Source organism: Henckelia pumila, chromosome 2, assembly GCF_033568475.1.
Source record: "Henckelia pumila isolate YLH828 chromosome 2, ASM3356847v2, whole genome shotgun sequence".
Classification (NCBI taxonomy): Eukaryota; Viridiplantae; Streptophyta; class Magnoliopsida; order Lamiales; family Gesneriaceae; genus Henckelia; species Henckelia pumila.
This window is the reverse complement of record NC_133121.1, coordinates 126880560-127021645: the sequence shown is the minus strand read 5'-3', so window position 1 is coordinate 127021645 and position 141086 is coordinate 126880560. Positions and strand designations below refer to the sequence as shown.

At 35.9% G+C, this 141086-nt stretch overlaps 15 protein-coding genes and 1 pseudogene across 27 annotated transcripts; 11 read left to right on the top strand and 5 right to left on the bottom strand.

Moving 5' to 3' along the window:
* Window positions 1-23632: 23632 nt before the first annotated feature.
* LOC140880987 (CBL-interacting serine/threonine-protein kinase 9-like) lies at window positions 23633-29823 on the top strand. 5 transcript variants are annotated; one of them, XM_073285917.1, is made up of 15 exons: window positions 23634-23949; window positions 24280-24342; window positions 24761-24832; window positions 24996-25103; window positions 25219-25293; window positions 25475-25528; window positions 25609-25734; window positions 25809-25898; window positions 26351-26473; window positions 26601-26708; window positions 26987-27103; window positions 27208-27264; window positions 27568-27642; window positions 27734-27851; window positions 29684-29823. In XM_073285917.1, the coding sequence occupies exons 1-14, from the start codon at window positions 23764-23766 to the stop codon at window positions 27806-27808; spliced, it is 1329 nt and encodes a 442-aa protein (XP_073142018.1). In that variant the 5' UTR covers window positions 23634-23763; the 3' UTR covers window positions 27809-27851; window positions 29684-29823. The 5 variants fall into 5 exon arrangements, 4 of the variants coding, with proteins under 4 accessions (XP_073142018.1, XP_073142015.1, XP_073142020.1 ...); XM_073285914.1 differs by having other exon boundaries at window positions 23635-23949; window positions 25219-25299; XM_073285919.1 differs by lacking the exon at window positions 23634-23949 and having other exon boundaries at window positions 24996-25080.
* Window positions 27817-30173, bottom strand: LOC140880988 (NAC domain-containing protein 66-like). Its single transcript, XM_073285920.1, has 3 exons — window positions 29670-30173; window positions 29326-29588; window positions 27817-29221 (listed from the first exon to the last, which is right to left on the bottom strand). Exons 1-3 carry the CDS (start codon window positions 29839-29841, stop codon window positions 28610-28612), a joined length of 1047 nt encoding a protein of 348 aa, XP_073142021.1. The 5' UTR covers window positions 29842-30173; the 3' UTR covers window positions 27817-28609.
* Window positions 30174-33327: 3154 nt separating this feature from the next.
* Window positions 33328-34216, top strand: LOC140885132 (NDR1/HIN1-like protein 12). The gene has a single exon (XM_073292066.1). It carries the CDS (start codon window positions 33404-33406, stop codon window positions 34100-34102), a length of 699 nt encoding a protein of 232 aa, XP_073148167.1. The 5' UTR covers window positions 33328-33403; the 3' UTR covers window positions 34103-34216.
* A 1408-nt stretch (window positions 34217-35624) lies between these two features.
* Window positions 35625-37887, top strand: LOC140884772 (protein CURVATURE THYLAKOID 1B, chloroplastic). The gene is made up of 6 exons (XM_073291619.1): window positions 35625-35957; window positions 36077-36183; window positions 36821-36907; window positions 37012-37074; window positions 37339-37376; window positions 37611-37887. The coding sequence occupies exons 1-6, from the start codon at window positions 35774-35776 to the stop codon at window positions 37666-37668; spliced, it is 537 nt and encodes a 178-aa protein (XP_073147720.1). The 5' UTR covers window positions 35625-35773; the 3' UTR covers window positions 37669-37887.
* Window positions 37888-55069: 17182 nt separating this feature from the next.
* LOC140884548 (uncharacterized) lies at window positions 55070-57720 on the top strand. 3 transcript variants are annotated; one of them, XM_073291334.1, is made up of 6 exons: window positions 55070-55385; window positions 56001-56379; window positions 56549-56745; window positions 56835-56976; window positions 57066-57225; window positions 57413-57720. In XM_073291334.1, exons 1-6 carry the CDS (start codon window positions 55315-55317, stop codon window positions 57511-57513), a joined length of 1050 nt encoding a protein of 349 aa, XP_073147435.1. In that variant the 5' UTR covers window positions 55070-55314; the 3' UTR covers window positions 57514-57720. The 3 variants fall into 3 exon arrangements, with proteins under 3 accessions (XP_073147435.1, XP_073147436.1, XP_073147437.1); XM_073291335.1 differs by having other exon boundaries at window positions 55073-55385; window positions 57393-57720; XM_073291336.1 differs by having other exon boundaries at window positions 55306-55440.
* Window positions 57721-57863: 143 nt separating this feature from the next.
* LOC140880798 (uncharacterized) lies at window positions 57864-61440 on the bottom strand. The gene is made up of 7 exons (XM_073285572.1): window positions 60427-61440; window positions 60033-60087; window positions 59723-59797; window positions 59486-59577; window positions 58692-58773; window positions 58514-58597; window positions 57864-58145 (listed from the first exon to the last, which is right to left on the bottom strand). The coding sequence occupies exons 1-7, from the start codon at window positions 60771-60773 to the stop codon at window positions 58026-58028; spliced, it is 855 nt and encodes a 284-aa protein (XP_073141673.1). The 5' UTR covers window positions 60774-61440; the 3' UTR covers window positions 57864-58025.
* A 119-nt stretch (window positions 61441-61559) lies between these two features.
* On the bottom strand, window positions 61560-64934 carry LOC140880797 (probable GTP diphosphokinase CRSH, chloroplastic). The gene is made up of 5 exons (XM_073285571.1): window positions 64624-64934; window positions 64187-64545; window positions 62967-63899; window positions 62452-62736; window positions 61560-62032 (listed from the first exon to the last, which is right to left on the bottom strand). Exons 1-5 carry the CDS (start codon window positions 64715-64717, stop codon window positions 61895-61897), a joined length of 1809 nt encoding a protein of 602 aa, XP_073141672.1. The 5' UTR covers window positions 64718-64934; the 3' UTR covers window positions 61560-61894.
* A 974-nt stretch (window positions 64935-65908) lies between these two features.
* On the top strand, window positions 65909-74006 carry LOC140879234 (CLP protease regulatory subunit CLPX3, mitochondrial). Of its 3 annotated transcripts, XM_073282909.1 has the most exons (16): window positions 65909-66023; window positions 66354-67321; window positions 67640-67701; window positions 67863-67951; window positions 68113-68192; window positions 68889-68939; window positions 69767-69841; window positions 69935-70012; window positions 70653-70709; window positions 71942-72012; window positions 72085-72184; window positions 72266-72370; window positions 72779-72841; window positions 72933-73055; window positions 73183-73347; window positions 73604-74006. In XM_073282909.1, the coding sequence occupies exons 2-16, from the start codon at window positions 66398-66400 to the stop codon at window positions 73667-73669; spliced, it is 2109 nt and encodes a 702-aa protein (XP_073139010.1). In that variant the 5' UTR covers window positions 65909-66023; window positions 66354-66397; the 3' UTR covers window positions 73670-74006. The 3 variants fall into 3 exon arrangements, 2 of the variants coding, with proteins under 2 accessions (XP_073139010.1, XP_073139009.1); XM_073282908.1 differs by lacking the exon at window positions 65909-66023 and having other exon boundaries at window positions 66061-67321; XR_012149376.1 differs by lacking the exons at window positions 65909-66023; window positions 72933-73055; window positions 73183-73347; window positions 73604-74006 and adding an exon at window positions 72474-72570 and having other exon boundaries at window positions 66060-67321; window positions 72779-72831.
* A 1045-nt stretch (window positions 74007-75051) lies between these two features.
* LOC140879235 (uncharacterized) lies at window positions 75052-77593 on the top strand. 3 transcript variants are annotated; one of them, XM_073282912.1, is made up of 4 exons: window positions 75052-75360; window positions 75464-75638; window positions 76769-76881; window positions 77452-77593. In XM_073282912.1, exons 1-3 carry the CDS (start codon window positions 75222-75224, stop codon window positions 76860-76862), a joined length of 408 nt encoding a protein of 135 aa, XP_073139013.1. In that variant the 5' UTR covers window positions 75052-75221; the 3' UTR covers window positions 76863-76881; window positions 77452-77593. The 3 variants fall into 3 exon arrangements, with proteins under 3 accessions (XP_073139013.1, XP_073139012.1, XP_073139011.1); XM_073282911.1 differs by lacking the exon at window positions 77452-77593 and adding an exon at window positions 77043-77294; XM_073282910.1 differs by lacking the exon at window positions 77452-77593 and having other exon boundaries at window positions 75056-75360; window positions 76769-77015.
* A 4001-nt stretch (window positions 77594-81594) lies between these two features.
* LOC140882712 (uncharacterized) lies at window positions 81595-86464 on the top strand. Of its 2 annotated transcripts, none has more exons than XM_073288868.1 (6): window positions 81595-82013; window positions 82115-82268; window positions 82819-82957; window positions 84096-84132; window positions 84640-84925; window positions 85163-86464. In XM_073288868.1, the coding sequence occupies exons 1-6, from the start codon at window positions 81840-81842 to the stop codon at window positions 85186-85188; spliced, it is 816 nt and encodes a 271-aa protein (XP_073144969.1). In that variant the 5' UTR covers window positions 81595-81839; the 3' UTR covers window positions 85189-86464. The 2 variants fall into 2 exon arrangements, with proteins under 2 accessions (XP_073144969.1, XP_073144970.1); XM_073288869.1 differs by having other exon boundaries at window positions 85143-86464.
* A 1577-nt stretch (window positions 86465-88041) lies between these two features.
* On the bottom strand, window positions 88042-92172 carry LOC140880325 (SUN domain-containing protein 4-like). 2 transcript variants are annotated; one of them, XM_073284667.1, is made up of 5 exons: window positions 91607-92172; window positions 90585-90808; window positions 88819-90059; window positions 88656-88741; window positions 88042-88561 (listed from the first exon to the last, which is right to left on the bottom strand). In XM_073284667.1, exons 2-5 carry the CDS (start codon window positions 90742-90744, stop codon window positions 88312-88314), a joined length of 1737 nt encoding a protein of 578 aa, XP_073140768.1. In that variant the 5' UTR covers window positions 90745-90808; window positions 91607-92172; the 3' UTR covers window positions 88042-88311. The 2 variants fall into 2 exon arrangements, with proteins under 2 accessions (XP_073140768.1, XP_073140771.1); XM_073284670.1 differs by having other exon boundaries at window positions 90585-90781.
* A 1486-nt stretch (window positions 92173-93658) lies between these two features.
* On the top strand, window positions 93659-95448 carry LOC140884800 (uncharacterized). Its single transcript, XM_073291658.1, has 4 exons — window positions 93659-93761; window positions 94350-94561; window positions 94775-94952; window positions 95052-95448. The coding sequence occupies exons 1-4, from the start codon at window positions 93728-93730 to the stop codon at window positions 95216-95218; spliced, it is 591 nt and encodes a 196-aa protein (XP_073147759.1). The 5' UTR covers window positions 93659-93727; the 3' UTR covers window positions 95219-95448.
* A 24541-nt stretch (window positions 95449-119989) lies between these two features.
* Window positions 119990-121411, bottom strand: LOC140878374 (uncharacterized). Its single transcript, XM_073281972.1, has one exon. The coding sequence runs from the start codon at window positions 121409-121411 to the stop codon at window positions 119990-119992; it is 1422 nt and encodes a 473-aa protein (XP_073138073.1).
* Window positions 121412-124400: 2989 nt separating this feature from the next.
* LOC140883029 (4-hydroxy-tetrahydrodipicolinate reductase 2, chloroplastic-like) lies at window positions 124401-127954 on the top strand. Its single transcript, XM_073289323.1, has 9 exons — window positions 124401-124677; window positions 124748-124985; window positions 125393-125526; window positions 125604-125678; window positions 126015-126116; window positions 126761-126870; window positions 127016-127103; window positions 127493-127547; window positions 127636-127954. The coding sequence occupies exons 1-9, from the start codon at window positions 124462-124464 to the stop codon at window positions 127647-127649; spliced, it is 1032 nt and encodes a 343-aa protein (XP_073145424.1). The 5' UTR covers window positions 124401-124461; the 3' UTR covers window positions 127650-127954.
* Window positions 127955-130845: 2891 nt separating this feature from the next.
* On the top strand, window positions 130846-132633 carry LOC140882766 (uncharacterized). The gene has a single exon (XM_073288957.1). It carries the CDS (start codon window positions 131079-131081, stop codon window positions 132513-132515), a length of 1437 nt encoding a protein of 478 aa, XP_073145058.1. The 5' UTR covers window positions 130846-131078; the 3' UTR covers window positions 132516-132633.
* Window positions 132634-136263: 3630 nt separating this feature from the next.
* Window positions 136264-136987, top strand: LOC140877082 (polygalacturonase inhibitor 2-like; annotated as a pseudogene).
* Window positions 136988-141086: the final 4099 nt, after the last annotated feature.

Below are 141086 nucleotides of genomic sequence, written 5' to 3'. Positions count from 1 at the left end.
TTTTATGAAATTTTTTAATTATAATTTTATTCGTGATTCAAATGGATGTATACAATACTATTGGTGGAAAGTATAAATGTTATTTTTATTAAATTGACCGAGGACGTTTAGGTCATTTTCATATTGTTGATGTGAAAATAAACTGTGAGTTGCGATTGACAGAAGGGTGTAAATGTCGAAATATATAACATAAGGGCAAATTATTTTAAAATCTTCAAATCCAAACATTTTTTTCTCTTAACTCCCTACACTCCAATTTCTTTGTTTCAACTCCCTAGTGGTCCCCAAATTTGTCTTAAAAAAGTGTTTAACATTTAATCCTTTGTACGTGGCATTGTTTTACCTATCGAACCAGTTCAGGCTAAGCCGAACTATCGGTTACGCAAGGTTTCCAGCCGATATACTCTGGATTAGGGTCCAACATGCTTCCGTAAGATGAATTAAATTCAAAAACCTCTTTGACCATAGTGTCGTCGGGTCATACCTGCCGAGTTTTACGAAGTGCTCCTCACACTCCAACCACGCAGTCGCAATATATGGTTTCTGCACAAGCTCCTTCAACGACACCCAGCACAACCTTAATTCGTTTTCTACCTTAAGGCGTATGGTATATGAATTTAATTATAAAATATGAGCATGAAAGAACAAGAGACTTTAGAAAATTTATTCAGACATAATATTATTACATAAATCAACTCCTTTGAAGAGGAGAAGACAACTTGTTTAGCTACTCATAGTAGCCTTGTTCTTGAAATACATAAACGAAAACTTATATCAATAGAAAGAGAAATATTACAACAATTTATTTGTAAGAAAACTGAAGGGAATGATCGATATCTTCAGCTTCCTTGAACGCTTGTATTTATAGCTGAGGTTCCACTCGTTTCACCGAGAAACTTCAGGGAATCTTACAGCTGTTTGTCTTGTCCTTCTATGCCATTATTAATGGCATCTTTAGCTAGTGGATGAATCACCCGTTATCCACCTTGTCATGTTATGCCATTATTGATGGCATCGTTTGTTGGTGGAGGAGTCACATGTCGTCCTTTTTCTTTTGGCTCTATACTCCTCACATGTCTTCTTTATTCTTGTCGGGGCATCTTCTGCTTTTGCAGTGGTCCCCTGAAAAAACGCATCTTTGGTGGTCCCTGTCCACCTTTGCTTGTTTCGAAAAAATATTTTCGATCCGTTCGGGGTCTGAATGTTTTTCCGAACTCTGGCTCCTTCTGATCAGGACATTCTGGGCAGATAACCTCTGACCATCTTCCTATGTGAGCCATGTTACAAAATTTTCGACGAGTTTCTTTACTCCCCGGCAGCTTGTTGTTCTACAAAAAGTTTCTCTTCTTTTCGAAGAGTTCTTCTGCGAAAGCCGTAGTTTTTCCTGTCATTGTGTTTAACAGGAACGATCCATTCATAGAATTTTGGTAGAATTTGAACGGAAATTTGACTTTGTCCATCTCGGTGAGACAGACCCAAATACCCCATGCCCTTCTGGTTGAGATTTCATTTTCTCCAAAAGTGGACACCAAGGGTATTTCTTCAGCTTTAGGATCCTTGATAAATTTATGGCTCGTCAAATCAGGTCTCCTTAGCTTGATGAAATGAAAGGGTTCATGTGATCCTTTCCCTGTTGGTTCTGGAGCTGCACTGAAAAAATATAATTCTAGCACATCTTCTCTGGACAAATGATCATTATTTGCCCATGTTTCTTGAACTGCTTTCTGGATCCATTTTGGTAATTGTGATATCTCCGGGAAGCTTGGCGACGTTGTATAAACTGAGGTCAAAGCCTCAAATTCATACCAGAGCTTTACATCCTTAGGATTGACATTGTTTTTTAGCCAAACCCTTGGATATATTCCTGCAACATCAACTCTGCAAGTGTTTGGATTGATTTCACTCCTTGTCTTTAATTTCTCCCACCTTTGTTGATAAACCTGGAATGGAGAAATAATAGCTGGATTAGTATCAATCGTAGATTTACCCTTGTCAGTGTTGGGCCTAAGATTGATCTCTTCCTCTTTTATCCCAGAGGCGGAGGGTTGACTTGATGAGTTTTTCTCATCAATTGTTGCTTCATCCAATTCATCAAAAGCTGATGATAGATTAGCACTTGTTTCTTGGGTTTTGGAATCCTCAACCTTTTGTTCTACAACCAGTGGCTGTAATTTTTCTTCTTGTAAAACCAATGGTTTTAACATATCATGTTTATGAGAAACCAATGGTTTCTCTATAGCCTTAACAATTGGTCCTTGAATAGCAGTCCATAGTTGAGTTTGAGCTTGCATACATCCAGTAATATGATTAGATACTTTGATCTGATCGGCTTGTTGTAACCTGCCAGCCATTTCAGCATTAATGACTAACTGGTTGAACTCGGTTTGAAGCAACCCAAGGTGTTCCCTGAGATGTCTCTGCATTTTCATGATGGAATCCACGTCACTGCCTTCCATCTCTTGTTAAGAAATCTGCAAGAATATTTTCATGAGATTTAATAATAACAATATCAAAATATAATTATGGCATAATTCTTGCCATCTTAATAACCTAGCTTTCTCAGGTTTGGATTCAATCTTATTTCTTAAGAAAGCTTTTACCTGGGTGTTATCAACCTTCAGCGTGAATTTTTTAGCAAGTAAAAATAATGGCCATTTTTCAAAAGCCCTTTTAACTGCATAGAATTCCTTCTCGTTGATATGCCATCTGATGGCCTCAGATTCTGAAAAAAGACCGCTACAGTATCTGCATGGTATTTCTCCATCCGGGGTGATCTTGGTAAGGACTGCAGCCCACCATTCGTCACTGGCATCCGTGAATAATACCAGATCATCTTCATCTACGGGTATAGCCATTTTTGGGAGATTCTTACATATCTCCTTTAATTGGTTTACCCCTTTAGTATGGTCATCGGTCCATATAAATCTGGCATCCTTTTTTAACAAAGGACTGAACACCTTTCTGTACATTGCTAGGTTGTTTATGAACATCCCTACAAAATTAACTACTCCTAGAAAACTCTGGAGTTGTTTTACATCTTTGAGTTTATCTGGAAAATTCTTTACCTTTTCCACAATATAGGGTTGTAAAACTATTCCAGTTTCATCAATCTCAATACCAAGGAATTCAATTTTCCTTGTTGCTATGACTGATTTCTTTTCAGATAAAACCAGTCCTTCTTGTTTACAAATCTTAGAGAAAATCTTTAAGTGTTTAACATGTTCGTCTATGTTTTTTGATGCTATAAGAATATCATCAATATAAACAAACATAAAGTTGAAGTAATCTTTAAAAAGATTATCCATCTTTCTTTGAAATATTTGGGGTGCATTGGCCAATCCCATAGGCATAACTTCCCAAATATAGTGTCCTTGTGGAGTAGAGAAGGCTGCGAATTTCTTACTGCCTTCTTCCATTCTTATCTGGCAGAATCCAGACTTACAATCAAATTTTGAGAACACTCTAGCATTTCGTACACAGCTAATTAGATGTTCTCTACTAGGTATGAAGTACCCATCAAACTCCAGGATTTTATTAATACCTTGGTAGTTAATAACTAACCTGGGTTTTCCTCTTTTTATTTCACCATGATTTCTGACCAGAAAACCTGGGCTACTATATGATGAAACTCCATCTTTGATTAGACCAAGGTCCAAATGTTCCTTGATAATCATTCTCATATCCCTTTGATCTGTTATGTTCATCGGGATAGGCTTATATCTGACGAATTCATACTCTTTGCCTTCCTTTAGAGTAAGACTGGCTTTGAGTTGATTTCTATCCCACCATGCCAAAGGATGCTCATTATAACTTTCTTTGAGCCTCTTTTTGACATCTTCAAGGGATACCTTATTTTCTAACTCTATATCTCTATGATTTAGAGTTACCTTGAGAAGCTCCATATCATCTATTTGGAGTTCTTGTTCTGTTGTTATTTTCAACATGGTTTCTCCAAACCTTCTTGGATCTTTCATTTTTGGGTGAAAAAGTTGTCCCTTATCACCACGCTGGCTGCGAAATATTATTGGCAATTGTCGATAAAAAGCAACTTTGAGTCTTTGAACGATAATTTTATGATCACAAATTGTAGTGAACATAAGTCTTCTTGACTCATTGTCTTGTGTGTACTTCTTAAACATTTGTAAGAAGTTATTTCCTAAAAGGATATCAGCTCCTGTATCATGGAAATAGATTGGTGGTGTCTTTACCTTGTACCAAGGTGTCTGACCTGCTCCTTCTATAAGGATCTCTGCTTGTTTTATTCCTTTGCAAAGAATTAAAATTCTTCGAGAGAAATCTCGTCCAGCAATTTTTGGCAAATCTTCTTCACATTTTTCAGGGAAGACTCCTCTTTTTGCTGTACAAATTCCTGCTCCCGAATCAATATAAGCTGCAAAGTATTCAGCCTTATATTGTTCATACAACATCCCTATCGGAATGTATATGGAGAAAGGACTTGTTGTCATTTTTTAAAGGGATTACTAAATGGCCCTGCCATTTTTAACAGACTGTGTTGTAACTCAGTAATCCGATTAAGACTATTCATCTTTAGTCTTCCTAAGGCTTCAGAAGGTAGAGTATGGTTACTCCTTTCTACCTCTTCAATGCGATCTAGTAAATCATGTTCATGACTTACTAATTTCAACAACTGCTTCTTCCTCTGTTTGTAAACAGAGTTCTCGAATCTGATTAAGGGATTGTCCCTTATCCAATTCTCTTGGTTTTCCATTTCGTAGAATTCTTATTGAATCCTCCAAGTCTTTTCTTTTGCCATGAACTCTATTCCTTTTTCAAGGCGTTTTCATGGTTTATGGTCCTCCAGAAACTCTAGGCCAAGAATGAGCTGATCCACTTCTTTTCCTGGAATTCCACATATTTGAACTTCCAATTCTCCAATATTTATCAATCCTTGGTAAGTTCCTTTTTCATGTTGTTCCAAATAGTACATCGAGTTACAAGGAAACTGGTTCCGATGACTTGTAATATCGAATACTATTTTCACTTCTTTCCATCCTTCTGGAGATCTAAGTTTTCCTATTATAGAAAACTCTTTTTCTTCTGGTGGAATTTCTTGAATAGGAGATTTGTCCCATCTCCTACTTGTCATTCGGTTTCCTTGAAAAGATAACCTTCGAGGTTCTATTTTAAGGTCTCTGTATAGAACCGGTCTGTCTTGAATTTGAATGTCTGTTTCCTGAATTAAAGGAAACTCGATTCTTTCTGGGTATATTGCATGAGCAACTTTCCCAAAGATCTCTGGAATTTCAATGAACTCATTTCTAATAAATAATTCAGAATGATGAGTATTAGAAAGAGCATATGAAATTTGATATGTAATAGAATATGGTCTATTACCTTCCTTCATTAGTCTCTTTTTCTTGAAGTTTTGATGCAACGTCAAGGCTCGACTAAAGTCTCTGTCAGCTAAATTGTAGGCTATTCTTGGATAGATAACTCCTACAATTTTTCCTGCACAAAGATTTCCTGAGACAGTACCCAGGACAGCATCTTGAATATTCCCCATTCTTTTATCGCATACTACGATATCTATGGGTGAATCTATTCCTTCTTTAAAATTTGCCTTGATCATTATTTGGATTGCTCCAATATGAATCCAAGACATCGTCCTTGCTACCTCACCTTTCAACTTTTGCAATTCCTCTCTTATTTCTTCAAAAGGAATTAACTGCATCTCTATTTGATTACTTGTTAACTCCATGGGGATTGACATTTCCCTTCTGGATACTTTGTAAATCAAATTATGTCTTCTTTGTCTAAGTCCTAGGTTGCCTAAGACTCTTTCTACTTGTCCTGCCGAAAATCCCTGGTACTTTTGTAACGTTGGATTCTCTCTCATAATCCTTTGGACCATATTATGAGATATCGTGGTTTGGCTAAAGAATCCAGCCAAACTTTCATGTGTTTCATGCCGAAACACTTCTTCTCTATTCTGATTCTGATTCTGATTCTGATTCTGATCCATCCTCAGAATCTTCTTGACTAAACAATATCTCTTCTTCGTATATGCTTTCATCTGAGGGGATATCCTCAAATTGATATACTTGGACTAGATCTTGAAAGAAGACCGCATCATCCATATCTGGTGTTGCTTCAAAGAGTTTAACTCCTTTTTTCTCGTTTTCTGGACAATTTGTAGATATATGTCCTCTTGCTCCACATGTCCAGCAGTTGCAATCCTTGAAACTTTCACTTGCTCTTGTATGAGTTCTTCTGAAAGTTCTTCTTGATGGTGTTCTTCCCCTGCTTTGTGATGAGCTTGTTACTGGGGATGTTCTTGTAGGTCCACTTCTTCTTCCTGACCTATAAGATCTGGCCTTTTGTTTGGACCAAAATGTTCTTGGTTTCCAAGAACTTCTCATTCTTTTATTGTAGGGATTACTTCTGAATTTCTTCCTTTTAAATCCCTGTGATCTGTTTCCAATGATCATTGGAAGATCATTATCTTTACAACATAATGGTGTACGTGTATTATACCCCCTTATTTTCTTGTAGTTATTCTGTAATGCTGCCATATGGCACCATTCTGCCAATTTTCCTTTCAAAAAGGACGCGCGTCTTGCCAAAGTGTCAAGATGACCTGGAACGTATTCTTTAATCAGCATTTCTCTCCAGGGACTTGGCATTTTTGCGAAAAATAGCTGAATAGCTACATTTTCCTCGACTCCTGAATTCCATCTGTATTTAGTGAATAACATAATGTATTCATCAACTAAACAGATATCATGTAACTCGAGACTATACAGAGCTTGAGTATATCTTCTCTTTTTCTCTGTATCTTGATTGTTGAAATAGTCTACCCCTATGAATTGTGCTTTAAATAGGGTGACCATTCTTTCTCCAATTTCGCTGAGGGATTCTCCTGATAAGATTGATTCCTTCGTATCTGGCATAGTCATCTCCCAAGCAATCTTGACAGATCCCATTAGACTCATTTCTAGAAGTTTAATGAATTCTTCTTTATTGAGATCTAATGTCTCTGCTGCAATTCTCATAGCTGACGTCCAATCATCTATAAGATCTTCTCTGTTTTTGAAGTCCAAAACATCAAGGTTTAACATAACCCCGTAAGGATGTATTGGATCTAAAATAGTTTTTCCGTAAGGAGTTTGATGGAGTGGGATTTTACTCCTTCTTGATCTGGTTCCTGCTGGATGTGAATTTTCTCCAACCTGAAACTCACTATGTGGTTCTTCTGTTTTAACCGCATATCTTGGGGGATTCCCTATGGGTTGTTCACCCTCAGGGGAGTTCATTTTTAGATCTACTACTTTGAGATTCGCAAAAGAATCCTCGAGATCTTGTAGATCCTCGAGATTTAATCTCTCTAAAGTATTCATCAGATAGTGTTTTTCTCTGATACTGCTTTTATAAGATTAATCATCCTTTCATCATCAGTTAAAGGTTTTTGAACCATTTTGGTTTTACCTTTCTGATGTAACAACGGTTCGGTACCAAACGAGAGTGGTAACCTTCCTCCTATATTTCCTTTTCTAGAACCTGAAGTTTGTTCTAGATTTGTGATTTTAGTTTGAAGATCCTTTAGGGTTACAAGAATTTCTTCTTGTTTCTTAAGGATTCCTTCAATCTGCCGAGGTATTTCATACAGCTGATTGCTGTAATATTGTACCGTCTTTTGAATTTCTCTAAGATCTCCGGAGAGTTTAGAGGAATTTGGGGTAATTTCTAAAAATTGAGAGTTAGAAATCATCTTTCTGTCGTAAGTAATCTATTGTGAACAGATTAACTTGTTTATAGGATTTCATATAAATAAATCCTCTTGATTCAAACCTTCGTTTGAAGTCATCTTTTGTAAAAATCTTCTCCTCAACAAAGAAAAGTATGAGTTAACGAATAATATTAAGTCTGAATATTTATTCTAAGGCTCTGATACCATTTTTGCGGATGATTCAAGTACCATAATTGAGCACAAACATTGCATAAATGGAGTACATAAATGCATAAATTGGGTACAAGAATTAAACATTGAATTTGACCATGTTTGGTGGTCCTAGGGAGTTTTAAGAAAGAATTTTTATTGTAGGGATTTATAAAAAATTTAGGTTTGGGTTTAGGGATTTATTCACAATTGACTCATAATATAATGAGGAAGATTATTACCAAATATATGAAGTATATGTGAGGTCAATGCAAAAATCTCGGTCTAATAATTTGTGCTAGTAAAAGTATTAAGTTTCATGAACATCAAAATTATGTTGGGTTGACTCATACGGGTGGGTCGATGTCCACACTACATTTTGCAGCTGTGTGGCCATCATGTGACCGAAAAATTTGATTATGCGGTGAATATAGTACCCACACTGCAGCGTGTAAGGTTTTTATTGACTTAAATTATGTGGATTTCACATGATTTGATGTGAGGCCTACATGATTGTCAATAAAATGCTTCCACGCTATCCATGAAATAGTATCCCATGAGTAACATCGACCAATCTCATGTGGTCACACATGCATTTCATATGGATTCCAAATGTTTTATTTGGAGCTCACATGAAATTGACCCATCAATGACCTTGATCCTTCAGATACCACATCTATAGGATCGAATTACCCGACTTGTACATGATACACCCACTATGTAAAAAGTTATATTTCCATATTCATTCCCTTGATTAAAAATAAAATAAATAATATCCATAAAAAAATTTATTAATTATAATTATAATAGTTAAAAAATGTGAGATAATTAAGGATTTGGGAGAAAAAATATGAAAAATATAATCGTGTCACAACTATTTGTTTGTGCAGTTGATTTTTAATTTCGATAGTGTAAGTATTGAAACATTCGTAAAAAAAAAACACAAAGCTAAGGGAGTATTACCAAAAGATTATGCTTTTGTAGAAATTATTAAGTGTGTAACACCCAGTATTTTTAGTACGTAAATTCGCATGCATAATTAGGGAAATTTATTTATTTAAAATTTTAGATTTATGGGTTAAATTATGATGTGAATTATTTGTGCATGTTTTAAGATTTATTTTCATGCATTTAACCCATAATTTGATATTTTTATGATTTTTAGTATTTAATTGTTTTGATCGCGTAGACGGGACCGTGGACGGACGAGATACCAAAATATTTAGCCAAAAATAAATTATGAGCTATATGAGCCTTAAAATAATATTTTAAGATATTTTGTCAAAAAAATTTTAGTATTTATTTATATATTTATTTAAGGATTTATTTTTAGCCAAAATAAGTCATTTTAATGACTTTTATTAAATTTTAAAAATTCCTTAAATTATAATTTCGGGATTTATGCTTTTACATCAGATTTTTTTATTATTAGTAATAGTTTAATTATTATTTTATAGTATATTATCTAAATAAGTTTTGTATTTTAAGTAATTATCTAATATTTAACCCTAAACTAAATCTTTAACTGATCAAACTCTTCCTAGCCGCCTCCCACCCTTCTTCATCAGCCTCCACCACAGTTTTGACAGAAAACTTCAACTCCATAGCCATAATCTTTGAAGCTCCAAAGTTGATCGTTTTTCGTCCCGTCGTCCCGGATTCGTTCTACACGCTCCTACCTCTTCTTTTAACGGTGCAAGGCATGTTTTTCTTCCAAATTTTTGTACCTATCAGATATTATAGAGTGTGTATTGTGTAGCATCGATTTTTCTTCAAAATGTCAGATTTAAGGATCGGTTTTGATGTTCATGACATGTTTATGCATTTGTTTGATCATGACTCATGTTTTCTTCCAACATGGTACGACCAACTGCTGGTGCATGTCTAGGTGGGTGTCTTAGGGTCCCTAGGGTCGAGATTGGTCAAGTTTTATGGGTGTAACAGGCTGGAACCGAAGCCATCTATTTCTGATGCGCAACAGGTTGCAGTTTGAGTGGTTTTAGGAGAATGGTTTGTGTGCACTGTTGAAGACGAGTTTGAGGGTGATTCCAATTGGGTTAGAACCCCAAGACCTTGGGGAAGGTTGTACAGGTAATTTTTCCGGCCGGTGGTTGCCGGATGAGCGGCCGAATGGCCTGAAGCCTCTGGTCGCGTTCTGCGCGTGAGCAAAAACTAGGGGTAGATTGTTTTGGTTCGTTCTCCCTCTACAGAGATCCGTTTGAGGTAATATTTGTGGGGTTAGAACCTTCTTGATGTTGGTTAAGTATGGGCGGTAGTTTCACGGCCAAAGGTGGCCGGAGCAGGCGGCACGGTTAGTTTTTCTAAAGCCGCTCAGGGCTGCTCACGGCCGCAACACAAGGGGAGATAGAGTTTCGGGTTTTAGGGTTCTAGGTGCTTTCCGGGTCGGGTCATGGGTCCGGGTCGGTTTCAGTAAGTCATGGGTCAAGTCTAGTGGGTCCGGGTCCGGGATAAGTTAGTCGGGCTCGGGTATTTTATTTTTAAGTTAATTATTAAGTTAAAGTGTTTTAATTGGGCTAATTAGATTAATTAAATTAATGGGCTACATTTAAGTTTCTTAATGGGCTTGAATAATTATTTTAATTTAGTCCAATAATTTTTATGGGCTTTGGAGCCCACGAAAATTATTGGGCCAGTCTTTGGGCTTTTAGGCCCATTGGGCCAGATTAAGTTGTTATTGGGCCAAGTATGTGCTAATGGGCTTTAATTGATTTATTGGGCTTAGAAAGGTGTTAATGGGTTTAAGTATTTTAATGGGCCAGTCTCAATGTTAATGGGCCAGAATTTAAGAAAATGGGCTTGAGTGTTAGGGCCAGCAGTTCAGGACAACCCATGAGAAATTGCATGTGTCCTGAATATATATTTAATTATTTTTATGCATGGAAGTTATTTTTAATATTTATATGTTAGTATGAAATTAAATTAAATATATATGAAGGACACACATTTTATTTAAGTACATGCATTCATGAAATAATTTTTATGCATGATTTAATGTTTAAGGTTGAGCAAAAGAAAATAATTTTATGTTGGAAGTTGAAGTAGTGTGACAATTTAAGGGGGATTCGTCCCCATATGTGAACTATTGAAGGGCAGTTTACTGCCAATTTAAGAGGTGATTCGTCACCGCCACGTATGTTGGTTACCACGCTGATCAGTATTTAATGTATGTATTTAAGGTTACACTATGGATACAACCATGCGATGTTAGAAAATACTTTGCTCAACAATGTTTATGTATTATTATGATATTTAAGTTTAATTTAAGTTTATGTTATATTCATGATATTTTTAAGCATGCTCATTCATGTATATGTTATGTATTAGTATTAAAGTGATTTAAATTATTTTAAACCCTTGTTATGTTAGCATGTTGGGCCTCTAGGCTCACTACACTGGTATGGTGCAGGTGAGTACGTAGAGGAGGACGTAGTACTCACCGGCGGCGAGGACCTATGAGCGGACATGCAGTGACCCCGTGACCGTTGTCTGAGTCTATATGCATGTTTTGAATATTTTATCATGTTACACATTTTTACTTATTTTCAGTAAATTGACACTATTGTATGTTTTTATTCAAATATTTTTAGTGCATGCAAATTTTATTTATTTTGCTTATGTCAGTATTTTATTAAATGTTAGACTCAGATATTTAATTTATTAAAGGTTGTTTTTATTTAAGTTATTTATTTTAAAATCTATTTATTCTGTGCATATATGTATGGGCATGTATGTACATCTATTTTACTTAGTTTTATTTTTTAAAAAAAAAAAATTTTCCGCATATTTATTTATATTTAGAGAGTTAGGGTCGTTTCAGTTGGTATCAAAGCGCGGTCCTTGGAGGGGTCATTACTGCTATGCGAGCTCAGAAATCCACGCTACCGGTCTGTAAGTTTTAATTTCTTTTAGTCTGATTTAGTCGTATCATGTTTAATACTTAAGCATTTATGTTAGCAGAAAATTTTTTTAAGCACTTAGTTATGCATGTCGATTTACGTAAAAAAACATGTGGTGGATTACATTACCCAGTTCGAGAGAGGGTGTCGCTTCGTGCCTCTTTTGCTGAGTGCACCAAACAAGTTGAGACAGTTTGTGGATTGCGGGCTGACATCAAGCATGACGTTCGCATGTTGGATGTCACTACTTACGAGGCGGCAGTTAGCAGAGCATTGCGTTCTGAGGAAGGGAGACGAGAGATGCAGAGGTAACAGCAAGGCAAGAGGCAGTTCCAGCCAGGAGCTTATCGACCATCTTCGCAGCCTTCTGCGAAGAAGCAGTTTACTGGGTCGTCTAAGGGCCCGAATCAGCAGGGACAGCAGCAGAGGCCTTAGGGGCACCAGCCGCAGCAGCAGCAGAGGGGCGGGGCCCCTAAGACAGGAGTAGTTCCCTTGTGCCCATAGTGTCAGAGGCCTCACTCAGGTCAGTGTTTGATCGGTTCCAACGTTTGCTACCACTGCAAGGAGCTAGGGAATGGGGCATAAAACTGCTCAAGGAAGAAGAACACCACTGGGCGGGTGTTTGTCATGCAGGCTGAGGAGGCAGACCCAGATACCTCCTTAATCATCGGGAGAATTCTAGTAGGAGGAAACTCCAAATTTGCGTTGCTAGATTCAGGGGCTACGCATTCGTTTATCTCCCTAGAGTTTATCAGATGGATAGGCATCACACCTGAGATTTGCCGACAGTGGTTATGATGTCACTATGCCATCAGGACAGATTATTTCTACCTCTAGTGTCATTCGAGAACTGGAGTTGGAGCTACAGGGGCACTCCATTCGCGCAGATGTAGTGGTTTTGCCGTTGAGCGGGTTTGATTTGATATTGGGTATGGACTGATTGACAGTCAATGGAGCTTCGATTGATTTTCGTCGAAGGACACTGTCAGTAAAACCATCAGAAGGCGACCTGTTTACTTTCTATGCATCTCAGAGCAGTAGTACACCTCAAGTGATATCTCTTATTCAGGCGAGGAAGTTGTTGAGACGGGGTTTCCGAGGTTTTCTAGCGAGTATTGTCACGGCATCAGAACCATCTAGCAGATCATTATCAGAGATAGAGGTGGTTCGTGACTTTCCGGACGTCTTTCCGGAGGATGTTGCAGGAATTCCACCAGTGAGAGATGTGGAGTTCAGTATCGAATTAGTGCCAGACACCGTGCCTATCTCAAAGGCACCGTACAGACTCGCTCCTACCGAGATGAAAGAGTTGAAGGAGCAGATTCAGGATTTATTAGAGAAAGACTTTGTTCGTCCTAGCTTTTCTCCATGGGGAGCTCCAGTGTTATTTGTGAAGAAGAAGGATGGTAGTATGAGACTGTGCATCGATTATCGAGAGCTCAACAGAGTCACAGTGAAGAATAAGTACCCACTGCCGAGGATAGAGGACTTATTTGATCAGTTGCAGGGAGCTTCGGTGTTCTCCAAGATCGATCTGCGATCTGGTTATCATCAGCTGTGAGTTAGAGAGGCAGATGTGTCCAAGACTGCTTTTCGGACACGTTATGGGCATTACGAGTTCTTAGTAATGCCATTTGGACTGACCAATGCTCCAGCGGTTTTCATGGATCTCATGAACCGGGTATTTCAGTCGTATCTTGATCAGTTCATCATAGTCTTCATTGATGATATCTTGATCTACTCTAGGAGCATGGAGGAGCATAGGCAGCATCTACAGACAGCCTTGTAGACTTTGAGGGAGCATCGTTTGTATGCCAAGTTCAGCAAGTGTGAATTTTGGCTTGAGCAGGTGGCATTTCTTGGCCACATTATTTCGAGAGATGGGATTGCAGTGGATCAGTCGAAGGTTGAGGCAGTGCAGAAATGGGGTATTCCGAGGAATGCTTCGGAGATTCGCAGTTTCTTGGGTTTGGCAGGGTATTATAGGAAGTTCATCAAGGGTTTTTTCTCTATTGCAGTACCCTTGACTTCCTTGACCAAGAAGAACGCGAAGTTTGTATGGAGCTGTGATTGGCAGAAGAGCTTCGATCGATTGAAGGACACACTTACTACTGCACCAGTTTTGGTGATGGCAGTACCACACGAGGAGTTAGTGGTGTACACCGACGCGTCTAAGCTAGGTTTAGGCGCAGTACTTATGCAGTGTTGTAAGGTTATTGCTTATGCGTCGAGGCAGTTGAAGATTCACGAGCAGAACTACCCGACACATGATTTGGAGTTAGCAGCAGTGGTCTTCACTTTGAAAATCTGGAGGCACTATCTGTATGGCGAGAAGTGCAAGATTTTCACGGATCATAAGAGCCTCAAGTACTTCTTCACTCAGAAGGAGTTAAACATGAGGCAACGAAGATGGTTGGAGTTGGTTAAGGATTATGACTGTGATATTAGCTACCATCCAGGTAAAGATAATGTAGTGGCCGATGCTTTGAGTCGGAAGTCGTCAGTGGTATCGTGTTTGACAGTGCAGTTACCACTGCAGAGCGAGATTCAGAGGTTTGATTTGGAGTTTTACTCGAGTGGTCATGCACCGAGCTTGTCAGTGTTGATGGTGCAGCCGATTCTACGAGATCGGATCAGAGATGGACAGTCTACAGATGAGGAGTTGCAGCATTGGAGGCAGAGAGATGAGGCCAAGGGTGGTCTTCTGTATACAGTTGTGGATGGCATTGTTCAGTACCGTGGTAGGATGTGGGTACCGAACGTCGATCAGTTGAGAGCTGAGATTCTAGCAGAGGCTCACACATCTCCGTACTCCATTCACCCCGGAAGTACGAAGATGTACCTAGATTTGCAGCTATTGTATTGGTGGCCCAGGATGAAGAGAGACATCGGAAGAGTTGTGTCAGAGTGCTTGACTTGTCAGCAGGTCAAGGCTGAGCATCAGCGTCCAGCAGGACTTCTTAGACCTCTTCCTATTCCAGAATGGAAATGGGAGAATATTACGATGGACTTTGTACTTGGCTTACCGAGGAGTGCCAGAGGTTGCACAGCTATTTGGGTGATCGTGGATAGACTCACCAAGTCAGCTCATTTCTTACCGGTGAGGACTACTTACTCGTTGACACAGTATGCAGAGCTTTACATCAAGGAGATTGTTAGACTGCATGGCATACCAGTGTCGATAGTATCAGACAGAGATCCGAGATTCACATCCGCATTCTGGAAGAGTCTACATACAGCATTGGGGACTCGATTACTGTTCAGCACAGCTTTTCATCCCAGATAGATGGTCAGTCTGAGAGGGTGATACAGATTCTTGAGGACTTACTAAGAGCCTATGTTATCGATTTTCAGGGCTTGTGGGAGACTAGACTGTCATTAGTGGAGTTTACCTATAACAACAGTTTTCAGTCGTCTATAGGTATGGCTCCTCATGCAGCATTGTACGGGAGGAGATGCAGATCTTCTATGCATTGGGATGAGGTTGGCGAGAGTATCTTACTTGGTCCTGAGATCGTACAGCAGACAGCTGACATTGTGACTCAGATTCGGGATCGCATGAGGACTGCTCAGAGTCGTCAGAAGAGTTATGCAAATACTCGACGACGAGATTTGGAGTTTGCAGTAGGTGATCACGTGTTTCTGAGAGTGTCACCTATGAAGGGAGTGGTAAGATTTGGCCGGAGAGGGAAGCTTAATCCGAGGTATATAGGGCCATTCGAGATCTTGGAGAGAGTTGGCACGTTGGCCTACCGTTTAGCTCTACCACCAGGGCTTGCAGCAGTGCACAACGTTTTCCATGTATCCACGCTTCGGAGATATGTCTCCAACCCATCGCATGTGTTGGATTTGAGCCTCTTCAATTGACACCGGAGTTGGCATTTGAGGAGAGGCCTATACGGATCTTGGCTAGGGAGGAGCGCAGATTGAGGACGCGGGTCATACCGATGGTCAGAGTCCAGTGGCTGAATCACTCGGAGGAGGAAGCTACTTGGGAGACCGAGGCGGACTTGAGGACTCGCTACCCGGAGTTGTTCGGGTAAGTACTTTAATTTCGAGGACGAAATTCAAATTAAGGGGGGGAGAATTGTAACACCCAGTATTTTTAGTACGTAAATTCGCATGCATAATTAGGGAAATTTATTTATTTAAAATTTTAGATTTATGGGTTAAATTATGATGTGAATTATTTGTGCATGTTTTAAGATTTATTTTCAAGCATTTAACCCATAATTTGAGATTTTTATGATTTTTAGTATTTAATTGTTTTGATCGCGTAGACGGGACCGTGGACGGACGAGATACCAAAATATTTAGCCAAAAATAAATTATGAGCTATATGAGCCTTAAAATAATATTTTAAGATATTTTGTCAAAAAATTTTTAGTATTTATTTATATATTTATTTAAGGATTTATTTTTAGCCAAAATAAGTCATTTTAATGACTTTTATTAAATTTTAAAAATCCCTTAAATTATAATTTCGGGATTTATGCTTTTACATCAGATTTTTTTATTATTAGTAATAGTTTAATTATTATTTTATAGTATATTATCTAAATAAGTTTTGTATGTTAAGTAATTATCTAATATTTAACCCTAAACTAAATCTTTAACTGATCAAACTCTTCCTAGCCGCCTCCCACCCTTCTTCATCAGCCTCCACCACAGTTTTGACAGAAAACTTCAACTCCATAGCCATAATCTTTGAAGCTCCAAAGTTGATCGTTTTTCGTCCCGTCGTCCCGGATTCGTTCTACACGCTCCTACCTCTTCTTTTAACGGTGCAAGGCATGTTTTTCTTCCAAATTTTTGTACCTATCAGATATTATAGAGTGTGTATTGTGTAGCATCGATTTTTCTTCAAAATTTCAGATTTAAGGATCAGTTTTGATGTTCATGACATGTTTATGCATTTGTTTGATCATGACTCATGTTTTCTTCCAACATGGTACGACCAACTGCTGGTGCATGTATAGGTGGGTGTGTTAGGGTCCCTAGGGTCGAGATTGGTCAGGTTTTATGGGTGTAACAGGCTGGAACCGAAGCCATCTATTTCTGATGCGCAACAGGTTGCAGTTTGAGCGATTTTAGGAGAATGGTTTGTGTGCACTGTTGAAGACGAGTTTGAGGGTGATTCCAATTGGGTTAGAACCCCAAGACCTTGGGGAAGGTTGTACAGGTAATTTTTCCGGCCGGTGGTTGCCGGAGATGAGCGGCCAAATGGCCTGAAGCCTCTGGTCGCGTTCTGCGCGTGAGCAGAAACTAGAGGTAGATTGTTTTGGTTCGTTCTCCCTCTACAGAGATCCGTTTGAGGTAATATTTGTGGGGTTAGAACCTTCTTGATGTTGGTTAAGTATGGGCGGTAGTTTCACGGCCAAAGGTGGCCGGAGCAGGCGGCACGGTTAGTTTTTCTAAAGCCGCTCAGGGCTGCTCACGGCCGCAACACAAGGGGAGATAGAGTTTCGGGTTTTAGGGTTCTAGGTGCTTTCCGGGTCGGGTCATGGGTCCGGGTCGGTTTCAGTAAGTCATGGGTCAAGTCTAGTGGGTCCGGGTCTGGGATAAGTTAGTCGGGCTCGGGTATTTTATTTTTAAGTTAATTATTAAGTTAAAGTGTTTTAATTGGGCTAATTAGATAAATTAAATTAATGGGCTACATTTAAGTTTCTTAATGGGCTTGAATAATTATTTTAAGTTAGTCCAATAATTTTTATGGGCTTTGGAGCCCACGGAAATTATTGGGCCAGTCTTTGGGCTTTTAGGCCCATTGGGCCAAATTAAGTTGTTATTGGGCCAAGTATGTGCTAATGGGCTTTAATTGATTTATTGGGCTTAGAAAGGTGTTAATGGGTTTAAGTATGTTAATGGGCCAGTCTCAATGTTAATGGGCCAGAATTTAAGAAAATGGGCTTGAGTGTTAGGGCCAGCAGTTCAGGACAACCCATGAGAAATTGCATGTGTCCTGAATATATATTTAATTATTTTTATGCATGGAAGTTATTTTTAATATTTATATGTTAGTATGAAATTAAATTAAATATATATGAAGGACACACATTTTATTTAAGTACATGCATTCATGAAATAATTTTTATGCATGATTTAATGTTTAAGGTTGAGCAAAAGAAAATAATTTTATGTTGGAAGTTGAAGTAGTGTGACAATTTAAGGGGGATTCGTCCCCATATGTGAACTATTGAAGGGCAGTTTACTGCCAATTTAAGAGGTGATTCGTCACCGCCACGTATGTTGGTTACCACGCTGATCAGTATTTAATGTATGTATTTAAGGTTACACTATGGATACAACCATGCGATGTTAGAAAATATTTTGCTCAACAATGTTTATGTAGTATTATGATATTTAAGTTTAATTTAAGTTTATGTTATATTCATGATATTTTTAAGCATGCTCATTCATGTATATGTTATGTATTAGTATTAAAGTGATTTAAATTATTTTAAACTCTTGTTATGTTAGCATGTTGGGCCTCTAGGCTCACTACACTGGTATGGTGCAGGTGAGTACGTAGAGGAGGACGTAGTACTCACCGGCGGCGAGGACCTATGAGCGGACATGCAGTGACCCCGTGACCGTTGTCTGAGTCTATATGCATGTTTTGAATATTTTATCATGTTACACATTTTTACTTATTTTCAGTAAATTGACACTATTGTATGTTTTTATTCAAATATTTTCAGTGCATGCAAATTTTATTTATTTTGCTTATGTCAGTATTTTATTAAATGTTAGACTCAGATATTTAATTTATTAAAGGTTGTTTTTATTTAAGTTATTTATTTTAAAATCTATTTATTCTGTGCATATATGTATGGGCATGTATGTACATCTATTTTACTTAGTTTTATTTTTAAAAAAAAAAAAAATTCCGCATATTTATTTATATTTAGAGAGTTAGGGTCGTTTCAAAGTGAGTGCTTGCAATCACTAAAAAAATGATTGTTGGCTTTTAGCTTAAAAAATCATTTTTGTGTGTTTTTTAAATCTAAATTATGTGTTAGCTTATGCTTAATTTAATTAAAATCTAAAAGCTAGTCATGTGGTGATTATGATTCTCCAAAAGTGATTCTAATAAGAAGGTCATTGTCAAAATCATTTTAATCACTTATTTATCAAACATTACCAAATTTTGATATTTAAATTTTCACATTTGTTTCCAAACACTACCAACTTTTGATTTTTCTGAACTTTTTTATAATCTATAAATTAATCACTTCTACAAAAGCACAATCTATTGCAAACACTCCCTAAATTTAGGGAGTATTTGCAATAATTTATGCTTTTGTAGAAGTGATAAAATTTATAAATTGTAAAAAAGTGAAGAGAAATAAAAAATTGATAGTTTTGAAAAAAAAAAGTGCAAATCTAAAAATCAAAGTTGGGAAGTGTTGGATAAATAAGTGATTATAGTGATTTTATAACTAATATTTTTATTAGAATCAATTTTGGAGAATCATAATCATCATATGACTAAATTTTGAAGTTTAATTAAGTTAAACATAAGTTAACACTTAATCTAGGTATGAGAAAAACACAAAAATGATTTTTTTTAAAGCAAAAATCTAACAATCACTTTTTTTAATGATTGAAAACACTCCCTTATAAATTATTAAAAAAGTTAATAAAAATCAAAAGTTCACTAGTGTTTGGTAACAAATGTGAAAATTTAAAAATCAAAGTTGTGTAGTGTTTGATAAATAAGTGATTAGAGTGATTTTAACATTGACCTTTTTATTAGAATCACTTTTGGATGATCATAATCATCATATGACTAGCTTTTGAATTTCAATTAAGTTAAGCATAAAATAACACATAATTTGAATATAAAAACATATAAAAATAATTTTTTAAGCCAAAATCTAACAATCATTTTTTTAATGATTGCAAACACTCTAAAAAGATTTCAACTTTCAAGGAGAAAAGAAATGCCAAATACACAATTAGGCCCAGAAGCCCAACTAAGCAATAACAATAAGCAATAGGTTTCAAGAAAAGAGTCCCAAATACATAATTGGGCTCTAACTCCAATTTTCGCCGATCTCTATTCACATAATTGGGCCCACAGGATTCAAATTAATTCAAAGATTGAATTATGGGTAGAGTTCAATTTAGCATTATTAACCAATGATAGATCTAATATCTCATGATTTGTCACGTCAACAATATATCATTAATTATGTATATTTGTAAAAATAGGAACCATTGGATGCATGATTTGGATATTAGTCTGAGTGCTAATGATACCGTTTCTTTAAAAAATTAATAATATTGTTTTGACAGGTAGATATTATGGAGCATTATATGAATTTTATTTAATGATACTGTTTTCACAGAGTTTATTTCAATAATGATAGAGTTGAACTTAGATGAAATATTTGAAATAATGAATTTCAAATCTATCCTTTTTAAATTCAACTGGATTTCAAATCCACTTTTTGATAATTCATTTAGGTGCAAGTCATGCAATTTTAATTGTGATTCATTTTAAATAAATTCAAGATATATGTCATTTCAAATCCTTCGTTTAAATCTATCTCAAAATCAAATAATTCATTTAAATCAAAATCATCTCGTTCAAACATAACCTAAAAAAATTAAATGTAAAAGGTGAAACCATAATTTCATCTCTAGATGATGATTGAAATTATGAATTTTAAATCTATTTGATTGTTCTGATGAATTAATTATATTAATTTTATATAAAATCCACCATACATTTACTTAGGTAAATGAAATGATGATCATCAATTTATCATGAAATGGATGTCATTTCAAATCCACCACTCAAAATTCAAATCCTCATATCAAATATCTTATTCCAAGTCCTTCAATTTAAACACGACCTTAAAGTTAGATAATCGAATTGCAGTTACGTAATATCCTACTTTTTAAAATCTGAAAAGACGATATGATATACCAAAAAAAATATCAAAATTGAATAATCATAAATTTAAAATCTATGGAGAAACCATTGCCCAGATATTTTGAGCAAATTTGTAGTAAAATTAATTAAATATCCAAAAACATCAAATCCTTGTAACTTGTAAGGTACGTAGCCTTGATGTCCATTATGCTGTGAATAACAAAAACAAATTGCATGAATGTAGCCATATACTCAGAGATGTTAATTTGGATTAGGCTCGCCGGATCGGTATGTCCCATCATACAATTTAAGTGGGTTGAGTTGAAATTTTTTCAACCCAACTAAAGGTGGGACTAGGTGGGCCAACCCGCCTAAGCACTTGACCCGCGCAGGTGGCCCATCGTGGGCCTGGGTTGGCTCGCGGGTTTGGAAAATTATTTTTTTATTTTTATTTTTATTGTGGTATATGTATTTTTTTAATGAAAATTGTGAATTTTTTTGTATTAATTATTTTATATAAAATTTACACGTATGAAATCAATAAATAAAATTTTTATGAATATCTTTTTATAAATATTTATTTATGAAATAAAATTTATAATTAATTATAATGATTTTTATTTATTTTTATTTGTTGTGAGTCAACCCGCGGGTCGGTCGGCCTAACCCGCAACCCACCTTGGGTTGAGTTGGGTTTAGGATTTTCAGCCCGCCAAGATGGTGAGTCGGCTCACCCTCGACCCGCCAAAAGGTGCGTTTTTGGTGGGGCGGCCCGGCCCGCCATAGGTTGACTCGTCTGACAGCTCTACATATACTCTTAATAACTAGCATCATGTACAGTGATGTACCTATGATTTTTAGGGTCTGAGTCGAACTTCAAAATAATTTTTTCAACTTTTTAAAAATTATTTAAGAGAGTTTTTTAAAACTAAATATGAAAAATACTATAGATTTAGTTATAAGAAAAACATATACCGTTAAAAAACTATATAATGTCATTAAATAATAAACTAAAATATTATAAATAATCACTTAAATAATACTTTGTTATTTTATCATCAAAAACGTCAATTATTTGAAAAATACAAAAAAATGAATGCACCGGTTGAAGAAATTTATTGCACTATACATAATCATGCCAATTAATAAAAAATATTTGGGAAAACTACAAATTTGGTCCGGTATGTTTTTCACTTTGCGATTTCGGTCCTCTATATTTTCATATTTCAGTTTTAGTCCTGCATGTTCTGATTTTTGGCAATTTTTGTCCTTTTTATTCGAAAATGTTACGTGGCACTGTACACGTCAGCTCTACATCAACACTGAATTGGTGCCACGTCAGCGCCACGTCGAAAAAATGACTAAAATTGCCAAAAAAATAAAGATAGCGGACTAAAACTGAAATCTAAAGTTATAAAGGATTGAAATCGCAAAGTGACAAACATACATGACCAAAAAACAATTTTCCCAAAATATCACAAACATTCCTAAAAAAATAAAAAAAAATTAGAAAATAAAATAAAAATAACATGTAATTAGTCTATGAAATCCAAAAATCAATAATGAAAGAGAGTGATGAAAGTTTTGAAATCCAAGAGTCAACTCCATTAATTATCATGCGATGTGATTGAAACCTCATATTCGGAGATAAAGATGATTGATGAAGAAGACAAAGTTGCAATAATACTATTTTTTGGCAAAATTATGAAATTTTAAAAAACATTTTATGACACACATACACTAATAATAATTTATTATTTTTTTGGACTCTCTTTGGACCTGGGCCTAAGGCAGTAGACTCACTCTCCTCATGCCAGGTCTCGGCCTGATCATGCACATGCATGTCACAATGTATAACATAATGAGTAATGCTATATGTATGACTAAATTTGTTCAACACATCTCACATCATAAAAAATCGATACAAATATTTTATTTATCAAATCTCATGAATATTGAATACAAAATCTCACGATATATTGTCAAAGTCTCACGATATAATAACATAAGTCACGATATAATTGTTGTATGAGATATTTGTTGTATCTTTAGTATTATTCTAAAATAATACAATATATTAATAATCATCTTTTATGAACAATAAATTTTAAAACAAATATTTAAATTATGATTTTAAATAATCAAATCTACAATGATTGATAAACAAATCAAAAATTTATTTATCGTATTTATAGGGGTTAAGTGAGAAAAAAGATGAAAGAAATTGGTAATATATGCTAAAATATAACGCTGAGGTATAATTGAGGGGGAAACAAATGTGTCATCATATTAAAAACAATTAATGTTAATATAGTGTAAACGTGTGTGGGGATAGCTAATAATATACTAGTGCATTTTTTAACGCGTGGTATGTTTGTACATTTTATTGTTACTGATTTTTTACTTTAGATTTTAATAAAAACTATTTTGTGTGTATCATAAATCCGGAATATGGGTTAGCATTTGCTTAACTAATTGAAATATAAAAACTAAGAGTATATTTTTTGTGATATGGCCTCACAGATCTTTATTTATATGACAGGTGAACCTGCTTATATTCACAATAAAAAGTTATACTATTGATATTAAAAAAATAACTTTTAATAGGTCATACAAATCATACGTATCACAAAATTGACTCACAAAACTTATGCCACACAAGTTTTTTGTAAACTTTTCCAAAATTGATTTTAGTAAAAAGTTGAAACTAAAATCACTTATTTAACAAAATACTATCCGTTTTTTGAATTTTCAGTTTTTCATTGTTTGTTTTTGGACACTGCATACCACTAGATTATTATTCACTTAATCATAATCTATACATTTATAAATATAATTTGTTGCAAGCCAAACTAATTATGGGAATTAGGAAAGCGTGTATGTTTTTGAATGATAAGGACGTTAGTTAACAGCCAAATATGAATGATGAGCGTTCATCTGCTCCTTTCCGACACACCTTCCTTGTTACCGCTCCTACTTCTTCTCTCTCGTTAACTATTTAATATAAATATTCATCGTTTGATTTCTCTTGTAGAAAATTTTGGATTCAGTTTAAGATTGGAGAGATGAGCAGGGCGTCGGCGATGGGAAGTCGGACGCTCGTGGGCAAGTACGAGCTGGGAAGGACCCTGGGAGAAGGCAGTTTCGCCAAGGTCAAGTTTGCCAGGAACACCCAAATCACCGGCGAATCCGCCGTCGCAATCAAAATCATCGATCGTCATCGAGTGCTCAGGCATCACATGGTGGAACAGGTTCTTCGTATTTCAATCGTATTGATGATATGTGATTGATTCGATACGCAACCAATCCGCATATTAATCTTCATACTCGTTTGTTAATGTAATCGTTTGTTCGTCCGAGCGAACGAATGTGATCTCCAATGTCGTTGTTCGACTGAAATCGTGGATTTCCTGGTGTAAATACAGGAAATTTCACTTACATGTCGAAAAATCACGTGATTAATAATGAAAAAAAAATTAAATTTACGATACCAAAATACCTGTTGTAATCAATTACTTGTCGAATGATAGATTTCCTTTTCGTCTATTTTTCTTCACCCACTGATCGCATTTGTTTTGCAGATAAAAAGAGAAATTTCGACGATGAAGATGATCACGCATCCCAATGTCTTAAATATATTAGAGGTTCCAATTCATTCCCTCTCCCTTTTCTTCTTCTCCTTCTTCTTCTTCTTGTAAACTCTGTCAAGCTCTTGAAAACACGGCAAATGATCGGTAAAAGTGACCTATAGAAGCGCATATTTTTTAATATATGACAGGAGGAGTATGACTATACTTCTGTTTGAGAAAATACCGAACATGCTTACTTGAAGTTAATGTCATTTGGACCATGCTTAATGCCTGTTGATAGAGTGATTGTGCTGTCGTTTACTCTTACAATTTTTTAATGTACTCCTGAAGTTATTCCTCAAAAATTATATATTTTCTGTTTTGCTATAGCTGCTTAGTTAGTATAGAGTGACCCGTTTCAATGGTAACTTGTCTGCGAGCCAACTCTCAGTATTACAACTGCTGTATATACCTTGGTTTGTGCCTGTGCTAGGTTATGGCAAGCAGAACAAAGATCTACATTGTTCTTGAATATGTCGGTGGAGGAGAACTATTTGATAAAATAGTAAGTTTTGATTTATTGTACTTTTAGATCAATTTGCCCCAAATTCGACTTTTAAAACGCGTTAATGTAACGTTGCTTCACTGCTTATCAGTTGCTTGAGTTTATTCTAGATTGATTGGCAGTAACAACAGGAATGATGCAATCTGTCCTTTATTTATTATAGGCTAAATATGGGAAACTTAAAGAAGGCGATGCTAGGAGGTACTTTCAACAACTCATCAATGCTGTGGATTACTGCCACAGTCGAGGTGTGTACCACAGAGATTTGAAGGTTGAAGAAAGTCCATTCTCTATCTGATGGTTCATAAGCCTCTTATTAAGCTAAAATTTCAGAATCTTTATTGTCTTCTTTCATGAAGAAGTGATCTGTCTTTGTATCTTTTCAGCCAGAGAATCTGTTGCTGGATTCTCATGGAGTTCTTAAAGTTTCAGATTTTGGATTGAGTGCATTTCAAAAGCAGGTCCGGGTAGGTATATGCAGTTTCTGTAGTTCAAATTGCCAATATCCATAACTGTGGAGGTTTTAAAAAGAGTCTGGGAACCGAAACTTTTTTCTCATTCATTTCAAGTATTTGGTTTTCCTGTCTCCAGAATATCATAATTGAAACAAGGGAAATCTCATGATGAATATTCTTACTGTAGGAAGATGGGCTGCTTCACACGGCTTGTGGCACACCAAATTATGTAGCACCAGAGGTACCACTTGCGGTTTATGGAACCATGATGTCGTCAGAAGCACATTTTGGTTACTATTATTTAAGACGTCTTTTCATCAGGTGCTCAATGATAAAGGCTATGATGGTACTGCATCAGATGTATGGTCATGTGGAGTTATTCTCTTTGTTTTGATGGCTGGATATTTGCCTTTCGATGAGCCCAACCTCGTTGCTCTGTACAGGAAAGTAAGTTTCTGAACAAGTCTTGTTTTGTGTTCTGAGTTATGTTGGAATGTCTTCAAAACTCTGTGTTCTTTCAGATCCACAAGGCTGAATTTTCGTTTCCACCATGGTTTTCATCCAATGCTAAAAGGCTGATTAAGCGTATTCTGGATCCAAATCCACTCACTGTAAGGTCCAAAACTATAAACATTACCACAGTTGCATTGTCGTTTATTTTTGGATCTTGTATTTGTTATTTATTTGTCAAGATTATTGGGTGTAAGTTTATATTCATTTTTCTTGTAAAAGAATACTTATTGAATAAATAAAAAAATTTCTTTATATGAAGATAAAGTCCAAATTCATACCTTTTTGGCTGATGAAATATACGTGCAGATTTCAAAAGGGTAGATTTGGATTTTTCTTGCGGGTCTCTCCTCAATCACAGATCTGCACTCCTTCTTCCTTCTAAAATTAGTGATCAAAAATCACTAAGGAGTGAAAAAAATATGATAGCAATACAACTACCGCTTAGCTACCAACAAAACAAATATTTTACCATTTTAAAAACCTAATATATGCACATGCTCTAATAAAAGATATTTGAGTACTGAATTTTGCATTGTATTATATGTTCCAGCGAATTACTATTCCGGAAATTCTAGAAAATGATTGGTTCAAGAAAGATTACAAGCAGCCCTGTTTTAAGCAGGAAGAGGATGTCAATGTCGACGATGTTGATGCTGTCTTTAATGACTCTGAAGTAAGTTTACTTGTATTTGTTTTATCCCTTAGGTAAGCTTTTCATTCAAATGGTGTTTTGGTTTGGTATAACCTGCTGACGGTGCATGGCTACATTTGGTTTGGTCTGATTCCATATTCTTTTGCAGGACTGTCTTGTCACAGAAAGAAAAGAAAAACCTGTCTCCATGAATGCCTTCGAGCTTATATCTAGGACTCAGGGTTTCAGCCTCGAAAATTTGTTCGATAAGCAGATGGTATGTGTTATCCCACATGTCTACTCTTCTCTTCTTCCTCCTTTTGGTGGTGGCCATTGATGTGTATTTTGTTGTTAAAATCGGTTTGGAAACATACCATCCACTTATTCTTTGATATAGGCGAATTTCCTCTTCAGATTATTTGTAGTTGCAAACTTTTATGGCTCTAGCTATATTCTAGTTATCAAGGAAACTTCCACCATTATCTGTGAATGCCTGAATTCAAACTATCTGGTGTCTAATCTTTATCTCTTTTGTGTCGGTTAAAAAAACTGCAGGGCCTGGTGAAGAGAGAAACTCGCTTTACATCTACATGTCCAGCAAATGAAATAATGTCAAAAATTGAGGAAACAGCTAAACCTTTGGGCTTTAATGTTCACAAAAAAAACTATAAGGTGATAATACAACTCTTTGGATATCCCACGATTTTGGTACTTCCAACTGAAGGATAATATTAACGCACGCACTAGTTATCTGAAGTTTTTCTAACCATATTCAGATGAAGTTACAAGGTGACAAGAGTGGAAGGAAAGGGCAACTTGCTGTAGCTACAGAGGTATTAACTTGGTTTAAGCAAATTAATTTTGTTTTATGCATGTCGATTTTAGGATCGACTTGCTTACTTTTTGAAATAGTACTGTAACGAGTCAAGATACTGCCTGGGACCGTAGATGCTAAATTAATTAAATTATCTCAATATTTAATTGCTTAAAGCTTAATTAACAGAAATCCCATGGATATTAATCAAGGGAGTAGGGACCATTATGTAAACTATTCCATGAGATATTTTTTTTTCGCCATGGATGTGATCTTACCTTTTGGTTTTCATCAACATCAAGCTGGCTGCTGTTCACTTCAGGTTTTTGAGGTGGCTCCTTCATTGCACCTGGTTGAGCTCCGTAAAACTGGTGGGGACACATTGGAGTTCCACAAGGCATGCCAATATCTAAATATTAGCTATCACTTTTATATTTTTATTTGTATGGACTATCTTAATTCTTCTGCTATTACATATCATGATACAGTTCTACAAAACCTTCTCATCTGGGCTGAAAGATGTTGTCTGGACCTCTGATTTGAATAAAGAAGAGACAAGTTGAACGTTCTGTTTATGCCTGCAGATGCAAATAATATGGCATATGGGTAATTTTTTATTTTTTATTTTCAGATCTTAACTGGACGTCTTTTTTTTGTAAAAATTCATTATGATCTACAAATCTTTTCCTATCATAATCACAATTTGTCATTAGCTACTTAGTTAGATCTTCAAAAGAGCATTGTGGGGTATGGGATTTTTTCCTCTTGTTTTTCTTCTTGATCACTTTTGTTGCTTTAGATAATTCAGTTGTAAATTGGTAAGCATTCGAGAAAGGAATCACATTTGACGTAACTTATGAAAGTTTTTTCATGTAAATTCCAACCATTTGTTCACGTGAGTGTTGAATTCATTCTGCAATTTAGGACCCCGAACATCCAGATTGACTTGTTACTCAACATTTAAAACGATGAATCGCATGATATTCACAAAGTATATATTTTCTCCTTCTCCATCACTGAACTCTGCTGCATAGCATGAAGAATGATGGTTCGAACCTATCCAACATAGACCAGCCAATAAAATTATGGTAATGGGAATTCCCAAGTACACATTTCCTAGACTACATTAACTTTCTAGATCTTTCATATGGTATTACAAATGAAGCGTCAAGTCATTTGTACCTATTAATAAGCTTCATATCTAGTCCTTAAAGTAGCCAGTACCAGAAACATATAGAGTCACTGTAACATCCATAACACTAGATTTTTATTAATTTTCCAACATATATATTGTCCCTGCACATCAGTATTATTAACTACATCGTGCTTTAACATATGTTTGTATTCATTACTAATAGCAGTAACTAAGACGACAAGTGAAAGAGCCCATGGTTTCTCCACAGATAGCAGTCATTCTGAGAATCCAGCTGATTGGCAGTAGGGTATTGTAGTGAAGTCCCCTGTTGCTCGTTTAGTCGAGGCATTAATTGATCAATATTTTGACCATGGTTATTATTACTATAATTATAATTATTAACAAACGTAGTCAACAACAATCCGGGATCATGATCTTGATTTGCGAAACACGATAGCTGATCATGTTCCTGTTTCTCAAGAGCTGCCCAATCTTGAAGCCCACTGCTTTCTAATATTTCTGAGTAATTATCATAGTTAATGGATCCCTGGGACTGATCCGCTATTTCTTCTTCACTGGAAATATCTCTCAGGCTTGGTAGTTTCAAGAATCCTCGACTTAAATTCATCATGTTATCATTGGGCACCACTGGATTTCTTGGGTTAAATGGGCATGGTATGAGCATTTTTTCTACATTTTCTTCATCGTCGCAGTCATATGGTGAAACATCTATAGTGTTGAGCATGCGCCTCCCGGCTGATGCCCTGTGGCAGTGATTTTTCTTCGTAAACACTCGACAAATCACCCAGCCTTCTTCTTGCAGCACGTCATCAATGCACACCTTCAATCATCATTTTTGAAAACATGATCACGTTCACACGTATATATAAAATAGGCACTCACCGGTTTAGAATCCCGCAGATCAGAAAATTGATTTTCACTTACATATTCCGTGTTGTCATCGAGTCTATATTCATGCATGATCCAATCAGACTTTTGACCATTCGGGGCACGACCCTTGTAGAAAACAAGAGTCTTCCTCATCCCAATTCGGCTTGAGTTGCTATAGATTACTTTGTCACGTCCGGTAGCCTTCCAGAATCCAGCAGCTGTGGCGCGATTGGTGCGCGTGCCTGTTGGGTACTTCTTGTCTTTATGACTGAAGAAGTACCAGTCGCTTTGAGGAGTGGATCCAATCTTACACTTTTCTACTCCAAAAAATACACACACACATACACAGTTATATATTTTCATGAAAATCTAAAATGTGTTGGTGGTAATTGATAAACCTTGTATATCCCAGGGCTCAAGCTTGTTGAGATCTACATCCTGGATCACATCCAAATCGATCTTGTCTGCCGCGACCTTCTTCCTCAAGTAATACTGTAAAAGCTCCTCTTCTGTGGGATGAAATCTGAAGCCTGGTGGGACTTGAGATTGTCCATTAACGCTGATGCTCATGCTGTCTAGCTAGCTCGCCGCCGCCGAGACGATCATTACCTTAATTTAGTTCTAGTAATTAAGCAACATAGTCCATATATGTGTGTGTACTTGTTATTTGTTTGGACAGAAGATCTAATTACCTAGGCTTGTAATTAAAAGTGTGTTGGATTAAATATATATATCTAGTATCGCATGGGACTGTTATCTTATTAGTGGGGTGCGTGCATATTGTTGGTGGGTCTTATTTCATGGCAGTTGTGATATAAAATATGGTGGGGGCAGTGAGTTAATATCTTACTATGATTAAGACGATGGAATCAACCACCGAGCCACCTAAAGCCCATAATTGCAAATAAAGATAGAGAAAGGTGAATTACATTGATGTAGTTGGGTACGGTTCGGGCCCATGCTGCTCTAACTAATATCATGTACGTACGCACCAAATGCAATAGATTATATATATTAACGTGCTCTAATATGTTTAATTAGTCTCATTCTTGTTGTCTATATTGTTATTTTAAATATTGGATGGACTGAAATATGGTAAAAATAAATTCAAGAAGAGTAAAATTTTTACAAGAATGAATAGCATAACCATCAAATTTAATATTATAACTTTGTTTTGAAAAAAAAAACGTGAGGTTGCTACTTGCTTTTGGTAAAGTGCCATGCACAAAAACCTGAATAAATCCCTCTATATTCATACATATGCTATATAAATAGTTTGGTAATGTATAAATTCCTTCCAAATAAGTACATGATCAGTTGAACTATATATGTCTCTGAACTTTAAAATTAATAAATGATAAGAAACGTACATAGTACGAAGAGAAACCAAGATAGGGTTGGAGATTTAGATTTTATGAGGTTTCATTAATTGATCGGAATCGTACGTACTGCTGTCCCCCTTTTCTTTTCATTTGTGTGTTATCCTCTTTTCAAATTTCAAGTAATCAAGTTTTGCATCTATGGAAAAATCTTAAAAAAACCATACACAGAAAAGGATGATTAGATATATGAGATCGAGCAGTTTCATTTCCACTCCTCTCACCTTTTAAGCACACGTACAAACCTAGCTATATGGTCATTTTATATTTTGTTTCTTTAATTAAGAGAAAGACATGTCATTAAATTTAGGAAAAATAATTTTTTTGGTCCATTAACTTGTCCACGTTTTGGTTTTGGTCCATTAACTTTTCAAAATTTGGTTTTGGTACACTAACTTTTAATTTTCAGTGATTTTGGTCCAACTGCATACGTGTCAGCTAGACATTGGCACACGTCACCCGAAAAATGCTGACGTGTGCCAATGTCTAGCTGACACAGTGACACGTGTGTAGTTGGACCAAAATTACTGAAAATTAAAAGTTAGTGTATCAAAACTAAATTTTGAAAAATTAATGAATCAAAACCAAAACATGGACAAGTTAATGGACCAAAAAAATATTTTTCCTTAAATTTAACTTAAGAGAATTTCTAGGTTAACCGGCAATATGGGTCCGTTTTGAATGGGGGAATAACTAAAACCTTGTGAAAATATATATATATATATTTTGTAACTTACTTTTTTTGAAAATTTTTTAAAAAAATTTAATACATAATATTTTACATTTTTTTTTATCAGAAGCAGGAAGTTGAAATTTATTATTTAATCCAAAGTCTTAGATTTCGCTCCATGTGAATTATCACTGGGAATTTGGTCTCGTGCGAGCGAGATTCTAGATGATTTTCATCCATGCACTATCAATTCATATATATGTACCTACTTAATCTAAAAACGATTAATTAAAGTAGTGACGAGGATTTGGCTTATGTAGAGAGAGCACTCAGAATTTTGGATTTTTGAAAAAAAAAAAAAAAAAGTGGTCGAAAATATAGTCCATTCTGCTTGTTTGAGTGCAATAACAACGTAGGAGTCGACTTACGTTGAATGCTTCCGCAGAGCAAATGTGGAATATTATAAATTATTACTTACGTACTATCCTAACATGGTATATATATATATATATATATACACACTTTTGTAACTTACATATATTGTTCATTTTTTTATTATGTTATATTAGTTCATAGTTTTAGACTATTAACTTGCATTTTTCTTTTAAACGGCGAAGCGTGATGCCAATATGTAATATAGATAAATTGGTTAAGAACTGGTGTACATGTATTATATGTTAAGATTTGAATCATTTCGCGTTTGTCGTCATGAATCAATATACAAAATTCATTAACAAAATTAATGAGAATCACTTACAAAAACTACCCATACCACAAATCTAAAATTTTAAAAAATGATTTGGATTTGTATATTTTGATTAAAAAACGGGACCTGTTTGTTGGACCAGAAATTCCTTCATTATTATTATTTTTTCTTTTCAAAAAATCTAATTTGATTATAAACATGCACAAAGTAAAGTTAATGGCCCATGCAAAGTGATAAAACACACCCCACCACCGCTCTTTAAACGAGAATAAATTAAAGGAGAAAGAATATATAACGCTTTCATTGATTCGCACATTATATTGAAAGTGCACACCATTGTTTATCCTAATCATATTATAGAGAAGAGAAAAAGAAATTAATCAAAATATTCCTCATTGTTAGGGAGGATGACAATTTTGAACATGCAATTTTGTCGTGATTTTCGTTTTAATTCTTTGTTGTCAAATTTCAGATTTAATCATATAAGTTTTATTTTTGACAATTTTACTTCTTTTTTTTTTTCTGCACACCATACTCCTGAGTTTGTTAATGTGGATATTGTACATATTGATTCCACACCATCACTGCACACATTAATGTCACATCATCACTGCATTGGTTTTATGTAAGTGTCAAGTAAAAAAAAAATATTAAAATTGCCAAAAAAACAAATTAAATAACAGACTAAAACAGATATTTGATACATAAAAATCCAAAATAGTAAAACGAAAAATATATATATAGGACAAAAATACAATCTTCCGTCATTTTATAATAAATTGTCTAATTTTTATTAAAAATTCATCATCATAAAATAAAATAACTTTATATTTGGAGATTAGAGAGTGAACAAAATAATCATTAATCTTTTTGAACTGACAAATATATACTTTTAATTAATTATTAGAAGGAAAAATTGCAAATTTGGTCTTATATGTTTGTCACTTTGTGATTTTGGTCATCTATGTTTTCATATTTCAGTTTTAGTCCTACATGTTTTCATTTTTGACAATTTTGGTCCTTTTTATTCGAAAATGCTTACGTGGCACTGTACACATCAGCTCCACATCAGCACTGAATTGGTGTCACGTCAGCGCAACGTCGGAAAAAGGACTAAAATTGCCAAAAAAATAAATATAGCGGACTAAAACTGAAATCTAAAAATATAAAAGACTGAAATCGAAAAGTGACAAACATAAATGATCAAAAAAGCAATTTTCCCGTATTAGAATTAAAAAAAAAAACCCTAAACCCTTCTTTAATCAATCACCTTTAATATTTCTCCAACTTTGTGTTCTACTATATAATATAGTGGATGAGCATGGTTGAAAACGAGACCAGAAACCCAAAGTACGTACGTACGCACAACATAAAACGATGGAAGATGAAGAACAAGCAGAGAAGAACATGCACAAAGAAGGCAGAGCCGGAGTACTATCAACTGCAGGCCACACGACGTTCAGATCATCAAATCGAAGCAAAGTCCCACTGATCATATGTTCATTCATCGCCATCTTCATAGTATTAGCCGGAATCGCGGTTCTAACGATTTGGCTCGTTTATCGGCCCCGCAGACCCAACTTCAGAGTCATCAGTGCAGCTGTGTATCAACTCAACGCCACCTCTCCGCCTTTCATGTCCACGGCCATGCAGTTCACCGTGCTCACCAGAAACCCCAACAAGCGACTCTCCGTTTTTTACGACCAATTTTCGGCGTTTGTTTCCTATAAGAATCAGGCCATCACTCCTCAAGTGACGCTGCCACCTCTGTTTCAAGAACCCAAGAGCACGGTGGCGCTTTCTCCCGTGCTAGGAGGCGCACAGGTGCCTGTGGCGGCGGAGGTGGTCGGCGGGATGTCCATGGACGAGGCTTACGGGGTGGTGGGGCTGAGCTTGGTGCTGACGGGGAAGCTGGAGTACAAGGCTGCAGCAGGATTAACCATTATTAAGACTAGTATCGGACATTATCGAGTCTATGTCAAGTGTGATTTCTTTGTGGGATTCAAGAGAGGATTAATATTTGGGCCTATGCCTCTTATTGGATCCAATGATCTGGCCTGCAGAGTTGATGTATGAAAATTTCTATTTTTATGATCATATAGCTAGATATTAATTTCTCTGAATTTAATTCCATTTGAGTTACGAATGTAATTCTGTATATATACTTTGTTTTTTTATGTACGTGCATGATGAGTATATATAAGGTCAATCAAGGATAAAAATCTTGTTTTCACATAAATCGATAATATATGATAACCAACGGGAATATATATATATATATATATTATATATATATATATATATGATGGATATATACAAATTAAAGTCTCTCTTAAATTAATTAAAGTTAAATGTACACACAAATGAGATGCTATTCCTTCTTCTTTCTGAGTTATGATTCGAATAAGTTCACTGTGTCGGTAGCTTACAAGTTACATCCAAGCATTTAGGTGATAGAATATATAAGAGATCAGCAAATAAATAATTAATTTAGTTCTCCAGATATGGTTTACTCTTGGTTAAATAATAAATTGATAAATAAGTACTAAAATACTAACAATTAACATCGAATGGTTTAGATCTAATTAATTAAGAACAAACGTTCGATTTATGTTTAGGATATTAACTTATAAGATATATATGGTTACAGATTCTTGATCTGTTGCTGAATCAAATTAAAAAATCTTGCAAATATATAGATAATATAAAGCTAGAGCTAGCGCTAGAGCATCATGCATGGTGTGTTGGTAACATTGTGTGGTTCAGTCTAAAGGTAATGGTTACAAAGAAGCTGGAAACTTTCAGAATATTTCGGAATGGACATTTGGGCATGCAAATACAAATTGTTGCTGGGTCCGTCGCATTGATAGTTTGCGACCACCTCAATTAACTTCTTTGTCTTGCTATATATATGGATTTTGTTTTTTTTTTTTTTTGTGACGTGGGAACCCGCAGCCGCTATCTTCGGTATGCACTGGGTAAACCTTCGAACTAACGCAATAGCCTGCAAACTACGTTAGCCGGGTAAACCAGACTAGGCAAGCTCTGTGTGACAGGCTAGTCCAAGAAGGTGTTGGTAAGGGAAATCGAACTCCTGACCTCTGACCATGAATTTTGTTACTCTTATTATTTAGGATGGCTGATATTGTTTTTGGGTTATGCTACATGTACATGTACATACACGATTACACATTTTATTAATTTTCAGCATTTGACGTTATAAAATTATTTCAAATATATTAACAAAAAGATCTCTTTCATTGAAATAATTTACAATTTCAAAGTTAACATACGTGTAATCGTGTATGTAACCATATGCGTACATACATATAACATTTGTCATTGTTTTTTTGGCAACACAATTATTAATTCCCAAGCACCCAATTAATTTATCCAATTGGACACCATAAAATGGCCATCCAAGTTTCGGGCCATCGATCCACTTTATCCAGATTGGTATAGAAACGAGTGGCTTTCCCGTGTCCGACACTAGGAATCATACACACAATTTCCAAATTCCACTTTTATGAAAATAAAAGCACCTATAAGCTGCTGTTAAAAGAACAGGCGATAAATATATATAGTAGAAAATAGCAATAAATCAGAGCATATATACATTCTAGTGTAACAAATTTGTTCAATTAATAAATATTATTTCCATTTAGGAAATAATATATATATATATACCTTATCTTATTTGATCAAGGGAAGAGGGCTGGTTAATTCGGAACTCTCTAGTGTGAAGCAATGGCCTCAACAACTTCCACCCCACTCTCTATTTCTTCTTCATCCACCCTCATTGACGCAAAGGGTCCTCCCCGCCATCAATCCGCCGCCGCGGCTTCGTCGCAATGCGTGAATTTGCCCAATCTGCATGCACTCCCCGCCGCCGTTCACTCCCCCACACGCCTTGGCAAGACCACGGCTTATTGTAAGTACCTAGACATGCATGACCCGACACGGACGCATGGCGCGCGTATGCGACTTTTTTCGGTTCAGCGTTATATATACTATATAAATTAATTAAATTGTTATTTCACATGCATTCAGGTCGAAAGATCGCCCGGAATGTAGTCGCTATGGCCACCGGAGATCCCCCGGCCGACGCCGTTATGCTGGCGGAGACCCCAGAGATTATAAAAACTATCCAAGAAGCCGTAAGACTTTCCCTAGCTTGTGTTTTTTGACAATTAATCAATGTTATGCATTTACCTGTACTATATATGTAAGGGAAAATTGCAAATTTAGTCCTATATGTTTGTTATTTTGCGATTTTGGTCCTATATGTTTTCACATTTCAGTTTTAGTCCTGCATGTTTTGATTTTTGGCAATTTCGGTTCTTTTTATTCAAAAATGCTTACGTGACACTGTACACGTCAGCTCCACGTCAGCACTGAATTGGTGCCACATCAGCACCACGTCGAAAAAGGACTAAAATTGCCAAAAAAAATAAATATAGCGGACTAAAACTGAAATCTGAAAATATAAAGGACTGAAATCGCAAAGTGAGAAATATATAAGACCAAAAAAATAATTTTTCCTATATGTAATTATATAATAAGACTTTCTAAAAATAATTGATTTGAACAATCTTTCATATGTTAAATTTGTTTTTTAAAAATTATATCACTTAATTATTTATAGTAATTTTTAAATTTTACTTTTGTCATGAGTCTAACAAATAATTTATAATTACTTATATACATTCTCTGTCTTCCATTTTCCCACAAATAACTTAAGCAGCTCATGAATTGGTTTGTGATTAATTAATTAATTAATGATTTGGTCTACAGTGGGACAAAGTAGAAGATAAGTATGCAGTGACTTCTCTAGGAGTGGCTGGAGTCGTTGCACTTTGGGCTTCTGCTGGAATGATATCTGTATGCATTAATTAATTGCATATAATTATCTCACTAATCCTTCTCATTAATTATCTATTAATATATCATTAATAATTTTCTTCTTAAATTAAACTTGATTGCAGGCTGTTGACAAGCTTCCAGTGATACCAGGTCTTCTTGAGCTAGTAGGAATCGGATATACTGGTGTAAGTTCTTCTCAACCATTTTAAATTTTTAAGATCAAATCACTTTTATATATTATTATTTTTTTAATTTTAAAATAACCAAATTATGAAATTATAAATGAGCAATTTTTTTTAAAAAATACATACATATGTATTGAATTTATCTAATTATAATTAAATGCATTAAAACAAATTAAACATATTAAAATTAACCGATATATGTTTACAAAATAAGATCGATCGATTTAATTGATGATTTTGTTACCTTGTGCTTACTTACTGCAGTGGTATGCATACAAAAACCTGGCTTTCAAACCTGACAGGTAATGTTTAACTCTCCCTGACAACTGAACAACGTCTATATATATAATATTTGGGTTTACTCTATGTTACACTTCGAGTAGCAATCTTCTTATATTATAATACAACACCAGATGTATTAAAACATATATAAGAGGAGCGTTACTCTAGGTATAACATAAATTCAATCGAAAATCTGGCTCGGTCATTGGTTTAAAGTGATTAATAAGATACATCATGTGCTGCTAAATTTTCAGGGAAGCCTTTCTACAGAAAATCAAAGACACATATCACGGCATTATTGGCACCAGCTAGCTCATGATACCAAAATGGTGTAATATTTAAGCACAAGGAACAAGTATCGATCGATGTAGCAGTACATGCATTCATCTCTTACCGATTAAGACAACGTCCATTCAATAACATATTGTATATGTGTCAAATTGCATGATGTAATGATGATGATCAGAAAGTAAGGTATATATATATGGAACTTGCATGATTTCTTATTATTATATAATTAATTTTCTTCAATCGCTCGATTAAATTGTAATTATAATTAATTATAATATAATAATATTCCATTATAGCCGTCTAGCAACTGTCTGATTAAAAAACGGTTTACAATACAAACAAATACTTATTGCTTTCGGGGACATATATATATCCACAGCGGAAACACTAAATTTTTACATTAATACCATATTCGAGATATTTATGAAGTACTTTTGCATCCATCACAAATATATATCGAATCAATATTATTTCAATTATGTTTATTCAATTATGTTTCATGTACATCGAATATATATATCAATTCTTACATCACAAAAATTATATTTGTCAAAATTTATGATATATTGAATATAAAATATCATGATATAATAGTAAAATCTCACTTATAGAATTATATTAAAATTACATCTGACATGTCTTACATAGATATTTAAATCATCCATAAATTTGGATGTGATAAAAATATATATGGATTTGAAACAACTTCATTGTCAGAAGGAAAATAAATAAAAAAGGTGGCCGGGGTTTAATCCACGGACAAATGAAAACAAGTCTGGGTTTTAAACCAGCCCATGAACAAAAAGTAGGAGCTTAAACTCCGGCCCATGAATAATTAAAAATGGAGGTCGGGTTTTAAATTCGGCCCAAAAACCAATAAAGTTGACCCTGGCCCATGAATAATTAGAAATGGACTGGGTTTAAAACCCCTGCCCCTAGTCTTGTCACAATTATTATTTTTTATTAAAAGCATTAATTTTATTGAAAATATATTATATTATATTAGAATTGTTGAAAATTGAGTTGTATTATTTTGAAAATTAGTGTCTGATGATGTTGATGATGATGATTTAATTTTTGGATTAATCTCCCATTGAGATCTATAAATAGGTCTCTCCATTTGTGTAGAAAAAACACAATTTGAGAGAATAAATTTAAAGTGTGGAGTTTGAGAATATTTTGAGTTTTTGAGTTTTATAAATTTTACTTTTTACAACACGTTATCAGCACGATCGCTCAAAGGTTCTCTATAATTTCCGACGCTCCAAAATACAAGAAGAAGTCAAAAATATTCAACAAGTAAGAATTTTTATTTTACTGTTTATATATTTTTATTGTGTATATATTAATATATAATATCATGTTATGAACTTTTTAAAAAACTTGTTATAAATCCTGGGAGGATGTTAAGACGACATCCCACACTCCCGGTAAGGGATACGACAAATATAAAAGCCTATAAGGTTTTTAAACATTATAATCATATTTGTATAATGTCATGTTATTATATAAAAGGTTGTCTATGACACCGATCTTATAATAATGTGATATGATATACTATACCCGACTTTATACTAACTATATTGGTATAATTTTACAATATTATATAAAAGGCTGTCTACGACACCGATCTTATAATAATGTGATATGATATACATAATTATTTAATTATGATTATCATTATATGCATTGTATCATTATCACAAATTTTTATTCAACACATACTCGATTTTTCTTTACCCCCAACGGTCACAAACGGCTAGTTTTTGGCCTATAAATATTTTCACTCAAACTCATTTTCAATCACACCAAAATTCATTCTTCATCTCAAAACATTTTCTCCTCGGTTTTTTTTTTCGAAAAATAAGAAGATGGATGTAACACCCGGTATTTTAATATGTAAATTCGCATGCATAATTAGGGAATTTATTTATTTAAAATTTTAGATTTATGGGTTAAATATTTATGTGAATTATTTGTGCATGATTTAATTGATTTTTAAGCATTTAACCCATAATTAGTGATTTTTATGAATTATTGGTATTTGAATTATTTTATCGCGTTGACGGGATCGTGGACGGATTAGATGACAACTTTCTATCCAATTTATTTCATGAGCCTTTTAAGAACCCAAAAATATTATTTTGAGTTTTATTACCTCAATATTTTTAGTATTTAATTTTATATAATTTTAGGAGTCCGTTTTTATTCAAAATAAGCCAAAATAATGACTTTTTAGTATTTTTAAAATTCTCTTAATTATATATTTCGGGATTTATGATTTAGTATCAGATTTAAATCTTTTAAGTGGAGTTTTAAATTATATATTTTGGTATATTAATTAAGTAAATTATGTAGTGTAATTATATTTAATATTTTTAATCCTTAAACTACCCAACCCTACGCCCAAACTCTCCATCAGCCGCCTCACCCCCATCTCCATCATCTTCTTCGTCGATCCAACAGCCAAGGAAGACTCCATAGCCACGTTTTTGAAGGTCCAAAGCAAGTTGTCGTCGCCCCGTCGTCCCGGAATCGTTCCACGCGCTTTTTTCTCTTCAAACTTCGGTGCAAGGCATGATTCTTTCTATAATTTTGTACCATATCAGTACTTATGCGTGCGTGTGGTGCATTGTTTTTTTTTATTTCAAGAAATTTCATAAAAATATCTAGAGGGCTTGAATGTATGCATTGTTCACGTTTTGGGAATCATGCTCACGTTTGTTTTGTTAAGGGGCGTGCATGGCTGCTGGTCAGGGCTGTCAAGGGGTTCGTCGGGGTCCTTAGGCTAGCTTGGCTTGGTCGGATATGGGCTAGGTAGAGGCCTGGACGAGCTGGTGCAAGAAGAAGCCATGGGGGGCGCAGGTTAGGGTTTTTGGAAGGAGGGTTCGGCCTTGGGCTAGGGAGAATGGTTGAGATCGAGCTAGGTCAGGTTAGGACCGCCCAGACGTGGGCTACGTCTGGGCGGCGGAGCTCCGGCCAGGGGTGGCCGGAGCAGGCCGGCAGCAGCCATGGAGTGGCTGCTGCTCGTGGCCGAGAAGGAGCTAGGGAGGGGTGTCGGGTTCTAGGGTTCCAAGTGGGTTCCGGGTCGGGTTAGTGGTCCGGGTCAAGTCCGTGGGTCATCGGTTAAGTTAGTTGGGTCCGGGTCCGGGTTAATTTAATTGGGCTCGGGTATTTTTAATTTTAAGCTAATTATTAAGTTTAAGTGTTTTATTGGGCTAATTAGATTAATTAAATTAATGGGCTTTAATTAATTAAGTGGGCTTAGAATAATTAATTATTGGGCTTAAGTATGTTAATGGGCCAGTCTCAGTGTTAGTGTGCCAGAATTTAAGAAAATGGGCTTGAGTGTTAGGGCCAGCAGTTCAGCACAAACCATGAGAAATTGCATGTGTCCTAAATATATATTTAATTATTTTATGCATGAATGTTATTTTAGTATTTATATGTTAGTATAAAAATTAAATTAAATATATATGAAGGACACACATTTTATTTAAGTACATGCATTCATGAAATAATTTTTATGCATGATTTAATGTTTAAGGTTGAGCAAAAGAAAAATAATTTTTATGTTGGAAGTTGAAGTAGTGTGACAATTTGAGGGGGATTCGTCCCCATATGTGAACTATTGAAGGGCAGTTTACTGCCAATTTAAGAGGTGATTCGTCACCGCCACGTACGTTGGTTTCCACGCTGATCAGTATTTAATGTATGATTTAAGGTTACACTATGGATACAACCATGCGATGTTAGAAAATACTTTGCTCAACAATGTTTATGTATTATGTATGATTATGATATTTAAGTTAATTTAAGTTATGTTATGTCATGATATTTTTAAGCATGCTCATTCATGTATATGTTATGTATTAGTATTAAAGTGATTTAAATTATTTTAAACCCTTGTTATGTTAGCATGTTGGGCCTCTAGGCTCACTACACTGGTATGGTGCAGGTGAGTACGTAGAGGAGGATGTGGTACCCACCGGTGGCGAGGACATATGAGCGGACATGCAGTGACCCCGTGACCGTGACCGTTGTCTGAGTCTATGTCATGTTATGAATATTTTTATCATGGTTAAACATTTTATTTAAATATTTTCAGTGCATGCAAATTTTATTTATTTCGTTTATGTCAGTATTTTATTTGTCAGTATTTTATTAAATGTTGGACTCAGATATTTAATTTATTAAAGGTTGCATTTTATTTAAGTTATTTATTTTTAAATCTATTTATTATGTGCATATATGTATGGGCATGTGTGTACATATTATTATTTAGTAAGTATAAAAAAAAAAAATTCCGCATATTTATATATATTAGAGAGTTAGGGTCGTTTCAGTTGGTATCAGAGCCTGGCCTCTCCCAGTACGGTGTGGTTCGGGAACGAACCAAGCGGAAGCTGGTGGGCATGTGACACCCGGAGCCAAAAAGTCCTAGGGCGGTACATGGTCCGCAATATGGGTGGTTAATACCTGAAAGATGGAAACCCCACCAAAGAATGGGCGACGGGTGAAATGAATGAACCGATCCCATACCGAAATGAGAGGTACAAAAGATTTGATATGTACAACTCATATCAAGAAGGTGCATCTTCTTTTCGGAAGCTCATCACATAAGAACTCCAAAGTTAAGCGTGCTTGACTTGAGGCAATTATAGGATGGGTGACCCCCTGGGAAGTTTTTCAGGGTGCGTGTGAGTGAGGACATAAGCACGCTGAAAAGACCTGCTTTGATACAGTGAGGCGTTACAAATGGTATCAGAGCACGGTCCTTGGAGGGGTCATTACTGCTATGCGAGCTCAGAAATCCACGCTACCGGTCTGTAAGTTTTAAGTGTTTATAGCATGATTTACTTTTAAGAATTTAAGCTAGCATTAATGTTAAAACACTTAGTTATGCATGGCGATTTACGTAAAAAAATATGTGGTGGTGCAGAATGCCTCCGAGACCTATGAACAGACGTGGCTCCAATGCTAATATGGTGGCGGGGATTACTGCTCTGCTGGAGTAGCAGGCTACACGTCCTAGACTGTCTCACGAGGAGGACGTAGCTGAGCGGTTCCAGAAGAAGGGGCCGAAGGAGTTCACTGGTACCACCGATCCATTGGTGGCTGAGGGGTGGATTCGTTCTTTGGAGTCCATCTTTGCATACATGGGGATTACTGACACCGACAGGGTGAACTGTGCGACGTATATGATGAGGGGAGATGCAGCTCTTTGGTGGGAGGGTGCTGCCAGGGGAGTACATCTTCCTACATTGACTTGGGCGGAGTTTAGGCGTATCTTCTACGCCAAATATTTCACGGAGGATGTGCGCAGTCGCATGATCCGGAAGTTTATGAGTCTCCGGCAGGGGGACAGGTCAGTGGTTGAGTATGTGAGCCAGTTCGAGAGGGGCTGTCATTTTGTGCCTCTGATTTCAGACAGTCCACCGGAGAAGATGAGGCAGTTTGTGGAGGGACTGAGGGCGGATATCAAGCATGACGTACGTATGATGGACGTCGCTACATATGAGGCGGCAGTTAGTAGAGCACTGAGGTCAGAGGAAGGTAGAAGAGAGATACAGCGAGAGCAGCAGGGGAAGAGACAGATTCAGTCTGGGTATCAGCGACCATCTTCGCAACCTCCTGCGAAAAAGCAGTTTACTGGGCCGTCTAAGGGCCCGAATCAGCCGCAGAGGCCACAGCAGCTGAGGGGCGGGGCCCCTAATACTGGAGGTTTTCCTACTTGCCCGAAGTGTCAGAAGATACATTCGGGACCTTGTCTTTTGGAAGCAGGAGTTTGTTTCCACTGTAGAGAGTCGGGGCACCAGATAGCTAGTTGCCCGAGGAAGAAGAACACTGCTGGTAGATTGTTCGTTATGCAGGCAGAGGAGGCAGACCCAGACACCTCCTTGATCACCGGTATATCTTACCCCTAGTATTTTATAATTTCTTCCTTTGGTTAAGAATTTCGATTTTTCTTTGTGAAATAATTTGTATTTGGATTTTTCTATCTGCATGTTAGAATAAGAAGTATGTTTTACTTGTGACTAGAATTAAGGGTTATTAGTGACTTATCTTTGGGGGGAAAGTTTAGTAGTGGTATGAAATTGTTGGGATTCTTCTGCGTGCAGGGAGAATTTTAGTTGGAGACAACTCCACGTTTGCGTTGCTAGATTCAGGGGCTACGCATTCGTTTATCTCCCTGGAGTTTATCAGATGGATAGGCATCACACCCGAGATTGTTGACAGTGGTTATGATGTCACTATGCCGTCAGGATAGATTATTTCTACCTCTAGTGTCATTCGAGAACTGGAGTTGGAGCTTCAGGGGCACTCCATTCGCGCAGATGTGGTGGTTTTGCCGTTGAGTGGATTTGATTTGATATTGGTTATGGACTGGTTGACAGTCAATGGAGCTTTGATTGATTTTCGTCGAAGGACAGTGTCAGTGAAACCGCCGGGGGGCGACCCGTTTACTTTTCATGCATCTCAGAGCAGTGATATTCCTCAGGTGATATCTCTTATTCAGGCGAGGAAGTTGTTGAAATGGGGTTGCTAAGGTTTTCTAGCAAGTATTGTCATGGCCACAGAATCACCTAGCAGATCATTGTCAGAGATAGAGGTGGTTCGTGACTTTCCGGACGTCTTCCCGGAGGATGTTGCAGGAATTCCACCAGTGAGAGATGTGGAGTTCAGCATCGACTTAGTGCCAGATACCGTGCCTATCTCTAAGGCACCATACAGACTTGCTCCTACCGAGATGAAAGAGTTGAAGGAGCAGATACAGGAATTATTAGAGAAAGGCTTTGTTCGTCCTAGCTTTTCTCCATGGGGAGCTCCAGTGTTATTTGTGAAGAAGAAGGATGCCAGTATGAGACTGTGCATCGATTATCGAGAGCTCAATAGGGTCACAGTGAAGAATAAGTACCCACTGCCGAGGATAGAGGACTTATTTGATCAGTTGTAGGGAGCTTCGGTGTTCTCCAAGATCGACCTGCGATCTGGTTATCATCAGCTGCGAGTTAGAGAGGCAGATGTGTCCAAGACTGCTTTCCGGACACGTTATGGGCATTACGAGTTCTTAGTGATGCTATTTGGGATGACCAATGCTCCAGCGGTTTTCATGGATCTCATGAATCGAGTTTTTCGGCTGTATCTTGATCAGTTCATCATAGTCTTCATTGATGATATCTTGATCTACTCTAGGAGCGTTGAGGAGCATAGGCAGCATCTACAGACAGCCTTGCAGACTTTGAGAGAGCATCGTTTGTATGCCAAGTTCAGCAAGTGCGAGTTTTGGCTTGAGCAGGTGGCATTTCTTGGCCACATTATTTCGAGAGATGGGATTGCAGTGGATCAGTCGAAGGTTGAGGCAGTGCAGAAATGGGGTATTCCGAAGAATGCTTCAGAGATTCGCAGTTTCTTGGGTTTGGCAGGATACTATAGGAAGTTCATCAAGGGTTTTTCCTCTATTGCAGTACCCTTGACTTCCTTAACCAAGAAGAACGCGAAGTTTATTTGGAGTTCAGACTGTCAGAGGAGCTTCGATCAGCTGAAGGAAGCACTCACCACCGCACCGGTTTTAGCGATGACAGTACCACACGAGGAGTTAGTGGTGTACACTGACGCGTCTAAGCTAGGTTTAGGCGCAGTACTTATGCAGTGTGGTAAGGTTATTGCTTATGCGTCGAGGCAGTTGAAGATTCATGAGCAGAACTACCCGACACATGACTTGGAGTTAGCGGCAGTGGTCTTCGCTTTGAAAATCTGGAGGCACTATCTGTATGGAGAGAAGTGCAAGATTTTCACGGATCACAAGAGCCTCAAGTACTTCTTCACTCAGAAAGAGTTGAACATGAGGCAACGGAGATGGTTGGAGTTGGTGAAGGATTATGACTGTGACATTAGCTACCATCCAGGTAAAGCTAATGTAGTGGCCGATGCTTTGAGTCGGAAGTCGTCAGTGGTATCGTGTTTGTCAGTGCAGTTACAACTGCAGAGTGAGATTCAGAGGTTTGATTTGGAGATTTACTCGAGTGGTCATGCACCGAGCTTGTCAGTATTGATGGTGCAGCCGATTCTACGGGATCGGATCAGAGAGGGACAGCCTACTGATGAGGAGTTGCAGCATTAGAGACAGAGAGATGAGGCCAAGGGTGGTTTTCTGTATACAGTTATGGATGGCATATGTCAGTATCGTGGTAGGATGTGGGTACCGAACGTCGATCAGTTGAGAGCTGAGATTCTAGCAGAGGCTCACACATCTCCGTACTCCATTCACCCCGGAAGTACGAAGATGTACCGAGATTTGCAGCTATTGTATTGGTGGCCTGGGATAAAGAGAGACATCGGGAGAGTTGTGGCAGAGTGCTTGACTTGTCAGCAGGTCAAGGCCGAGCATCAGCGTCCAGCAGGACTTCTTAGACCTTTTCCTATTCCGGAATGGAAATGGGAGAATATTACGATGGACTTTGTAGTTGGCTTACCGAGGAGTGCCAGAGGATGCACAGCTATTTGGGTGATCGTGGATAGACTCACCAAGTCAGCTCATTTCTTACCGGTGAGGACTACTTACTCGTTGACATAGTATGCAGAGCTTTACATCAAGGAGATTGTTAGACTGCATGGCATACCAGTGTCGATAGTATCAGACAGAGATCCGAGATTTACGTCTGCGTTTTGGAAGAGTTTGCACACTGCATTGGGGACTAGACTTTTGTTCAGTACAGCGTTCCATTTTCTAGACAGATGGTCAGTCTGAGAGAGTGATCCAGGTTCTCGAGGATCTACTGAGAGCTTGTGTCATCGACTTTCAGGGCTCGTGGGAGACTAGACTGCCATTAGTGGAGTTTACCTATAACAACAGTTTTCAGTCGTCTATAGGTATGGCTCCTTATGCAGCATTGTACGGGAGGAGGTGCAGATCTCCTGTGCATTGGGATGAGATCGGAGAGAGGATTTTACTTGGTCCTGAGATTGTGCAGCAGACAGCTGATATTGTGACATAGATTCGGGATCGCATGAGGACTGCTCAGAGTCGTCAGAAGAGTTATGCAGATACTCGACGACGAGATTTGGAGTTCGCTGTAGGTGATCACGTATTCCTGAAGGTGTCACCTATGAAGGGAGTAGTGCGATTTGGCCGGAGAGGCAAGCTTAATCCGAGATATATAGGGCCATTCGAGATCTTGGAGAGAGTTGGCACGTTGGCCTACCGTTTAACTCTACCACTAGGGCTAGCGGCAGTGCACAATGTATTCCATGTATCCATGCTTCGAGCCTCTTCAGTTGACACCGGAGTTAGCATTTGAGGAGAGGCCTATACGGATCTTGGCTAGGAAGGAGCGCAGATTGAGGACGCGGGTCATACCGATGGTCAGAGTCCAGTGGCTGAATCACTCGGAGGAAGAAGCTACTTGGGAGACCGAGGCAGAGATAAGGACTCGTTTTCCAGAGTTGTTCGGGTAAGTACTTTAATTTCGAGGACGAAATCCAATTTAAGGGGGGGAGAATTGTAACACCCGGTATTTTTAATACGTAAATTCGCATGCATAATTAGGGAATTTATTTATTTAAAATTTTAGATTTATGGGTTAAATATTTATGTGAATTATTTGTGCATGATTTAATTGATTTTTAAGTATTTAACCCATAATTAGTGATTTTTATGAATTATTGGTATTTGAATTTTTTTATCGCGTTGACGGGACCGTGGACGGACGAGATGACAAATTTCTATCCAATTTATTTCATGAGCCTTTTAAGAACCCAAAAATATTATTTTGAGTTTTATTACCTCAATATTTTTAGTATTTAATTTTATATAATTTTAGGAGTCCGTTTTTATTCAAAATAAGCCAAAATAATGACTTTTTAGTATTTTTAAAATTCTCTTAATTATATATTTCGGAATTTATGATTTAGTATCAGATTTAAATCTTTTAAGTGGAGTTTTAAATTATATATTTTGGTATATTAATTAAGTAAATTATGTAGTGTAATTATATTTAATATTTTTAATCCTAAAACTACCCAACCCTACGCCCAAACTCTCCATCAGCCGCCTCACCCCCATCTCCATCATCTTCTTCGTCGATCCAACAGCCAAGGAAGACTCCATAGCCACGTTTTTGAAGGTCCAAAGTAAGTTGTCGTCGCCCCGTCGTCCCGGAATCGTTCCACGCGCCTTTTTCTCTTCAAACTTCGGTGCAAGGCATGATTCTTTCTATAATTTTGTACCATATCAGTACTTATGCATGTGTGTGGTGCATTGTTTTTTTTTTATTTCAAGAAATTTCATAAAAATATCGAGAGGGCTTGAATGTATGCATTGTTCACGTTTTGGGAATCATGCTCACGTTTTTTTTGTTAAGGGGCGTGCATGGCTGCTGGTCAGGGCTGTCAAGGGGTTCGTCGGGGTCCTTAGGCTAGCTTGGCTTGGTCGGATATGGGCTAGGTAGAGGCCTGGACGAGCTGGTGCAAGAAGAAGCCATGGGGGGCGCAGGTTAGGGTTTTTGGAAGGAGGGTTCGGCCTTGGGCTAGGGAGAATGGTTGAGACCGAGCTAGGTCAGGTTAGGACCGCCCAGACGTGGGCTACGTCTGGGCGGCAGAGCTCCGGCCAGGGGTGGCCGGAGCAGGCCGGCAGCAGCCATGGAGTGGCTGCTGCTCGTGGCCGAGAAGGAGCTAGGGAGGGGTGTCGGGTTCTAGGGTTTCAAGTGGGTTCCGGGTCGGGTTAGTGGTCCGGGTCAAGTCCGTGGGTCATGGGTTAAGTTAGTTGGGTCCGGGTTAAGTTAATTGGGCTCGGGTATTTTTAATTTTAAGCTAATTATTAAGTTTAAGTGTTTTATTGGGCTAATTAGATTAATTAAATTAATAGGCTTTAATTAATTAAGTGGGCTTAGAGTAATTAATTATTGGGCTTAAGTATGTTAATGGGCCAGTCTCAGTATTAGTGGGCCAGAATTTAAGAAAATGGGCTTGAGTGTTAGGGCCAGCAGTTCAGCACAAACCATGAGAAATTGCATGTGTCCTAAATATATATTTAATTATTTTATGCATGAATGTTATTTTAGTATTTATATGTTAGTATAAAAATTAAATTAAATATATATGAAGGACACACATTTTATTTAAGTACATGCATTCATGAAATAATTTTTATGCATGATTTAATGTTTAAGGTTGAGCAAAAGAAAAAATAATTTTTATGTTGGAAGTTGAAGTAGTGTGACAATTTGAGGGGGATTCGTCCCCATATGTGAACTATTGAAGGGCAGTTTACTGCCAATTTAAGAGGTGATTCGTCACCGCCACGTACGTTGGTTTCCACGCTAATCAGTATTTAATGTATGATTTAAGGTTACACTATGGATACAATCATGCGATGTTAGAAAATACTTTGCTCAACAATGTTTATGTATTATGTATGATTATGATATTTAAGTTAATTTAAGTTATGTTATGTCATGATATTTTTAAGCATGCTCATTCATGTATATGTTATGTATTAGTATTAAAGTGATTTAAATTATTTTAAACCCTTGTTATGTTAGCATGTTGGGCCTCTAGGCTCACTACACTGGTATGGTGCAGGTGAGTACGTAGAGGAGGATGTGGTACCCACCGACGGCGAGGACATATGAGCGGACATGCAGTGACCCCGTGACCGTGACCGTTGTCTGAGTCTATGTCATGTTATGAATATTTTTATCATGGTTATACATTTTATTTAAATATTTTCAGTGCATGCAAATTTTATTTATTCCGTTTATGTCAGTATTTTATTTGTCAGTATTTTATTAAATGTTGGACTCAGATATTTAATTTATTAAAAGTTGCATTTTATTCAAGTTATTTATTTTTAAATCTATTTATTCTGTGCATATATGTATGGGCATGTGTGTACATATTATTATTTAGTAAGTATAAAAAAAAAAAAAATTTCCGCATATTTATTTATATTAGAGAGTTAGGGTCGTTTCAATGGAGTTTTTGGTTTTTCTAAGGATATTTTTCATAACGATTATGATCATCATGCTCACGAGTTTTGTACTCACCAGCGATTTTTCACCACATGCTTTTTTTCTATTTGTACACTTATTTGTACTCATCGTTTATCCATTATTTTGTATTGTCATATTAATGGAAATTAACTAATAAAATGCATTGTTATTTTTCTAGTACCACCATGTCAAACTTGGCAAAGTTTAAATTCGTTGCACTCGATATCACTGAAAAAATTATATGCCATGGACTCTTGATGTTGAGATGCATTTTGAGTCATTGGGTCTAAGTGAAAGCATTAAAGAAAATAATATATCAACCTCACAAGATAAAGCAAAAACTATGATTTTCTTGCGCCGACATCTTGATGAAGGGTTGAAATGTGAGTATCTCACAGAAAAAGACCCAATGACTTTATGGAAAGGGCTGAAAGAAAGATTTGAGCATATAAGGGAAGTGATACTCCCGACCGCCCGTGATGAATGGAATACGTTGAGATTCCAAGACTTTAAAAAAGTCAGTGATTATAATTCTGTGATGTATCGAATAGTCTCGCAATTAAAATTCTGTGGACTTGAAGTCACAGAGATGGAAATGCTTGAGAAAATATTTTCCATTTTTCACGCATCGAATATAACTCTACAACAACAGTATAGAGTGCGTGGATTTTCGAGATATTCCGAACTAATCGCATGTCTTCTTGTGGCGGAAAAGAACAACGAATTGTTAGTAAAAAATCATCAATCCCGACCCACTGGATCAACGGCATTTCCTGAAGCAAATGTCGTAATGAAAAATGAAAACCAAAATCAAAGGAATAGACCAGATTTTGGTCGTGGACGAGGTCGAGGACGTGGGCGTGGACGTGGACGTAGAAATGACCGTGGTCGTGGACGCGGTCATGGATATGAAAATAAACGAGATAGTTATTTCAGTAACTAATCTCAAAAGAGCGTCACGCACCACCCACTAAAAAGGCAGCATGAAAACATGAGTGAAAATGAAAATCACTCAAAAAGAACCGAGAGTGTTTGTTATAGATGTGGCACTCCGGGACATTGGTCACGAACTTGTCGAGCCCCCGAGCACCTTTGTAAGCTCTATAAAGAATCGATAAAGGGGAAAGGAAAAGAGACCAATTTTGTTGAAAATAGTGACCATTTAATTGGTTCAACTAGTTTCAGTGCTGCAGATTTTTTGAATGATTTCGAAGACATTGATTAAAAGATTGGTGGGACTAGATTGTAACAAATTTGTATTTTTTATGCATTTTTGTATTATAAAGCATGTTATATTTTACATTTGTATTGTACTTAATTTTTCTTTATTACATTTTTGTGAAGTTTGATATGGAAAATGCTATGAGAAAACATGAAAATAATATCATGGAAATTTGCATACCGGATAGTGGTACAACGCACACTATTCTGCGAGATGAAAGATATTTCTTGGAACTAAAACCAACAAAAACAATGGTGAATACAATATCAGGTCCTGTAGACTTGATTGAAGATTTTGGTAAAGCAAAATTTTTGTTACCTAATGGTATAAAATTTTTGATAAATGATGCTTTATATTCACCATGATCGAAAAGAAATTTGTTGAGTTTTAATGACATATATTCTCATGGGTATGATACTGAGACAATGACTGATGGAAATCAGAAATATGTGTCTTACCACATATAAGTCAGGAAAGAAATTTGTAGTTGAGAAACTACCAATGCTCCCTACTGGATTGCATTATACACATATAAGTCCTATTAAATCAAATATGGTGATGGATAATTCATCAATATTAACAAATTGGCATGATCGATTGGGACATCCTGTTTCAACAATGATGCGAAGAATTATTAAAAATACACATGGTCATCCACTGAAAGACCAGAAGATCTTTCAGAATAATAAGTTTCAATGTAAAGCATGTTCACTTGGAAAACTTATTATAAGACCATCACCAGCTAAAATCCAAACTGAATCACCCATATTTCTTGAACGTATTTAGGGTGATATTTGTGGGCCAATTCATCCACCATGCGGACCATTTCGATACTTTATGGTATTGATCGATGCCTCTAGCAGATGGTCACATATATGCTTATTGTCAACTCGGAATGTGGCATTTGCAAGATTGATGGCTCAAATAATAAAATTACGAAATCAATTTTCCGATTATACAATCAAGAAAATAAGACTTGATAATGCTGGAGAATTTACATCCCAGACTTTCAATGATTATTGTATATCAATGGGAATCACTGTTGAACATCCTGTAGCTCATGTTCATACGCAAAATGGATTAGCTGAATCATTGATTAAACGTCTATAACTGATTGTTAGACCAATGATTATGAAAACAAAACTCCCTATTTCTATATGGGGACATGCAATTTTACATGCTGCGGCATTAATTCGCATCTGAACAAGTGCATATCATAAATTCTCCCCATTGCAACTTGCATTTGGTAAAGAACCAAATATCTCTCATCTAAGAATTTTTGGATGTATGGTGTATGTGCCTATTGCACCACCTCAACGATCAAAAATGGGTCCTCAAAGAAAAATCGGTATTTATATCGGTTATGATAGTCCATCAATCATTCGATATCTTGAGCCTTAGACAGGCGATGTGTTTACAGCACGCTTTGTTGATTGTCATTTTAATGAAGAAATATTCCCAGCGTTAGGGGGAGAAAAGAAACACATCGAAAAAGAAATCACATGGTATGTACCATCATTGTTACATTTGGATCCAAGGACCAAACAATGTGAAAAAGATATACAACAAATTGTACATTTGCAAAGAATAGCAAATCAAATGCCAGATGCATTTGCAGACACAAAAAGGGTGACAAAATCATATATACATATTGTAAATGCCCCAGCTCGAATAGAAATTCCAAAGAAACAAATTGAAGATACTCATGATGTCATTAAACGCCTGAAGCGTGGAAGGTCAGTCGGTTCCAAGGATAAAAATCCTCGGAAAAGAAAAGGCATAAAGAAGCACGATGATCATAAAATAGAAAATGGTGTTCCAGAAAAAACACCTGATAATTAAAAGGTTCTGTCAGAACCACAAACTGACGAGAATCGTGAAATCTCTATCAATTATATTAATACTGGAAAAATATGAAACCGAAAAGACATAGAAGATATTGATGAGATATTTTCTTATAATGTGGCTTGTGACATCATAAATGAAAATGAGGATCATAAACCAAAATCTTTTGGTGAATGTAAAACTCGTCATGATTGGGCCAATGGAAAGATGTCATCCAGGTTGAATTGGATTCGCTGAATAAACATAATGTTTTTGGACCTATAGTCCTCACACCTGAAGGTGTAAAACCTGTTGGATACAAATGAGTTTTTATTCGAAAGCGAAATGAGAAAAATGAAATAGTCAGATATAAAGCTAGACTTGTTGCACAAGGTTTTTCTCAAAGGCCTGGAATTGATTATGAAAAAACGTATTCTCCTGTTATGGATGCAATTACGTTTCGATATTTGATTAGTTTGGCAGTGTCTGAAAATTTGGAAATATGTCTTATGGATGTTGTTACAGCTTACTTATACGGATCACTTGATAGTGATATATACATGAAAATCCCTGAAGGATTTAAGATGCCTGAAGCACAAAGTTCAAAACCCAGAGAATTTTATTCTGTAAAATTGAAAAGATCATTATATGGGTTGAAGCAATCAGGCCGAATGTGGTATAATCGGCTAAGTGATCACTTGATGAAAAAGGGATATGTAAATGATCCAATATGCCCTTGTGTTTTCATCAAGAAAACAACATTCGGATGTGTAATTATATCTTTATATGTTGATGATTTAAACATCATTGGAATGAATAAAGAAATTCAAGAAGTTATGATGTACTTGAAAGAAGAATTTGAAATGAAGGATCTTGGAAAAACCAAGTATTGTCTGGGTTTGCAAATCGAACAAAAAGAATGTGGAATTTTTGTTCACCAGGCAAATTATACAGAAAAGATCCTTAAACGTTTTAATATGGATAAATCAAATCCATTAAGTACTCCAATGGTTGTAAGATCATTAAACATAGAAAAGGATCCATTCCGTCCATGTGAGGATGATGAAGTTATTCTTGGTCCAGAAGTACCATATCTAAGTGCCATTGGTGCCCTTATGTATCTTGCAAATTGCACTAGACCTGATATATCTTTTGCTGTAAATTTATTGGCAAGATTCAGTTCATATCCAACAAAGAGGCACTGGAACGAAATTAAACATATATTCCGTTATCTACGAGGAACGACAGATTTGGGCATTTTGTACTCAAAAGACACCAATCAAAGTATCATTGGTTATGCTGATGCTGGATATTTATCTGATCCACATAAGACACGTTCCCAAACCGGATATGTATTTACTCGTGGAGGCACCGCAATTTCTTGGCGTTCACAGAAACAAACACTCGTAACAACTTCATCAAATCACGCCGAGATTATTGCATTACATGAAGCAAGTCGTGAATGTGTGTGGTTAAAATCAATGACACAACATATCCAAACTTCTTGTGGATTATCAGTAGACAAGAAGCCTGCATGTATTTCTCAAATGAAAGAAGGATACATCAAAAGTGATAGAACCAAACATATCCCCCCAAAGTTCTTTGCCTACACTCAAGAGCTTGAGAAGAATAAAGATATTGATATCTGTTACATTCAATCAAGTGAGAACTCATCAGATCTCTTCACAAAGGCACTTTCCACGACGATATTCAGAAAACATATATACAACATTGGGATGCGCAATCTACGGAATATGTGAAGAATCACTCATATTAACATGAGGGGGAGTTTACGTGGCTGCACTCTTTTTTCCTTGCTATGGTTTTTATCCCACTGGGTTTTTCCTAGTAAGGTTTTTAACGAGGCAGCATAAAATACGTAATAAAGACAATCATCATATGACGATCATCATCACAAGGGGGAGTGTTGAAAATATATTATATTATATTAGAATTGTTGAAAATTGAGTTGTATTATTTTGAAAATTAGTGTGTGATGATGTAGATGATGATGATTTAATTTTTGGACTAATCTCCCATTGAGATCTATAAATAGGTCTCTCTATTTGTGTAAAAAAACACAATTTGAGAGAATAAATTTAAAGTGTGGAGTTTGAGAATATTTTGAGTTTTTGAGTTTTATAAATTTTACTTTTCACAATAAATTTGATATTTTAGTTTATTTATGTAAATTTTATTTATTTATTTTTATATTATATATACTATCTATATAATCACACACCTCATTATAACCTTTTCTTTTCATGTATAAATCACATAAACCCTAAAATTTATTTTCTTACCTTGATTTCGAATGGCTTTATCAACATGATTTTTTTCTCTAACCTCCTTATCCTCGTTCTCTCTAACTCAGCTATTTCCATACAAAATTTTTTAGTCATAATTATGTTAGGAAGAAAGACATAAAAAAAACGTTTTAAGGTACAAAGGTTTTACAAAATAAATAAAATCAAATAAAATATTGCAAGAACCCTCAGCATGGTTCTCTCCGTTCTCCAAGATTCATGCCGTTCGAGACAACTACTCGAACATTCTCGAATTTTATGCTTCTTTTTCTCGATCAGTTGCAGCCAGCAATTCGTAAATTCGCCAGTAAATTGATGATCAATGGCTTTTGAAACTGCAGATGCCTCCACCCCTCAATTGGCTCTTGCAGACACTGACATCAACTGGAACAGGTCGCTTTTCCGCGCATAAACATGAATGTGTGTACTTGTAGGGTGAAATTCTTTGGTAATGGTTATTTTCTTGACTTAGAGGCATTCTTGGGTAGCTAGGTTCAGTACTGGCCGATTCTTTGTTGGCTAATTTTAGTGGTGGTTTTTCCACGTTGCTTTGATGATGGTTCTCTGATTGTTTACTTTGTGTTACTTCTTCGCTCTTGATTTTTTAGTGAGGATATTGTATTAGGTGTTATCTTTCCTGGAATACCAGTCTATTAGTTAGTTGAGTTGATTTGTGGGAGATCGCATAATACATGGTCTCCTGAGCTTATGTTATTGTTTGAGTTGAACCGAACTCGTATTTACTTTTGTATTTTGCCCTGATGAGCATTTCTTTTATCTAAAAATTTGATTTTGTGGCGTGTTTGTTTTTCATTGGATTTTATGATTTGGTTTTTATATTCTATTTTGAGATATAACACCTTAAACGATGATTTCTTTCCTTCCAGACATGGTAATAGGTTTTCTTTATCTACCATTGTGTTTGTTGTATTCTTAGTAGCCATTTGTGCTTCAATTTCAAGGCTGTATAGATTCTTGAATCTAGTTGTTTGGCTGTGGAATTTTCAGGTTGGATAAGACAAGGTTTCATGTTATTGGGGCTATTCTTTTTACTGTTCAGTCAGCTTTAATACACCCAACGGCAGTTGTGAAGACGAGAATGCAAGTAGCTGGATCTGGATTCTCTCATCTGTCAGGATTTTCTGTTTTCAGACACATTATTAGGAGGGATGGTATTCGTGGTATTTTTAGAGGCTATGGCACATCAGCCATTGGATCATTACCTGGCCGAGTCCTGGCTTTGACCACACTCGAAGTGTCCAAGGATATAGCCCTGAAATATACAGAAGGCCTTGATATGCCAGAAGCAACTCGTATTGCGGTCGCCAACGGTGTTGCAGGAATGGTCTCCAATTTATCATGTGTTTACTTTGTGCCTTTGGAGGTGGTGCGTACTCCACTTCTTCCATACTCTTGTTTAGTTATGTAATTATTCTTATCAATGAGTATATATACGCAAGGCTTATAATGATGATACTCTGGTTTTTTTGGGAAAACTTCAACTGTTATTGATACATGAAGATCCAAGCTTCGAAATTGACCTGTTTTTTTTCCAGATATGCCAGCGATTAATGGTACAAGGGCTGCCAGGAACAATAGCTTGCAATGGTCCATTTGATGTTGTACGCAAGGTGATAAACGCTGAAGGATTCCGTGGTTTGTACAGAGGTTTTGGATTAACTGTCATAACACAATCTCCTGCAGCAGCACTTTGGTGGGGCGCCTATGGTGCTGCCCAACACACAATTTGGAGGTACGTATTTTATTCTATAGTGATCTAAGAGCCATCAAGGATATCTATTAAAAATGGCTCTCTCTTTGAACTTTTGTTTTTGACCTTAGGAGTCTTGGCTACGCAGATGACTTGGAATATAAACCATCCCATGTAGACATGGCTCTTGTTCAAGCTACAGCTGGTGTTGTGGCTGGATCCGTCTCTTCAGTCATTACAACTCCAATAGACACTGTAAAGACGCGACTTCAGGTAATATTTATTCAAAACTTATCCGTCACACTCTTACCTCATCAACAAAGCCATGAGAAACTATGATTCTTTTTCACTTCGATGAATAGGTTATTGATGATTACGGCGTTGGAAGACCTTCTGTACTCAAGACTGCTAAGGCACTTGTTAAAGAGGATGGTTGGAAAGGTTTCTACAGGGGATTCGGACCTCGGTTTCTGAGCATGTCTTTTTATGGAACCACGATGATTGTGACTTACGAATTGATAAGTGAGTCGTCCTCTACCACCAACCCCTTCTTTAATATAAAATCTGATCATTGGTCGATTTTGTGTTTCATACCAATTTTTCTTGGTTCACGTGTGATTCCTCAGCTTATTTTAGCAGTTGCATGGAATTTATATGTAACATTAATGGTTTGCATTGTGCGTTATCAGAGAGATTGTCTCTAAAGCAGGCTTGACCAGCAAGAAGATTGTTGGAGCCATAAACTCTGCAATTTGTGAACTTGGAAAAGTCCAAACCAATAGATTTATCAGCCATTCTTTTGCCGGATAGAGATTTCCAGCAAGGAGCATGGACGTACGGCAGGATATCTGATTTTTGGAGAATGGATGGATTTATTTTCTAACGTTGATTTATTTGTTTATTCAATGAAAATATCATGTCCTGTTAGTACGTTTGAACTTTTCTAGTGGTCCATAAAGCTGATCGGAGATCTGTGCCTGGGTTATTTATCCCATGTGCCTCTAGATTTATAAAAATACCGAATTGATAGTATGAATTTTGCTCTTTTTATATATTTTATTTCTCTGGTTTGCACTAGACAATATCCATCGTGGAATATGCGAGACAAACTCCAATGTAGGATGCGATCAATAGTCATTCATCATATGTAGCTAAAATAATAGTATAACTGAACGCGGATTTTGATTAGCATGCAAATGATTAGCATGCAAATGATATTTATGCAGCCATTAGCCATTTAATTACACATTCTGCTACAATGGGAAGAGTGGATTAGTTATATTTTACAAGGCCTGACAAAGTCAATAAAAGCTTGCTGTACACTAAACATATGGCTTCGAAAGGTACTGCCGCCACTCTTCTGGCACCCCTTTCCGCGTTTTAAGCACTTTTATAGCGCTGTTTGTAAGTGGAATGGCAAGTATGTCGTAGTCCTTGGGGGCCTGAAACCAGATATAGGATAATTGTAAAAACATTCAGGTAAAAAGGACGATCTACAGGCCATTTTACTGCTAAATCGGATGTCCTTTTCCTTAGGATAGATGGTCAAGAATTCATCTAGGTTCGAAGTTTGCTCAAATGTCTACTACGCATTTATCATCTGCTAAATGGTTCCCTTGTGTGTGTGTGTGTGTGTGTGTGTGTGTGGTGAGAGCGGCTATTCGAATGTGGGCTCAAGTTAGCAGGGTAATTTTTATGTAAACTTGACTCATCGACACCCCTAATCCAGGCAATAAGCATTGACAATTCTGCTTCTTCTCACTCTGGTCCTTGTGATTCCAGATAAATATCAAATATATGTTGGTCTCACCTTGGGAACTTTTACCAATTTCATATTTGCTTCCTCCAAGGTCTTCTGACCTTTCTTTGAATTGCATTTGACACAGGCAGTAACCTGTTAAAAACACCAGTGAAAATACACACTATTGATTTTGAATATGCCAAACAACCAACACTAAAGAATAAAACCACTAGAGCCTTTTGCTTACCAGATTCTCCCACGTCCACTCTCCACCCCTTGAAATCGGAAGAACATGATCGATGGTCAAGTTCTCGGTAGAATCACAATATCTGGCAAGTGAAAAAATATGCATACCATCGGTCAAAACAAACAAATTCTGACGAAGCAGCATATTAATGATTAAACACATTTTCATGAACAAATAATCCCGTGAAAAGATGTTACAAATGAGAATATGGAAAAAGCTGTGGAAAATAAAAACAAATTACTCGAGGATTAGAGATTGCTATTATTTTGCCTTCAGCAAATTTAATTGAACCATCTAGGCGCTTATCATAAATATTTGACTCTAGCTGAAAAGACCAATGACAGCTATGCCGTGCAATGACATTTCTTGGCATTAGCATTACAAAACATCATTTAAGCAAGAAACATAGTTGCGTAAGCCATGCTCTGAGGAACTACAAAATCCTTTCAGAAGGGAATTTGGTGAAGACGATCCAGAAACTTGCCCCTTTACAAGCACCAAGTAACTGGACCTCAGAGTCTTAATAGAATGCATGCAAAAGACGTAAAATCTCTTCTTGGAAAGAGGCTTTGGCTCAGCAAAAACATCAAGCCTAACATAAATGAAAAGTTAGGTAGCTGGACCTTAAAAGAATAGCATAAAAAGATGTTGCAATATGTGTAAAATTGAAGTTATTTCCTTGTTAGTCCTTATGTGTGTGGAAAGAGGTTCCAGTTCCATGAATAAGATTCAAGCAGATAACAATAATCAAAGTCCAAATATTCAAAGCTGGATTCTATGGTTCAAGAACTCACTGACACGTGTAATTGTCACGATTTAAAATATTTTTACGACTAAGGCTTCTTCTTACTTTCCTCCTCTTCATAACTTGTAGTAAATGAGGAACCTGGGAAAGTGGGTGCAACAAAGCATCATTGATTAGTTCGAAAGTAAAATCGGGAATACTTCAAAAGTTAAAGAAAGTTAATGAGCAGGAAATTTGAAAAAGAAAATTATAATTAAATACACTAAAATCCCTGATCACATCTTACCCTCAACACTGCAGGGATATAGAAGGAACCACTGGGAGAATTTACAGTTTGATCATAATATTCTAAAACATCAGCCTGCAATTAGAAGATGAAATTGCAAGGTTGTAATTTGAACAAATTTGATTCATAACTATAGATGAAATGTGAATGGGAAGGAATGATCAAATATTGTTCTGGACTGAACTGGAAAGACGGATGGATAAGAAGGAAAATTTGTCTGATCATTAACATTATTGATCTTTCCTTTTTTTATACATAACATCATGATATGTTGACACATGAACCTAAGCACGCGAGCCAAAACTCTTACCTTATCCATGAATTCCAAACAAATTGCACGCTTCCAGCAGACAACATTGACAGGCCTAGCATCAGGGGAAGAATATGTACATCATTTTTACAAAAACACTATTATTCCAGTTTGTATAATCTAGTGTATCCCCGGTGCAAGAGAAGCATGAACTCATTTTGTATGCTGCACAAGAGAAGCACAAAACCGATGGGCAAATGATATGGACTCTACATCATGTAACTGTTACAAGAATCGAGAATTGGAATCAAAAGATTAATCTTTTTTTTCTTTTTAGTACAAGGGTGATTTAAGCCCAGCATTTGGAAGTAATTCGAATGCACTTTGGAACGTGGAGTGGCAATAAGAATCAGCATAAAGTGAGAGTGTGGAAAGAAGAGAACGGAAGGCAAACCTGTAGGAAATGTCCAAAACCAGGCCTCTAAAACCAGAAAGATCATCACTCTCAAACTCCACAGGCTCCTCCAATAAGATTTCATAAGAAATGCCGTCAGGATCATCGCGAGGATCAGATGAAGAGGAGGCATGCACTGTGAAGCTATCAAAGAAACTGAGCTTGCAGTCGTGATTTCCTCGTTTGAATGATGGTGAGTAGGCGGTGAATCTTAATCCTGCGCCGCCGCAACCACCGAATTCTTTAACCTTGCAGTGGTGGTGAAATGGGTCCTTTTTGGATTCGAACCCCGAAACCGACAGAGCATCGCCACTGAAGAGGCGCTTCACTGACGAAAATTGCGCCATCAATTCCCCACTTAGAAACACGAACTCGTTAAGATTTTTATTTAGCTTCTAAGAATTACTACCAGCGGCACACTTCGATCATCACCTTTCCCTCGAACTGATCTCACAATGATGCAATAGAGCAACGAAAAGCAAGGAGATTGAAACGGCCTCCGCAATCAGTGTTCCATTATCAAGCGAAGTAAGTAAGAAAGCAAAACAGAAACTGAATTCTGATCCTCGATCGTTTGATTTCCTTGATCAAATCTGAACTTGGGCTCCTGAAAGTGAAAATCTACCACTGAACTACATACATACATACGTGCCCCACAAATATCTTCACTCGCACGTTGCCTCAAACCACAGGTTACAAAGAAGCCCCCCTCATCCGTAAGATGCCAACTATATTTCGGCACGTGTTGCAATTGGAACAGATTAACTGAGTGGACTGGACTGGCTTCAACTTCTATTTTGAATTAACACCATCGTTTACAATCGAATGAATGAGAATATGCTATATCGTATTTTTTGTGCGAGAAAAAGCTATATCGTATTTTGTACGTGATACGTATACACCGGAAAAACATTTATTTATACCACAAGGAAAGTATTTTTGGGAAATCATCACAAAAGGGACATTTTTTTGTCAAAACCAATACATTTTTAACTTACAAATAAAAACAGGCAATGATAAGTTGTCCAACAAAACCCTCGAGTCATGTTGGTGGTAACAAGAGGTGCCAACTGCCGAGTGTTGTGGCAGATACCCCTCTTGTATAAATTAGATATCAAACTATTGTACATCTCTTGCTAAACTTCTTTTCGTCTTTTTAATGGAAAACACAGTTTACAGGTCTCAATTTACACACATCTCCGTGATAAAATGATCACAACTCTAAAGCTCTGGACTTCCTGAAGAAACCCAATAGCCTGTCAGACGACGCCGATATCACTTAAAGGAAGTGTGTCCTGTTGGCAACCATGAGCCGGAGCAATGTCTCTAGATGGATTCAGATACCGTGGATGACACCGTCGTATTATTACTTGTAAGATATGAGATCCCATTTAGAGATTTTTATTCTATACTAAATATACTATATACTATAGGTTTGCCTAAGTGTACATACATGAGAAATAAAAGACTAGTTTACTATAAGCTTATCGCAGAGTTCATTACTGTAAACCGGAATCAACCCGCTGCTATCTGCCATTTGAAGCTTCTTGCACAACATTGTCTTGCATTGAGCATCTTTGTCATCTAAATTTTGCAAGATTTCAGCCTACAGCAAAAGTAATACATATCAACAATACAGAAACAAAATAAAGACCAGAATGTCAAATTGTTTTGTTATACACGGGTAGAAATGGAAGTATATATAATTGATATTTTCACATTTATGGGTCTCACTAAAACAAAAACATAATAAATAAATTATTTTTTAAGGCAGCATATTCATCCTGTCTGGCCTGGTGGCACAAGGACAACAAAGTCAGTGTGTTGCTTGTGATCATAAGAATCAGATTGATAAGCATAACAACAATTTATCGATCTGATACTTCTGATCATCAAATTTGATAGCTCTATGGACTAAACACCTTTAATCTTATGAAGCTTCAACAAGGTGATATAAAAGTTTGGATGAATTAGACGAATATACAACACCGATTAAGATTTTTACTGTTAGTTCTGATGATATACCTGCTTCTGAAACAAATCAAATTCATCTGAGCTAAGGAAACCATCACTATTTGAATCAAGGAGTTGCATCATCTCCCGAGCATCATCTCCATGAGCACCCAGCTCCTCCATTACTTCCATTAGTTCCTCAATGCTAATTTTACCATCTCCGTTTTTGTCTAGTAAGCGGAACACCCGATTTCTGTTATCAATCTCTAAACCTATATGCTTTGTGGATGGAAAATCTTTAAGGCGTAATGCTGCTAGTTCAGCTGCAGCCATCATTATCACCTTAAGCCGATTTGCCTGAAAAGTTATCAGAATCCCTTAGCAAAAAGAACATTTGTGGAACTTCAATACTAATTTTGAATCTCACCAGTATAATTTAGGTAATCATATGCTATCATAGAGAATTCTAAAATCTAGACTAACCAACGAGGAAAGTTGAATAGAAAAAGGTAAAACACGTATAACTGAGTTTAAGAGAAGGATCCTGGGTTATTTACACTTCATTTTTCACAACCAGGAGAGCTCACCTCGTCTGGATCAGTGAGACCGCCTTTATACAAAGCATGAGATGCAGTTCCGCCAGCTGCTAACTTATCCATCTCTACTGTCCTTATCTGAATTTCCGTCAGTGGTTTTGTCCTACCATCATCACTGATGTCAACAGCCATATGTAAACTCTTATATCCATTAGCCTTGGGCTTTGAGATGTAGTCTTTAGACCTGCCGGGTATTTCTGTCCATAAAGATCGGATGATCTCACGAGCTCTATAACATGCCTTCTCTCCGATTTCAGAGCAAGAAACTCCAGACACAGGATTCAATATTACTCTAAGTCCTAAGATGTCATTTACTTCTTCGGGTTTGCGGCCGTCTCTCAATAATTTCTTCATGGTGCTGTAGCGACTTTTATAACGGCCTTCGACAGAGATGTCATTTACCATTTTAGCCAGAGATGGATCAGTTCTCAGGGTCTGAAGTAGCTGATCCTTGTATATGTCGATGAAAGGCTTACTTCCAGTCTCATGGCTCCTCAACCATGTATCTACATAGAGGTATGAAAAAGGAAACAAGTACTGGAATGAGAGATCCTCCAATTCTAGTGATAAAAGGTTGGTACCAATGGCATGTGCTAGTGGGGCATATATCTTCATGACTTGAAGAGACATAATTTGTTGCTTGTACCTCGGAAGATAATCTAGGTGTCTCATCATGTCAAGATTCAGAGCCAGATCTAGGATTATAGCCCTGACATCGTAGTAGGTAAGACAGAATTTCCTCAGTGCAGAAGCACTCTCATCGTCCAATGTTTCCACCATTGAAGAAATGTTCTTCAAACGCAAGTTTTCATGTAACAAATGAGCAGTGCCTAAGCCAATACGATCCCTCACTTCAGACATGGATATGGCACCTCCCTCTAAAACTTCTCTCAGAATTCCAGCACAAATAACCTCAGCGTCCATCTGCAGCCAGATGACGTTATAATCATAGTGGCATGAGACACGATTTTCATCATGTAGTCTCTAATTCATATAAAAAAAATTAATTTTTTTTTTCTTGTACTTGCATCTAACACACGACTGGCTAGATGAAAAAAGATCATATACGTTCATGTTATTGAAATCAAAATCCATGTAATCAACCCCTTTTCTTCTTCTCTTCAATTAAAGATTGTTCATCTAAACTTCTTAATCAACCGAATCATTTTCTAAAAGGAGAGAAAATGGATGAATTAGGCAAGTTGAAAGACCTGAAGATCGGCCAGAATGAGGGCGAGAGAGAGGGCTCTGGTGAGGGGAGAGCGGCCATCGGGCAGGATCGGCAAAGTGTGGAGTAAAGGAATGCAAAGTTTAAGGACCTTAAACAGCAACCCAGATGAGTTGCTGGACAGCACAGTTGCGTGACCCCGACTCATGATTCTCTCCGTCAGCTGATTGAAAGCCCCCACCAGCTCCACCACCATCCTCCCTCCAGGCTGCTCCAGCGACTTGATCGAAGATGACGCAGTTGTGAGTGATACGCAGAAGCTCTTCCTCTTCCTCCTGCTCCGGAGCTTTGCTCTAATGTCACTATCGCTTGCAAAATTACATCTTTTGAACCTAAAATACACTGATAAGGACGTGCTTTTAGATTAACATGCAAAGACAGTGGCTTTCGTAATTTTCATCATAAACATCCGATCGTTACCGATAATGGACAAGGGGCGGTCGGCCGGAGATCTCTGTTCGAGGGCGGCGCCGGCAATTGACGAAGCTGAAGTGCAAGCTGAGCCGGAGGCCATTTATTTATGCTTGTATTATACACATGCACTTTATTCTTGAATAAATAGTAAGATTTCTGCCGGCCAACAAGAAGATTGATGAACCTCCATGGCACAAAGACTGCAGAGGGCCGTAAACCACCACATACTTCTAAGATAGCCCCTCCTTTGGAAACACCCAACTGTATCTTGCCACGTGTTGTATAAATCTTTAGCTCTTCATTCCGGGGAGTCAATGCTACCCCCAACGGGCATTGCCCGAATGGATAGCAACGGTCCGGATCATTTTGGAGATTATATGATTTGATTTTTGGGTGATTCGGGTCCTTGATACTGGTAGGTTGGGCAGTCTTCGATTGCCCGCATAGATTTTCCCCATTTCGGGATGCAAAAAAAAAAAAAAAATTCAGTTTTTGTTTGTGAATTTAATCTCAATCTATTTGAGTTCAATTTATCCATGTTGATTTTGATTTTTCAAACATATTTATAATATTTTGTTAAATAAATGAGAATTTTTGTTGACAATCGAAAATCCAAGTCCAACTATCTAATCCAAAATTATCTTTTATATCCATTCAAATAAACCAAAAGAGACTGGTTATATATTTTTGTTGTTATTAAACAAAAATAGCATGCGAGTTACTTATTTATCAAATTTTATCATGTAAAAAAAAAAAAAAATTTCAAATTTCACTTTTATTTTCAAATACTATCCACTTTTGATTTTCTTATTTTTTTTTCATTATTGATAAATTTAATCATTTTTACATTGTCATAAATTTGTGAGAATATATTTTTGTGAGACGGATATAATTTTTGAATAGATATGAATCGGATCGGCTCATTTCACATAACCCTCATTTTTTTTCTCAATTCGATAATCAATAATATTTTCCAAATGATTTTGTTTTTTCATTTTTTTCTTCTGTACGACAAATGATATAAGATATTTATCAAACCAAGTATTTTATAATCCGAGTTTCTCACAAGATAATGTTGAAATAAAAAAAAATTGTATTGACTAATCTTTTTTCAGGAAAGAGATGAATTTTTTTTATGACATAATTAGATATATCCTAAAGTCGATATTTGAGTGTCAATCAACTTGCAATCTATTGACATGATAATTTTGTATAAAATCAATGCAATATTTATTCATATTTTAAAATAATAGGCACAGTAGAAACACAGTCAAAATAATCGAAAACCGTGGGGCGATCTTGGTAGTTTAACTTGTAGTTGAGTAGAAAATAATCATCGATGGAGACGCGGTCAATTCGAAGAATAGAAGACACAGTCCAAATAATATGAACGAATGATCTAAGAGGTAATTTTTTTTTTACAGTTTTGTTTCATTCTCGCCTTTTACTTCTCCTACAATCACTCTCTACTGTATCTTCGCTTCCGTCTGTTGTTGTTTTTTTTTTTTTCCGTGACTTCCTATCTTTCCTCTGCGCTAGAATTCTTGCATATATATTGTATATAAAAGAAGATTAGGTTGGAGATATCAACAAATTCGTTTTACTATGTTTATTCATTCACTTTCCCAGCTCTATTTATTCTTCTTACCAATCTAGATCATTCAATTTTGTGTATATGATGGAATTTCGAAGTAGCCAGTAGAGTGAATGATATTTGCTTGTTTGTGTGGGTGGAGAGAGAGGAGGAGGGCGATTCGACGGCCAGGAAACATCGATTGAAATGTCGGGGGGCTTGAGATGGAGGAAATTGAGAGACGTTGTGATATTGGAGGCATCGAGAAAAGGTAACAACTTGTGTGGTTCCAGCCATCCGCAGCCGCTCCCCAGGTGTTTGGTGGATTGCCTACACCTGGGGTCTTATGTGGGGAAGAGGGATCAGCCGGTGATTGGAGTGCAAAAGAGGTACAAATGGGATCGGGTCGGTGGCGGGGATGAGCACCTGACTACTCGGAAAATTAGGGCCGAGTCGAATTGCCCTCGTTGTTCCAAGCAGATGGATCTCCTCTTCACCAACCGTCCGCGCCACCTTATTCCACCATTGTCTTCCAATCATGATCACAATGCAGATGCTGCCAACCTCGACAATAATGAAATTGATAATAATAGTGGCAATGACAACTCAATTAATGTTGCCTATCATCCTTACAACGGCAATAATAGCTCTGCTGAAGATGGAAATAACGGAGGCAGTGCTCTCCAGGCAGTGAATCTATGCCCCAATTGTAAGACGGCCTACTACTTCAGGCCTTTCAAGATGTCTCCTCTTCAAGGGAGTTTCATTGAAATTGGCAGGGTGAAAAGCAAGAACTCGAATTCTGCCAAGAAATCAACTGATCCCCAGCTCCGGCCATCCTTCTGGGAGACCTTGAGGTCATATGGCGGTGAACCGCCGGAGAATTGGCCTCCACATCCACCCCCACCTGGGAGCGGGAATGATCTGGCGGTGCATACACCACCTGGACCTCCTTTTGCGCCTGGTGTCAATCTCATTCGCACATCAGCCAACAGTGGCGGCCGGAATGGTGGCAAAAGTGCAGAAAAGAGCAGTTGGGGTGGGTCTAACATGGGTAAAAATTTACCCACTCCAAAGGAGATCTGTAAGGGGCTTGACAAGTTTGTTATTGGCCAGGAACGCGCAAAGAAGGTTATACTTATTTGTTGCTCCTGCCATCATCAATACTCTTCTGATTTCCACTGATTGACTTGTTTCTCAATTACTGTGCTCATTCAAATTATTTACTTTTGCATGCTGAAAATTCAACCTTTTTTCGACTCTAGCTTTTAATATCAACTGAAGAGAAGTACTCGGGCTAATCCATTTATAATTTATTAATCTAGTGCCAACCATTTGCAGCGTGTACGAACTCTGAAGTCGTCTTGCTATTTCAAACTTCGTCACTTGATTAAATCTTCCCGCGTATATGATCTTATTATATAACTTGCTTATTTTAAATGTTGACAGGTTCTTTCAGTTGCTGTACATAATCACTATAAAAGGATATATCATGCCTCTTTACACAAGGGGTTAGTTCTCCTTGCACTCCGTCTAATTGTGTATGGTGTGGCAGGAGAAAGATCCGTGGACATATTTTTCACTTTTTGTCATCACATTTTCCAAGCAAGCAATTAATTCCTATTGCTCGGCTTCCTTCATTTTGTGATCTGGTTTTTGATGTGGATGCTAGGTCAGAAGCTGAACCACCCCGCTTAGATGGTGACGACAATGTAGAGTTGGAAAAAAGCAATGTGCTTTTGATGGGTCCTACAGGCTCAGGTATGATGGAAAAAATTTCAAGCAAAACCTTTGTATGTCGCCTTTGGTTGAAAGTAAGGTTGCCTTGCTGTCTTTAATTGTCTTTAAATTGATGGATGAGTTGTGCGACATGGTATTGTTATCTGACATATGTTTTCAAATCGTATCTGCTTGTTGAACAGGAAAAACACTGCTAGCAAAAACTCTTGCTCGATTCGTGAATGTACCTTTTGTGATTGCCGATGCAACGACTCTAACACAGGTAAGCAATCATTGTTCTGCTTATGTCATTTTTCTCTAAGAAGATCCATTTATTCACTCTTCCAAGTGTCTGAAAACATGTCCGTGGCTAGCAAGCATATTCTGTTTTATTGGTGGCACTAAAAAATTTTATTAAGCTATAGTTGTTCTTGTTTATCCTATCAGGTATCTGATTCTCAGTTGAGGTCAAAACTTGTGTTTTGGAATTCACATATCCAATTTCAATTTTTTCTTTTGCAATTAAATAAGTCTCCCTGTATCGTCCAACAATTAATGTGAATATTGGAACATTATGAAAAAAATTATAAAAAATGAGATGACGAAAAAGGAATTAGAAGAGTAGCGGCCAGCGGGTCAAATAAACTTGACGGAGTCTTGAGATGTATCGCGCACAATCTCTTGAGTTCTGATTCTTATTATATTTTAACACGGACCTTGAAGAAAATTATTTTTGAGTATGGACTATTGTCATAAATTTTTTTATCACTTGGTTGACTAATTGACTTGACTCATTTTCCTCACAAGAACGTGAGTCTGGCTGTACCGTAAAACTCCAAAGGAAGCATGAAGACATCCCATCCTAGAATCATTAACTACTACTTTTCACAAGTTTTGCTCCCAATTTTACAGCTCGATTTTGTATTATATATCCTCTTCCTCGTGTCTTGTACAAAATATAATTTTTTTTACTTTGCAGGCTGGATATGTTGGTGAAGACGTTGAATCAATATTGTACAAATTACTGATGGTATGTAACTTATTTCCTATCTTTCCTGAGGAGTTTTTGGTTCTGTTCAAGTGATAAGAGTGGCCTAAAAAACCTGGCTAACAGATTAGGCCTACATGAGTTCTCATGCCCCATCTTTAAAGAAGCAAATAGATGTTTAAAAAAACGAAGAAGCAAATAGTGGTTCTGCAGAGCTGTATGACTGCATTCATGCCATGGTTGTATCAGTCTACGTGTGAAAGGCAAAGGGAGAACTTGACTTAGTGACAAAGTAATTTAGGATCGAAAAAATAGCATGTCAAATTGTTGTGGGGAATATGTTTATGTGTGTGAAGGTAAGCTTTTGTCCATCTTCAATGTGGAAATTAGAGTTAAAGTCATCATGCATGCCCAAGAGACTTGACGATTTAAATGCAAGTGCGAGATCAGTATTGTATTTGTGGGCTGCAAAACTTTTCATCATCATATGGATGCAAAGGCTTGTTAGTAAAGCGAAAAGGGAAAGATAGCAATTGATCCCAAGTTTGAAATCTCATCCTGATGTAGCTCTTTTTATATCTGTGTTGATAAGTTTGAGAAATATGGTTCTATGAGTGATGAGTCTGCTACATGCTTTGTACAAGGCTAATATGTTTCTACTCCTGGAAAAATTAAAGAGAATATAAAACTGCTTTAGCTATCTTATCTATTGTCAATGTTAGCCTGGCATTTTGGAGAAAATATAGGCCAGCCACGAGGCATTATATTAGAATATAATTGAAGTCTCTTCAAGACTTTGCTATATCTTTATTATATATTATATTATATGCTGACTAAATTGACCCTGTCATCTTTCAAATCTGCTGAAGGCTGCTGAGTTTAATATTCAAGCAGCACAACAAGGGATGGTGTACATCGATGAAGTTGACAAGATAACTAAGAAGGTTCTGATCTTTCTTAACCTTTTAAAATTTTGTTTGCATTTTTAATGTGGTTCCAGCTTGCCATATTCCATTTGATATTTGTGTTGTTTTCAGGCTGAGAGCTTAAACATCAGCAGAGATGTTTCAGGTGAGGGTGTTCAGCAGGCATTGCTGAAAATGCTGGAAGGAACCGTGAGTGATATTTGATTAACTTATGCAATCTAGTTTTCATTTGAATATGTAGGCATACATAGAGTCAGTGTGATCCCCCGCCCACATCCATGAGAAAGTGAATTATTTTTGTTATTAAAAACGGTGGATGGGATGTCTATAAACTTTCAAAAAAAGGTTTTATTTTCCATTTTGTTCATGATCCTTCTTGTTTATCCATTCTATAAATAATCATGATTTGGATCGACGAATATGACGCTTTTGACGTGGAAGACTAAATGATCTGGAGTCTAATTCTAGAGTACTTTGACAAGTAACAAATGATCATGAGTTGTCTAATAAACCATGAGGTTCTTGTTAAAGAAGGATCACCTTAATCCTTACCTTACCTTGTAAATCTCCTGGTAGAATCGGATGGCGAGATTTGATAAATGGTTTGTTTTTAAATTAGTTTGGCCATCTAGATCTTGATTTTTTCTAGTGTCTGTAGAGTGGACCTTCTTAATGCAAATGATTTTGAGAAGATAATTATGTCTCGAAGCCAATTTCTTAGCATATATGCAGTTCATACTTCATGTACTTTCTTATTTAGCTAGCTTAAAAATGTCGCAGTTTATTTTACTATGTTAAGATTTAAAGACTTAGCTCCCTATTTTTGCAGATAATAAATGTTCCAGAAAAGGGGTCGAGGAAGCACCCTCGAGGTGATAACATACAGGTACTATGGAACTTGTTACCCTCTCTTCTTTGCAATTTCATGCATGATGAATCTTCTTTCCTTTTTTTTAACTATTTATTTTATTTTATCTTTAATACTGCTAGGTGGCAAATGTACCATTGCCTATCTAGACTCTTAAGTAGTGCAGATAAAGAACATGTCATTGCAGGGAAAAAAAATTTGAATAAATGGACTGTTTATCGTGTCCTATCTTTCTTCTAAATTTTTTCGGATCAAGCGTGAATTAATAAGTGAACTGTAATGATTTGGAAAGGAAATAATAAAGAACATTAAATTGTAAGCAAAAGATCTAAACTTTGAATGTCAGAAAAACTTGAGGGAAGAGTTCCTGGGAAGGAATTATGATGGGGAAAATCTTGAAGAGAACAAGGGGTTTTCACACTTTTGCTTGGCATAGTGATTTAATTTTTAAAGTTATAGATCTTCATTTCTCTTGTTTCTTTAGTCAAGTTCATTGAGTGGAGAATTGACGAGTCAGCATATCTTAACATTTAGATGAATTCCAGAATAAGGTTTCCTTGACCAAGCTGTGATGCTGGAGGTAGGTATGCGAGAGGGTAAATTGGTAAGATGTGGGTTTTTTTGTGTTCTGGAGGGTATGCTTGTGCAAATGACACTTCAATTATTTTGAACTGACTAGTTGTAAAATTTCACTGGTTGTGAATACGGTTTTCTTGCTTACCAAATGACAGTTTGATGAGACTCCTTGTAGATTTCCCTTGGGTGGTTGAATTTTTATTTTCTTTTATAAAATTTTGCGGGATGAGTTTTGTTGTGTAATGTTAGGCTACTCTTGTTGATTTTCCTGCACTTCGAAGTGAAGAAACTCCATAACAAAAATTGAAATAGAATGGCAGAAGCAAGACTCGTAGTGGACTTTATATTCTGATATTGTGAAATCTGGAGTATAACACGTCTTAATAAGGTGAATTCTATGGATTTTAATTCACATCTTTCAGAATCATTTCTTGATATTGATGTCATGTTGAAGAAGTGATTGACGTTAGTTTTGATAAAATCCCATGAATTTGTGAACCCACTCTTTCGCTCCTCCATACACATGTATGTTGTGGCCTGATTGGTATCACTTTCCCCGTTAAGAATATGTTTTCCTTTCTCTCCTTTTTGGCTTCAATATATATGCTACCTTTACAAATTTCTGTTCCTTGCGCTTTCCCAATTATGTGATTAATTATGTCTTTTTGCTTCAGATAGATACTAAAGACATCCTGTTTATATGTGGGGGAGCATTTGTTGATCTAGAGAAAACTATTTCCGAAAGGTGATTTGATAATACTTGTCAAATTCTTCAGTCAGATAATATTAACCGTCAGATCTAATTATGTTTTACCAGACGACAGGATTCCTCAATTGGGTTTGGAGCTCCTGTCCGAGCTAATATGAGAGCAGGTGGAGTGGTTGATACCGCTGTCACGTCATCCCTACTGGAATCTGTGAGAATACATTGCTTCAAATCTGAGAAAATTATTGCAATTGGTTTTTTATTTTTAGCCTGAAAACTCTCAAATTCTCAGGCTGAAAGTAGTGATCTTATAGCATATGGCCTGATACCTGAATTTGTTGGGCGCTTCCCTATTTTGGTTAGCTTGTCAGCTCTTACAGAAGACCAACTTGTTCAGGTGCTAATTATAGCTGTGATTAACTAGACGTTTCTGTTTTCATCTGATTTTGGGTTTGAAAACTGTGGTATATTAAAATGAAATTTACTTTTGTCTGGTGGAGATGTGATGTTGGGTTGATTTGGATGGATGATCACAATGCATGGACATATTTTGGGAACAATCGACGGAATAAAATTTCATATTGATTTCCAAAGGAGGTATTGATTACCCTAAAGGGTGCTCAATAACTACCGTGAATGTTCCCCTTTTCTTATTTCCCTGTCTTATAAATGTATTGATATCTGCTTTTAACTTGTATTATTGAAAATTCATTTTTCTGGAATTTTGCATTTTTAAGATGGAAGTATCTTACGCAATGTCAACTATGATTATTCTTGTTTTCAGATGTCTTAGTTTCTGTTTCAGGTCTTGACCGAGCCCAAAAATGCTCTTGGTAAGCAGTACAAGAAGTTATTTAACATGAATAATGTAAGCATTTTTTTAAATGAAATACGCTTGTTCCTTGGGAATTCAGGCATGAAATAGATGAGTAAAACGTTTGCTCATATGCTATTTCCAGGTGAAGCTTCATTTTACTGAGGAAGCCTTAAGATTGATTGCTAATAAAGCAAGAATCAAGAATACTGGTGCCCGAGGTTTAAGAGCCATACTAGAAAGCCTTCTAACGGATGCTATGTATGAGGTAATCTGGTAGCAGTTTATCCTTTTTGATCTATGCAATTTGATGTTTGATCTTTATCGTGTTCCACCTGCCCTGTAAACTTCTAGGCAACTTTTGTCTTAATTAGACATTGCTCTTATGGTTTTAGATTCCTGATTCGAGGACCGTTAAAGATAGAATAGATGTGGTGGTGGTTGATGAAGAATCAATTGGGACGACAAATACACCTGGGTGTGGAGCGAAAGTGCTTTGTGGAGATGGTGCTTTGGACAGATACCTTGCAGCGGCTAATGCCAAGTTGAATGATAAGGCGGTATGGTCCATTCAATGGCGGAGCCAGGGGAGAATGGCTAGAGCTATTGTCTCTCTCCTCTATTAAGTTTATTCTATATTATCTGTATAAAAAGAATGACTTTTCACCATAAATTTTTTAAGTTCAGTTTTGTCCATTATTCACTATTAGTCTGGCACCGCCATTGGTTCTAGTTGACATCTCTATGTGGATTCTTTATTTTTTTTCAAAAAGCTTTTTTTTGGCAATTAATAATATCCTATGACTTGTACTTCAGAAGGAAGCTGAAATGGAGTTGCAGGAAGGCGAATTGGAGGCGTCGTCAAGAGCAATGAGCTTGTAGCCGGAATTGCATCAGTTCCCGTTCACTTTGGGAAAGATTTGTCTTTTTCATCCTTGAATTCATTTTGTGAATTTATATCCATTCATGTATTTGTAGTTGTATCATTTGCTTTCAACAGAATGTAGAGATGGTCGAGGAGAGGCCTCGTATAGGACAACAAAAGCTCGGGTTAAATTTAGCCTTCTTACTAACCAGTACAACAGTGTAGAAGCCCACTTTCTGTAGTTTAGGCAACGGGAAAGGTTTGATTTGCAGGAATTATCCTTTAATAATTCAAGTATCACAAGTTACTTCTTGTTCCTTTTTCCTTAATTATATCTCCTTTGCTATTGTGTGAGTTGCAGATCATGTGTATTCAAACAACTAGCCAAATCACCATAGTTGAACATTCATGTTCGAAGTTACCAGTATTTGTAGTTTCAAAATTTTAGAATATTTGAGTTCACATTTTGCGCACACATTTAACTGTGATAAAATTATATATATATATATATATATATATATATATATTATCTATATATATAATTTTATCACAGTTAAATGTGTGCGCAAAATGTGAACTCTGTGTAAAAAGCCTTGGCTGGTCTCGATGATTGATTTTATTAATACATTTTTAGGACCCAAATAATTATGGGGAAGTGAGATCCTATGTAATGCCCTAAGAATACCCTAGGGTTAATATTTATATTTATAAGTCCACATTTTTTTAGTAGAACACACCCTAAATTGAAGACGATAGTTGGTTTCTAGAGAGAAATTGATAATTGAATATAAAATGGTCTGTTAAAAAAAAAGAAAAGAAAAGAAAAGAAAAGCAATAGTATTATTCTTGTAATTCAATCTATCATCTTTCGTTTGATAGGTATGATGGGATAAACAATATATAGATGAGTAATATAATGTAATAAAAAATAAATAAATATGATAGTAATATAATATTTGATTTGATTTATAGATTATAGTTTATTTGATTTGATTGATTATATTTTATATAAAAATAATAAATTACTATTTTATCTTTTTAACAGTAAATAAAATATGAATAATATTATTTATAAGGGGTAATATAATAATTTAAATTTAATGATTTGATTGATGTAAGATAAATAATTAATGATTTGATTGATATAAAATAAATACTTAGTATATGGATAAATAATATAACGAGAAAAACGCAAGATTGTATAAGATGAGTTATACATATATTAATAATATAGGTTATCAAACGGAATCTTGATTTATATACATACACTAACAATCACATACACACAACTTACCTGTGTAACATAACATAATACATAAATGATTCGAGAAAATGAACATCATCCAACAACACAAAAATATTGAATTGCTATGCTAGCGTACAAATTTTTAAGATGGCCCCCGAAAAAAGAATAAAAAAAAAAGAAAAAAAAAGAAAGAAAGAGATTATAACAGAAGTTTGCAGGTGTCACAAGATTCTCTCTAGACTATCCTTGGCTACTCGCTGCATACGGTCAGCGACTTGAATTGTTGCGGGAGGGAGAAAGCCATATTGATCGTGTGGGCAAGTATGAGTGGGAGGGACGAAGATGAGAAAGGCTTGTTGTGGAAGCTACCGGTGGTTAAGTCCAGGCAGTTGGGGAAGCTTGGGCCCGCTTTCGGAGTCGGCGCAGGCTGTGGTTTGGGTTTCGCAATTGGATTCATTGGAGGTATGCCACCACACTCACTCCATCTACTTTTTCTTGAGAAATCAGTGAATTAAATTATCAAATCGCTTATTTTTATTCTTATATCTCGCGTTTATCTGTCAAGGTGCCGGCTTTGGTCCGGGTATTCCGGGTTTACAGCTAGGGTTTGGAATTGGAGCTGGGTGTGGGGTTGGCATGGGATTTGGCTACGGTCTGGGAAAGGGTGTTGCTTATGATGAGAATGGAAGATTCTCTAATATTGGCAGATTCTTCAACGGCAGAGGAAATGTTCCTATTCAGTGAGTCTCTGATTCTTTTGATTGATTCTGTTCGTTTTGTTTGGAATGTGCACGACTATTCCGATTTATTTGTAGGGATTATTAAATTACTGGGAGCTAAAGATGTTCGAATTCACATCATATGTGAACTTTAAATTAGTGCTGAAGATACAGATACAATATAATGTAGTTGAAATGGTGAGGAGACAAATGAACCTGTAGGGAAAAAACATGGGGACTTGAATGTATAAATTTTGATATAGGGTTCGACCCAAAAATCGTTGAAGAAGTTAAAAGCTTCATTACGGTATATTGTTTATGAACTGTCTTTCTTTCTTTTACCCCACCTTGTGAACCTTAGGCCCATGTTATGTGTTGAAATTTTTAAACCACATTGGTGGTGGGTGTTTGACTAAAGGTAATATCAACCCATGCTCTGTTGCTTCGAATGGCAAGGAATTGAAGGTCTTGACTCTTGATTGCTAATCATGTGAATTGACTATTGAAACATATGAGAGCCTTTCGGAGATACGAGAGAGCTTCTCCCGTTGAACCTGACTGCTATGGATTAATAATTTAATATGGACATAATATTGCTCTAAAAATCTGGTCTGAACCAGAACCAGAACCAGAAAAAGGAAACAAAAAGGAGAAAAAAAAAAAAGGAGAAAAAAAAAATCATATCAATAATATAGATAACCTGGTCTTTGAATCTTTCCCTCCTCCCCTTCCTTTCCCATATGTCGGTCTTTTGAAATGAATGATATTACAATTTACAAACAATTCAAGTTCTCCTTATGGCTTGTCTGTATTGTGCTTTCCAACGACTCGGTTAATATTCAATCATTGAAGTATATATAGCGGAAGCATCAGTTACCTTGAAAATAAATTCTGTGGAAGGAGAAGCTTCAGCGAAGTTTATTTTCCAAAGGCCATAATTAAGGGACTTATATAAAGTCCAACGATACGTGATAATTAATATGGAGCACTATAGGCTTATGCCAGTTTCAGCAGACTTATTGGAGGATCCTCGTACTCATGGATCCACCAAAGTTCTAATATATCTTGAAAGTAGTTAGATATTTGCATGCTCTTCTAGTCATATAGTTATTTTTCCTCTTGTATGGTGTTAAGTGTATTCTTAATGTCAGGGATGACATTAGTGGCCTTGTTGATGAGCTAGTCGTGAACACGAAAAAGCTAATCCAAGCAACTTCCAGAGAGATGGACAAGTGGAGAAGATAACTGAGTCGAGGAGAACTTGGTATATAGTGCATTTACATTTTGTTATAGTTTTCTGAGTTTCAGCGCATACGTTTATGAAACTCATGTTTGTGTATGAGTATATACCTATTTACTATGACATACTTTGTTCTCGAGAGTATGGGTTCTGATGTACATCCATTTGTGATGTTCCTGCATTAGCTTTATGGGATTAGAGGAATTATCAAGAAAATCTGGTGTGAGGTGACTGTCCAACTTCAGAACGATGCAATGGACCTTCATAAGTTCATAGTTAATGGGGCATGGTGAGGCAGTGTTTGCAAATGCATAAAAAAAATGATTATAGACTTTTTTGTAAAGAAAATTCCATATTTACTTTTTTTTTTCAATTATTTGCAAATATTACCTAAAGGACCAAACGTATATAATCCAATAAAATACTTTTTGTGTGATTTAAATTCTTGATAATCTATTATGTATTGAATTATGTATGAATTGATGTTGGCACTCTTTTTTTTTTCGTGACGTGGGAACCCGCAGCCGCTACCTTCGGTGCGCATTGGGTAAACCCCCGGGACTAACGCAATAGTTTGCAAACTACGTTAATCAGGTAAACCATTCTAGGCAAGCCCTGTGTGACAGGCTAGTCCAAGAAGATGTTGATAGGGGAAATCGAACTCCTAACCTCTGGCCAAGAGTTCATCTACTCCACCAACTTGGACACCCCCTTAGGGGCAAGTGATGTGGCACTCTTGACTGTGGATAATATGTTTGTTGTACAAGAGAGTATTTGCAATCACTAAAAAAAATGATTATTAGATTTTGGCTCAAAAAAATTGCTTTTGTGTGTTTTTTCAACTCAGATTATATGTTAGATTTTGCTTAACTTAATTGAAATTCAAAAGTTAGTAATATGGTGATTTTGCTTTTTCAAAAGTGATTTTAGTAAAAAATGTTATTGTTAAAATTACTATAATCACTTATCAAATACTATCAACTTTGATCTTTAGCTTGTCACATTTGTTTCCAAATGACATTCACTTCCGATTTTTTTCATTTTTTAATAATCTATAAATTTAATTATTTTTACAATTTTTTATTTTATTATTATTATTTTTTTTTGCAAATGCTCTTTGAATGTGACATGAAGTGTGGACAATCTTATGCACAATAAACCTTCCCAAGCAGGGCATCCGACATGTGAATTCATGGATTTGCAATCGATCCAAAAAAGAGATACTATCATTGTATTTGGTAGAATGAGTTTGGAGGGGATTATGTGGGATTTGGATTTACAAATATTGTTTTAGTAATTGGTAAAATGAAATTTTAAAATGAGAACGATATTTGATGAATTTCATTTACCTAAACGAAATCCTTATAAAATTGATCGAATTTGATGAGATTTGAGTTTTTAAAAACAATAAAATCGTTCCATCAAACAACAAAAAACAATAAAATCATTAAATACGTATAACTTACTCATAAATTTTAAGTCTACTTTAAAATGTTTACAAAATATCATTTATTCAAAATCTATATTATCAATTCTCATCATTATATTTTAAATTATTGTCAAACAATAAAATAAAATTTCAATTCCATGAATTTGAAATCTAAATCCAAATTCAATTCCAAATCTCAATTTTTCTACATCCAAACACACCGTATAAGTAAAACTCCGAGTGCACCATAGCACGAGTTGGAGATCACAACCATGAATGTGTGTTGTGATCACAACATGAAACACCCAAGACATCGAACTCAATGGAGAGAGTGGTCGGTTCACCAATCATCAATCAAAAAAGTTAATGTAAAAATGACTATAATAATTTATTTATCACACACTTCTCACTTTCACTTTTGTTTCTAAACGTCATCAACTTTTGATTGTTCTTTATTTTTTTATATTCTATAAATTTAATCATTTCTACGAAAACATATTTTTTGCAAATCTTTCTAAATGTGACATGAAACACGAACAACCTCGCGCACAATAGAATTTTCCAAGCAAAGCAATAAGCATGTGAATTCATGGATTTGCAATCGATCTCGAAAAGATATACTATATGTGAAACTTCGAGTGCAGCATAGCATGAGTTGGAGATCACGCCCATGAATTGGAGTGGTGAAACACGCAAGAGATGTGCAATCGAATTGAACAGGTTCATGAGTTTTTCGAGCCTACTCGATAAATATTTGATTCATATTCGAACTTATCGACTCGAGCCAAATTCGAACATATTCGAACTCTTTTTCGAGTCGAGCTGGAGCCAAAATTATTTTGTTCGATAGTTCGCGAGCCTTAATATTTAATTAATATAATATAATTATATAATAAATATATATACATTTCGAACCTTTTCGAACATTTCGAGATTTTCGAACCATATTATCCGAGCAATAGTTCACGAATAGGTTCGAATATTTCGAGCTGAACTCGAACTTTATTTCGAGCTGAGCTCGAGTCAAAATATTTGAAATTATGGAGTTTCGAATCGATCTCGAACTCGAATATACTTATAACGAACCGAATTCGTGCCTTAAAATTTTATCATTATTCGGCTCGATTTGATTTGTTTTTACACCCTAATGCAGGACATCAAACTCAACGAAAAGTGTGGCTGGCTCACCAATCATCAGTTATAAAACAAAAAGATAGTGATATATGTCACCAACTTACTAAATCCGTTTAAATTTTTAATCATTTTAATTATATAAACCCATTAAAAAAATTAATTTAAAAATCATTCACTCCATCGCAATATAATAAACAAGCACTATTCAAATTCTGATTCATCCCGTGCTAATTGTCTAATTTTCTTCTGTTCAAGAAACGTGAACGCCAGGTTTTATTTTTTACGAGAGGTAACTCTCGGGTCAGCAAGGAAACAAAAATCAAATGGTAACTGACCAAAAAATATTTTGATTTCAGTAATGATTTTATAAAATGTCATTAAGTTCATGTGCTGTGATCGAATAAAAGATAACAGGTTTTCTTATTTTGTAAAAGAGATCCCCAAGCAACATAACAAGCCACCGTGATATTATTTTTGAGTGTTTTGAAGAGAAAGATCGATGCTCTCAGACGAATATTGCAATTGATTTTGATTCATTCGATGTACCCTTCGGGAAGCTATCCGAAGGATATCATCGAATTTTTTCGTTTTGAAGATGATAAATGTTAGTAACTCGTTGCACAATTAACGCGCGTGAAAAAAAATTGTAGAAAATGTGGTTTTTTCGGGGTTGCGAAATAAAAATATCAAACTTTGAAATTGAAATTATATTTGAGAAAATAAGATGGAAGAAAAATGTGAAATCTGGGTAATTAAGGAATATTTTTGGGATAACAAAAATGTGAGTCAATTATGGTAGGGGTCGTCACATTAAAGAATGTGAAATTGTGATGTACTGATGTATATGTTGGTTTTATTTATTGAAAAGTACTTTTTGTTAATATAGGATTAATCTTGTTATTTTAATGACATATGACATGTTATAAAATTTTATAAGTGATATAGTATTTCATCATCTTTGATAAATATAGTTATGTGGATGAATGTCTCTTGGATTCTGACCTTCTAATTTTTATACTCTTACCCCCTAAAATTTAAAAAAAAAAAAAAAAAAGAACTGAAAACTAAAAACAATTCTTAATGAAAATAATGTTTTTGTAAAGCAAACTTCTCTGTCAAGTAGGGCTATTTGCCTATTTCTCCTCCCTTCTATTTATTTATTTATTTATCTTCTTTTGTTTTCGTCAATTAAGATGGCTATTTCTCAATAGGAAGAAAAGGGGGGGAACATGCAAGCTTCTTCTCTTGCTACTTTGGATCCTTCACTGCAAACCTTTGGATTATATGAATTTTATGTGAGATTTTTATCGATTTAAGTAACAGTGGCGTCGTTGCTTGTTGCACCGCATTGTGCATAACATCATATTCAAAAGCTGATCTTGGGTTTAATATATGCCGCCAGCAGGGCACAACCTGCGGGTGATGTGTAATTCCATGATTGGTCAAAATCAGTGGGCCCTGATCTTGATAAAATATTTTTAGATCCAATAATTAGAAATATATAGTCTCTTTACCTATCATAGTTCGAGCTGACGAAAAATACCAAAATGTCGTCATACCGTCTTTATCGTACCGAATATTTTCGGTATCGATATAAGATTTTTAAATTTTTGGTATTTCGATATTCCGAATAAAAATCGATATACACGATATCGATATGATACCGCGTATACCGATATTTTTTTTAAAAAAAAACAGTTTAAAAAAATCGATATACACGGTATCATACCGATACCGTATCGAATTTCGATATTCGATACGATATCGATATGGATTTATATCATACCAAAATTTTTGATACATTATACGATATTCAGTACGATATGCGATATACCGTACCAAACCAACCTAATCATAGTTACATGAGTTCATATTTATTTTTATTTTTCTGAGCATAGTAAAATGAGATTTTTTTTTTGGGTTTGGGTGTGTAAAGGAAAAGAGAAAATAACATTTAAGTTGAAGTAGGGAGGAGGGAAGACCAGTCAGACATAAAAAGAAGAAAGTGGTGGAATTCTTCTGTACACTCGACATCATCAACGCGACACACTTGTAATTATTATAATTATTATATATTAAATTAAATTAATTAATAAAAAGAAGTGGGGGCCGCCCCTATCTCTATATAGTACATAATAATATAATAATATAATTCAATAATTCAAGTTGAAGATCCTTTTCCTTTTCCCCTTTCTCTTCCCTCCCATTTCTCTCTCTCTCTCTCTCTTTCTCTCAGTTTCATCTGCAAACTCTGACCTAATTGTCTGTCTCCTCATCCACCCACCCACCTTCTTCCTGTACTCACTCTTCTGCTCGCTCGATCGAGATCAAGTTTCTTCGTATTCGTTTGATCCGGCAATTTTACGCACTGAATTTGTGGTTACTTCAGATCCCATCAGATCACCGGCCGCCAATCGAGATGACTCCCGCCGGACAGTTCGGAGATACCACTTACACTAAGATTTTCGTGGGTGGGTTGGCATGGGAGACTCAGAAGGACACTATGACCAGTTATTTTCAGCAGTTTGGGGAGATCATGGAAGCCGTTGTCATCACGGACAAGGCTACTGGTAGATCCAAGGGCTATGGATTTGTAAGAGTCTCTCCTCCTGCTTCTCGTCTCTTACTTGAATTTTACAGTTTTTTTTTTTTTTGCTTGGTAATGATTAATGTGTGTCTGTGATCGCTACCTAGGTTACTTTTCGTGATGCGGATGCCGCTATGAGAGCTTGTGTTGATGCTAATCCTGTGATCGATGGAAGGAGGGCGAACTGTAATCTCGCGTCCTTGGGTGTTCAGAGATCTAAGACTTCTTCTGCTGTCAACACCAAAAATCATAATAACAATGGTATGTGGAGTGGTAATTTGGTGTTTGATTGTGGGTGTGTGTGTGTTTTGTTTTCCTTTTTGTTTTCTTGTAAGGCTAATTAGAATAGGTTATTCTGCTTATGACTCGCCTATGGTCACGATTATTTTATGCATATACAGAGTGTTACAACTTACAAGATGGCCATTATCTTGTTGGGTTATCATGGAGAGTTTCATAAACGTGGGATTGAAGCCAATAAGCCTTTAGCTTTAATTTTAGGGCCTTCTGGTCTTTGTTGTTTGGTTTGAATTAATGAATCATTAAGATATGCTTTACAACCACAGCTTAGTTGTCGCAAGATATGACGGGCCATCCTTGCATTCCAAGGTGAATGCACTTTTTACTTTTTTTTATATGTAAAATTTGTCAATAAAGTAAAAGGTTTCGGTCCATACGGAAACGTAAAATTGAATTTCCTAAGGTCATAAAGAAATTATGTTGCTGCACATCTAAACTCCAGATTTTGGTCAATAATGTGGTGCATGGGTGAAGATTAAGCATTGTTTTTTGTTGTTGTGGATGCATGCAGGTGGGATGAGGAACATGAGGGTGATGGGGGGTTTTCATCATCACATTCAGGCGGGTGGAGTGCTTAATCAGGCGGCTGGAAACGGTTTCCCCCATTATTCTGTCCAACAAGGGATTCCCAGCTACAATTTTCTTTATGGGTATGTACGGTACGGTGGTTAATAACATATCTGTAAATTCTGCAAATGCGTGTTGATAAAGGCGGATCCAACATAGGTGAAAGAAGCCATCGCCGGTCTGAGTTAAAAATAATAATTAATTAAGCATTTTTTCAAAAATCCTAGTTTCGCCTCATTACTATCTTATCCCATTATTAATTAATTTATAAAATATTATTCGGGCTTAAATTTAATTCGAAAACATATTCGACAAAAGCTCAAGTTCAATTCTTTATTCAAGCCTACGGCTCAATTCATATTTCCTTCTAATGCCTCCTAAATATATAATTCCAAGAAAAAATCTGGGACCGTATAGAAAATGGGGATGCATGCTTTATTGCATCATGTTTTTCGCTTTACCTAGTCCTTATGTTTTGTGAGTTAAGGCTGCACACACGTGCATTGCCAACTCATTCACACCCAATCTCATCACATTAGCTGGCTAGATAATTGTTTGGGTTCTGTTATATTCACGCATGCTAGTTAATATTCCCACCACCCTCCACCATCATTTCCACCAAATCACATTTCATTCTCTCTCTCTCTCTCCCTCCCTCTCTCTCTCTCTCTCTCTCTCACACACACACACACACACACACACACAAACACACATAACAAGTGACAACCTACCGACAAATAATACTTGTAATATAATTCTCCCATCTTTTCTTATGAACGACAGCTGTTCTGACTCAGCAATGTCCATTTTCTACCCTTCAGTAATCATGGGAATTTTTTCCAGTTTATATGAAAAGGAAAAAAAAAGCGAGTGTAGGAATAGATATCAAAATCAGCTATATGCAAGTACTTTACTTTGTTGATAATCTATCATCTGCATATATATATGCATGCATACCTAAAAACTCATTAACTTTAATCGGTAAATGAATCATGAGTTCTGTTTTAAACGCAACCGTCAACTAGCGATGATGATTTGATTGACGTATTTGGGGAGATCGACCCCTTCTTTCTTGCTGGGTCTGCATGCCACCACCAGTGTTCTAATTTAGTTATCTGCAAAACATGTGCTTGATATATAAATACCAGACTAAACAACGCGAATGATTTGAACCTCCAACTACAACTCTTTTAATCATTCTTGATGAATATCTGCATGCAGGTACACTCCGTTCTCTGCTGAATATGCTTACCCTGCGGTATGTTTGCGCGAAACTGTCCCTGCACTAATTAGTAATTTGCTTCAAAACGCTAGTATGAGGAAATTACATGACCGATATAAATGCAACCTTTTCCGTAGAAAATGGTTCAAACAAGTTGATCGAAGTGTAGTGTAAAGTACCCTAAACATTTCAAGCTCGCCACTTATACTCTCTCAATAGCACGTGGTAAATCAAAGAGTGGGTTTTTTCAAATCAAAATATTGAATCATCTGTAGATTTTTAAATTATGTTTTGTTTATTTGGGTTTGATATGGTTTTACTCACACGATCGTGACACATATTCTGAATTTTTTTTTCCTGAGTCTATTTTTAGTTCTATCAAGTTTAAACATTTCTTGATTCTAGATATCTGAGTGTGACATCATAAAATAGGTCTTGGATAATCTGGAAAATGTGATTCTTCCAAATGTAGAATGAAAACATTTCATGTACTATGCGATAGAGACTGTAACGGATTAATTCAATATCGTAATTTTTGTTTAGAGCTACTATGGTGTGTATGGAGGAGCCAATGGAGGTCAGTATCCCTTGTACGGATCTGGGAATGGTGGACTGGTGTCAGGTGCTGCTGCAGCCTACTATCCTTATAATGTCAATTTCAGCGAGGGGTGCGACGGATCAACTGGATACACCACCAACCAGGGTCATGGCGGCATTCAGTTTCCTCAACATCTCTTCCAGTATCCAGCAATTAGCTCAGCCGCGGCCCTTTATCCCCACCATTATGGCACCCCTTTATCTATAGCTCCGCCTAGTCCACTGCAATCAGGTATGTTAATAAATTGTCTATTCCAGACTTCCGGATCACCCAATTAAAGGAAAACTTTTTGGTTTGATATCCGTGGGGATGTGACAATTTTAGCTGTTGGATGTTATAGAGTTGGACTCAAAAGAATTTTTTCCCTAATTAATGCGGCCATTTCTGCAACCATGATTTACTCTGTATTCAACTTTGAAACTAGGAACTGCGCTAATATCTTTAACAGTGGGCTTTGTTGTGACACAGGGGTAACCATGGCTCTGCATCGTTGAGAGATTCACGCAAAAATGATCAAGAAAGATTCATATTCATTCTCCTCAAAAGCCCGTTTGGCCTAACCATGGTTAATCTCTTCCCATTTCCCTCTGTGGAGGCCCATGCCGCCCTGACCGTGGCATGCTGCCATTTCCACACATGGAAATCCAGCCCTTCATAGGGGTTGCATCCAAATTTGGATTATCCTTTCTCCATCTCTTCATGATTTCTCACATATCTCTGGCTGTAGAAAAGGTTCCTGCAACAGAGAATCACAACATACACATGCATCTCATTCGTACCCAGCACTGGCCTCTTGGCATACAAGTCAGCAGGCAAAGAGGTCACATGCAATTAATACATTTGTTACTTTCAGCCCTGGAAAGGCTTAGAGAGTATCATTTTCAAAAGGCTACATTTCAAACCAGTCCTTTTTTTTTTTTAACGTTTAACAAGTAGTTTCAAAATGTTGATCTTGAAATGTTTGAACACTTCAACATCACCCTTCCCCGGATATTTCAGCAGGTCAGGAAATTAGGGTCCCTGATTTTGTTTTAAAATATGCCTAGTCTCAGGATTTTGTAACTTCAAAAAGTTGTAATCAAATTAGGTTAAAATATTTTTACCTTTTTGTTTTCTCACCGATCTATTTCGAACTCTGCTTACTTTTATCCAGTCGGATGGAGAAATGGATCATCTCTTCTTAGGAAAAAGGGAGATCATCCATCCCACCTCGTGTTTTCATCTATGTATGTATATACAAGTAACCATTAGAATGGGCTAAACTTGTGGAGTTTACCCTGCAACACAACCCCGTTAATTAGGATAAATACTCTCTTTCGAACTTTAATCTTGTTCGGAACTCCATGAAGTGGTTGTGGAGTTTCAATTGCATAAAAACAAAACCCAAGATGTTTTTGGTGTCTCTGGGTTTGACTAGCACACTAGCACATGCATCAACCATGGTTAGGTTTCCGGCAGGCCATCTTTGTGATTGCACTCTCTCTATATGTATGTATGTATTGAGGACGGCAAGCAAGCAACTCTGTTATCCTTTTTCTTTTATCAAGTCAAGTCTACTATGGTTTGTAATGTAAGTAGGAAAATGGGTCAATATGGTATGGCCTCGCCGTGTCGATGTTGTTGAACCCGTTGCCCCGTCATCGTTACTTTTCGGTTAATCTATTTAAGGACTGTATTTTGTCTCTACCGAGCCACCTCATTTATGTACTAACGAAGCAATTTATTCCATGACGTTGGCTTATTTAAGGACGTTGATAGCTTTTAGCAGTATTATTTTTCCACTTATTTGATTGATTGATTCGCTAGTGGTGATTATGATGACGTTGATTTATCAACTATAGAATATTGTACTAATTGGTATTAATCATATGAGTCAAACAATGCATTCATTGGATCCAATGTTTGGCCATAAAATATTCCCAGCAATTATGTTGGTATGTGTTGGGCAAAGAGATAAGGTGAGGAGCATCTTCTTTTTCTCTTTTAACTTCATTCATCTTTCAAATTGTACGTTTTCCCCTTTCTTTTCCCACATATGTAAATCATATATCAAGTTCTTATCTCTATATAAAGAATAGTAATGATAATAATTATCACTTTTTATGTATAAAGAAAATGTCAGTTCTCGATAAAAAAAAAAATGTCGGTTCCTTACATCTGTTACACGCTTACATATTACCAAATTGTTATGATATCATGCCATACCATACCTTTCAAAATACTATATAAATTATTGTACAAGTAAAAAAATGTTAAATGCTTACATAACAAAATGAAACCTCATTGTATTATCCAATAAATGATTTAATTAAAGTTAACGAAAATACGAAATGCTACGGCCTAAGGTCCATCAGGAGTGGACGATTGCCCCAATACACGGGTTTACATTTTCTTCGGTGGATTTAATATGTTTAAGATAAATATTTATCTTTGGATACATGAACATCTTCAACTCATTATATTATTTAAGTGCAAGACCAACTTCAAGATAATGTACTAGTTTTTATATCAAACATAAAACTCGTCTTTAACCCATCAACTTTAAACTTTACACTAAAATAAATATTTTTGGAATATTTTCTATTATTTTATTTATCGCAACTAAATTATTCCACAAAATATTAATAACCACATAAATTAAAATATCAATACATTATATAATAATTTGTATATTGAAATTAATTAAAAATTAATAATTAATTTTAAAAAAATAAAAAATAATTATTTTAAATACTTAAACTTATATTTTAATTGTAAATTTTATTTAATTAAAAAAATTATAAAAAATAATAAAAATTTAATTATTAATTGAAAATTAAACTACAATTACAAAAAAAAAAACAAAAACAAAAACAAAAACAAAAACAAAAAAACAAAAAAAGTTTAACGCTATTGTTATAATGTTGCACCAAATTTGGTGCAACACTCTAGCATTCATCCAACATAACGCTAAATATAGCGCTTGATGAAGGAATGAAACCAACACCAATTTAACGTTTTACGTCAAATTGGTGTTAGATTGGAGATGGTCTTGCCTTAAAATTAGCATATTTTTCCCTCGATGACAAGGAAAGGAAATCACTCCTAGATAACATACAATTCAATAAATAATTCAAAGTTACATGATATCAAGTATTATCACTTGAAAACAAGTACTTTTCCCCCCCTTAATAATGAATAGTAGAATAAAAATTTAATGATTTATAAACGTGCCATAACATAATCACCATCTTTTTCCTTTTTTTCGATAAAAACCAAAATTGATGATTCAGCGAAAATTAAGCTTATAATAAACAATTTTTTTGAGGATTTTCTTTTCAACAAATAACATAACAAACACCTTTTAAAATAAACTGTGGGCCTTTGACAAGAACTTATTTACAAAATAAATGAACTTTGGTATATAAAACAGCCACAAATCTTCTTTGTTCATTTGAATATTCAGGAATACATGCAAGATTAACGATTAATGGGGTTCTTGGGCAAAACCATCAATATGGTCAAACCATAAGACTCATCGGGATCGATCATCAAGCTGTGTGGTGCCATGTGAGATATCTAAGGACTAACAGTGATGATGGTGTGAAGAGATGATTGAGTTGATATTTGCAAAAAAACTACAAGGAGAGGATGACCATAGTAAGTGTTGTCGAGAGCAATAGACAAAACCAAGGAGAAGGAGAAGACGACCTCTCACTGCAAAATTCTCTGGACTTCTCCGCCGCATTCAGTTGTTGGGGTGGCCATATCATCCCTATCACTAGCCTCATAAGAGCTAAGAATCCGAAACATAAACATACAAGAAAAATGATGATCCCTTTGTTCTCTAAATGCAACTGATTCCTCCCAACTCTTTCCACCTCCAAACTGCAAATGAGATGCAAGAGAATACGTTAAGATCGATAAACTATATATATATATATATATACATGTTGCATTATTGAAATCAATTTTATGCGACCTCAGACGGGAGTTTTCTTTGATTATCATGTGCAGCTGCATGGAAACTAGGGTTTTCCAGGACAAAATATCACCGATCTCTTTTATCTGCAACAGTCATGAATATTCAGGTTAAAGATTTATTAACTGATGGTCTCCATGATCACAAAAGTAAATTTCCATACCATGTCATCCTTGCTTTTAGAGAAACTCTGGATGTCCAACAAGATGTTGTCGAGTAGGAGACCTTTGTCTCCGATTTCTTTATCAAGTTGTTTGAATATTTCAAAATATCTGGAGTTCAGCTCTTCCAAATATCGCTCCAGAACAGCTATATTCAAATCCAACGATCTAACTTTTTTCATCAAAATTTTAAGAACACTGTCCCCATGCATCCTGCTAACCTGTTGTCCCTGGATTTCTTCAACTAGATCAGGAACACTTCCAACTTTCACATCAGAGATTCCTACAGAGGCATTGGGTTTATCAATTAAATCTTCGTGTGGGTTTTGCATGCTTGACACGGGCTTTTGTTCAGTAGTTGTTTCTTCAGATACCAATAACTTATCTTGAACTGAAATAAGGTCTTCAAGCATTTTCTCGACAGCATCAACTCCATACACCTCAAGAACACTGAGTGTGCAGTAGAACTCTGAACCATGATGAGTAAGAAGATTTATTTTAAGATATCTCGCCCATTTTGGGTCTGGAAGAACAAATCTTTGAGCATGCTTCACATTTGCAGCAGTAAAATTCCCAAGCTCAACCCATGAATCTGTAGGATAAACAGGGCTGCCTTGTAGCTCGAAATCTTTTAGATTGGAGGAATGGAGTTCAAAATTTGCTATTTCAATAGCATCTACCAAGGTTTCTTCGGAAAGTTCTATCACAACAAACTTCTCTTCGGTAGAGCAAGGATTTCGAAGGTACTTGTCCTTATCACTGATTAAGATATTTGAAGCGCCCTTAGCTTCCTTGTTGTAGGACAAGACCTTTGCACCTTTTGACGCTGAAGCATAATTGTATTCTGCTCCTCCAGGCTCTAATTTATGTACAATGCTTCCGCTCTGATCATTAAGATATCTACTTCTAGAACTTAATGCTTTGTTCCTAAATTCACCGAGGCCAATTGTTGCTGTATGTAATAACCGGTCATTTTTATTTTTTTCCTTTTCCGAATTTGTGGGTAAATTTAAATTTAATGCAGATTCAGACTTGGGGCTTATACTTTCCAACGTACCCTGTGATTCAACATTACTGAAACCTGTTTTTGTATCACCAACGGATGACTTAACAAAGCAAACTTCGGATTCAGTGCCCTCTGAGAATTCCCTATTCTCATGTAATACAGAAGTTGAATCCCCGTTGCACGCCCCTTTGTCTTTGTTCCTTGTTCTTGTATCAGAAGAAAGTTCTAGATGTTCATCTACACCACCAGAAGGCAAGCAAAGTTCAGTTGTTGAAAACAAATACAATTACAATTTTAAGCAACAAACTTTGAAGTTAGGCACCATACAACTTATGACGCGTAAAACCGAGAATCTACCACTATACTTAAAGTTGCAACTGATAGTAATGGTAAACTCAAATTAGTCAAACCATCAAGACATATCAAGTGTTGCATTTAAACTTTTGCCATGCACAGTCAACCATATAAGATAACAGAACAGTAGTTGACCCACAACATGTAACCAGATTCATATGAACCACTCAAATACATGAAATTTAACCTCCGACGAATAAAATCTACACTCACAACTCATATTTTGATACTGCCACACCCGTCACGCATGCACACACACACATATAAATAGTATCTCTAGAAAGAGAGCTAAATCAAGCAATGAATGAGGAAGGGAACCAGTTGTTGATAATTCAGCTTTAAACCCGTAAATTGAAAACAGTTTGTACTTGAAATCAGTAAAAGAGTTCTTCAAGAGGAATAACTGACCTTTTTGACCATCACCATGGCCAATCCATGTATTCAAGAGGAACACAAGACCCCATAGAACAATCACAAAAGAAAGAGAAACCTTATATAACTGGTTTCGTCCATAAATAGCCTTCTCCAAAGCTCTTCTTTGTAGAAGAGCTCTGCGTGACCTCTGCATCGCACATCAATCCAAGTGCTGCTATCAGAGAAAACTTCTACCAAACAAAAACACCAGGAATAGCCTACAATGGAAGTCAAAGGAGCTATATTAAAATTAATTTAAACTAAACAGGGAAAGTTAGACGAAGGAATTGCGGTGAAGTTAACCAGGCCAGGGGAGGGGGAATTGTGAATCATTTTTTGGGGTGAAACTTGAATCTTGATTAAATTACACAAAAAATTCGAAAAAAAAAAAGAAGATCTACCAGGGGAGACAATAGCCCTGTCACCCCGATCAAAAAGGGCTTAAAAGGGTGGACACCGAGAAAAAAGTCTCAATTTCCTAGCATGAATATGAACACATTGAATTACAAAACATCAGCTCTAAGATTCAATTGCTTGCGTGGAAATCAGACACCGTGTATTTTAAAGGTAAAATCAGCAGATTGACATGATGATGAACAAGATAACCCATAGGAAACTAAAATAGATCATAGTAGGATCAAGATCAAGATTTCCATGCACTGATACCAAAAAAAAAATTATGCAAGTGTCAGCATTCGCATAACCAGGAGCTGTACTGCTCTGGATTCTACCAAGAATACTTTATGAACATGGGAAGCTTTCACCAGAGGCTGATGACGTGTTTGGTACAAGTTATACAAAATATAAGAAACCACAAATCTATCGAAGCTCAACAACTCTGATGGTCAAGAAAAAGCTTGTAATATTCTTGATCGCAGAGGAGCCAATCGAGGGGAACGAATTGACCGAAAAAACAAAGGGTTCGATTCATAGATCCAGACACGCGATTCCCGTTTTGTTAGCTAGAAAATAAAAGCATGAAGATCAAAAGAAAAAGATCCGAATCAGAAGAATACAATATCTTCCGCCAAAATTCCCTGATCCAAAACCAGGCCTTCAAAAATAATCGAAACCCAGAATCACCAATCCGATGCCCACACCCAAGAGCTGTATCTAACTCAACTGGGGATTTTCCTTCACGCCTCTAGAGAAGAGAGAAGAAGCAATTGATCTTGTTGCTTCCGTCTTACTGTAACGGATTTGAGGGATGGTCTCCACTGAAAAGTGAAAAGTTTCTCCTTTTATCGTTTAATATATAATAAAATCTCGAACCGCGGATGTCATAGTAGGTCTGATTGTTCTCGAATTCAAAAATTTTACCGCAATCCCCACGTACCCAGCAAGTAAATCAGGTGAAAACAAAAGACACGAACAAGAGAGAATCACAAGGGCACAGAGCCCACTTTGTCGCCGGGAAAAAAAAAAAAAAAAGTGAAGACGGACACAAGAAAACGCGAGGCGCGCGGAACTAAGAAACGACGTTAAATTAGCTTTGAGTAAGAATTCTTTCAAGTAATGGCGTCCCTCGATTCTTTGGAAAGAAATTAGGATACGAGCATCACTGCGCCGGGATTCTGTCGCCCATTTTTGGCTTTGATTTATATCAATTTTTCTTTATATATATTTACACATAATCACAATTTCCATAAATGAAGAATCAATTTTTTTTACCATTTTCTCGTGACTTTGACTTTGTATAATACAACGATAAATCAATATATTAGGCTCCGTTTGGTAGTTTATATTATTAATATATGTATAATTTATTCTATCAAATTCCACTTTTTTTTCATCATATTATTTATCCATCTATTGATTATTTATTTTATATTAATCAAATCATCAATTATTTATTTTACATCAATCAAATTATTTAATTTAAATTACTATATTACCCCTTATAAATAATATTATTCATATTTTATTTTATTTTTAAAAGGATAAAATGGTAATTTGTAATTTTTTAATATAAATTTTATCAATCAAATCAATAAATTATAATCCATCAATCAAATCAAATACTATATTCATTATCATTTTTTATTTATTTTTTATTATATTATATTACTTATCTATGTATTATTTATCTCATCACACTTACAAGCGGTACCTTAGGTTTAGATAATGGTACAAATCATCAATTTATAAAATTTGAATCAAATATTGGATGAACATATTGTAAAATATGAAATGTAATATATTTTACATCTAATCTAGATTATAAGAAAATTCATAAAATACTGTGATTATGATTTCTTTATTGGTCAAAGTTTTAAAGTGAGCTCTTTAATGGGATTGGAGAAGTTTTATACCTTCAATTATGAGCTCCCATCCAAGACTACGAAGAATGGAGAAAATATATGTGGTAAAGTAAATAATATGCGTGAATGAATAAAAAAATGGAGGCAAACTTGATATTTATAACATAAATAATAAGTTATTTCATCTCTTTGCAGGACTCTAGGTAATCGGATCCTTGCCAGATGGAATCATATCCCAAAAAAAAAAAAACATTTGTTTTCTTAAATAGGATATTCTAGTGTTATGACATGGGTCTGGGCCCCATATGAAGAGAGTCATTCTTGCATATGCTCAACTCGTCGACCAACTAATGAACCGGATAAGTGCTATCTCAAAATACCTGTGTCAAGCCCATGGACTCATTGGATTGAGTTATGTCATGGGTTGAGCCTATATGGGCCAAGCTTGTGGGGGGTATTATAACCTGTCAAACAAGGACACCCATCATGATTAAACAAGGATGATGCTACATGTATACGAAGGGTTACATATTACACTTGAAATTACAAATTATCTCACCATTTTATTTGAAAAAAATATTTCATAAATAAATTTTTAGATTGAAGCTTTTGTTGAAATTATTGGGAAAAACCCATACCCAACCCATAATTCGCACCTTATGGACTAAACTCAACCCAAAAGGGCTTAAAATAAAAGGCCCAGTACTGTAAATTAGCACAGGGCCCACCTGTCTCCGCAATCCAATCCAATCCAATCCCAATACGTCGTCGTGGGATCCTACTACACCACATTCGTTCCCTCAGGAGTCGGGCCTCATCCTTCTTATTCCGTACATTCCTAAATTGCTGCTGTTCTTCCGCAGATTTGTCTTAATCATGGCTAACAACTCCAATTCCTCTGTCTACGTTGGTAAGTGATGACCTGATTCAATTGTGATTTCAATTTGGTTTGGCGGGGAACAATTATTAGGGCATTCTAGGGTGAATCCTCGTTTTGTTTCCTTTTTTACTGTATATCTTTTTTCCGACAGTTTATCTGGCATACATAGTTTTCGTCATTAGTTGCTTTATTGGTGTTCGGCGATTGGTAATTGTAACTGATGCTCTATCTTTTGTTTGTTCTAATTCTAAAATAAAAGGAACTGAGATATGTAGTGAAGTTTCAATACATGTTGAACTTGAGAAAGGGAAGTCTTTTCCTTGAAAGCTTATAGTTCAATCCACTGTTGCCTATGGATCTATTGTAAATTATCCGCTCCCAAGAAGACCACATATGGACCTTGCTCTGGGTTGATTATTATTTATTATCCATCTCCGAATATTTGGCATAGGCATGAGCACGGATTATGTTTTCGATGCTGATGCGCTTTTTGTTTATTTTTGTTGATTGTTGATTGAGGAAAAGTATTTAGAATAAGTTGCAACTTTAAATTTTGCATTCCGCTTGGTTGAAGTTGGTCTTGTTTGAAACTAATTGTGAGTTTAAGTTATTGTCCAGGAAACATTGATGATAGAGTGAGTGAAAGGGTACTGTATGATATTTTAATTCAAGCTGGCCGTGTTGTGGAGTTGCATATCCCCCGCGACAAGGAAAGTGGGAAGCCAAAAGGCTTCGCATTTGCTGAATATGAGTCAGAAGAGATTGCAGAGTATGCCGTCAAGCTTTTCTCTGGTCTCGTGACGCTCTACAGAAGAACGTTGAAGTTTGGGGTAAGCAACTTGGCAAGAGTTTGGAAAATTTTGATATATTTTTCTTTAGAACGTCCGCCTTTTGCTTTGATTTCATAATGACAAGTTTTTACTTGTAAATGATATTAATAAGCTTGTGTATACTTAGATGCCACACTCGTTGAGGCATGAGGACAACTGGTATTAGTTGCTTTATCGTGAGCAACAGTAACAAAATTCCATTTTGTGTAACAGCTTTCTGGCCAAGACAAGCCATCTGCAAATTTACAAATACAGACGTCACCCACGGTTAATTCTTCTTTCAAACCAAGGCCGCATCCTCTACCAGATAATCAGGGGGAATTCTCACCACTATCTATGGGATTACCACCATCACGCCACTTTTCGGAGCACAAAAGTAATAGTGCACGAGGTAATTGTTGATTTCTCCATCAGTCATTTGCTTGTTTCATCGGAATCTTTGTTGATCTGTCACACTTTCTTACGTTAGCAAGTTTTTCTGATTCCCCAGTTCCTTTTGACGTAGCTGGACGCCACCCCCGCTCAACCACGTACGATGATGTTATCGAATATGGCCACAGAGGCAGATTATATGGATCCTCATTGGATAGCATCAGTCGTTCTAGGCCAGGACGACATGATATGCGTGATTCTGTTAATTATCATTCTTCTCGTTGATTTTATCACAGATTTGGTTAACAAAGTCTTGTGTCTTAAAAGTCCTCTATGAAATGGTGTAGCTGTTGATATAGTTCTGATAGTTTTTGCCAGTAGAATATGTTTGGTTTTTTGCTATCTGACATATTTTCTCTCATCTGATTGTTATAATATATTTAGGCACCGTTCTGTTTACCGTATTACTACTATATGTATAAATCATCACATCCTATCTCACGTTCTTCTCATCATATTATTTATCTATATATTAACTATTTATTTTACATCAATCAAATCATTAATTATTTATTTCACATCAATTAAATCATTGAATTCAAATTACTATATTATTCTTTATAAATAATATAATTTTTATTTTATTTATTGTTAAAAGAACAAAATAGTCATTTAACATTTTTATATAAAAGTTAATCAATCAAATCAAATAAACCATAATCTATCAAACAAATCTAATATTATTTTAACTATTATTATTTTATTTATTTTTATTACATTATACTACTTATTTATATATTACTTATATCATACCTCAAACCAAACGGTGTCTTATAGACGCTTTATGATTTCAGTCATAATGTTTCGCTGCTCACAGCTAACTTATTTTTAATGGATAAAAGAAAATTTCACCGATGAATCGGAGATTTATCTCCCAATCTTTAGTCTTTACCATTTTTAAAATGGACCAGTTATTTATTTTTGACAATATAAAACGAAGCTAAATAAATTAACTTTTTGTTCAAATAAATAAATTAACTTTTAAACAATTATACCCGATATTATAAAAGTAACTTAAGCAAGTTAACTCTTCAAACTATCTAGAAGTATTAATAAAAAATTATTTATTCACCCATAAAATGTTCAGATCATGAACAGTTGAACACTATATTTATTGAATATTAACACGATAACGTTTGGCATATTAATTAATATAATAAAAATTTGTTTGTAATCAAGATTAGTAATGCTATATAAAAGCATAAGCTAAAAGATAGAGATTAATAAGAAATTATATATATATATATATTATATATATATATATAGCTGTCAAACGGGCCAACTGTAACACCCGAAAAATTTCAATACGTAAATTCGCATGCATAATTAGGAAAAAATAATTATTTAAAATTTTATTATTGGGTTAAATGATATTTATATGAATTATACGCATGATTTAATTTATTTTAGCATTTAACCCGCAAATTTTAGAATTTCTAGATTTTTGAGAATTTTATTGATTTGATCGCGTAGACGGAATCGTGGACGGACGAGATATTAGTTTTTCATCCAAAATATTTTATGAGATTTTTAGTAGCCATAAAATATTATTTCAAGATTTTAATTCCCCAAAATTTATGGTATTTATATATATGTATATTTATATGTCCGTTTTTACCCAAAATAAGTCATTTTAATGACCTTTATCAACTTTTAAAAATTTCCTAATATTATATTTCGGGATTAATGTTTTAATATCATATTATTATGTTAATTAGGATTTTTTTAAAACTATGTTTTCATGGTCTATTAAGTAATTATCCTAATTATCTCCTAATTAATCCTAGATTACTCAAAAATTTATCCCATACCCTACGCCTTTCTCTCCCGTCAGAACCCTTCTCCATCATCATCCTCTCGTCCCTAACAGCAGAGGAGATTTCATAGCCGTGCCTTCAAGATTTATTTGATTTCTTTGTCGTTTCGTCGTCCCGGAGCCGGAATACGCAATAGTATTCGTTAAATAAAATCAAAGGCATGTTTAATTCCTTTCTTTCACACCATATGAGCTATTTAGATCATTCACGACAGATTTTTATTGAGTTTTGTGGTTTCGCTTTAATATGATTACGTTTTGGTTTGAACTTGATTTTTTTACTCTCGGTCTTTGCAATACTTCATGTTCATCCCCACGTTTTTTTTTTCATGGATCAAGCATGGTCTGCTGGTCAGGTTTGAGGGGCATCCTAGAGTCCCTAGGGTCGGCTATAGGGGCTGGTTCGAACCAAGTAAAGCTAGGAGTGATGGCTGGTCGTGGGTGTTGCTCCTTGGATGCGAAGGTTTTGGTGTTGGGACAAAGATGATCGGTTATGGCTTGCATGGGCGGTCCAAGGCTACTGGCTCATGGTTAAGAAGTGTGATAGGGTTCCTAGGGTCGAACCAAGGCAGGTCTAGGTCCTGGTAGAAAGCAGGCCGATCGGGTTTCCTTTGTTGCACAGCAGGTCGGCAGTTTACGGGTTTCCCGAAGCGTGGCTCGCTAGGGCTGTGTAGGGATCGAGGTGGGTCAAGGCATGGCTCGTTGGAACCGCCCAAACGTGGGCTACGTCTGGGTGGTGGAGCTCCGTCCGGTGGGTTGCCGGAGCTGGTCGGCAGCAAGCCACAAAGCCTGCTGCTCACGGCCGAGGAGAAGCTGGGAATCGGGGGTGTCGGGTTGGGTGTTTTGTGTGCGTTCAGGGTCGGGTCTGGGTATGGGTCGGGTCTGGGGTGTCATGGGTAGGGTCAGTAGAGTCCGGGTCTGGGTTATATGGGCCGCACTCGAGTATTTTAATTTTTAAGTATATTATGTTTTAATTGGTTTTTGGGCTTTAATAAATAGTTAAAAAATTATTTGAGCCTCCAAATAATTTTATTGGGGCCTTAAATAATTTATTTAAGTTAGTCCAATGATTTTTATGGACTTGGAAGCCCATGAGAATTTTCGAGCCAGTCAGTGCATTTTTGGGCCAGTGTAGAGTTTTATTGGGTTTAATTAAGTTAGTGGGCTTAATATTTTTATTTAGGCCCAATTAAGTTTAATTAAGTTTATTGAAATTAGAGTGAGTGATCAGCAGTCTGGACCAACCCATAAAAATTTACTATGTCCGAAATATATATTTAATTTATTTTATGCATGAAGTTTATTTTAAGTATTAAGTACATATGTTATGAAAATAATTAAATATATATTACGGACACATTTTAAGTGCATGCATACATGAAATATTTTATGATGTGTTTATGAATAAGAATTGAGCATGAAAAATATTTTTATGGAAATTGAAGTGATGTGGCGGCACAGAGGTGGTTTACCACGGGCACAGAGGTAGTTCTACTACCGGCATAGAAGTGGTTTTACCACTGTCACAGAGGTAGTTTACTACCAGCATAGAGGTGGATTTATCCACCGCCACGTACGATGGTTCTTTAGACTGATCAGTCGGCACAGTTATTAGTCACATTCATGGATATGACCATACTCAGTTTTTATGATTATGACATGCTCAATTATGTTATGTATAATTAGTTATGATGTATGTACGACTGATGATGAATAATTTTAATGATGCATTATTTTAAGATCATGCATGCATGTCCACGTAAGTTATATGTATTAGTATGATTATGTGATGCATTATTTTAACCCTCGTTATAAAGGATTAGATATGTTGAGCCTCTAGGCTCACTACGCTTATATGGTGCAGGTGAGTATGATGATTCATTTGTAGCTCCTACCGGTGGCGAGGATGTATGAGCGAGCATGGCAGTGGCCCCGTGACCGTCGCATTGAGTCTTGCATGTTTGAGTTGTAACGTCCCAATTTCTCAATCGAAACGTTACTCAAACATACTTACTTAAAAATTTGGTAAAAATAAAAATTTTGCGGAAGCATCATCTTATTTATTAAAATAGCGTATAAAATGTGCACAAAATAAAATAGCATCTAAAAATATTTGCCAAAACATGGCCATCAACTAAAAAAAATTAAAACTTGTTTGCCTCTCATCAAATAAAAAGGTTTAAAACATCTTCCATTCTAAAGAATTCACACTCATGCATTGCCCGTTGGACCGACCCCTGTCTCTTCTTCATGTCCGCCCACATAATCATCAATAAAAGCATCCACATCATCATTACATGCACCATTCAAGTATAGTGAGTCGAAAAACTCAGCAAGAGCATGCAGAAAAGGATTTTCTAACTTTAAAAAAAAAAACATTAACTTAAACTCTCATGCAATAAACATAACTTTAATATAGTCATATCATAAAAAAATTTGAAAAGATGAAGTATGAGTAGTGTGGTAACCGTCATAACGAGTCATTCATAGTTTCATGTTGATCAACAACACTACACCAAATCATGGTATCAACAACACCTAAAAGACAACGGTTTCAAAAAAACCGTTGTCTTTTGGTATTTAACAACGGTTTTTACTAAAATCGTTGTTGTTGATCCTTTTTTAATGAACAAAAACAACGGTTTCACATAATTACATTTGAAATGCTTCCTGTCCTCTATGGAGAATTGTTGAGTACAATTCATCTACTTTGCATTTCATATTATTGTAGGAAAAAATAGGTATTCAATCATATTTCCTTCTTACTTGAATAAATGACATCCTTTGAAACTTTATGCCTAGATTTGTGGAAGTGACCAATTCAGTTCTGCTGCTCATTAGAAAATAATAATTGGGGAGGTGATGATGAATTTTATTTCCATGGAGTTGTTTTATTTGTTCTAATTGACAAAATCTCAGCTTTATCTGTCTTTTGTTTTTAAAAATAGTCCTCTCATATATTTTAAAACAAAAACTATTTTTAAAAAAAAATTACAATCGGGACTTTGATTGGGCCAATTGGAGGAAGAGTTAGAATATTTTGAAGCTTATTGTAATTTAAAAACACGCGGATATTTAAAGTTTGAAGATTTCTATTGTGGAGTAGGGTGTTGCTAAGTACTGTTAGCTTCGCCTCATGTTCATATGAAAATCATGTGCATAAAATAACCTAGAAGTTTTTTTGATGCAGGGTATTTTAGCAACGAAGAGGCGACAGCGTCTACTCTAGATTCAGATGGATGGTTGAGAACCGTAGACCATTGCTACATCGATGAGGATGGATTTGTTTTCGTGGTAGACCGGTTGAAGGAGCTTATCAAGTACAATGGTTGTTAGGTGAATTTATGATTCTTTGGTCATGTAAATTAATTAAACCGATGCCGAGGAAGGATGAAAACATGATGCTGTAAAATAAAAAAATGTTTTGTGCTGGACCGACTTGGAGATGCAGCTGATTAGTTACTGCTTGATGTTGTATTATATATAGGTTCCTCCAGCAGAATTGGAGGTTTTGTTGCTGACTCACCCTGAAATTGCTGATGCTGCTGTTATTTAGTAAGCCTAAAAATGGATAATATTAATGTTGCATGAAATGGAAGTTTGCAAAGATATATTTTCTTACAATCTCGTGGAATTATTAAAGGTTCCCAGATAAGGATGTCAGACAATTTCCCATGGCATACGTGGTACGTAAAACTGGAAGCACTATAACACAGAGTGGAATCATGGATTTCATTGCCAAACAGGTGAAGTAATCATCAACTTTCAAGCTCTAAATTCAGTATTACAGGGTTGCTTACTTGCTTGTCCTCTCATCTTTGCAGGTGGATGCTGCTTTTATGCTCCTTGGTAGCATAATTTTGAGCGTAAGATTATAGATACCTGTTTTCTTCAATTGCTTCTCTTATTTTGATTTGCTAGTAAATGGCTTGATTCTCCATGCTTTCAGTTTAATTAACTTCTTTGCTTGACATATGGCCAGGATACAAAAGATTTATATCTTGTTCCTCCTGAGATATGGGATCTTCGGGTATTTAAATTTTAAACGCATACTTTCGACGTGAGTGATTCACCTTTGCAAACTTTTTATCATTCATATTGCTTCAGAGTTTTAGTCTACCGTTGTATGGCAGTGTCAAATCTCATCTTTACCATGCAATCTGCTGAATTATTATCTTATATTCTTTTTTGTTCTGGAGAGATATATGTTATATTTTTTTGTTCTTTTACTCTCTCAAATAGGACCTGTGGATTGTGGTACAATGGGATGGTTCATTCAGCTTTTTTTTTTTGAGACCTCTAGCTACTAGTTAATTTCTAGTTTAACTAGTTTCTCTTGAGATGGTAAAATATCAGACTATTTGGGTCCGGTATGACCTAGGTTGTCCATAAACTGTCAATAAAATATGTCATGCAAAAAGATGCTTTAGGGTCACTAGCATGTTTTGGCGTTCAAGTGAAAATATGAAATGAGAGAATATTTGCTGCACAGTACTTGGTGTAAAATAGTCGATTACATGGTATTGTCTTTTTTTTTTTTTTGGAAAAATTTCAATATCTCAATTTATTCTAGCTTTATAATGGTGATTGAGGCTGTAAAATGGTTGGATCTGTGGTGGTATACGTTGTTATGGCATTTATGTGATTCATTGATTTATATGACAACTAGATCTAGGATATCTGTTTAAAGAGTTGGTATGCTCTGTTTATTTCTATGGACATAGATTAGATATAGGATATGGCATTTACGTGATTCATTGTATTGCAATTGTTACACACAAATATAAAAATATAAAAATATTATATCAGACCGCATCTTTTTGGGATTGAATTAAATGAGGCTAGATTGTATGCATTTGTTGAGCTTAAATGCAAACTTGATTATATGTGCAAGTTTGAGGTTTTATTAATTTATAAATTCTTATTATTGAAATTTTATTTATAATAATAGGCTTGGATCAAAGATTTGGGAAATTCTGGTGGATTCTTGAAAATGGAAGGATTGTTAGCAAGAAGATTACTATTGAACATTGAGCTTGCAGACTATCCAGAGACTTGGTCATGATTATTAGTATTTTTTGCAGTACTCCACGAGTTTGCATTCTGAATTCCATACGTGAAAATTGTTGTCGGTATAAAGGATTTAACTTACTTTTCATTATTTGATATATATCATGTTTGCATTTGGCAGAACTTGCAAAGCTTGAATTTCTGAATGTCAGTTGTTGCAATTGCATCACTGGCCCAGATATGAAAGCTCTCTCAGGTAACTCCCTTTTAATTTTTATTTATGTACCCTTCAACTTAGGAAATGATGAAGAAAAATACTGGAATATGTGAGAGACCAGTTGCCTTATTTTCTTTAATTTGTGGGTAGTTACAGAGGATATGCTTTCAGGTATATGGAGGGCTGTCCTGTCACGGATCTATGTCTCCTTTTAAGTACTTATTAGTTTCAGAAATTATCTAATATCATCATTCATCATCTAGAAATAATGTTTTAATTATTTATATAAAAATTTGATCAGTTTCGTTTTTTTTGACATCTGGACGTGTGGGAAACATAATTTTGAGAAATCATAGGGTTGTTTGTTAATAAGTGCACTTGATATTTATTGATCTGTCATTAAAGAATTAACAGAGCTTCGTATGCAGAGAAATTGAGAAAAAATGTCTTGAACAAAAGTTAGAGAATATTACAGAAGTCCATCTATATATACACATCTAATTATCAAACTAATTCTCTAATTATCAAACTAATTAGGTAACCGCCTAAAAATCTACTACAGCTGTCATGGAAGCCACGTGGAAATGCCAGATGTCGATGATATGTAATACTTAACATTGTTTGAGTATCTTAATTAGCATCAAAAATCAAATTTAATGGTATGATCATTAACTTAATTAAATAATTTAAGAGAAATCTACCGTCTGCATTAAAATATATGGTTGTTATTTTTCCAGTTACTAGTCTCTTAATTTTTTTAAAAAATTTCTTGAATACTACTCACACTAATGATAAAAAAAATCTAAATTTTATTATAACATGTTCTTTGATAATTGCATTATATTATATATTTTAATATTTGAATTTTTGTAGAAACCTTTGTATAAAGGTTTGATTAAATAAATGAATGAATGATTTATTTATTTTTAATTAGATTGAAAAGTTATTGTAATAGTTTCATAATTTTGGTGTAAATTTTTAAGATTTATTTATGCTAATGTCACATGAATAACTTTTTTCTAAATCCCCATTTATTTCATAACCCAAGTAACATAGAATAGATAACTTAAATATATATATAACCGGAATTGAGAAAGCCTGGGCTGATTGCTGAAGCCAAGGTTAGCCCAATAGCCCACTAAAATGTTCCGTCCATACGTTTAAAATAAAAATAACACGAAAGGGCATTTTACAAAGACATTGATATAGCATCAAGAAGGCGGCCATTCTTTACTAGAGGTCTCAGATCAACGATGTAATTATCTCGAAGAAACCCGAATCCAAATGTCCTTTTGCATAGAGCCATACTCCTGTGTGGAGAATCATGAATGAATGTGTCAATGCATGAGCATCATGAATGATACTCCTGCTTTCTAAGCATCATTTATTCTAATTTTACAATATGAAGTAATGTTTCACCTGTTTTGTGCTTCATACAGAGCTGAGATCTTTGAAAGTTTTGAATTTGGGATTCAATGATATCTCTGGAGCTGTATTGGTACACCTAAAAGGTAAATTTATTCTCATATGTAATAAAATGGTGTTGAATTTCCTCCCCAACAATGTTAGCTTAAGGCTTCTGTTTTCAACAGTACTGAGGAGATGCTTGCTAGCGGTTGAATTATTTTGAGTTATAACTGTTACTCATGCAGATTTATCGTGATACAGGTTTAACAAATTTGGAAAGCCTAAACCTGGATTCTTGAATTTGTCTGCTGATGAGAATTAATTTTTCCCTGTGGTCTGTTAGTTTGAATCTTGGGAATTTTATCAGCTAAAATCAAGATTATTTTTATTTTTTCCTGGAGATATCGTCCCTGGAGATTATTTTTAACTAACCATGGTTGGTTAAAGCTGTTGTGCTGTCACGATGTATGATTGATTAAAATCGTGAACTTGTATTCTAGAAAGCTCTTTCTTTACACGAAGCTTCTGATTTTACCCATGACTTTGCCTTTAATTTGTTTGTTGGTCAAATTGAGCTGAGTTCATCTCTTCACTTTTTTGTTCATTTGTCCGTTTTTTTTAATGCAATGGAGCATCGAACTCAAAGAATTCTTGCAAGATTGAATAAACGAAAAAAGGGTGGCTGCTCATGCTTCACTTGCCCTGTCTCTTAGTCTTAGTCTGCATAGGCTTAGTCTGCAGTGAGCTCATAGAATTCATGGCTTGTAACACTATTTTGTATTTGTTGTTACTTGTAGTTTTGGCTGTCGGGTGACTGGAAGTCATGTCGGGCATGTGCATGAAGCTGTGGAATGAACTAGCTATTTTTGGAAATTGAGGAGAAGAGCTTTATTTGAAGATCGAACTCTAACAATTGAGGAGAAACTGTTTTTGGAAATCATGATCGAAAATATGTGATGTATGGTTTCATACTAGTAAATTCAGATAAGTACATTTATATTTTTTGTACAACTTCCATGATATGTTGGGTTCGAAATTACTAGCGCTACAATTTCTTCGAAAGTATTTAGATTCATGTAACAGTTTTTGAGACTTGAAGATATATACTATTTCCACGTATTTAATGCATGTAGTAAATATTTTATTTTGTATGGGTATATACCACTAATTAAATTAGACAACGGTTTTGAATTCATAGTGAAAATTAAATAATGACAACATTTTTAAAATGTTGAGGACAACGAATAATAACTGTTGTGAAAATCAACTTAAGAAAACGGTTTAAAATTGTTGTAAAAAACAACATACGACAACGGTTTTAAAACGTGATGGAATTCAACATACGACAACGGATATAAAGTGTCGCAAATCTGTTGTCGTATGCCAAAATAGACAACGGTTTATAACTGTCGTGAAAGGTAACTTAAGACAACGGTTATAAACAGTGGTCAAAGAGTGTGTACGACAACAGATATTTACTGTTGTAAATCCGTTGTTATATGTTGGAATCCACAACGGATATAAACCGTTGTCGTATGTTATACTTTCAACAATACCTTAAAGTACAACGGTTTTTCGACCCCTACGACAACGGATTATATCCGTTGTCGTTTCCTTTTTTTCTTGTAGTGCAAGCATATGGCATTAAGCCCGTAAACTTTCATTCTTTGGATAGCCGCTTCGGAGCTCAACCCGAAATGCATACCCCGTATAACCATCCCGTGAGCCATGTTTGGATAGCCGCTCCGGAGCTCATCCCGAAGTGCATACCCCATATAATCACCACAAGATGCATAAATCATCAAAATATTTTTCATGCATCATATCATTCATCTTATCATGTCATTTCATAAATCTCCACATGCTCATAAAGTTTCTCGTGATGCTACATGCTTAAAATCCGTCAAAACATTTCATGAGAAATTAACTTTCATGAGAAAATCACATAATCATGCAATACATAAATTGACTGATCCACGTGAGGCATTCCATCCGTTTCGGACCTTGAAAACTTTAAAATTCTTCATGAACATTCTTAAAAATAATTAAAATACATTAAAGTATCAAAATCATGATTTTTAGGACTAAAAAACTCATAAAATGGGGTGGGAAGTTCGAGCCTGAGGCGCGGCCGCACTGTCTCAACAGCGCGGGCGCGCTAGCCCTGCAACGCGGGCGTGCCGCCCACTCGCACTTCATGCGACAAAGCGGCGCAGGCGTGCCGCCCACTCGCACTTCATGCGACAAAGCGGCGCGGGCGCTCTACTTAGTAATGCGGGCGCGCCGTCTGTGTGCAGAGATTTTGCAGCTCAGGCGCGGGCGCGCTTCTCGGCAGCGCGGACGCGCCGTCGCGGCGTCTGATTCCGAAAACTGATCTTTTCTGCACTTTCTTCAAAACCCACAATGCTTTGGGACGTTTTTCCATCAAAAATATCATTCAACAACATCATAATCTTAAAATAACTTGTACCAATTCATCAATCATTTCAAAGATGTTGAATTAAAAACCTTCAAAACTACTTTTACCCAAAAAATCTGATCTTGTGCATTCAAAACTTTCAAAACTCAATAAACATGAACCGAACATCTCAGGAATGCTTCACGTATCACAATCAAGCAACATACTCATAGAAATTTTCAAGAAAACATTCATAGATCATCAATCAAGCACCTAGGGTTTTATCTTGAAAATAACTATATTCTTGAATGAGTTTAAAAACAGTAAAAACTTTTCTGGATCGTCTGATTGGGATTAACCTGGACTGCGGAACGATCTAGCCTTGAGAAGCCGAAGAACCCTAACTTGGAGATCGCAGTGTTTGAGAGAGATTTTGAGAAAGAAAAGTGAGCGTTCAAATGAGAGTTCAGAAAACTTCTGAACGCTTTTCCTCTGTGACTAATGGGCTCCAACACGGCCCATTAGTTACACTTAAAATTCTTTAAAATTTTTACTCTCTCAATAAAATACTTCTGCATCTACTAACTTTACTTAAAATATTTTTCTTAACTCGTTTCAAGGCTAGGCTCGTCCCTACGACCCAAAATTAAACCCAACCTAAAACTTTTAAAAAAAATAATATAACACATAATTCACATAACAATTAATATTATAAATAACATGCATTAAATCATATAATTAAATCAATTAATCGTGATTAAGCTAGTGGACTTTTTTTTTGGACCTTACAACTCTACCCTCCTTAAAAGAATTTCGTCCTAGAAATTCTACTTACCAAACAGTTCAGGATAGCGTGCTCGCATATCTTGTTCTGTTTCCCAAGTAGCTTCTTCAACCAACTGGTTGCTCCATAAGACTTTCACCATTGGAATCTCTCTGTTTCTCAACCTACGAACTTGTCTGTCCAAGATTTGAACAGGCATCTCCTCGTAGGACAAGTCTGGCTTCCATTTCACTGGCTCATGGCGGATAACATGAGAAGGATTTGTCACATACTTCCTTAGCATAGAGATATGGAAGACATTGTGGACACCCCCAAGTTGGGTGGTAGTGATACTCGGTAAGCTCGAGCCCCAATTTTTTCTAGGATCTCAAAAGGTCCTATATATCTTGGACTCAATTTACCCTTTTTTCCAAATCTCATAACACCTTTCCATGGTGACACTTTTAAAAATACATGGTCACCTACTTCAAACTCCAAATCTCTACGTCACTGGTCGACATAACTTTTCTGTCGACTTTAAGCTGTCAACATTTTGTCTCTGATCTTAGCTATTACATCCACCGTTTGAGTCACTATATCTTGTAACGTCCGGAAATTTTCTACGTAAATCCGCATGCATAACTAAGAGATTTAATAAGTTTAAAATAATGTGAAAATGTGTTAAATTGTTTTTATGAGTGATTATTTAAATTATGTGATTTATTTTCATGTTTTAAATATTTTTTCGGCATTTAAATTTGTTTTCTGTGGTTTATGAATTTATTTGAAAAAGTTTATTTTATGATCGCGTAGGCGGGGCCGTGGACGGACGAGATGTTTGTTTTCACCCAAAATATTTTCGGAGATTTTTAGGAGCCTTAAAATATTATTTTAAGGTATAATTTGAAAAAAATTATGGTATTTATATATATGTATATTTAGATGTCCGTTTTTACCCAAAATAAATCATTTTAATGACTTTTATTAAGTTTTAAAAATCACCTATTTTATTATTTAGGGATTTTTAAGTTTTTAGCAAATTATCATGTATTTTTTTAGTTTAAATTTTAGTAATTATCTACCCAAAGTATTTATTTAAATATTTAACCTAGACTACCCAAATATTATCCTAAGATTTTCTACCCTATCTCACGCCTCAACTCCCTAGCCGCCTCCCTCAACCTTTCTCCATCATCTTCATCGTTCCAGCAAGATTTTCACAGCCCGGTAGCCGAGCTTTTAAGATTTTATATTGGTTGGAGATCTGTTCGTCCCGGAGAGCCGTACGACGCGACATAAACGTTATTTCTTGCAAATATTCATCAAGGCATGTTTGAATCCCTTCTTGAACACCATTTAAGTCATATTATTCTGATTTTAGCATGAAAATTATGATCTTGCATGATATATGTGGTTTTAATGAAGAACATTCATGAACATGCATAGAACCTACGTTTTTAAAGTTTATGAATCAATTTTATCACGTTTTTCTGTCATGGATTGTTCTAGCTTGCTGACCAACGGGTTGAGGGTTGATATAGGGTCCCTAGGGTCGTGTTTGGATGACGTTTCAGTGGCTTTAGTCGTTGGTTTGGGCTAGGTTCATGCTGGACGCAGGTTTAGACGCAAACTGAGCGGTTTGCGTGCGAGGGCTCGTTCTTGGTCCAAAGGACGAGTTTTAGGTTGGTTCTAGTTGAGTTATAATCCCAAGACCTTTGGAAAGTTTTTCCAGGTGGTTCTCCGGCCGGTGGTGGCCGGAGATTGGCGGCCGAACGGCCGAAATCAGCGGTCGCGTTCTGCATGAACAGCAGCAGAGGGGCTCTGTTGTTTTGGTTCGTTCTACTTCTACAGGGCTCGGTTTAAGGTCAAATGTGTTGGGTTAGAACCGTCTGGGTGTTGGCTAAGTATGGGAGGTGGTTTCACATCCAAAGGTGGCCTGAGCAGGCGGCACGATCAGATTTTCGGAAGCCGCTCAGGGCTGCCTCGAGTTGGGATTAGGGAGAGGTAAGCTAGGGTTGTGTCTGGTGTTTTGGCAGGCCGGGCTCGGCTTTTCGGGTCCGGGTTAGGTCTAAAATATAATGGGTCAAGTTAGTTTGGTTCGGGTTTGGTTTATATTAGTTGGACTCGGGTATTTTTATTTTGAATTAAATAAGAGATTAAGTTAATAATAAATGAGTTTGGGTTCGAGTTAATTAATTAATTAGACTAGTTTAATTTTAATTATGGGCTTAATTAATTAATGAAGTGAGCCCACTAATTTTTCATGGGCCGTGTGATCCATGAAAATTATTGGACCAAGTTGTGGCGGGTTTAGTAATTTTATCGGTCAAATTTATAAGTTAATGGTTAGTTAATAATTTTATTAATTTAACTTTAAGTTAATATGTTGATGGGCCTAAATTATGTTTTTAGTAAGCCCATTAGTTTTTCATGGGCCTGGGGGCCCATGAAGCTTAATGGGCCTTTCAGGTCGGGCTTTTGGGTTTTTGAGTCAGTCTAAAAATTTATGGGTTTAAGTTAAGTGGTCAGCAGCTCGAACAAGTCCTTGGAAAAATAAACGTCCGTAAATATATATTTAATTCATGCATGCATTTTTATTAGATATATAAGTATGATTTTTAAGGAAATAAATTAAATATATATTTACGGACAAATTTTCATGAAATAAAGAAATAAATGATATTTTTTTTAAGTTCATGCATCATGTAAGAATTTTTATGATAAGTTTAAATGTATGTTAAGAAAAATATATTTGTATGGAAGTTGAAGTGAAGGTGGAAAGTGATGTGGTTGGAGGACGGGATACCTGGGCCCGGTGACCTTCCTAATGATGTATAAGTATGATGAGTTTATGGATCCAGCTGAGAGGGCTGGTGAAGTGGCAGCACAGAGGTGGAAATTCCACCGCCGCGTACGTTGGTTTATAGATTGATCAATCGCTCAGTATGATGCCACCGACATGGATACGACCTGTTGAGAACTAAGAAATTATGATAAGACATTTTATGAGATTTATTAAATATGATGTTTATGTTTAGCATGATGATGAAGCATTATAATTATTTATTCATGTTTATATGCATAATATTTTAAGAGCATGCACGTATAATTATTATTCACGTATTTTATATGATGTGTGCTTGTGTGTGGTTTCATTTTGTTATATAAGGATAGAACGTGCTGAGCCTCTAGGCTCACTAGATTTAAATGGTGCAGGTGAACAGAATGTTAATGAAGTTAATATGTTTCCGACTGGTGGCGAGGGCATATGAGTATCCAGGCGGCTAGAACCCGTGACCATTGCTCTAAGATGATTTTTATGTTGAGACTAGAACATATATTTCCGCATATGTATTATTATTATAGATTTTTAGTATATGCATGGATTTTACATTTAAGTAATTATTTTATAAGTTTTCATGAATTTTTTTGAAAGAAATATTATTTAGGAATTTTATTATGACATTCTTATAAATTATTATTTAGTAATTAGTTTTAAGTATTTAATTGCATGCGTGTACCTTTATTATATTTTTTGTGTATTTTTATTTTAAATTAAGTAAAGTTATTTTTAAGTACGATATATATATGTATGGGCATATATATATTTATATTCATTATTTTATAATAAGAGATTTTAAAAAAAAATTCAGTAGTAGTTTTAGGATGTTTCATTTGGTATCAGAGCCATGGTCCTTGGAGGATTACTAGCCTGCTACACGGAGCTCAGAAGCCGCACTGCCAGTCTGTAAGTTTTAAATGTTTTAAATTATGTTTTATGCATGGGACACATGATTTTTGTTTTAATGATTTATGAAAATGATAATTTTAAGTTATGAAAGTCTTAAAGTTAAAAAAAAAAAAAAATTAGTTATGTAATGCGGTTACGTAGAGAATTTATGGAAATTACAGTATGTTTCTGAGACACGTTACACACCAGGATGACTAGAATGATATTTGTTTAAAAAATTAAGTTTGATAATTTATGAGACGTAAGTTTGACATTTAGATTTGTAGATTAAGTTATGATTTTAGATTTTAAGTTTGACAAGTTAGGAATTTTTTTTTCTTTTTGAGATTTAAGTTGAATTTTAGATATATAAATTAAGTTATGTTTTTGGGATTTAAGTTTAAAAAATTAGTTTTGAAACATTTTAGTCATGTGTTATTAGACGACTAAGTTAAATCAAATTTCGAGGACGAAATTCCATTTAAGGGGGAGAGAATTGTAACGTCCGGAAATTTGCTACGTAAATCCGCATGCATAACTAAGAGATTTAATAAGTTTAAAATAATGTGAAAATGTGTTAAATTATTTTTATGAGTGATTATTTAAATTATGTGATTTATTTTCATGTTTTAAATATTTTTTCGGCATTTAAATTTGTTTTCTGTGGTTTATGAATTTATTTGAAAAAGTTTATTTTATGATCGCGTAGGCGGGGCCGTGGACGAACGAGATGTTTGTTTTCACCCAAAATATTTTTGGAGATTTTTAGGAGCCTTAAAATATTATTTTAAGGTATAATTTGAAGAAAATTATGGTATTTATATATATGTATATTTAGATGTCCGTTTTTACCTAAAATAAATCATTTTAATGACTTTTATTAAGTTTTAAAAATCACCTATTTTATTATTTCGGGATTTTTAAGTTTTTAGCAAATTATCATGTATTTTTTTAGTTTAAATTTTAGTAATTATCTACCCAAAGTATTTATTTAAATATTTAACCTAGACTACCCAAATATTATCCTAAGATTTTCTACCCTATCTCACGCCTCAACTCCCTAGCCGCCTCCCTCAACCTTTCTCCATCATCTTCATCGTTCCAGCAAGATTTTCACAGCCCCGTAGCCGAGCTTTTAAGATTTTATATTGGTTGGAGATCTGTTCATCCTGGAGAGCCGTACGACGCGACATAAACGTTATTTCTTGCAAATATTCATCAAGGCACGTTTGAATCCCTTCTTGAACACCATTTAAGTCATATTATTCTGATTTTAGCATGAAAATTATGATCTTGCATGATATATGTGGTTTTAATGAAGAACATTCATGAACATGCATAGAACCTACGTTTTTAAAGCTTATGAATCAATTTTATCACGTTTTTCTGTCATGGATTGTTCTAGCTTGCTGACCAATGGGTTGAGGGTTGATATAGGGTCCCTAGGGTCGTGTTTGGATGACGGTTCAGTGGCTTTAGTCGTTGGTTTGGGCTAGGTTCATGCTGGACGCAGGTTTAGACGCAAACTGAGCGGTTTGCGTGCGAGGGCTCGTTCTTGGTCCACAGGACGAGTTTTAGGTTGGTTCTAGTTGAGTTATAATCCCAAGACCTTTGGAAAGTTTTTCCAGGTGGTTCTCCGGCCGGTGGTGGCCGGAGATTGGCGGCCGAACGGCCGGAATCAGCGGTCGCGTTCTGCACGAACAGCAGCAGAGGGGCTCTGTTGTTTTGGTTTGTTCTACTTCTACAGGGCTCGGTTTAAGGTCAAATTTGTTGGGTTAGAACCGTCTGGGTGTTGGCTAAGTATGGGAGGTGGTTTCACATCCAAAGGTGGCCTGAGCAGGCGGCACGATCAGATTTTCGGAAGCCGCTCAGGGCTGCCTCGAGTTGGGCTTAGGGAGAGGTAAGCTAGGGTTGTGTCTGGTGTTTTGGCAGGCCGGGCTTGGCTTTTCGGGTCCGGGTTAGGTCTAAAATATAATGGGTCAAGTTAGTTTAGTTCGGGTTTGGTTTATATTAGTTGGACTCGGGTATTTTTATTTTAAATTAAATAAGAGATTAAGTTAATAATAAATAAGTTTGGGTTCGAGTTAATTAATTAATTAGACTAGTTTAATTTTAATTATGGGCTTAATTAATTAATGAAGTGAGCCCACTAATTTTTCATGGGCCGTGTGATCCATGAAAATTATTGGACCAAGTTGTAGCGGGTTTAGTAATTTTATCGGTCAAATTTATAAGTTAATGGTTAGTTAATAATTTTATTAATTTAACTTTAAGTTAATATGTTGATGGGCCTAAATTATGTTTTTAGTAAGCCCATTAGTTTTCCATGGGCCTGGGGGCCCATGAAGCTTAATGGGCCTTTCAGGTCGGGCTTTTGGGTTTTTGAGTCAGTCTAAAAATTTATGGGTTTAAGTTAAGTGGTCAGCAGCTCGAACAAGTCCTTGGAAAAATAAACGTCCGTAAATATATATTTAATTCATGCATGCATTTTTATTAGATATATAAGTATGATTTTTAAGGAAATAAATTAAATATATATTTACGGACAAATTTTCATGAAATAAAGAAATAAATGATATTTTTTTTAAGTTCATGCATCATGTAAGAATTTTTATGATAAGTTTAAATGTATGTTAAGAAAAATATATTTGTATGGAAGTTGAAGTGAAGGTGGAAAGTGATGTGGTTGGAGGCCGGGATACCTGGGCTCGGTGACCTTCCTAATGATGTATAAGTATGATGAGCTTATGGATCCAGCTGAGAGGGCTGGTGAAGTGGCAGCACAGAGGTGGAAATCCCACCGCCGCGTACGTTGGTTTATAGATTGATCAATCGCTCAGTATGATGCCACCGACATGGATACGACATGTTGAGAACTAAGAAATTATGATAAGACATTTTATGAGATTTATTAAATATGATGTTTATGTTTAGCATGATGATGAAGCATTATAATTATTTATTCATGTTTATATGCATAATATTTTAAGAGCATGCACGTATAATTATTATTCACGTATTTTATATGATGTGTGCTTGTGTGTGGTTTCATTTTGTTATATAAGGATAGAACGTGCTGAGCCTCTAGGCTCACTAGATTTAAATGGTGCAGGTGAGCAGAATGTTAATGAAGTTAATGTGTTCCCGACTGGTGGCGAGGGCATATGAGTATCCAGGCGGCTAGAACCCGTGACCATTGCTCTAAGATGATTTTTATGTTGAGACTAGAACATATATTTCCGCATATGTATTATTATTATAGATTTTTAGTATATGCATGGATTTTACATTTAAGTAATTATTTTCTAAGTTTTCATGAATTTTTGTGAAAGAAATATTATTTAGGAATTTTATTATGACATTCTTATAAATTATTATTTAGTAATTAGTTTTAAGTATTTAATTGCATGCGTGTACCTTTATTGTATTTTTTGTGTATTTTTATTTTAAATTAAGTAAAGTTATTTTTAAGTACGATATATATATGTATGGGCATATATATATTTATATTCATTATTTTATAATAAGAGATTTAAAAAAAAAATCAGTAGTAGTTTTAGGATGTTTCATTTGGTATCAGAGCCATGGTCCTTGGAGGGTTACTAGCCTGCTACACGGAGCTCAGAAGCCGCACTGCCAGTCTGTAAGTTTTAAATGTTTTAAATTATGTTTTATGCATGGGACACATGATTTTTGTTTTAATGATTTATGAAAATGATAATTTTAAGTTATGAAAGTCTTAAAGTTAAAAAAAAAAAAAAAATTAGTTATGTAATGCGGTTACGTAGAGAATTTATGGAAATTACAGTATGTTTCTGAGACACGTTACACACCAGGATGACTAGAATGATATTTGTTTAAAAAATTAAGTTTGATAATTTATGAGACGTAAGTTTGACATTTAGATTTGTAGATTAAGTTATGATTTTAGATTTTAAGTTTGACAAGTTAGGAATTTTTTTTTCTTTTTGAGATTTAAGTTGAATTTTAGATATATAAATTAAGTTATGTTTTTGGGATTTAAGTTTAAAAAATTAGTTTTGAAACATTTTAGTCATGTGTTATTAGACGACTAAGTTAAATCAAATTTCGAGGACGAAATTCCATTTAAGGGGGAGAGAATTGTAACGTCCGGAAATTTGCTACGTAAATCCGCATGCATAACTAAGAGATTTAATAAGTTTAAAATAATGTGAAAATGTGTTAAATTATTTTTATGAGTGATTATTTAAATTATGTGATTTATTTTCATGTTTTAAATATTTTTTCGGCATTTAAATTTGTTTTCTGTGGTTTATGAATTTATTTGAGAAAGTTTATTTTATGATCGCGTAGGCGGGGCCGTGGACGGACGAGATGTTTGTTTTCACCCAAAATATTTTTGGAGATTTTTAGGAGCCTTAAAATATTATTTTAAGGTATAATTTGAAGAAAATTATGGTATTTATATATATGTATATTTAGATGTCCGTTTTTACCTAAAATAAATCATTTTAATGACTTTTATTAAGTTTTAAAAATCACCTATTTTATTATTTCGGGATTTTTAAGTTTTTAGCAAATTATCATGTATTTTTTTAGTTTAAATTTTAGTAATTATCTACCCAAAGTATTTATTTAAATATTTAACCTAGACTACCCAAATATTATCCTAAGATTTTCTACCCTATCTCACGCCTCAACTCCCTAGCCGCCTCCCTCAACCTTTCTCCATCATCTTCATCGTTCCAGCAAGATTTTCACAGCCCCATAGCCGAGCTTTTAAGATTTTATATTGGTTGGAGATCTGTTCGTCCCGGAGAGCCGTACGACGCGACATAAACGTTATTTCTTGCAAATATTCATCAAGGCACGTTTGAATCCCTTCTTGAACACCATTTAAGTCATATTATTCTGATTTTAGCATGAAAATTATGATCTTGCATGATATATGTGGTTTTAATGAAGAACATTCATGAACATGCATAGAACCTACGTTTTTAAAGCTTATGAATCAATTTTATCACGTTTTTCTGTCATGGATTGTTCTAGCGTGCTGAACAACGGGTTGAGGGTTGATATAGGGTCTCTAGGGTCGTGTTTGGATGACGGTTCAGTGGCTTTAGTCGTTGGTTTGGGCTAGGTTCATGCTGGACGCAGGTTTAGACGCAAACTGAGCGGTTTGCGTGCGAGGGCTCGTTCTTGGTCCACAGGACGAGTTTTAGGTTGGTTCTAGTTGAGTTATAATCCCAAGACCTTTGGAAAGTTTTTCCAGGTGGTTCTCCGGCCGGTGGTGGCCGGAGATTGGCGGCCGAACGGCCGGAATCAGCGGTCGCGTTCTGCACGAACAGCAGCAGAGGGGCTCTGTTGTTTTGGTTCGTTCTACTTCTACAGAGCTCGGTTTAAGGTCAAATTTGTTGGGTTAGAACCGTCTGGGTGTTGGCTAAGTATGGGAGGTGGTTTCACATCCAAAGGTGGCCTGAGCAGGCGGCACGATCAGATTTTCGGAAGCCGCTCAGGGCTGCCTCGAGTTGGGCTTAGGGAGAGGTAAGCTAGGGTTGTGTCTGGTGTTTTGGCAGGCCGGGCTCGGCTTTTCGGGTCCGGGTTGGGTCTAAAATATAATGGGTCAAGTTAGTTTGGTTCGGGTTTGGTTTATATTAGTTGGACTCAGGTATTTTTATTTTGAATTAAATAAGAGATTAAGTTAATAATAAATAAGTTTGGGTTCGAGTTAATTAATTAATTAGACTAGTTTAATTTTAATTATGGGCTTAATTAATTAATGAAGTGAGCCCACTAATTTTTCATGGGCCGTGTGATCCATGAAAATTATTGGACCAAGTTGTGGCGGGTTTAGTAATTTTATCGGTCAAATTTATAAGTTAATGGTTAGTTAATAATTTTATTAATTTAACTTTAAGTTAATATGTTGATGGGCCTAAATTATGTTTTTAGTAAGCCCATTAGTTTTCCATGGGCCTGGGGGCCCATGAAGCTTAATGGGCCTTTCAGGTCGGGATTTTGGGTTTTTGAGTCAGTCTAAAAATTTATGGGTTTAAGTTAAGTGGTCAGCAGCTCGAACAAGTCCTTGGAAAAATAAACGTCCGTAAATATATATTTAATTCATGCATGCATTTTTATTAGATATATAAGTATGATTTTTAAGGAAATAAATTAAATATATATTTACGGACAAATTTTCATGAAATAAAGAAATAAATGATATTTTTTTTAAGTTCATGCATCATGTAAGAATTTTTATGATAAGTTTAAATGTATGTTAAGAAAAATATATTTGTATGGAAGTTGAAGTGAAGGTGGAAAGTGATGTGGTTGGAGGCCGGGATACCTGGCCCGGTGACCTTCCTAATGATGTATAAGTATGATGAGCTTATGGATCCAGCTGAGAGGGCTGGTGAAGTGGCAGCACAGAGGTGGAAATCCCACCGCCGCGTACGTTGGTTTATAGATTGATCAATCGCTCAGTATGATGCCACCGACATGGATACGACCTGTTGAGAACTAAGAAATTATGATAAGACATTTTATGAGATTTATTAAATATGATGTTTATGTTTAGCATGATGATGAAGCATTATAATTATTTATTCATGTTTATATGCATAATATTTTAAGAGCATGCACGTATAATTATTATTCACGTATTTTATATGATGTGTGCTTGTGTGTGGTTTCATTTTGTTATATAAGGATAGAACGTGCTGAGCCTCTAGGCTCACTAGATTTAAATGGTGCAGGTGAACAGAATGTTAATGAAGTTAATGTGTTCCCGACTGGTGACGAGGGCATATGAGTATCCAGGCGGCTAGAACCCGTGACCATTGCTCTAAGATGATTTTTATGTTGAGACTAGAACATATATTTCCGCATATGTATTATTATTATAGATTTTTAGTATATGCATGGATTTTACATTTAAGTAATTATTTTCTAAGTTTTCATGAATTTTTGTGAAAGAAATATTATTTAGGAATTTTATTATGACATTCTTATAAATTATTATTTAGTAATTAGTTTTAAGTATTTAATTGCATGCGTGTACCTTTATTGTATTTTTTGTGTATTTTTATTTTAAATTAAGTAAAGTTATTTTTAAGTACGATATATATATGTATGGGCATATATATATTTATATTCATTATTTTATAATAAGAGATTTAAAAAAAAAATTCAGTAGTAGTTTTAGGATGTTTCATATCTGGTCCCAAAACAGCTCTCTCTCCAACTTCATCCCAGTGCAAGGGAGTTCTACACCTTTTCCCATACAATGCCTCATAAGGAGCCATGTCAATAGTTTCTTGATAACTATTGTTGTAAGTAAACTCCACTAAAGGTAATTTCGATTCCCTATTCCCTCCAAAGTCGATCATACAAGCTCTCAATATGTCTTCGAGTATTTGGATCACTCGTTCTGATTGACCATCTGTCTGAGGGTGGAAAGCTGTACTGAAAGCTAGCTTTGTTCCCAATCCTCTATGTAAACTTCCCCAAAAGTTTGAAGTGAACTTAGGATCCCTGTCAGATACTATCCTCATTGGAACTCCATGCAATCTGACAATTTCTCGAATGTACAGCTCTGCATACTGATTCATCGAGAATTTATTCCTGACTGGAATAAAATGAGCTGACTTAGTTAACCGGTCAACTATCACCCAAATCGAGTTCATCGTTTGCGGTGAGACTGGCAATCCTACTACGAAATCCATAGTGACATCTTCCCACTTCCATGTGGGTATTGGCAAGGGTTTTAGGAGTCCCGCTGGCTTTTGATGCTCAATTTTTACCTGTTGACAAGTCAAACATTCACTCACAAATTCTACGATATCCTTCTTCATACCTGGCCACCAATATAAGGATTGCAGATCCTTATACATTTTCGTACTTCCTGGATGAATGGAATATGGAACAGTATGGGCTTCAGTCATCACTTCCACTCTCAATGAGTCTACTGCTGGCACCCACATTCTACCTCGGTGATGAACAATTTCATCTTTGACAGTGTACAATGTACCACCCTTGGCTTCATCTCTGTTCCTCCACAACGTCAACTGTTCATCAGAAGCTTGGCCTACTCTGATTCTCTCAAGCAAACTAGGTACTACTGTTAAGGCTGCTAGAGTGCATACCTCCAAACTCATACGTTCAAATTCAGCAATCAACTCCTGCTGCACTGTCAATTGGTTCAATGTTGCAGACTTGCGACTCAAGGCATCTGCTACAACATTAGCCTTACTAGGATGGTAGCTAATGTCACAGTCGTAGTCCTTCACTAATTCCAGCCATCGCCTCTGCCTCATATTCAACTCCTTCGGAGTGAAGAAATATTTTAGGCTTTTGTGATCAGTGAAAATCTGACACCTTTCGCCGTACAAGTAGTGTCTCCATAGCTTCAAAGCAAAAACAACTGCCGCCAACTCAAGATCATGAGTCGGGTAATTCCTCTCATGGACCTTCAGCTGTCGAGATGCATATGCTATTACTTTATCATCCTGCATCAGCACAGCTCCTAATCCACTCTTAGAAGCATCGATATAAACCACAAAGCGACCCGTGCTTTCGGGAATTGCTAGCACTAGCGCTGAAATCAGTCTTTCCTTCAATTCTGTAAAGCTCTTCTCACATTGTTCTGACCACACAAACTTCACACCTTTTCGAGTTAAGGAAGTCATTGGTAGAGCTATCTTGGAGAAGTCTTGAATAAACCTCCTGTAGTAGCCTGCTAAACCCAAGAAACTTCGTATTTCTGTAGCATTCTTCGGGGCAGCCCAATTACGAACCGCTTCCACCTTCGACGGATCCACCTCAATCCCCTTAGCTGAAACTATATGACCCAAAAATGAAATCTGCTCCAGCCAGAATTCACACTTACTGTATTTAATATATAGTTGCTTTTCTTTCAAAATTTGCAACACCGTAGCCAAGTGCTGATGATGCTCCTCCCTACTGCGAGAATATATCAATATGTTATCTATGAAGACTATGACAAACTGATCCAAGAAAGGTTGAAACACCCTGTTCATCAAATCCATGAACACAGCTGGTGCATTGGTCAACCCAAACGGCATTACCAAGAACTCATAGTGGCCATAGCGAGTCCTGAATGCTGTCTTCTGCACATCTGCATCCTTTACCTTCAGCTGATGGTAACCTGATCGCAGATCAATTTTTGAGAACACCTCTTCCCCTTGCAATTGGTCGAACAAGTCGTCTATTTTGGGCAAAGGATATCTGTTCTTCACTGTAACTCGGTTCAGTTCTCTGTAGTCAATGCACAATCTCATTGACCCATTTTTCTTCTTGACGAACAACACCGGTGCACCCCAAGGCGATACACTCGGTCTGATGAACCCCTTATCCAGTAATTCCTGCAACTGATCCTTCAATTCTTTCATCTCGGTCGGTGCCAATTTGTACGGCGCCTTAGAAGCTGGCTTAGTTCCAGGCAACAATTCTATCCCAAATTCGACTTCCCTACTGGAGGCAATCCCGCAACATCGTCGGGAAAAACTTCTGAAAAGTCCTTCACTACCTCCACTTCCACAAGTTTCGGTCGCTGTACCTCCAGATCACCAATTAGACTCGCAAAAAAGCCTATACACCCATTACTCAATAATTGTCAGGCTGTTCCTACAGAAATCATACCTGGTGCGCTCTTCTAAGAGGTAGTGCGGAACACAAATGGTTTCCCGTTCTGATCTTTCAATGAGACAGTTTTCCGTTTGCAGTCAATAATAGCCTCATGCCGAGACAACCAGTCCATCCCAAAAATCGCATCGAAATCCACCATTTTCAAAACAATAAAATCTGCACACAAAACTAGACTCCGCATCTGAACCTTGCAATTTCTTACCACACTACTACTTTCCAGTTCTTCTCCTGAGGGTAACGACACACAAAATTTCGAAATAGATTCATCCGGCAAGACCCCCAATTTCATCATAAAATTAACAGATATAAAAGAGTGCGTAGCTCCTGAATCAATCAACACGAAAGCAGGTAAACCAGCGATACGGATCATACCTGTGACAATTGCAGAATCTGGGTCAACCTGATTGTGAGTCATAGCAAACACTCTTCCCCTGATAGGATCCTTTGACTGCGGGCAATCCTTGGCGAAATGCCCTGGCTTCTTGCAAAGAAAGCAAGTATTGGTCCCAAGCATGCATTGACCTGAGTATGGCTTCCCACACTTTTGACAGATAGGTGCATTCGCCGGCCTTGGAGCATTGGCGTTCAGCTGATTCTGTCCCTGAGGTCGCGCCTGATTGAGGTTTTGGCGCTGCTGCTGCTGCGGTCTTCTTTGAGCTGGAGCTTGGTACGGTCTCTTCTGACTAGACCCTTTTTGTTCTCTCCCTTGGTAACTGGCTCTTTTCGCTTGCGATTCTTTGATAATATCATTCCCATCTTTTTCTGACAACATAGCCTCATCGACTGCTGCTCGGTACATTTGTGCCCCACTCAATCTGACATCACGACGAATAGTGACATTCAGTCCCTCCGTGAAATGCTTCAACTCCTCTCCAGCATTACCCGAAATCATGGGCACAAAATACCTCCCCCTTTCAAACTTCTTCACATACTCAGCAATGGACATGCTCCATTGGCGGAGCTCCAAGAATTCTCTAGCAAGTCTAGTCCTGGTGCTAATAGTGAAATATTTCCCATAGAACGCATCTTTGAATCCATTCCAAGTCAACGTAGTCATATCCACAGCATAACGGGCTCCCTGCCACCAAACTCTTGCATCATCACGAAACATAAAGATGGCACACCTCACACGGTCTGCATCAGTGAGCTGCATGTAGTCAAAAATGGTCTCCACTGACTGCACCCATTCCTCGGCTACAAGGGGATCAGCCCCTCCTCTGAACTCCTGCGGCCCTAGATCCTTAAACTGTTTAAAGATCGGATTAGTTAGTAGTGACTGATTGTTGTTCCGTCCTCCCGCTTGTGCTTGGATTAACTGTTGAATCTGCTCCCCTTGGGCTCTACTCTGCTCTTGCAACAGAGTCGCCAACCCAGCCAAAAACTGGTTATTCTGATTGTCCTCATTGTTCGGATTCCGACGGTTAGCCATGATCCTGATGCCCATACAGTCCACATGCTTAATTACGTTATTTAAATATAACATCCTAATTAACATGCATAAATATTAATCGCAAAAGCTATCATGCATCTTAAACAATCCATAACATAGAACTTACAGACATGAAGACGAAGCACAGGGTCGTGGCGAGAATGCATGTGTGCGACAAACCCAGAGCGAACTGCTCTGATACCAAGCTGTAACGTCCCAATTTCTCAATCGAAACGTTACTCAAACATACTTACTTAAAAATTTGGTAAAAAGAAAAACTTTGCGGAAGCATCATCTTATTTATTAAAATAGCGTATAAAATGTGCACAAAATAAAATAGCATCTAAAAATATTTGCCAAAACATGGCCATCAACAAAAAAAAATATTAAAACTTGTTTGTCTCTCATCAAATAAAAAGGTTTAAAACATCTTCCATTCTAAAGCATTCACACTCATGCATTGCCCGTTGGACCGACCCCTGCCTCTTCTTCATGTCCGCCCACATAATCATCAATAAAAGCATTCACATCATCATTACCTGCACCATTTAAGTATAGTGAGTCGAAAGACTCAGCAAGAGCATGCAGAAAAGGATTTTCTAACTTTAAAAGGAAAACATTAACTTAAACTCCCATGCAATAAACATAAGTTTAATATAGTCATATCATAAAAATATTTGGGAAGATGAAGTATGAGTAGTGTGGTAACCGTCATAACGAGCCATTCATAGTTTTCTGTTGATCAACAAGCATATGACATTAAGCCCGTAAACTTTCATTCTTTGGATAGCCGCTTCGGAGCTCAACCCGAAGTGCATACCCCGTATAACCATCCCGTGAGCCATGTTTGGATAGTCGCTCCGGAGCTCATCCCGAAGTGCATACCCCATATAATCACCACAAGATGCATAAATCATCAAAATATTTTCCATGCATCATATCATTCATCTTATCATGTCATTTCATAAATCTCGTACATGCTCATAAAGTTTCTCGTGATGCTACATGCTTAAAATCCGTCAAAACATTTCATGAGAAATTAACTTTCATGAGAAAATCACATAATCATGCAATACATAACTTGACTGATCCACGTGAGGCATTCCATCCGTTTCGGACCTTGAAAACTTTAAAATTCTTCATGAACATTCTTAAAAATAATTAAAATACATTAAAGTATCAAAATCATGATTTTTAGGACTCAAAAAATCATAAAATGGGGTGGGAAGTTCGAGCCTGAGGCGCGGCCGCGCCGCCCGCTCGCACTTCATGCGACAAAGCGGTGCAGGCGCTCTACTTAGTAACGCGGGCGCGCCGTCTGTGCGCAGAGATTTCGCAGCTCAGGCGCGGGCGTGCCGTCGCTGCGTCTGATTCCGAAAACTGATCTTTTCTGCACTTTCTTCAAAACCCACAATGCTTTGGGACGTTTTTTCATCAAAAATACCATTCAACAACATCATAATCTCAAAATAACTTGTACCAATTCATCAATCATTTCAAAGATGTTGAATTAAAAACCTTCAAAACTACTTTTACCCAAAAAATCTGATCTTGTGCATTCAAAACTTTCAAAACTCAATAAACATGAACCGAACATCTCAGGAATGCTTCACGTATCACAATCAAGCAACATACTCATAGAAATTTTCAAGAAAACATTCATAGATCATCAATCAAACACCTAGGGTTTTATCTTGAAAATAACTATATTCTTGAATGGGTTTAAAAACAGTAAAAACTTGCCTGGATCGTCTGATTGGGATTAACCTGGACTGCGGAACGATCTAGCCTTGAGAAGCCGAAGAACCCTAGCTTGGAGATCGCAGTGTTTGAGAGAGATTTTGAGAAAGAAAAGTGAGCGTTCAAATGAGAGTTCAGAAAACTTCTGAACGCTTTTTCTCTGTGACTAATGGGCTCCAACACGGCCCATTAGTTACACTTAAAATTTTTTAAAATTTTTACTCTCTCAATAAAATACTTCTGCATCTACTAACTTTACTTAAAATATTTTTCTTAACTCGTTTCAAGGCTAGGCTCGTCCCTACGACCCAAAATTAAACCCAACCTAAAACTTTTAAAAAAAATAATATAACACATAATTCACATAACAATTAATATTATAAATAACATGCATTAAATCATATAATTAAATCAATTAATCGTGATTAAGCTAGTGGACTTTTTTTTTTGGACCTTACATGAGTATTTTTGAGAATTTATAAAACATGTTTCGTATTTTCAGTTTCCAGTGGTTGAGAAAAATAATTTTATTATTTTTATTTAGCACGACGTGAGATTTTCAGTGGTTTAATATTATTATTTATGTAAGCTTTTATTTTAAAGAATTTTATTTATTAGCAGTATTTTTAATGTTTATACATATATGTATGGGCATATATGTATAGTAATATTTTTAGTTATTTTAAAAAAAAATTCGCATTTATTAGTAGTAGGCGTTTCACCAACCCATGACGGGGCGGGGCGGGCCGGCCCACCAAAAACCCACCTTTTGGCGGGTCGATGGCGGGCCGACCCACCATCCTGGCGGGCTGGAAATTCTCAACCCAACCCAACCCAAGGTGGGTTGCGGGTAATTAATTATAAATATCATTTCATAAATAAATATTAATAGAAACATATTAATAAAAATTTTAATTATTGATTTCATGTGTGTAAATTTTATATAAAGTAATTAGTACAAAAAATTACAACTTTTATTAAAAAATACATATATAAAAATAAAAATAAAAATAAAATTATTAATTTTCTAGGTTCGCGGGCTAAACCAGGCTCGCGGCGGGCCAACCCGCACGGGTCACGGGCCTAGGCGGGTTGGCCCATCTAGACCCACTTTTTGTTGGGTTCCATTTAAATTTTTGTGGCGAGCCGGGCAAAGCGGCGGGTCTATCCCAAATTGATTACGAATATATATATATATATATATATATATATATATATATATATATGACAGAAATTTATGGTCCGCCCCTCCCCTGGAACTGAAACCTTGCTGCCCTTCTTCTCCTTCCTCCCCGAACTCCACGTCGTTAATGGCTTTCTTGGCTGAGGCCCCGCTGAGTATCACCTCCGCGATTTCGGAGCTCAATAAGCTACCCTTTTCGTATTCTTTCCGGCGGCTTAAAAGCTCCGTAGGAACTAGGTCTAGCCACAGGCGGAAGCTTTTCGTAACGATGTCAGGCGCCTCAGTTCAATCTGTGGCATTGTCTCATTCATCTGTGCCCAAAAATGTTGGAATTCCTATCATGGTAAGTCCTCGTTGCGTCGAAGGACGTTATTCACATTTGGCATATCTATAAATGTAAATGTTTGTTGCAGGTGAATGGTTGTACAGGAAAAATGGGGAGGGCTGTTCTTGAGGCAGCTATATCTGCTGGACTTGATCCTGTGCCTGTGGCATTAGGAGGCCCAGATGACCATGGAAAGATTGTGGATGCCGGTGGAAAACAGATTGAAGTGCACGGTCCTGAGGATAGAGAAAAGATTCTGGCTTCTACATTTGATGATTACCCCAATTTAATTGTTGTCGACTACACTGTTCCCACTGCTGTTAATGGTAAATATGCAAGTTTCTTTCACAGTAATGTTTGCTTTGGTTTAGTATGCATACTTTAGACTTTGAGATGGTTGAAGTTGAAAGTTTTGTGCTTTACACAAAATTAGAGTATATTTTTCATTGTGGGTCATTTATTTAAATTTTTAAATCCATTCTAGTGTCACTAGAGATTGATTAATGAATGGGAAATTTTGTATCAAACTTTTACACAATCCTGGCTGGCGGTTGGCAGTGTCTTAAAGTGTTGGCTATCTTTCTCACTAGCACTGGCTTTTCCTACAACATTGGGTTTGTATACTTAAAGGGAAGCTAAGGGCTTTCGATAAATTTGAAACTTTGAATGTTTTTGCTGCTCTTGCTGTATCCTGAAATCTGATAGTTTTGTGCTATCTTGATGCTGTGAACAGAAAATGCTGCTCTATATTGCAAAGTTGGGGTACCGTTTGTGGTCGGAACCACTGGAGGAGACAGGGAACTGCTCTATAAGACTGTGGAGGACTCAAAGGTTTATGCTGTGATTTCACCTCAAATGGGAAAACAGGTGCTAAGATTTTATTTGACTTCGAACCATTAATACTGTGAATGCATGTTTAAGCTTGTTTAACTGACCTTTCGTAGGTGGTCGCATTTCTTGCAGCCATGAAAATTATGGCAGAACAATTTCCTGGAGCATTTTCTGGATATAAGTTGGAGGTATATTTTCTATACTCTATTAGAAGAAAGAGTATGCTTAGGGTTGGTGCATAAGCGATCTGAAACCTCTCATTGTCACCATTGATCTCGAGTTATTCATTTTATCATAATTAATCTTGTGCTCTTTACTGTTGAAGTTCACCTCAAGTATAAAAACTTTGGACAGTATCAAAAGTCATGCTATTGAATTCTTGTTGCTATCTTCTACCATCTTTCCTGTTATTGCATATTTTACCTCAACTGAAGGGTTTTACTTTTTCTCAGTCTTTACCTTGTAATCTGTTTCGAAGTTGAAATAAACATATATCTCTCTAATACATTCAAACTTTATACTAGGTGATGGAGTCCCATCAAGCAAGCAAATTGGACATCTCTGGAACTGCCAAGGATGTTATCTCTTGCTTTCAGAAACTTGGAGTTTCCTACGAACTAGATCAGGCAAGCAGTTGTGGAGATATAATTATTGCAGTTTTTTTTTAAAACGAAAATGGATCCCAAGACATTGAGCAAATTAGCACCTAGTTATACTTATTGGCACAACATGTAAAGAAAACTCTTGCATGTTAGTCTTTTTTATTGCTTCACTGTGTTCTGGATGGCTTTCGCAACTTTTTGCTTTTGTATGAAGTTTGTATTGAGTTATAATGTAGAATGAAGCTCACAGATTTGTGTCAAAAAGAACTTTGTGCAACTCTTTCCATTACCAAGTTAAAAGATCCTAGATAATTCACCGACTGGCTGGCATACCTGTACCTTTCCTATCCTTATCTCTCTTTTTTTGGTAGAAAGATTGATTTATTGTTGTGATATATTTACCCGCTATAAACTGTAACCAATGGGAAGATATCACGGTGTAAGTTGAGGAATGAAGTGTTCAATCCATCCTTAATGATCCAGCTTCTTTCCTTGCCCGAAGAGTTGTTTATTAGAGAATTTCGTTGTTGCTAAATATCCCTTTTCCCTGTTTTTGTAAAAACCAACAATTTCTTAATACATGGAAAACCAGGGTTGGCAGTATTCTTCTTTCAACAGGGTCTTGAATGATGTTTTCATAAACAATTCTTATTTTCTGGTCCTATCAGGTGATGCAAATTCGAGACCCTAAGTTACAAACCGAGATGGTGGGTGTTCCAGAAGAGCATTTATCTGGTCATGCATTTCACATGTATCATCTATCATCACCTGACGGCACGTAAGTATCTTCACTTGTCTCATCATTTTTATTTGATCTCATTTACTTTCAAGTGTAAATATTATAAATTATCTCCATTCACTCTCCTTACTAGCTGTTTTTTGCTTTTTCCCCCTTTCGAAAAAAATATATACGTGGGGAAAAGTGTTTCCTTTGAGTTTCAGCACAATGTTTGCGGTAGATCCATCTATGCTGAAGGAACTGTGGATGCAATTCTTTTTCTTGCCAAGAAGGTAATTCTTGAAATTTCTTCAGCTAATGTTTAATTTGATTCACTTGTGTCATATCTGTTCACCAGTGATCCCAAATCAATCACTTCATTCTTAGCAACTCAATCTTCCATGGTTCTGCCGATGTGTATCTGCTCCATCACTAAGTTATATGCTTTGCTCAGTACCAGCATTGAACATGACTAAACCAACTTGAATTTTCTCCCCTATCACTGTCATTTAAACTCGCTTAACATGCTCATTTTTAATTCAATAATAAGCACACAACCACTTGTCACTTCAGCTCTCAGCAGCTTGTTTCATTACATAGTGCAGCCTGCTGATAATAACAATTTTAGAGGCAAAAAACTCTTAAAAGCTTTAACTTTTCTTTAATGTTTTTTGGTTCCCAGGTTAAATCAAATTCAGAGAAGAGGATATTCAACATGATAGATGTTCTGCGGGAGGGTAACATGAGATAAAATCTGTGATATGCCAACCATTTTTTTGTTAGTTGAAGCAAATTTTGGATATTTTTTTGTTGTTTTTTATTTAGCTGAGCTGCTTTAGTCTATGAGACAATGCCCATGTTCTTCGCTGTGAGAGGAAGCGCGTGAATGGACATATTTTCCAAATCAGTGTCTAAAATTCGCTGAGAGAGGAAGCTCGTGAATGTACATATTTTCCAAATCAGTGTAATGGGGTTTTGTCTATGCTACCTCATGTGCTAGCATAGACAAAGCCAATGAATTGGACACCACCATACATACAGCCGTTCTCAAATTTGACAACTCCATCCATCCTTACTTTTTATATCCATATATGATTACTCATATGAAAAATGGCACACCGTTTGGTAGAATTGTATTCCTATGAGCTCCGGTTGTTTATATTATTAATTTGTGTATAATTTATTTTATTTAATCTTATATTTTTTTCGTTATATTATTTATCTATTTATTTTATATTAATCTTATTTATTATATATTAATCAAATCATGAATTATTTATCTTACATTAATTAAATCATTAATTTTAAATTACAATATTATTTTTTTTAAATAATATTATTCATATTTTATTTATTGTTAAAAAGATAAAATGTTATTTTATCATTTTTATATAAAATTTAATCAATCAAATCAAATAAATTATTTTTCATCAATTAAAACAAATATTATATTTTATTATATTATATTATTTATATATGTACTGTTATTTATCTCATCATGATTCATATCTATCAATTGATCCAAAGTGGCCTTTGACTATTTGAGCCTGGGGTGCAAATGAACTGAATCGAGTCGAATAATGGTAAAATTTTAAAGTTCGAATTCGGCTTGATAAGAGTATATTCGAGTTCGAGCTCGATTCGAAGTTCGATAATTTCAAATATTTTGGTTCAAACTCGGCTCGAAATGAAATTCGAGTTCGAATTCGGTTCAAAATATTCGAATCTATTCGTAAACTATTCGGATATTATGGTTCGAAAAGCTCGAAATGCTCGAAAAAGTTCGAAATGTATATATATTTATTATATAATTATATTATATTAATTAAATATTAAGGTTCGCGAACTATTCGTGAACTATCGAACAGAGTAATTTCGGCTCGAGCTCGACTCGAAAAAAAGTTCGAACATGTTCGAATTCTGCTCGAGTTCGATAAGCTCGAATACGAATCAAATATTTTTTTAAAAAATATATATTTTTTAATTTATAAATATTTGAATGATCGTTTAAGTGCTTAAAAATGTGTTTTTAAGTCAAATTTATATCTTTTCAAAAGTTCAAAATTCGAGCTTAAAAAAGTATTTTTTTTACAAAAAGTCTATGAAATCCAAATTGGATCTAAATTAGATTCATGCTGATGGAACTAGAAACTTTCGGTCAAAATTTTCTTAAACGCAATTTAATTTATATAAATATAATGTTTAAAAAATTACAGTTGACTCTCTTTTTATGTTTTTTTATTTAATTTTTTTATTATTTTTACTATTTTATTAAGGCTTAGAGCCGTAGAAAAATTGTTTTGGTATCTTGGTCTGGATTTTTTAATCCAAAAATACCCCTCCACTCACCCATGTTTTTTCTATTATTTTCATTTTACACTTTTTTTTTTTACTTTTTCCCTCAATTTTATTCATGTATTACACATCGAGTGTGCTTCCATTGCTAGTATTTATAATCTATACTGATATTAAGCAGCTATACTTGTAACTTGCAAGTTGTATCTTAAGCCTCTGCATGAGGCACCGACAAATTGGGACGGTTATCGGATGGACTTCGGTTTTTTCTTGGCTTTCATTTTAGTATTTCCTTTTTTTTTTTTTTTTTTTTACCTTCTCCTTTCAATCTCAAAACTTTCAAAATACCCTCTATCATAGTGTTTTTTCTTTCAAAACTTTCAAAAATACCCTCTACAATGATGTAGCATGTACGATTTTTTTTTTTCAAAATACCCTTTAATAATTTTGGCATTTGGAAAATTAGACGAAAAACACTTTTTTAAATTCGAATTATTCTTAAAAAACTATAAATATAGATTTTTAGAAAAGCGCGTAATTAGTTTAACTAAATGAATCTAAATGTTTCAAAAAGCATTAGAAAAAGTTATCCAAACACATATGGAATAATAAAACACATTTATTTTTTTAATATTTTAGCATCTTAATACAAATGCATCTACTAAACTTTTGTTTTAGGTATAGTTTATTATTATCGTTACCTTTTCTTTTTGAAAATACAAAATTCTGAATCCACCGAATTGTAGCGTGGCGTTTGGGCACCATATTATGATATAATATATTCACGGGAACCTTCTCCCCTCCGAAAGTTGGTCAAGATTTTTCTGCAAGGAAACTTATGTGGTCCGTAAATTTCTTTTCTTTTCCCCTTTTTTTTTTCAAAAAAAAAACATCATGATAATTGATACGTGTACGTAAGCACTAAGCAGGGATGGGGTCTTAGTTCGGGTTGTTCGACCCTACAGTATTTTAAAGGCACAAAATTTGGTCACATTAATTAATTTTTCACTTTAAGATCTCATATTTTTAGGTGAGTCATCAATGAAGGCAAATCTTGATCTTCAAAACGCATAGAGGATATTCATCTTCTATCCCTATGGCTATGTTCGAATAGTCTGAGGCAGGAAATAAGACGAAAGAGTCTTTGATCTCACACGCAATTTTTAAAATTATATCAAAAAATAAAAAGTAATCAGTAAGAATTTTTATTTATTTTTGAATGAGAGACAGTAAAGATTAAAGAATGATATTAAAGTTTTTTCGCCCATTAACAATGGGCGGCAAGCCCACCAACGATTTGTTATACTTACTCCGTCTCATATATAATGTCTTCTTTGGATTTTCACACAGATTAAAAAAAATTTATTGGGAAATCAAATTTTATATAAAATTTCTATTTTATCCCTATTTAATGTATTAAAAAATGATTGCACAATTTTCAAAGTGTAGTTAATAGGGGTATGTTAGGAAATGAGTGTAAAAAAATATTACTAATTATGATATATGACTATATATTTGGGACAAATAAAAAAGAAAACATGAACATTATAATTGGGACGGAGGGAGTAATATTTTGCATTGAAATACTAAATTAATAAAACAGTTAGTTATAAATTTTTTAGTCAACTTCACTTAATAAGCAAGTTTTTTTTAGACCGTACCTCATACGAAAATACTCACACCAACAAAGAAAACAGAGTGAGTGAAAACACTATAAAGTAGGCTGCCACGGATATCGAAAAGGAGTCGACAATGTTTATAACCTAACACCGCCACTGTCACTCACTAATGTGTCTCCTTTTTTGCTGCTCCATCGATTAGAAAGTGCTCAAATAAACACAATTTGTGGAAAATGGATAATGGAATCATCATAGTTTTCAATGTAGACAATTGACCAGCCTCTATCAAATACCCCAAATCAAATCTCATCTTTAAAAACAGCTATTTCCCTCATCTCTCCATACACGACCAAAATGCCTTTTCTTTCACCTCTCCTGCCATTATTCACCGCTCTGAATTTAATATCCAGCCTCACAATCACAGCCTCAGCAGCAAGATGCCATGTGGACGATGAGACCGGGTTGCTGGATTTCAAGTCGGGTATTCGGGCCGACCCGTCTGGTATCCTTTCCTCCTGGAAGAAAGGGACAGATTGCTGCACATGGTCGGGCGTCACCTGCCTCAGCGGCCAACGGGTCACGGCTCTGTCCATTGCAGGCCAACCCAACAATGCCACCACAACTCTCTCTGGTACCATTTCGCCTTCCCTTTCGAAGCTACAGTTCCTTGATGGAGTCTATTTCATGGATCTTAAAAACTTGACTGGCCCTTTCCCTTCTTTTCTGTTTAGCCTCCCAAAACTTCTCTATGTTTACATAGAAAACAATAAGCTGTCGGGTCCAATACCTCAGAATATTAGTAAACTGACCCGACTGGAAGTCCTAAGCCTGCAAGGGAACCGATTCTCGGGGCCTATACCGAGTTCGATCGGCGATTTGGTTCGGTTGATTCAGCTGAAACTCCGTGGTAATCTTCTGACCGGCACAGTTCCTGTTAGCATTCAGCGGCTGAGGAATCTGACCCTTTTACATTTGGAGCGGAACCAATTGTCCGGGACGATACCGGATTTCTTTTCGGGCTTTTCGAGCCTCAGAAGTATCAGGCTTTCTTCCAACAAGTTTACGGGGAAAATCCCAGTAAGCATTTCTGCCTTGGCGCCATTTCTGGGTTTTCTTGAGCTCGGACACAACTCCCTGACCGGGCAAATCCCTGATTTTCTGGGAAAATTTCATGCCATGGACACGTTGGATCTGTCCTGGAATCGATTCTCAGGAGCTGTGCCTAAAAGTTTTGTTAATCTCACCCAGATCTTTAACCTGGATTTATCCCATAATTCGCTGGTGGACCCTTTTCCGAATATGCAGGTGAAAGGTATAGAATCGTTGGATTTATCTTATAATCAATTCCATTTGAAGAGCATTCCTCAATGGGTTACTTCCTCTACTATAATATTTTCTTTGAAGTTAGCCAAATGTGGGATCAAGATTAATTTGGATGATTGGAAGCCTACAGAGACTTACTTCTATGATTACATCGACCTTTCCGAAAACGAAATAACCGGAAGTCCCGTAAAGATTTTGAACAGAACTGATTTCTTGGTGGGATTCTACGCTTCTGGGAACAAGTTGAAATTCAACCTGGGGAGTATGACATTTGTCAAAACCTTGAAGGACTTGGATTTGTCACACAATTTGGTGTTTGGGAAAGTGCCTCCCGCGGTTTCAGGGCTTGCAAAACTGAATGTTAGTTACAATAACTTGTGTGGTCAGCTGCCGAGTACAAAGTTTCCGGCGGATTCGTTCGTCGGGAACCATTGCTTGTGTGGTTCTCCGTTGCCCAAATGCAAATGAAGCTTGAACTATGGATGGAACTAGCTAGCACTATGCATGCCAAATGACAAGTTTTGTGGTTATTTGTTTTAGTTAAAAGTAAATAAAGCTTTGTGAGCAGAGGTAAATTTCTTGCGAATTTGCTGATATGTGTTTTTAATGATAGACTGATAGTAAGAATAAGTTGCAGCTATGCACATTTTGATTTTACTCTCCCAAGTCTCCGCAGTACTCCACTGCATATTGTCTAATGCCTATTGCAAATTTCTAATAGTAATTAGAAAAATGATATATGTACATCTTGTTGTGTATACCTTAACTTAAAACCACTTAACATTTTTTCATTAAATATAAAATTACTCACAATAAAAAAATAAATATCTCGTTGGTCAAAAAAATATTTTACAATTAATAAGTAAGAGTGTAAATCAAGGTGTACATCTAACATTACTCTAGTAATTAATCTGTATGCCTATTGTAAATGCGTAAATATAAGTCGACGACTTTTAGACTTTTAATTCATCTGGCCACGAGGTCTTAAGTGTGTAATTAACTGTCGAGTGGATAATGTTGTCTTATCTTTACAGACATGACCTCAATGATGTATTTAAGGATGTAGATATATAAATATTTATGGGGTCCACAGAAAAAATAGTAAACCCCACATGTTTTGATAAATCTCAACCTTAAATCTGTAAATGTCAAATATAATTAAATTATTGTACTATCTAATATTTCTTTTCAAATGTAAAATAGTCAAACAATTTTTTTCTAAAGTCAAGTAATTTTGTATATTATGATATGAAACTCTAGTAAAAAAAAATGTCACCTTTCATGGACGTGAAAAAAACATATTGCATTTCCTTAAATCATTTTCGAGAATATGTTTCCAAAAAACATTTTTTAATAATACTAAAATATGTTGAAACCAAGTTGTTTAGAATTTTCAATGGAATTAATGAATGAAAACTGATCCATGAATAACATACATTTTTTGCTAAAAATCTAAAATGAGAAGAACATAAAAAATTTAGGGATATGATGCAACAAGCATAACAAATTTAAGATATATACACATAAACAAAATCTTTCAAAATTAAGGAAAACAAGCCAATCACGCGATATTACATCGAGGAAAGAATTGAAGTTATAAATAATTTTATCGATGAAGTGATGTTAGTTTAACGATAGCATTCTCACATTAAATTCTAAGGTTCAATTTTAATTTTGCTATGTGATCCATATATTTTCATAAACCTCGCATATTCCAAAAATTTTGAACGTTTTAAATTTAATATTAGAGTATTACACTTATGCTAGCTTGATTTCAACTGTCGTGTTCCCGACATGACAAGAATACCTTTTCTCTGGCCACCCATCGGATACAACACAATATGCTTGTTGAGACTCATTGCTAGCCAAGTTGTGACCTCGAGTCCCCGATAGCAGGCAGTGAAGGCTGAACGACAAGAACACACTTCACGCTATAAAATAATCGATTTGTTCAGGCGAGCAGCACGTCTCATGAGCACCTGAGATGCCTTCTGCAAATTAAAATGTTGCCCAAGAAAACAACTTTTAAGTTCGGTATCAAAATATTGGTAAAATCATATAAATTATGGTGTCGAGTTGAGAGTCTTGAGACGTTCATCGGTAGGTCAAATTTTCGAATAATATTTTTAAATCAACGATTCATCAATGTACGACGTTCTTTGGGCCATATGGGCTACTGACTCTAAAAAGAATGAGCAAATGAAATTTTTCATTCAATTTTACATGTCTTGCTAATTTGGATCGACAATAGGACATGAACATTCTAGATTTGTGCGGAATGATCTGAAATATTGTGTATAAGACATTAACATTTTAGGTTCATGTAGAATTAGTGTAGAACTTGAGTCTAGAAGATTCCAAGGCTATTTAGAAATATGTGAAAACTTGTTGAAAGATCTATACTATTCTACAATACTAATGCTTAGTGTATAATTTTCAAAAAAAAAATAAAAATGCTTAGGGTATAGAGGAGTGTGGAAAAATCTAGATAAAATGAGACTTGTATATATAGGTGTAGAAGTTATTTAGTAATTCATCATCCAACTCAAGAACTCCATCTCGCCTTTTCCTAGCCCCGTCATTGGTCAAATCCTAAACAACCATCTTACCATTTTATTTTCGGAAATGGATCCCCTGATGTGGCATCGGCACACAGTAAGGGATGTGGTTTACATATCACCAAAATTAAAGCAATTTAATCATCTTTAATATATATTTAACGTTTTCGTGCAAGAAGCATTACTATCTGAAGATTAATATGAATTTTTATATACATATATATATATATATAATATCATAATACTTTGAATTTAATTAATAATTAAATATATGTGATGCAGCGATCATAAAATGAGTTTTTGGGAAGGTGATTGAGTGATCATCCGGGATGTTTAGACGATAAATTCTTGCTTCCAATATGGTTTCTGCACACATGAAGACAAGAAAATCATTAGTGGAGCGCCGGATGGTTCTCCGGCATCGTCACTGCGATGCTTAAGTCAGATTAAGTGTAGAGAGTGAGCTTATTAAGGAAAAAGTATATGTATATTTTGGAAATTGAGTGAACTTAAAATGGAAGAACACACCGTGACCAGGTCCGGAGACCTTGTATTTATAGGAAATCTCGGGGAAATCCTCATGATTACACATCATGGACCCTCTGATAGCATTTAATGCGAAGTGATGGATCCGTGATTTCTGGGAGTGGCCACGCCCTAATGACGTGGTCTCTAAAATAATTTTGAAGATGATATTGTACCACGTTTTGATGGCGTGTCTCTTTTTCATCCGTTAAACCATATAGACCCGACCACCAATTGCCATAATTCCCTTACAATCTTCTCCTGGGCTACTCCTTCTCGGGTACTGCCTACCGGGACCAGGATCCCGGGCTCTCCATCGATCCCTAGTTTCTTCTTTCCAACCGGGCACCCATCCGCTCCCGAGCTCTTGATAACCACTCGAGTTTGGTGATAACCCGGGATATCTTACCAGGGTATCAGTATGGATCCAGAGATGAGATCCTCACTGCTGGGATATGATGTTAAGAGTCTGCGTGCCGAGTTCGACAGAGATGTATGTTGATATATGTTTTCTTTTAATAATAAGACAAATAATTATTACTTCAATATAAAATTGTTTTTCAAGAACCCTGATATGGAGTAACATCTTCCCTACCGGTAACTTCACTACTTCATTTGTTTATGTGCGCTGGTTCTCGGCCCATCGCGGCTGGACCTACAACCGTCTAGGGTTCTTATCCAACGGCGCTATCAAAATTGTCCGACGTCTGAGGTCCTAAAGACATTAATGGCATGCTTAAAAAATATAATACAATGTAGATTTAAAAAAGATAAATACAAGATGTCAGCGTATGAATTGCTTACGAAATCTACAACGGTGCAGGATTCTTGATGCAGTGTTATCAATCTTCTCCGACTTTGTAGTAACTTGGGTCCCTCGAGATATTAATCGTATGCCTAATTAAATGCAAGAAAGTTCTCCTATCTGATTCAAACTCTAAATCAGAATACAATAAACATCGGTCAAAAGAGAAATATAGTTAGTAGATAAAATAGAGAACAGATCTTTCGGCTCAGAGCATCAACTACTGCATTCGATTTCCCGGATAGAACCAACTTTCACAGTCAAAGTCCTTCAGCGGATTTAATCATCTCCTCTAACACATAATTTGTTGGTGGACCTTTTTCTGAATATGCAGGTGAAAGGTATAGAATCGTTGGATTTATCTTATAATCAATTCCATTTGAAGAGTATTCCTCAGTGGGTTACTTTCTCTACTATAATATTTTCTTTGAAGTTAGCCAAATGTGGAATCAAGATTAATTTGGATGATTGGAAGCCTACAGAGACTTACTTCTATGATTACATCGACCTTTCCGAGAACGAAATAACCGAAAGTCCGGTAAAGATTTTGAACAAAACTGATTTCTTGGTGGGATTCTATGCTTCTGGGAACAAGTTGAAATTCAACCTGGGGAGTATGAGATTTGTCAAAACCTTGAAGGACTTGGATTTGTCACACAATTTGGTGTTTGGGAAAGTGTCTCCTGCGGTTTCAGGGCTTGCAAAACTGAATGTTACTTAGAATAATTTGTGTGGTCAGTTGCCGAGGACAAAGTTTCCGGCGAATTTGTTCGTCGGGAACGATTGCTTGTGTGGTTCTCCGTTGCCCAAATGCAAATGAAGCTTGAACTATGGATGGAACTAGCTAGTTAACACTATGCATGTCAAATGACAAGTTTTGTGGTTATTTGTTTTAGTTAAAAGTAAATGAAGCTTTGTGAGCAGAGGAACTGGAAGGAGGGTGTCACAAAATGATGAATTTCTTGCGAATTTGCTGATTTGTGTTTCTAATGATAGACTGATAGTAAGAATAAGTTGCAGCTCTGCACATTTTGATTTTACTCTACCAAGTCTCCGCAGTACTCCACTGCATATTGTCTAATGCCTATTGCAAATTTCTAATAGTAATTAGAAAAATGATAGATGTACACTTTGTTGTGTATACCTTAGCTTAAACCCACTTAACATTTATTTCATTAAATACAAAATTACTCATGATAAAAAATAAATATCTCGTTGGTCAAGCAAATATTTTACAATTAATAGGTAAGAGTATAAATCAGGTGTTCACTAATGTGTACATCTAACATTACTCTAGTAATTAATCTGTATGCATATTGTAAATGCGTAATTTTCAGTCGACGACTTTTAGACTTTTAATGCATCTGGCTACGAGGTCTTAAGTGTGTAATTAAATGTCGAGTGAATAATATTGTTTTATCTTTACAGACATGACCTCAATGATGTATTTAAGAATGGAAATTTATAAATATTTATGGGGTCCACAAAAAAATAGTAGACCCCACATGTTTTGATAAATCTGAACCCTTAAATCTGTATTGAGACAACATCTGCACAGATAAGATATCACTTACCTGATTACCCCGTTAAGTTCAATTCGCTTCTCCCAACTAAAAAATTACTAATTATTTTTCAATGCCAAATATAATTAAATTATTGTACTATCTAATATTTCTTTTCAAATGTAAAATAGTCAAACAATTTTTTTTCTAAAATCAAGTAATTTTGTTTATTATGATATGAAACTCTAATAAAAAAAAATGTCACCTTTCATGGACGTGAAAAAAACATATTGCATTTCATTAAATCATTTTCGAGAATATGTTTCCAAAAAAACATTTTTTTAATAATACTAAAACATGTTGAAACCAAGTTGTTTAGAATTTTCAATGGAATTAATGAATGAAAACTGATCCATGAATAACATACATTTTTTTGCTAAAAATCTAAAATGAGAAGAACATAAAAAAATCTAGGGATATGATGCACATAACAAATTTAAGATATATACACGTAAACAAAATCTTTCAAGATTAAGGAAAACAAGCCGATCACGCGATATTACACCGAGGAAAGAATTGAAGCTATAAATAATTTTATCGATGAAGTGATGTTAGTTTAACGATAGTACTCTCACATTACATTGTAAGGTTCAATTTTAATTTTGCTATGTGATCTATATATTTTCATAAACCTCGCATATTCCAAAAATTTTGAACGTTTTAAATTTAGTATTAGAGTATTACACTTATGCTAGCATGATTTCAACTGTCGTGTTCCCGACATGACAAGAATACCTTCTCTCCGGCCACCCATCGGATACAACACAATATGCTTGTTGAGACTCATTGCAAGCCAAGTTGTGACCTCGAGTCCCCGATAGTAAGCAGTGAAGGATGAACGACAAGAACACACTTCACGCTATAAAATAATCGATTTGTTCAAGCGAGCAGCACGTCTCATGAGCACCTGAGATGCCTTCTGCAAATTAAAATGTTGCCCAAGAAAACAACTTTTAAGTTCGGTATCAAAATATTGGTAAAATCATATAAATTATGGTGTCGAGTTGAGAGTCTTGAGACGTTCACCGGTAGGTCAAATTTTCGAATAATATTTTTAAATCAACGATTCATCAATGTACGACGTTCTTTGGGCCATATGGGCTACTGACTCTAAAAAGAATGAGCAAATGAAATTTTTCATTCAATTTTACATGTCTTGCTAATTTGGATCGACAATAGGACATGAACATTCTAGATTTGTGCGGAATGATCTGAAATATTGTGTATAAGACATTAACATTTTAGGTTCATGTAGAATTAGTGTAGAACTTGAGTCTAGAAGATTCCAAGGCTATTTAGAAATATGTGAAAACTTGTTGAAAGATCTATACTATTCTACAATACTAATGCTTAGTGTATAATTTTCAAAAAAAAAAAAAAAATGCTTAGGGTATAGAGGAGTGTGGAAAAATCTAGATAAAATGAGACTTGTATATATAGGTGTAGAAGTTATTTAGTAATTCATCATCCAACTCAAGAACTCCATCTCGCCTTTTCCTAGCCCCGTCATTGGTCAAATCCTAAACAACCATCTTACCATTTTATTTTCGGAAATGGATCCCCTGATGTGGCATCGGCACACAGTAAGGGATGTGGTTTACATATCACCAAAATTAAAGCAATTTAATCAATTTTAATATATATTTAACGTTTTCGTGCAAGAAGCATTAATACACTAGTAGAATTTCTGTATATTACTTCGCTATTTTTTTACTTTGGTGATCACTATTGCCGAAGTAATACATAGTTATTTACTACGGTTATAAAACTAACGAAGTAAAATATACTTTAGACTTCACCAATTAAAAAAACCGGGCTTCACTTAAATTTTAAGTTACTTTTTACTTCGTCAAATTAAATTTGATGAGGTATAAAGTTGAAAATAAAATTATTAATTTATATGTTGTGAAGTAATAGATTCTATTTTCTCTATTAACGGATAAACTTTTCTCCCTCTTTCTATCGATCTCCTTGGCTTTCTCTCAACGTCGATTCTACCAGAAACCTCAAGCTTCACGACCCCTTCCAATTTTGATACCAGAAGCCTCAATTCCTTCCAATTTTGATGGGTATTCACATTTTTTCCCCTTCCTTTTAAGCTTCACGATCCCTTCCAATTTTTCAGATCTCGAGGGTGTACGCGTAGAGGAAAAGGGGAAGACTGAGGAAGTACGGCAAACCAGAGCAAGCCACCACCGATAAGAGACTCTCGGCTTCTGCTTCCTTATCATCCCCGAGGATGATAGAGTCGGGGTCGGCAGCTAGTTCCGACGTTCCTACCTCTAGCTCATCTGTTTATTCTTCTAAGAAAGTTCCATTGCGTGATAATCTGTTTTTCTTTGGATTTAATCCTAGAATAAAATAGAGATAAGTTATGAAGTCGAGTTCTCAATAATTTATCTGTGGTCTTTAATTTACTCTTTGATTCAAATTTTGTTACACTTTTTTTAAATGACGGATTCAGAAAGGATCTCGGTCATGCCTTCCAGTGGAGAAGGTAACAAGTGTTTCTGCCATTTCCTTTGCTTGAGCATAAAATATATGTTATTGATATTGTTATTGATGTACCATCTTAGCTTTTAAGCTTGGAATTGTTGTGGCTGCTTTTGATATTTTTTTTGTATGTTCACTATTGTTTTGAGATGACTTCTTGTAGATCTCTCTGTATTAAATTAGAAATTTGCGACAATTCAGAGTCTTTTTAGTACTTATTCTCTTGTATACAACAATCATACCACATTTTATCCAATAGTTGTGATCTTAAGTCGCACCATCACGGAATTATTTGAAGCAAGGTCCTTAAGATACATCAGCTATATGGGTTTAATTTACTTCTGTTTTGGCCTTGGTTACCACCGGAAAAAGTGTAGGAGGCACATTTTGTTGATGATAGACCACTACAGGTAGATATTTTCTGTGGAGGATCGGATAGACGTGGTATGGCATCTTTTGGAGATTTGGACATTATTATTACTCTTCTTGATGGAATTAAGTATGATTTTCATCTTTATACTTGTTTGGATAGTTCAATGTCCTTTCATTTACTTTTTTAATGGGACTAAGTTGCTCAAGCTTTCTGTTGTGCCAAGTAGTTCTTTGTTCAATAAAATATATGCTCCAAATTTTGGACAAATTGAAAATTAAACATTCTCTATGTATTTTTTTTCTTATCTCTATGCGATTTTAAATATTAATATGATTATATGCTACCTTGAGCTCTAGAGAATTTGTTTATAGAAAGCTAACCCTTTTCTCTTGTCTAGTCATATTGGTTTTCTTCCAAAATTTGAGAGGCGCCTCAAGGACATACATTTCTTAAGAGAAGGTCTGCTATTTAGTTTTCATAGCCATGAGGTATTGATTGATATTTTTCCTTTTCATTTTATTTTCTATGGATTAGGCAAATTATAGATACTAACGTTCTCTGTATTCCCTGAAATACTAATGCTTCTAGTTGCCCACGAAATAAATTATGTGGAAAAACTATGTAAATAGTAATCTCTTCCCTTTCAACAGTTTCTGATACAGGTGTTGGAAGCACGTTGGAGTAATTTCATGAACTGAAAGTTTGAAATGATCTCATATTGAC

What these genes read in the sequence shown, in the direction of transcription:
- LOC140880798 (XM_073285572.1), bottom strand. Translation starts at nt 60,773, where the DNA reads ATGGCGCAATTTTCGTCAGTGAAGCGCCTCTTCAGTGGCGATGCTCTG. An exon ending in GTTTGGAATTCATGGATAAG is followed by an intron (nt 59,798 to 60,032) that starts GTAAGAGTTTTG and finishes TTCTAATTGCAG; the next exon opens with GCTGATGTTTTAGAATATTA. An exon ending in ATATCCCTGCAGTGTTGAGG is followed by an intron (nt 59,578 to 59,722) that starts GTAAGATGTGAT and finishes CCACTTTCCCAG; the next exon opens with GTTCCTCATTTACTACAAGT.
- LOC140884548 (XM_073291334.1), top strand. Translation starts at nt 55,315, where the DNA reads ATGGCTTTTGAAACTGCAGATGCCTCCACCCCTCAATTGGCTCTTGCA. An exon ending in ACTTTGTGCCTTTGGAGGTG is followed by an intron (nt 56,380 to 56,548) that starts GTGCGTACTCCA and finishes TTTTTTTTCCAG; the next exon opens with ATATGCCAGCGATTAATGGT. An exon ending in TGTGACTTACGAATTGATAA is followed by an intron (nt 57,226 to 57,412) that starts GTGAGTCGTCCT and finishes TCTCTAAAGCAG; the next exon opens with GCTTGACCAGCAAGAAGATT.
- LOC140882766 (XM_073288957.1), top strand. Translation starts at nt 131,079, where the DNA reads ATGCCTTTTCTTTCACCTCTCCTGCCATTATTCACCGCTCTGAATTTA.
- LOC140880325 (XM_073284667.1), bottom strand. Translation starts at nt 90,744, where the DNA reads ATGCAGAGGTCACGCAGAGCTCTTCTACAAAGAAGAGCTTTGGAGAAG. An exon ending in CCATGGTGATGGTCAAAAAG is followed by an intron (nt 90,060 to 90,584) that starts GTCAGTTATTCC and finishes CTGGTGGTGTAG; the next exon opens with ATGAACATCTAGAACTTTCT. An exon ending in AAAGAAAACTCCCGTCTGAG is followed by an intron (nt 88,562 to 88,655) that starts GTCGCATAAAAT and finishes TCTCATTTGCAG; the next exon opens with TTTGGAGGTGGAAAGAGTTG.
- LOC140884800 (XM_073291658.1), top strand. Translation starts at nt 93,728, where the DNA reads ATGGCTAACAACTCCAATTCCTCTGTCTACGTTG. An exon ending in GAAGAACGTTGAAGTTTGGG is followed by an intron (nt 94,562 to 94,774) that starts GTAAGCAACTTG and finishes TTTGTGTAACAG; the next exon opens with CTTTCTGGCCAAGACAAGCC. An exon ending in CAAAAGTAATAGTGCACGAG is followed by an intron (nt 94,953 to 95,051) that starts GTAATTGTTGAT and finishes CTGATTCCCCAG; the next exon opens with TTCCTTTTGACGTAGCTGGA.
- LOC140882712 (XM_073288868.1), top strand. Translation starts at nt 81,840, where the DNA reads ATGACTCCCGCCGGACAGTTCGGAGATACCACTTACACTAAGATTTTC. An exon ending in CTGAATATGCTTACCCTGCG is followed by an intron (nt 84,133 to 84,639) that starts GTATGTTTGCGC and finishes ATTTTTGTTTAG; the next exon opens with AGCTACTATGGTGTGTATGG. An exon ending in GCCTAGTCCACTGCAATCAG is followed by an intron (nt 84,926 to 85,162) that starts GTATGTTAATAA and finishes GTTGTGACACAG; the next exon opens with GGGTAACCATGGCTCTGCAT.
- LOC140880988 (XM_073285920.1), bottom strand. Translation starts at nt 29,841, where the DNA reads ATGAGCATCAGCGTTAATGGACAATCTCAAGTCCCACCAGGCTTCAGA. An exon ending in TGAGCCCTGGGATATACAAG is followed by an intron (nt 29,589 to 29,669) that starts GTTTATCAATTA and finishes TTTTTGGAGTAG; the next exon opens with AAAAGTGTAAGATTGGATCC. An exon ending in TCGATGACAACACGGAATAT is followed by an intron (nt 29,222 to 29,325) that starts GTAAGTGAAAAT and finishes TGATGATTGAAG; the next exon opens with GTGTGCATTGATGACGTGCT.
- LOC140884772 (XM_073291619.1), top strand. Translation starts at nt 35,774, where the DNA reads ATGGCCTCAACAACTTCCACCCCACTCTCTATTTCTTCTTCATCCACC. An exon ending in TAAAAACTATCCAAGAAGCC is followed by an intron (nt 36,184 to 36,820) that starts GTAAGACTTTCC and finishes TTTGGTCTACAG; the next exon opens with TGGGACAAAGTAGAAGATAA. An exon ending in CTTCTGCTGGAATGATATCT is followed by an intron (nt 36,908 to 37,011) that starts GTATGCATTAAT and finishes ACTTGATTGCAG; the next exon opens with GCTGTTGACAAGCTTCCAGT.
- LOC140879234 (XM_073282909.1), top strand. Translation starts at nt 66,398, where the DNA reads ATGTCGGGGGGCTTGAGATGGAGGAAATTGAGAGACGTTGTGATATTG. An exon ending in GCCAGGAACGCGCAAAGAAG is followed by an intron (nt 67,322 to 67,639) that starts GTTATACTTATT and finishes AAATGTTGACAG; the next exon opens with GTTCTTTCAGTTGCTGTACA. An exon ending in TTGACAAGATAACTAAGAAG is followed by an intron (nt 69,842 to 69,934) that starts GTTCTGATCTTT and finishes TGTTGTTTTCAG; the next exon opens with GCTGAGAGCTTAAACATCAG.
- LOC140880987 (XM_073285914.1), top strand. Translation starts at nt 23,764, where the DNA reads ATGAGCAGGGCGTCGGCGATGGGAAGTCGGACGCTCGTGGGCAAGTAC. An exon ending in CATTTCAAAAGCAGGTCCGG is followed by an intron (nt 25,300 to 25,474) that starts GTAGGTATATGC and finishes TTCTTACTGTAG; the next exon opens with GAAGATGGGCTGCTTCACAC. An exon ending in TTCACAAAAAAAACTATAAG is followed by an intron (nt 27,104 to 27,207) that starts GTGATAATACAA and finishes AACCATATTCAG; the next exon opens with ATGAAGTTACAAGGTGACAA.
- LOC140880797 (XM_073285571.1), bottom strand. Translation starts at nt 64,717, where the DNA reads ATGGCCTCCGGCTCAGCTTGCACTTCAGCTTCGTCAATTGCCGGCGCC. An exon ending in TCATTCTGGCCGATCTTCAG is followed by an intron (nt 63,900 to 64,186) that starts GTCTTTCAACTT and finishes ATCTGGCTGCAG; the next exon opens with ATGGACGCTGAGGTTATTTG. An exon ending in GTCTCACTGATCCAGACGAG is followed by an intron (nt 62,737 to 62,966) that starts GTGAGCTCTCCT and finishes ATAACTTTTCAG; the next exon opens with GCAAATCGGCTTAAGGTGAT.
- LOC140885132 (XM_073292066.1), top strand. Translation starts at nt 33,404, where the DNA reads ATGGAAGATGAAGAACAAGCAGAGAAGAACATGCACAAAGAAGGCAGA.
- LOC140879235 (XM_073282912.1), top strand. Translation starts at nt 75,222, where the DNA reads ATGAGTGGGAGGGACGAAGATGAGAAAGGCTTGTTGTGGAAGCTACCG. An exon ending in CGCAATTGGATTCATTGGAG is followed by an intron (nt 75,361 to 75,463) that starts GTATGCCACCAC and finishes TTATCTGTCAAG; the next exon opens with GTGCCGGCTTTGGTCCGGGT. An exon ending in AGAGGAAATGTTCCTATTCA is followed by an intron (nt 75,639 to 76,768) that starts GTGAGTCTCTGA and finishes TCTTAATGTCAG; the next exon opens with GGATGACATTAGTGGCCTTG.
- LOC140878374 (XM_073281972.1), bottom strand. Translation starts at nt 121,411, where the DNA reads ATGGCTAACCGTCGGAATCCGAACAATGAGGACAATCAGAATAACCAG.
- LOC140883029 (XM_073289323.1), top strand. Translation starts at nt 124,462, where the DNA reads ATGGCTTTCTTGGCTGAGGCCCCGCTGAGTATCACCTCCGCGATTTCG. An exon ending in ATGTTGGAATTCCTATCATG is followed by an intron (nt 124,678 to 124,747) that starts GTAAGTCCTCGT and finishes TGTTTGTTGCAG; the next exon opens with GTGAATGGTTGTACAGGAAA. An exon ending in CTATCATCACCTGACGGCAC is followed by an intron (nt 126,871 to 127,015) that starts GTAAGTATCTTC and finishes CGTGGGGAAAAG; the next exon opens with TGTTTCCTTTGAGTTTCAGC.